The sequence below is a fragment of the Lepisosteus platostomus genome, chromosome 5 (assembly GCF_059453375.1).
Source record: "Lepisosteus platostomus isolate fLepPlt1 chromosome 5, fLepPlt1.hap1, whole genome shotgun sequence".
Classification (NCBI taxonomy): domain Eukaryota; kingdom Metazoa; phylum Chordata; class Actinopteri; order Semionotiformes; family Lepisosteidae; genus Lepisosteus; species Lepisosteus platostomus.
Genome location: NC_142615.1, coordinates 19598066 through 19727486, shown reverse-complemented (window position 1 = coordinate 19727486; position 129421 = coordinate 19598066). Strand labels below are relative to the sequence as shown.

Here is a 129421-nt window from a genome sequence, read left to right as displayed (position 1 = left end):
TCACCTCATTTCTAGCAGTCTAAGCAACATCTACTGTACATAGATAACATAAACAAAAAAGGGCAATTTAACATTTGGAGAGCTATGCAAGTCTTATATTTTTAAATGTCTCTGTAACGAGCCGGTTTCCTGATAACCCTGCCACTTCTGGTTGTTACTTCACTTCTGGGCAAAGTTACTTGCTCTCCTATGGATGTACTCTCCACTGTCTGAGAACTTGGCACTTCCTGCACGTCAGAAAGTCCAGTATTCTCAGCATTTTCTGTTTCTGCAGATTCAAAATCAAGATCCAATGGAGGAGCGTGTCGAAGATGTTTTACATTTCTCATTATTTTTGAGCCATCTTCCACATTCACTAACTCAAAAGACTTACAAGAGCTGTTTCTCAATAACACATAGCGAGTGTCTTTGAACTTGGCATCCAATTTACCGTTGTCTAGGCCAGCCACAAACACTACATCACTGACCTTGAAGTTGTGATCCCTTTGATCGATGTGTCTCGTCTGCATATAATTTCATTTTGTGTGCGTACTCCTCATGATGTCTATGGAAATCTTTTGTCTTTTGAATGTCCCTTGGCTTTTCTTCTTTCTTTTCCACGTTTGGTAGTTTAGTCCGGATATCACGTCCAAAGATACGATTAGCTGGGGTTTCTCCAGATGCCCTGTGTGGTGTTGATGAATAAGCCAGCGGAATCTTAGTGAGTTCCTCTCTCCATTTTTTTCCTTCTGTCGCAGCTGCTCTCAAGGCCTTTTTCAGGTATCTGTGAAATCTTTAAATTTTGCCATTACTCCTCGGATAGTAAGGTGATGCACGGATGTGTTTAATTCCACCGTTAGTCAGAAATTATTCAAACAACTGAATTGCCTGCCATTATCTGGTACTACCTCTAGTGGATAACCAAATCATGCAAAGATGTTCATCAGCTCTCTAATAACTGTGGCTGAAGATATGTCTGATACAACAACCACCTCAGGGTAAGAGGTATAATAGTCTATGAGAGTCAATATGTATTCATTCTGAATGGGACCTACCAGATCAATGCCCAATTTTGTCCAAGGCCTTGGTGGTAATTCAAGTGGTTGGAGAAGTTGATCCTCCTACAATGGCTGATTCAACACACAAGTGGAACAATTCCTGACTAGTCTTTCAACATCACTGTCCATGTTGGGCCAGTAAAATTTGCTTCTCAGGTACTGTTTTGTACGAACCACACCCTGATGTGTCTCATGTGCTAATTTCAATGCTTGTCTGATTTTTGTTTTCTGTAACACAATCCTCTGTCCTCTTAAAAGCAGTCCATCATATATAGATAACTCCAACCTACACCTGTGGTATGGCTGCAGTTCGTCTGGAATTGGATTAGGCCATTGTCCTTTTTCCACTATGGACATCAACAATTTCAATGTGTCATCTTCGCTTGTTGCTTGTTTATGTTCCTCAAGTGTCAGTGCATGCAGTTCATAAGTGCTGATTGAAAGCACTTTATCAACATAGGTGTCTACATAACCAGTGTCTTCTGTGTCTGGTAAAGGAAGACGTGACAATGAGTCTGCAACATTGGTTTTCCCTACTATGTGTTCAATTCTGTAATCATACGGCTGTATTCTCAATCCAAGTCTTTGTATCCTGGGTGGTAACAATGTTGCCTTTTTGGGATTGAACATGTAAATGAGGGGTTTATGATCCGTTTGAAGTGTGAACTTGCCTCCCCATAAATATGTCCTTAAATGTTCCACTGCCCAAACACAACCCAAGGCTTCATGCTCTATTTGCGAGTAATGCCTTTCTGTTGGGGTAAGTGAGCAACTTGCATATGCCACTGGCTTCTTCTGGTCTTTGTAGCAATACTGCTCCAAGTCCTACAGGACTCGCGTCACTGATCACTACTGGTGGCGCATCTAGTTTGAAGTATGCCAGACATGGTTCAGTTACAAGTGCTCTTTTCAACTCGGCAATGGCTTTCTCAGTTTCGGATGTCCATTCCCACTTCTGTCCTTTCCTCGTTAGTTTTCTAAGGGGTTCTGATATATCTGCATAATTAGGAATAAATTTCATAAAAAATCCACAAGTTCCTAAGAATGAGCGCAAAAGTGCAACATTCTCAGGTCTCGGCGCACTGCAAACAGCTGTCACCTTTTTTGGGTCTGGTTTTATTCCCTCTGCAGTGACCAAATGTCCCAGTATCTCGATCTCTTTCAGGCCAAATATACACTTATCTTTATTTAAAGTTAAGCCTCTGTCTTGGAATCTTTGGAATACTTGCCTGAGCCTCTGTTCTAGTTGTTCTTCATTTTCCGCATGTACTACAACATCATCCATATACCATACAACACCTGGTATTGCACACAACATTGAGTCCATAGCCTTCTGATAGGCCTCTGAGGCACTAGACAAGCCAAAAGGAACTTTTCTGAAAAGGTAACAACCCCTGTGTGTGATGAAGGTAGACAGGTGTCTTGATTCTGGGGCCAACTCAACTTGCCAGAACCCTTTTCAAGCATCTAACATTGCAAAAACTTTGGCTCCTTGCACTGCTTGCAATATGCTGTCAGCCGTTGGTACTGGATATCTCTCTCTGATAACTGCTTTATTCACTTCTCGCAGATCCACACACAGTCTCACTTCCTTGGTGTCTTTTTTAGGCATTATCAGAATATTTGAGATCCATTCTGCATCTTCATTCACGTCTTCAATAATTCCATCATCCAACATTTTATCTAACTCCTGATTAACAGCTTCTATCATTGGATAGGGTACTCGTCTCAGACTTTGAGCTACTGGCGAAACTTTCTCATCTACTGTAACCTTGTGACTGTAACCCTTGATCTGTCCTAAACCTTTAAAGAGTGACTCATATTCCTGTGCTAAGCGCTTAAACCTCTCTGAAGACTGGTCAACTGCATTGACAGTGTCTCCTACATTCAGAATCTTCAGATCAAAACAAGCTTTTCTTCCCAACAATGCTTCTACATTTCCTTCAGTTCCATAGGCTTTGTCCTTTATTACATTTTTCTGCCATTTCAGCTGTGCCTCAAAGTAGCCAACACACTTAAGTGGACTAATTTGTGCATAGGCATAAAATTTCTTCTTAGTCTGCTGAAGTTCTGTTCTGTGTGCAAACACTTTCTTGAAAAGTTCTACTCCAATGAAGTTTCTTTGACTTCCTGTATCTATCACCATTTTTATCTCTTGGCCATTTATTCGAACAGTTTCTTTACCTTCAGGGTCAATGGAATTAACAAATTCATCTGAGTCTGAAGAAGGTTCTTGAATTGTTCGTAGTTTTGTCCCTTTCTTATTTGTATTAACTTTCTTTTCATGATGGGAACCGTCTTTCTTTCTACACACTCATGCATAATGTCCTGTTTTCTTACAGTGTAGACATTTTGCTGTTCGCGCTCCGCATTCATCTTTTTGTGCGTTGTTAGTCTGCACCTGTAACATGTAATGTCAGCCCTCCCCTGTTCTATATCTCTTGCATGACTGCGTCCTGCTGCTCGGCTTTTGTTTGTAAATTTTGAGCGAGCGCCCCGTTCAGTGTCACTTTGTCACTGTGGTCAGAAAGCATTCTTGATTCTGCTTGAGCTGCTTCATGAATTCTAGCGACTGTAAGAGCTCTTTCTAAAGTCAGCCCTTCCTCCTGCAACAATTTATCAAGCAGTCTCTTATGTGGACATTTTTCCACAAGTTGATCTCTTAACATGTCAGTTTCCAATACTCCAAAGTCACAAGTTTAGCCAGTTCTCTTAGTGCATTCACAAAAGCATCAACAGATTCATCCTGAGACTAAGTTCTCTGCCTAAATTTATGCCGTTCCAAAACCACTTTTCTCCGCGGTGTAAAGTAAGCGTCTAAGGCAGCTAAAGTCTGTTCATGTGTACCTTTTTCTCCAGGGAGGTTGACGACAATCCGCTGCACGGGAGCCCTGATACAGTGCAGTAATGTAGCACGTCTCACGGCATTTTGAGCGTCTATAGATCCACTGGCTATTTAAAAAAATCTGTACGACTCCATCCATATCTTGTATTCCGTATACAAATCCGGAGCTCCGAGATTCAGTGGAAGCGGTGGAGAAAGCTGGGCATAAGCAAAGCTTCTCGGCGCGGCGGCCATATCTTCCATGGCCCAAGCTAAAAGAACAGTCCGAAAAATCAAATGTTCTTTTCTACCAGCAAGAGAACTAAAGTCAGCAGGATTCTGCTCGCATTGAGTTCGTCAAGCACTCATCTCTTGTCGCTCTAAATGTAAATAAAGAGCCGTTCTTATATCATTTTGACTATTTTATTAACTACACAAATCACGCCCTTATACCATATATTAACACCTTCTACTCTCTCTTTCTGTTGCCTTGCGATGTCTACTCACTATACTACAAGGATGCTGTTTTGCAGAGCCCCAAGAGAGAACCTGGAGTGCACACTTTGAGGGGGGCGGGGGGCTGTGTTCGCGCTTTGCCCCCGGTCTCTTGCATGAGTACTAAATCTCAACCTGCAACCAGGCTCGTTTTTTGGAAATTGCTGAAAAGGCTCCAGTGTTTGTTTGGTGTGTGGCAGGCGCATGTCGCTAGCTTGCGTAGCGATCTGCCGGTCTGGTGTTATGCAAATTATGCCGAATTGCATGCTGCGAATGCAAAATGGTGACTGCAGATGTGTAGGAAACGGCGCGCTCGTTTTCTCGTTTTGCTCACACTTTTGAGTGTTAGTGTGGCGGAAGAGTGGGCACATCAGGAGGCGGGCCGCTTGCAGGGGCTTGTACAACTCATACTTACCTGGCAGGGGAGATACCTTGATCAAGAAGGAGGAGAACAGCGAGGAGAACAGTGACCCCTCCCCCACTCCTGCTCCTCAGAACGAGAAATCCACTGCGACCCCACAACGCAGACTGCACCAGACAAGCACGAGGGTTTGAAAACCCCCGAGAACAGTGAGGGCCAGTGTGGGGTCCCCCAGTGGAACTGGCCCAGCGATGATACCCAGGATTCAGCGGAGCTGCTTTTCTCAGAACCTGCAAGTGCTACAGATGCCCTCCTCTCCTCCATCCAGTCCATCACGGAGGATCTGCAGCAGCTGGTGGGTGAGGGGGAAGAGGAGACTGGTGCATCGGCTGCACCCTATTGCCCTCAGTTCTCCCAGGAGCTGGACTTGAGGAAAAGGAAAAATGACTCTTTTGTTTTCTCCCCGAGCGAGGAGGAAGGAGAGCATGGCGATGGGGACAGCTGGAGCCCCTCCACCCCTCCCTCTACCCCCTTCCTTGAGATGGACTCAGTGAAAGCTTTTACTGCTGCCACCCTGATGAAGGCTCATTCAGAGGATGGCTGGCATGAAATTGGTAAGAAGAAAAAGAAAAAGAAGAAGGTAACAGGTGAGACAGAAGAGAAATGTGTTTTGTAAAGATTGGTTCCACTTTCTTATGTAATATGGCTCTAAACATAATTTCTCTTAACACCAGAGGTATCAATGACAGAGTTAAATGCCAGTCTGTCTTTGATTACCTCCAGCAGAGAGAGGGAGATGTGTTGATGTTGCAGGAGTGTGCTTTAGCCTATCAAGAGAGGTATAAAAGCTTTGAAGATAGGTGGGATAAAGGGCCTTCTGTTTGGTCAGGGGACAATAACAACAGAGCCTCTGGCGTGGCCATTCCTTTCAAAGGATGGGCATTAAAATTGAAAAGTATTCAGAGGGTTATGGGGGACCGTTAACCTGCGTCTAATCAATGTGTATTGTCCTACTGACGTGGGAGGAAGGGTGGAGCTACTCAAAGCACTCTCACCCCTATTGTTATGTAGCACAGATGTGATAGTGGGAGGGGATTTTAATTTTATCTTAGAGCACACAGACAGGCAGTCTAGCTCTCCAATAAAATTGGATTCCAGCTCACTGGCCCTGCAAAACTTAGTTCAAGACTTTAAACTCTCAGACACATATAGATGTATATATCCCACAACAGCAGGATATACATGGTCAGGGAGGAATAGCAGCTCCAGAATTGACTACTGCTTTGTCTCAGAGAGAGAGTGAAAGTTTTTGGGGTCACTCTTCAGCCTGTCTTCTTCTCAGATCATCAGGCTTTAGGGTGTAGAGTGGAACTCCAGGGTGGGACTGTGTTTGGCCCAGGCCTCTGGAAACTCAACACAAAGCTGCTAGAGAACGAGGGGGTACTATCCCGCTACAAGGAGAAACTATCAAAGTGGCTATCCTTGTAGTGTCTGTACAGGTCAGTAGGAGAGTGGTGGGAGGAGGTGAAGGTGAGGACAAAGGCCTTTTTCATTCCTGAGGGAAGGAAGGCTGCTGCCAGACGGAGAGGAGTGCTAGCCAGGAAACAGAGGCAGTTGCAGCGTCTCTACACGAGACAGTGGCTTCGATGTGCTTGAGGATATCACCCTTTTAAAAAAGGACGTCCGGAGCATAGCGGAAGAAAGTAGTCGAGGAGTGCTGTTAAGAAGCTGAGTGCAGTTCTTGGAAGAAAATGAGAAGTGTACTCGCTTCTTTTTCAGGAAAGTGGTAGGCTCCAAGTCTGTCATGGAAAGTGTAGTTGATGAGGAGGGACGAGAGCCGAGTGCTATCCTCTCCTGCACCGAGGCCTTCTACTCAAGACTGTACAGCTCTACAGAGGTAAAGGATGAAGAAATTCATTTTTGTACCTCAAAGCTAGAAAACGTTTTGAGTGAAGAAGGTAGGGAAGTACTTGAGAGGAATTTGACAGTAGAAGAGCTGAGACAGGCTATGGAGAGCTTACGGAAGGGGAAAACTCCGGGTGCTGACAGGCTCCCTAAAGGGGCATCTGCTTTTACTACTTGCACGAATGAAGGCAAAAAAAAGCCAATCGATGTGAACGAACGGCGCTTTACAGAGGAGTACTGCCTGACTGGATCGTTGATGAACGACAGAGGCCACTCCGACCTCTTCTCAGTTTTCTTCAATGACTTACTAAGGATCTTCTTCACATTCGCCCATGCAGGGGAAGCCAGTTACACCAAAGCAAACGCAGGAAAATGCATTTCAAGCAGAGACCGGGAGGGACTTGTTTACACCGAGAGTGGGCGGAGAATGGAACAATGCGCCCAGCCCTGTTGCTGGAGCCGATTCTTGATGAGATCTTGGGCTCACTAAGAGGCCCCCGCTGGATGCTAATCTTTCTGTTGTTCTTGCAGGTCCTGCACTGCTTTTGAGCCGACAGAGCTCGTCCTGGTCTGTCTTGTACAGAAGGAAAGGGGGGCCAAGAGGCAGACTGTGCTCACACAGTGCCCACCGAACACAGAAGCCTATGCGGAGATTCCTTCTGTTCCCTCTGGACAAGAAATAAAAATATTTCCTTGTTCCCCGGATATACAGGGAAGTCGTGTCCTGACCGAGGTCCCAGCAGCCTCCCTGCCACAGGAGCGGTGCTCCGAGCAGCCGCCTGATCCACCAGGTAAAGCACACACCTTTTACATCCCTAAAGAGGAGCAGATCTCCCCACCTGGTGATGAAAAGGAGCTTTCCCTGTGCATCCTGGCACCCAAGAGGGGTCAGGACCACCACCCTGCAGTGGTGGAAGGGATCCAGATGGCAGGAGAGCAGGTTGGTGATGTAGCCCTCACCCTTAGCCCTGAGAGGTCCTCTATTAGTAACGATCTGCTTGAGCAGCTGTCGCAGGGCCACCGCCAGGTGTCCCTGGTGCAACATTCACAGGTTAGACAGGAGGTCCAGCTGGACGCTGAGACTACTGCGCTGTGGACACACCTGATCCCAGATGCTGATTCCCTCTGCTGTGACCCAGGGAACCTGCAGTCAGGTAACATTATTTCTCACAACTACCAAATAGTGAGTGAGACTGACCTGATTGTTCCTGCCTCAACGGCAGGGTTGCCAACACACCCAGTCCCCAGGAAGGGACAGGGAATGAAAGCCGAGCCGGTTTTCTCACAGCCACCAGCTCAGTCTGTCAGTCTGAGTCTGACCAACAGTGGTTCAGCCAGACTGGAGCTGGATGGTCAAGCCACCCGCCTGCCAGTGCAGGACATCGCAAAGAGGGGTGTCAGAATCCCCGCCTGCACTGACATGGGCCTGGTGAGTGAAAGTGAGTTCAAAGACTGTGAACTAGCTATCCCAGTGCTGGGGCAGCTCCCTGAACCCCTAGCAAGGGAAGGGGGGAGTAAACAGGTGTCCTACACCTACCCCCAGCGAACGACTGTAAACATGCCGATAGAGGGATTCCTCAATCAGGAGGTGTGCAGGGTGGACCAGAACAGTGAGAATGGGGTAACAATCCCAGATCACTCAGGTGCTCCAGATGAGCACTCAGCCAAGGGTCAGGCATGCTCCACCGCTGCACCACCCCCTGGAGGGTTCCTAGAGCACAGGCATGAACAAATCGAAAAAGCAAATGCGCTGGAAACGGAGGAGCAGCATCAGCCGCTGCGTCAGATCTCCCCAGATTTCCAGGATGGTGGTGCCCAAGATGCCACAGGGCATACCGAGAAAGACACCATGTACACGCTGCGCCAGCTTAGAAAGGCAACAGTCACTCAGAAGGAGATGACTGGGATCAGCCACCCGAAAATACTTTTGGGAGGACTGATTGCTGCCGCCACTGTTGCATGTTTGCTTTTTCTGGTAGGTTTGTGTGCTACTGGCACTCTCACCCTGACTGCCCCAAGAAGGCAGGTGTCAGAGATGCCAGAGGGTAGTGACAGACTGTATCAACAGCAGCAAAAGTTGGAAAGCTTAGGAAAAATCCTACAGGCAACTTCCTATGCAACAGGGTTAAACCTTATCCCCAAACCAGTGGACATGATTGCCAGTGTTATACAGTGGGTTTATGCTTGTGTGCAACACGCCAGAATGTTGACACAAGACCTGTTAAGGGAGCTTAGTGCCACTGTAGCCAATCTAACCATGGCACAATTCCCAAACCCACTTGATTCCACTCTTCTCAGTAGAGGAGTATGTGACATTCACCCCATTGTTCATAGCTCACCCAGAAGGCAAACCAAGATTGAATTCAGTTCCAAATCTTGAGATGGGTATGGCTACCAAAGCTATCCATTGGCTGTGTCTAAACAATTCACCAATGAAGGGTGTAAAGCTACTAATGGGCAGAGGGAGGTTAATGAACCCCATGAAGAGGAGGTGGGAAGTAAATTGCTGGTCAGCACACCACATTTAACTGTCACTATGACTTGTGACAGGCATGATACAGCTACCGCAATGCAGCTACCTAATCAAACAGTTTTCCTGCAAGTTCCCGAGAAGGCCATAGTACAGCTTGAACTTAACACTGTACGGTCTAGAACCAGACAATATAAGACCAAACGAGGTCGTGGATGTCTTCAAGTGCCACACTATTGAATTGGATGGAAATCCAAGAAACAGTATGCCCTGAAGAGGTACAGGTAGTTAGTTTGCTTTAATGGAACAAACCTCCAAACCACCCTAGCAGATACCTAACAGAGGTGTTGTGGTTTATCGGAGGGCTGGGAACAGGAACTGTTGTTATTGTAACACTACTGCCGGGTAGCTGGATCATGATTGGATGTACTCTGAATGCTGTACACTCACATCAAGATGTACTCCGGGTAGCACGAATGAGTCAAAGGTAGCGTATCAAAAGAAAGGAAGTGACTTCTCCCCAAATATCTACTACAGAGGTATCAGATATTGACAGTGAACTTCCTAATGTGTAATTCCTAGACTGAGATAATGTCTCCTACCGTGTTTATACATACTCCAGATGTTATTCATCCTGTTTGTATCCAATGCTGGTTCCGGTATGAATTCTCGAGGAGTAATGTGGACATTTAAGGTTAATGTTCTAATGGCAAGGGACATCACTTAACTCTGTTTTGTTTTGAAGGCAACAATGCCTCAGGACCTCGTGACCTTCAAAAAGGGGGGATATGTAGCGGCAATGCTTGTTAATAAGACAGAATTAAGTGTTTCTGTGCTTTCCCAAATGAGGCCTCATCTCTCTGTTCATCTCTGTGGTGCAGCCACAGAGAAACTATTCATGCAGGCTGATTTAAAGATGTTTTCTTTTGATAAGGGACAGCTCCCAAAAAGGGGGATGCACTTAGCTAAGCCTGCCTATCATGATCAATGGTCATCCATTGGCGCCTATCTGTCTAGGGAGTGCCAGATGGACATCTGGACCGCATTCCTAAGTGTCAGGAGTAAGTGACTCATATCTCACCTTGATCAACCAATCAGGGACTGGTAGGGCCAAGTAACCCACGTGAGACTCTGATGCCCATGGAACTTTCAGCCAATGAACGAGCTGAAGTTCCTCCAGGTAAAAACAGGCAAACCAGAGGGCCTGGGAGAATTCTGTGGAATTCTGTGTACTTTTCTAAAGGGAATTCAAAGGAGAATTCCAGGGCAGGACGGCCCAGGAGCAGAAGGCTCCCAAGGGCAGGACATTCTCGCAGCGCGCCTCCTGACCATCTTGAGACTCAGCCCGGACAACCACGGAACGGCCAGTGTGTCCGAGTGCCAGAACTTTCCTTTGTTCTAAGAGTCTAGAGTGGAGGTTGCCAGAGAGTAACCAGCAGCAGGCCTCGTGAACAGGTCAGAACTGTGGACAGCCGAATCACTATTCAGAACTAGCTCATCATCAGGAATGAACCGGTCCTCTTCCTGACTTGCTGGGACCCACAGTCATCTTTTCTCCTGTGCATAAACTTTGCTAGTTAAAGCCAAAACTAACTAGCTGGTCAGTGAGCATCAGCAGCGCACCGTCGCAAGCCGCACAGCACAGCCTGGCACCGAGCCAGAGAGCGCGGATTGGACAGCAACAGCCTGCAACTGTTTCTTTGTGCCCGCAGGAGATCTGAATCCCCAGAGATTGGATGAGTATTCAACTTCTTGTTTTTTAGTATCTAATGTAGAAGTTATAACCAAGTTCATTTATGAAACGGTCTAAATGAATGATATACTGAACGTATGTCCTCTTGATATATGTAACTCATTGTAACTGATTGAATATATACCCTTTGTGTTCTGATAACCCTCTCGATAAGATCTGTTAGGTTTACATGCATATTCTATGTATTAATAAATGTATCCTCGTGTATTAGTACCTGTGTGTGTGCGTTGTTTTAGTTATATCGCATGGTTGGATTCTAAAGCCATCAAAAGAATCAATTTTGTGATTTACTGCTACAATTAATAATTGTCCCAGTAAATGCCCAAACCCTACAGAACTGGTGCCTTCAGAGAGCACACTACATAGTGATGACATCTTTCTGTATGATCAGGACAGGAGCTGCAGGTCCACTGTGTTGTGGCTGCAGTACAGTTTTAGCTTATTATTACAATACTTTTTAACAGCGACAGATTCTTAAGATCACGAGGTGTTTATGATATTATTTCAGTATTAAGCTGTTACTACATTCAGAACTGTCCCATAGGATTCAGTGTTCCATTAGTTTGGCACTAAACTGCTTAGTCTATTGCAGGAATTGTACTTAGTCCTGTCTCCTGTCCTGTAGTGTCCTCTAGAGGGCAGCAGCTGTTTCCTTGGGCTCATTGCAATTGGGAACATTGTGATTACTGAGCAGGGCACTTAAGTCAGCAGACGAGCGCGTTGCAAATCGGTATTAATCTGGCGTACAGAGCTGCATGCTAATCTCTGGATCATTTCAGTTAATGTGATACTGTTCTTACCTTGCAGTTGACCCAATCTGAATACTGGCACCAACCCTGTTATTACAAAGAAACTTCTTGTGTACCTACCGTGATACATAAGTTTGGTGGAGAGGTTTGGCAGCCCATATTCAGTCAAAGATGTGTGTGCAGATCATATAGGCATCAACAAACTGACAAATACAATATTAAATGTTTAACTGATAAAACTGAAATGAACCAAACATGTATAAATTAGTGGTGGAAAGGAGTCTTTTTATATAGCAATAGGTCTCTGAGCCTTTGGTAATAACGATGGGTATATAACCCATTGTCCTCAATATTAGAAATGAACCCTTGAGCATTGCCGTTGTACCAACGATCCTCAAAAGTGCTGCCATTACCACTGTTCCATAAAATCCTAACATTACCTGTCTTGCATAAATTGTAGAACATGCCGTCACATTTCAGTTGCTTCTCAGTAGCAGTTTGATCTATTATCACCCTTACTCCCCACATCATAACCTTCACTCTTCTAATTCTAGTCTCCTAACTGTCCCCCAAGCCCGTCTACACTGTATGGGTGACAGGGCCTTCTGCTGTTATGCCCCCACACTCTGGAACTCTCTCCCCAAGGATACCAGAGTCACCTTCCCTAAACTCCTTCAAATTCAGACTCAACACCTTGTTCTGTAGAAGAGCCTTTACTGAACTGGTTCCATTATTTACCCCTCTGCTTCTACTTTTCTCCTCAATCTATTGGAATTGTTTTATCCTGTGTATTCTAATTGTAATTCTGTCAAGTGCTTTGAGAAGCCACCTTCGGAACCATTATATAAAATAGTTTATTCTAAATCCTTGAAACTTTAATAGGGCACTGCAGTAGGGCTAAAAATTGACAGCCTTAGTGGGCCATCATGATTTGTGCAAATTATAGGTAGTCACAAAGGAAGACTAGGATTCACTTGAAATCCATGACACGGGACACTGAAACAGTGGAGAGGCTTTGTGTAGTAAGCGTTCAGTCTCAATCTACACCCTCTGTGTTGCTGGTAGAGGTAGTTGTGAACACCTGTCTTCCGGATCAAGTACTGGGATCTCCAGTCTCAATCCTAATACTTCTCATGACTGTCCACTACCACTGCTGTGAAACCAACACCCATAAGACAAGACCTCCGAGATTCTAACTGTACCATTATTCACTGATGTTCACACACCAGTATTGTTCCTCTGCTAAGGAAGGAAGGCCTACTTTACACCAAGCCCCTGTTGACAATTCCTTCCTTGTGTTTATTTTAGTCAGTTTGTGCAGCCCAGAATAGGACACCAGATCTCACTCTTACTGGGCACTACAGTAGCAACTCACACTCCATAAGCACTACCCATCTTGGAAACAGGAGGATTTCCAGTATATTGAACACCTCCGTCTCTCTCACAGTAAAAAAAAAAAAGTCACAATGCCCTGCCCAAGGAATAGTGCGGCCATCTTCCCCCACTACAACGCTTTATTACTCCAGCCATTTTCAGTCCTCATTGGCAGCAATACGGGAAGCATTCTTGAAAGGGGAACCCCGACAAATACTTCCATTGATTAATGGGTCTCACTTCCCTTGAACTCCTCCACCCCATTCAAACCTATAAACCATAAAGAAACAAGGGCAGGCAGAAGGGTCTTTCACAGCTTTATTGAAATGTTGCCATTACAAGGCAAGTGGAGGCAGGAGAGTCACAAGAGCCAGGCTGGAGCCTTCATTCAGGCACCTGGGGAGGAAGAAGGAGAACAATCCAGCTGAACTGCAGGACACCACCCCTACAGGAGCTCCTCCTGCCAGACCCTACCTGTCCACTGGCCAACATCTCCAAAGTCCTCTGCTCCCTCCACATCCTCACTGGTGCTCTCAGCATCTTCACTGGAGCTCTGAGGGTCTCCCTCCTCATCCTCAGTCCAGTCAGCTCCCACATCCAGAGGAGCTTCTACTGGTGCCACAGCCACCCGACTGCTGGTCACCAGGCTCCTGGTACCTGTGGACAAGCAACACCCAGGAGTAAGGGATCTGCTATACCCAGAGTCCCACAGTGATGCTACTCATCTAAACAGTCCCTTTGTCCAGCATGGGATCATTCCTCAGTTGTCCAAGCATGGTTGTCTCTTGAGCAGAGATGCATCCACAAGGGATAGAGAACCAGACCCATCTTCATTCCGACTGCCAGCACACCTGGACTCACAGCAGGCACAGACCTCATGGTCACCATACAGCTCCTCCCACCTGGAGGAGAGGAGGACAGGTGAGGCCTCCACCTGGCATGTCCCAGAGCACCCTCAGCAGGCTCCTTGCAGAAGTACCTCTTAGCCTCCCTGTTGTAGGTGCAGGACTTGGTCCCTGGTATTGCTTTAGCAGGAGCCACAGCCATGACACAGTGCATGTACAGCTCAGTCACTTCATGCTGCAAGAGGGAAGGTCACAGCATTAAGGGATCAAGGCCAATAGAGGGACAGAGAAGGACCTTCTGCCATCAGTGAAGGCAAGCTGGCAGCTCTAGGCACTACAGCTGCCACAGTCTGGTTCACATCTAGATCATGGATGAAAAAGCAGACCATGGATCAGTAGAGCAAGAAGGCGGAGCAGCCTTTGAGAGCACTACCTTCCTGGACAGCTTCTTCTGGAAGAGGAAGGCATCAATCGTGAAGCGGAGCACATCCTTCTGCTTGGAGGGGACAAACCTGGACAAGCAGCCATCTGCCTTGCTGTCCACCATGCACCTGGGGACAAGGACAAGGATGAACCCCTGCAGGCTCTCAGGGCTCCTGTCCACCTCTCCTCCCAGAAGGGGCCGTACCCCAAGTTGTCGATCACGGGGAAACGGGGCTGGGAGTGCTGGTCCGGTTTCTCCATTACATAACACGAGTGGATGTACAGCCTCTGCTTCGCTGTGGCAAAGTAGGCAGTGGCCTGGAAGTACATGGGCTGACCCAGGAAGTACTCATCCTTAGGAGAGAGCCGGACCCAGTGAGCTGGAAAGAGAGAGAGGCAGCATTACACCTGCACACAGCACCCCCTGCAGGCAGGAGGAGCCACTCGCTCAAGGAGCTTACAGTTGGTGGTGAGCAGCACAAAGCTGTGTTTGTTCTTCAGGTCCTTGAAGAAGGTCCTTCTCCTGGCCCACTTGGGGACATAGCCAACCTTGTAGGAGTAGTGGAACCTGCAGGACAGAGGGGATGAGGGGCATCTGGACACTTTCCTAGCGGCTTCTCAGCAGCAGCAGAGCCCTGCCTACCTGTTGTAGGAGCACTTGACTGGCACAGAGAAGGGAATGAAGCGATGCACAGGTGCACTGGAGGAGGGCGGGTCATAGCGGAGAGTATTGGAGTACACCAGGCGGCCCTGGACAACCTGCAGGGTCACAGAGGAAGGGATATTCCCAGGAAAGGCAACCCCGACACTGGCCCTACAGCTCACATCGATACACTGCTTGTAGATGAAGACCCGCTTACCGATCGCTCGGTGCCGCACTCGTGAAGCCCGTAGATGAAGTAGAAGTAACTGCGTGTGGTTCGGCTGATGCTGCAGTTGCCCAAGGTCACCTCCGATGGCCGACAGCTGAAGCCGAACAGGAGCCGACTGACCCTCACGTACATCCTGCTGGAGTCGCACCACACAGCCACTCCTCGGGTGCCCCCGATGGCCGGGCGAGCCGGCTGCCGCCCTCGCTGGGGAGGAAACAGGACGCTCTTGATGTAGGCGGGTAAGGGCCGGCTGCCGGCTGCCGGCTTCGGGCTTCATCTTCTCCTTGTCGAAGTAGGGCGAGTATGCGTCTCTGGACACGGGAAGGCGGCGGAAGTCGGGAGCCAAGGACTGGGAGTCGTTCTCGCTTGCAGACAGATCTTCGGAGGGCGCATCTGCCAGGCTCAAGTCCTCCGACTGGGCTGCGTCTTCGAGAGCCGGGAGGTCGGCCTGGAGCGCTAATTCCCGAGAGTCCCAGCCAGCCAGCCCGGCGGAGATCAGTCTGGGGAGCCCAGCCCCTGCACACAGGCACAGCATAAAGAGAAATGAGCGCATCGCCAAATTAACGTCCCGCTTAACTGCTACAGAAGTAAAACAAATAAACCACCAAACTCTGTTGAAGCAAGAGAGCATAAAATGTGAACGCGGTGACTAGGTTTTTATACTGGCAGGACAATGCTACCACACACATGGTCACACTACTGCTCAATCAACACAATCAATTACATACAGAGACCCGGATTGTTCTCAGTGTCTAATTAGAACCTGCTTCCAGTCTGAGGCGGGACACCGGGGTAAAGTTAGCTTGAAGTTCGAAAACGATTTTGGCACGCCTGTAGCGCTTTCACGAAATCTCTTAGAGTTACAAAAACACTTGCTTTGTGTATAAAATACATTGTGGATCCTTTCTCAGCCTTTACTTTTTCGTTTTTATGACATTTTTTTGACCAAGCACGAATATGCTTTTGTCCATATCTCCGCAATGGAAGCACAGAACGCCTTCAAACCAAAAGCATTTTAAAGACCACGACTTGTGGATATTTCCACAGCCTTTACATCAATCTATCGGTGAGCTAATTATCTTTTTTTAAACCTCCGGTTTTTCATCGATGCGTAATTACGCACGAACTGGAACCCGGGGGACCGCTGTGTGCACACGTTCACAAAGCGAGAAATACTGTTCAATACGGCTTCATGCGAAAAACCCGTATATGACCATAGGAAGCAGAACAGCGCGGTCTCCAATTACCCAGACTGTAAGCACGGGAATAAAGCTTTGTTTGATTTCTGAAACCCTTCCTTTACGTCCTGTTTTCATTCAGGTAAGGGTCAACTATATTCACAATACTACTGACAGCAGGAAGATTAAAATATTCTTTACTCAGCAGCTTATTAAAAACAGCTCCCATGATGTTCAAACCGATTTTTTACACAGAACACTGACACAGCTTTGTGTTCTGAATCTCTTTTTCTCTTGCTTTTATTTAATGTGGCACAATGCACTGGGATAGGGGTATTCTGTTCACAAACCAATAGCATTTAAACCACAGCACCCACAATGCTGCAGGTAAGTGTTTTGCACACTAAGCAGGTCATCTGACTATTCCCAGCTTTGTTTTGGGTTATGGAACCATTATTTTTTTATGATTTTCTGAAGATAACACTACAGGTAATACACTGGGACGGGTGGGTCGTCTTCATGGCTCAATAGCATTTCAAATACAGCACCCACTCTGCTGAAACCAAGTGTTTTACACACCAGACAGGCCCCCTAACTTTATATAACCTTGCTGTGGCTGTGGCCCCTTTCTTTAATTTTTTATGATTTTCTGAAGATAACACTACAGGTAATACACTGGGACGGGTGGGTCGTCTTCATGGCTCAATAGTATTTCAAATACAACAGCCACACTGCTGAAACCAGGTGTTTTACACACCAGACAGCCCCCTAACCTTATACAACCTTGCTGTGGTTGTGGCCCCTTTCTTTATTTTTTTATGAGTTTTTCAATATGGCACCATTAGACAGGCGGTACATGGGGATAGTACATCGTGCTCTTCACGAGTCAATAGCTCTTCAAGCACAACAGCCACAGTGCTGCAACCAGGTGTTTTACACACCAGACAGCTCCCCTAACCTTATACAACCTCGCTTTGAGTTGTTTAACATTTCTTTCAAATCACTTGGGTTCATCAATCATTTGATCATTTTTCAGCGTGGAATAAACCTATTACTTGTTCCTTGGAGATTACCATCTGCTGATAAGATATGATCGCTATATTGACCATATACAATTTCTTGCATAAGGAATTCATAGTTTGCATACACCGATCCCCCCGGAGTCCCAAGTGATTCTGGTTTTGGAAAGCTAAAGGACAATGAGCTTCACGATACCAGGGGGACAGTGGGTGGTCAAGTCTCCCCTAAACAATGGATCTTGTCAGATTATGATGTCAGTGCATTTAATAAATGTTGTTGAACTCTCTTTAGCCCAAATACAGAGGAGCCCAGACCCAGAATGTTACACATACTGACAGAGAGTGATCTCATTATGTGTGTTTGGATTTTAACAACTATTTTTATTGTTTGCTAGAACCAAAACAATCTATGTTAGACATTTTCATCTTCAGCCAAAAATACAAACCTGTGTACGTAGTGTGGTGCAGGTTCTTGTCCCATCCTGCTCTTGGTCCAGGTTGGAGGGTTGCACCGATTCTGAATCTTGTAAGCAGGTATGGATGGGTTTGGGGGTGTTGATACCAGAGTGGTCCAGGAGGGGGATTCAGGTGTCTCGGGGGCATTCTTGTTTTTCTATGAGTTCAGGTTGATTCTGTTGGTTCTGTCATGAATCTCCCTCACGCAGGCAAGCGCTCCCGCATTCCCTCGAGCTCTCCCCATACCAAACGTGCACATGTCAATCAGTCCTCTACTTAAACCCTCATCTGTCCCCCGGTCATTGCTCACGATTGAGATTCTCTCCTGGAGCTTACGTACTAACTACGCCTTTGCCTTACTATGACTTCTCCCCTGGACCTCGACCCCGCTTTTCCGACAACTGCTTTAGCCACTCGATTTTGTACCTTCGCCTGTTTTACGCTTTCTCGGATCCTGACCCCAGCCTGTCTCTTCGTTTACGCCTCTGCCTACCGACGCAACTTCTACGCCTTCCCGGACCCTGACCCCTGCCAGTCCCTCGACTACGCCTTCGCCTGTCGATTCTGTGCCTATGCCTGTACTACGCCTTCCCTGACTCGGGCCCCTGCCTGTTTACTCCGACTACGCCTGCGTCTCGCGCCAACCCTACCAAGGGCACCGCATTGGATCCCTATCCTCAGCAGTCAGCCCCTGCGTGACAGGTTCTGAGTGTCTTGGTTACATCCGTTTGTGTGTATAGATGAAAAAGCTATTGAAGAGCACCCCCACACCCCCCACCCGTCTCGGTGGAAGTTGCCATGTTCAAAAAATCCTAAAAAGATAATTAAAGTTGCACACAACAAATCATGTCTGTGTAAGGTCAGGAGGCCTGCCTAGTGAGCACAACACTTGATTATAGTCAAAAAAACAATTAAAAAATAAATAAATGTTCCACAACTCAAAGCGAGGTTGTATAAGGTTAGGGGAAATGTCTGGTGTAAAACACCTGGTTGCAGCACTGTGGCTGTTGTGCTTGAAGAGCTATTGACTCATGAATAGCACCCCCCAATCCCCATGTACCGCCTGTCTAATGGTGCCATATTGAAAAACTAAAATTCTTATTAAAAAAATAAAGAAAGGGGCCACAACCACAGAAAGGTTGTATAAGGTTCTGGGGGCTGTCTGGTGTGTAAAACACTTGGTTTCAGCAGTGTGGGTGCTGTATTTGAAATGCTATTGAGCCATGAAGATGACCCACCTGTCCCAGTGTATTACCTGTAGTGTTATCTTCAAAAAATCATAAAAAATTAAAGAAAGGGGCCACAGCCACAGCAAGGTTATATAAAGTTAGGGGGCCTGTCTGGTGTGTAAAACACTTGGTTTCAGCAGTGTGAGTGCTGTATTTGAAATGCTATTGAGCCATGAAGACGACCCACCCGTCCCAGTGTATTACCTGTAGTGTTATCTTCAAAAAATCATAAAAAATTAAAGAAAGGGGCCACAGCCACAGCAAGGTTGTACGAGGTTCGGGGGCCTGTCTGGTGTGTTAAACACTTGGTTTCAGCAGAGTGGGTGCTGTATTTGAAATGCTATTGAGCCATGAAAACGACCCACCCATCCCACCTGTAGTGTTATCTTCAGAAAATCATAAAAAAATAAAGGTTCCATAACCCAAAACAAAGCTGGGAATAGTCAGATGACCTGCTTAGTGTGCAAAACACTTACCTGCAGCATTGTGGGTGCTGTGGTTTAAATGCTATTGGTTTGTGAACAGAATACCCCTATCCCAGTGCATTGTGCCACATTAAATAAAAGCAAGAGAAAAAGAGATTCAGAACACAAAGCTGTGTCAGTGTTCTGTGTAAAAAATCGGTTTGAACATCATGGGAGCTGTTTTTAATAAGCTGCTGAGTAAAGAATATTTTAATCTTCCTGCTGTCAGTAGTATTTTCAATATAGTTGACCCTTACCTGAATGAAAACAGGACGTAAAGGAAGGGTTTCAGAAATCAAACAAAGCTTTATTCCCGTGCTTACAGTCTGGGTAATTGGAGACCGCGCTGTTCTGCTTCCTATGGTCATATACGGGTTTTTCGCATGAAGCCGTATTGAACAGTATTTCTCGCTTTGTGAACGTGTGCACACAGCGGTCCCCCGGGTTCCAGTTCGTGCGTAATTACGCATCGATGAAAAACCGGAGGTTTAAAAAAAGATAATTAGCTCACCGATAGATTGATGTAAAGGCTGTGGAAATATCCACAAGTCGTGGTCTTTAAAATGCTTTTGGTTTGAAGGCGTTCTGTGCTTCCATTGCGGAGATATGGACAAAAGCATATTCGTGCTTGGTCAAAAAAATGTCATAAAAACGAAAAAGTAAAGGCTGAGAAATCATCCACAATGTATTTTATACACAAAGCAAGTGTTTTTGTAACTCTAAGAGATTTCGTGAAAGCGCTACAGGCGTGCCAAAATCGTTTTCGAACTTCAAGCTAACTTTACCCCGGTATTAGCTCTTCCCCGAACATCGTCTACAGCTGCTGGATTGTGCTCTGCATCTTACTGCTCCGGCAGTTACTTTGACGAAAGACAAATCACTTGTGCGCTTTTAACCTTCTCGCAGCTACGGGCGAGACTGACGCTCACGATATGAAGGCACCCGCTGGTATACCGTCTCTAACTTTCAGTCGCGACAGACTTCGCTTTTTTTAGAAAAAAGTAGATATAGCCCTGAAAAAAGCATTAACTTTATCAGTTTTATATTAATCTATTTTGAATCAAAGTTTGATATTTTGTTTTATTTTTTATTGCATTTTACATAATAATAATAATCATTATTGCTTACACTTATATAGCGCTGTTCTGGATACTCCACTCAATGCGCTTTACAGGTAATGGGGACTCCCCGCCACCACCACCATTCTCCTGAATGATCACAGAGAGTCAGGACCTTGGTTTTACGTCTCAGCCAAAGGACGGCACCTGTTTACAGTTTAGCGTCCCCGTCATTGTACTGGGGTATCAGGACCCGCATGGACCGCAGGGTGTGCGCCCAGCGACAGAAACCAGACGTGTGTCGGGCTCGGCTGCGAGCAGGACAATGACGTCACGTGGACAAAGTAGAGGATTTCAAAACGGTTCTATAAAAGACCTGTGTCAGCTGTTGGTTTGCAGTCTGGACTCTAAATCCTCCGATCCGATTTTAAATCTCTCTAATACCTGAGCTGCGGCTTCTTCCGAGTATTTATTCGTATACTTATTATGTGTAAGTGTATAGATGAAACCTTTCATAGTGTAACGCTTACGGCCGACAGGCACTGTGTAAGAGCCGGTGTACCAGAGCAGGTGACGTCACTGCCCTTCCCTGTGATAGCAGGACCACAGCCCGTGGGTTGTGGGGAGATCTCTCTTAAGCTCACCGGGCTGGGTCGCTGCAGAGAGACATGGGAGTCCCGGGTTCGAGCCCCCGACGGTGGGGGGCTGACCTAATGCGGCGATGGCGCCCGCCTGAGCCCTTGTTGCGTTACAATATATTGTTCAGTTTAAATCAAAATGCTTTACTAATACAAGAGAGAAGTATAGTATGAAGGATGTGACAAATGTATTATTTCACGGAACAAAACGGTTTTTATTTGCATTCGAAATGAAGCGGAATTTTAGCGCAACACACAAGCCCTTTGTCTTTTTTAGTGATTTTTAAACAGACGTAGAAAACGCGTTTTTTTAACACTATAATAGCAGGGTCAGTGGCGTAATGAATAACGCGTTAGGCCTCGTGTCAGAAAATTATAGGTTCGACTGCCATCTGGCTTGTTGAATTTATACCTCTTTTATATAAATGAACTGCACCTGAAAGCTATAGAAAACACTTTGGGTAAGTTGTCTGCAGCCTCCTGCGTCGACAACTTACCCAAAACACTGTACTGTCTGGAGATCAGCTCCAGCTCTGAACTCAATTGCAATGAAAAACCATGCGTAACAAAACTGGAGAACAGCTGAACTTGTGCTCAGTTCGGTGATGAGGGTTCAGAACTGTCGTTGTTGTAATTAGCACGAACTGCACAGGCTCTGAATCAGACCATGTCAATTAGTCTGATCAGTGTAGGACACGTTAATGTAGAATTATTAATAGGTTTATTAGTTAGTTAGTTCAGGTTTACCCACCTGAACTAATGTAGAATTATTACTTGGTCTGTCTCTTGTTTGTATATAAATGAATGTCTCTGACAACTTAATGTTAGTTTTACGATGTAGGTCAGGCGTTGACATATGCACGAGTATACGAAATGTCTCACTCCTGATTCAACTCATGTTCTATAGGAGATTGGCGATTCCTCCTTTTTCTCATACAACCATATCAGAACAGAAGCCCGTGTCACCCAGCTGTGATTCAAGATCGACTCGCATCTTTATCCCTTTTTTGTTCATGATCATTATTTTCTTTAGTTATGATCAATATTGAACTTTTTTTAAATGAAATGACAATAATCAAACATGCAGGCAGATTTTTGAAAAGTATTCGGAATTGACAGGGTGCCCCTTTGGAACAGTCGTCAGAAAATGTGAGAAAATGAAAGTTATGTAAGCTCTCACACAAAGCATTGAAGATTGGAATCTGAGTGTAAAAAAGCTACCTGTCTCCCAATGATAGGCAGGGATACACACCATGACTCGAATAGACTCAGCGAACTTTAACACCTATGATATTACGAGTGCTTTGCACGTGTCGAATTTCAAGAAGGAACTACTACAACAGTTTGGACATAATTCAATACCACCGGCAAAGTCCAATGCCGGCAACTTCTGAGAAAATAATGTTCACTCATGGAATTTGGTCTTTGAATGGCTGGCGGGAAAATTCATTTATACTCCTTTTGCACCCTCAGCTGAAACATGTTAAAATAACAACGCAGATTTGTTGGAGAACCTGACAAGAATTATTGGGTTAGTACTGTATGTATTCTTGTATATTTACTTTAATTTTAATATACATGTAAACATGCATGCTGTATAAGCTATTGTAATTTTAAAATATGTTAGCTGAGGATGCGAGGGGGGCTATTATACCTTGTGAAACACGCAAGGAACCGTAAAAAAGGCTGATATTTGAATAAAATTGGCGATCACAAGAAAACCACAATTTATGTGGTATTATCATCAATATCCTTCAAAATCGACGTTCAAATGAAGGATTTGAAGAAACTATGAAAAAAGCAATAGTAGTAGGAGAGGATTTTGATTTTTGCTCAAGTCAGTAGATCGACGTAGAGTTGCGCCCCTACAAACAGCACAAAGGATGAAACCCACCTCCTTCGTTATTGCTATGTTTGTGCTGGTGAAAGTAGCGTTTGTGCTATTGAAAGCATCTCGGAAGATGAAGGTGCAGTCACTTCCACATGTCCAAGCCAGCAATATGAGGAAGATGGACATGGAGGAAGGTAGTGTGGCCGAGTGGTCTAAGGCACTGGATTTAGGCTCCAGTCTCTCTGGGGGCGTGGGTTCGAATCCCACCGCTGCCAAATGTTAATGTTTTAAGACCTGCAATACAATCAGTAAAAGTGCTTTTTGTTAGGCTGCAGGAGGTGTTAAGAGATAAACTTTCTAAAAGACAGGCTTAACATCAAGGCAGAAAAAATATTTTGTTTTCTCAACAGAAATTCTCTTTGGCACGTTCAGCTTTATGTAGGGAACAACATCTGCCAAGATCACTTTTGAGGCAGTGCACATGATAGTGTACCGGCAAGTACAGTACATTCAATATTGGCTGTGGTGGTGAGCTGCTTTTGTCTGTGAAACTTTTAATTCTTCACGCCGAATCGTTGGCAGGGGTAAAGCTTATTAAATCTTTGAACATAGCGCTCCATCAGAAGTACTTTGTTCGTGATCAAAAGAGATCAGAGGATTAACTTCATGAATTCACATAGCATACCTTACAGGAAAGATTTAAAAGGGGAATTGATTGTGCTTCCTGATGTTGTTCCTGTGGTTTCTTTGGATACAAAGGTGAATGTTCTTTGACGTTCTGCTAGAGTATCCACTGGGTGAGCTTTATCAATTAGCTCGGATAGGTCATCAGTGCTCCGTCTCCGGAAAATAATCAGCACTGTCGATCATGAGTTTACAGATTTCTCCAAATAACAACTATACATTTTAACCCAGCAGTTAGCATTCCTTCAATCCAATAGTTTTACTCTGGGTAAAAAGCAGCGCAATCTATAGAGAGATGATATTCAAATATTTCAACGTTCTTATTGGATTGCCTGTATGGAGATATCGCTCAGAATTCCTAATATGATTTTGAGTTCAGTTTTGCTTTACTACTTTCAGAGTCTTTTATTGACCTTGCTGAAGCAGAGAAATGACATAATCACAAATGCGACCTACCTGTGCTGCTGTTTCTGGTTAATAATTATTATTGCGAGGAAAAAAAAACAGCTCCTTGCATTAAGAGCAAGAGCAACCAACGCGCTCTCTTGTTGAGTTGGGTTTTTTCCGTGGTGCTCTTCCTCAGATGCAAAGTTATTTGGCGAGCAAGGACCTCTGAGAAGGAGCCTGAATCCGTCAAGAACTCTGAAATTCTAATATCGCACTACCGTCTTGTGTACAGAGATCTGCTTCTTCCTTTGTGAGTGTTTTGGTGTATAAGAGCACACTTCCTACCTCGAATGTTAGTTTCAGGAGATGTGTTACCAGATCACAGATCATCTTGAAAAGATTTGGGATGCACTGGCTCAGTTATTTGAAGGAACCTATACCACCAACGCACTTCTGAGAAGCACCTGCACATTTTCGCAATCCTCTCTCTCACCTACAAAGTTATGAAGACACAGACGACCAACAAAAACTAATTTGATTCACTCAATTATTTGTCCATCTCTAAAGCCTGTGTGTATTGACAAGGCAATTCAAAAGCACATATTAAATAAGAACACGATCCTTCTTGTTACCATTCACGTGGTTGGAGCGTTGTTTCGCCCTTTAACATTCTTCTACAATATTTACAAAATGGCTTTATCACTGGAGTTGTGTGCATCAGTCCATGAACATCAACTGTACTGCTGTTTTTCTATGCGTAATTTAATTGCAAGCACTTAAAAGATGCAAAAAGGTTTCAAAGAAAACATAATTGAAAGACAGTCGAGTAAGGAGGTAGAAAAACGCACTCCCCCATTGAAGAATCAACCACCGTCGCCCATGTGACTGGATATAAAAATAAATTATTCATTTCAATTATTCATGAAGGGTGGATTGTGGTCAGTAAACATATGCACATCTTTAAGTCAGTTCCACCATCTGTGCCATAGGGGATGTAGCTCAGTGGTAGAGTGCATGCTTTTCATGTATGAAGTCCTGAGTTCAATCTCTGGCGTCTCCAGATGTCTTATATTATTGTGCTCACATCGCAATCTTCTGTTGAGTAAGAACTCTTTGCTCGTGTTCATAGAGAGCCAGGTTTACACAATTAAATTCAGTCACACACGAAGTGCTACAGTCTTGCTCTGCTGTTTTAAATGTACCTCCAAAGCATTTCGTTCTGTTAACTACCAAATAATTTGAACTAATTTTACGTCATATTCAGGAAATCCAGAGAAGGTCATCAGACTTTTAGTGGCTGTTGAAGAAAACACCTGTTGAATCTCACCAGGGATTTCTTGAGAGATCATTCAGCGAGCAAGTCCTCCCTCTGGACTCCAAACATTTTGGGTTAAACCGTTATTCACATACTCTAACGAAGAGAAATGTTAGTGTCTTCCGGTGTGTGAGCCCATTTCTCAAAAAAAAAAGTTATATAAATTGAATTGTTCTACATTTTAGGCTTGCATAGTCTTATTCATATTTCAGTTAAATCTTTTTTTCTGTAGTAACATCAGTTGATATTAATATTAGCCCTGATTTATAATTGTTTGTAATGGTTTATCTTAAGTAATTTTGTAATTAGTTTCAGTTTTGAAAAATCATGCAGAGAAGCTACCAAAACTGGTAATGTTCATATAGTGTGTAATGCAATAGCAGCATTTTGGGTTGAAAACAAAACGTATATCTTTGTATGAATCCTAACACTTCATAGGCAGCGTTCTAGGACTTCTCGCTTCAGATAAAGTTGTCAATACATCATAGATTTCTACTCAATCAATATCAGCAGTGTTATCGCTACCGAACGCTAAATATAGATCCCGGCAATACTTCGTGAGATCTTCGTAAGAAAATCCAAAATACTACGGAAGGAATCAAATTTATACGTTTCTTTGGATCGAGAAGATGATCATTATGAGACTCAAAACATGCCTGTCTTTTCTTTTTTCGAGGACAAATTAATTATTGAGGTGTAAAAATGGGTTCAAAACCAAAATCACCTGCTATTGCTGCTGTTTCTTCAAATCCTTCAGCTGATCATCGATATCGAGGAATAATATATAGTTTCTTCAAATCCTTCAACTGATCATCGACATAGAGAAATAATATTATACAAATTGTGGTTTTCTTTTAATTGCCAATTTGACTGTAATTACATCTTCGTTTACAGATGTCTTGCATGTATCACAAGGTATAATAGTCGTCGTGCGTCCTCAGTTAAAATGTTTTAAAAAGTACGACAAAAGTACAACATTTATGGTTAAATCCGTATTAAAATGAAGGTAAATATACCAAGATATTAAAATACAATTGTACAGTCCTAACTTAATAATGCCTGTGAAGTTTTCCAAGAAATCCGAACTGTAATTTTGAAATATTATAGATGAGAATGAAAAGAGAGTACAAAGATCAAATTCAATGAGTGAAAATGCACCAGTAGTTCTCTAAACTGAGTTTCTTCCCTGAAATGACTTGCTTGCGAAGCACCAAGCAGCCTTGAACGGTTCGCGGAAATCAAATATACAGTACTGATGGATTCAGAGTGTTCTTTTCAACTTTTGTGCAACATTTTCCTTTGATAGGGCAGAGTTGTCTTTACAATCTGGGTTAAATAAAAAGGTGTGACATCAGTGTTAAACAGCTTTCCTTCTTGGGGAACAACGGTTGTGTTCCATATTTCTAACTATTTTGGTTTCAAGATCGCAATTTAGTGTGAAACATAAAAGCCAGCTGGATAAGCTTGATTAATTTCCGTCACGGGATCAATAAAGTATCTATCTATAAATCTCTTACATGTCATTTACAATGGCCTTTCAACTAATAGCCCGTGCAGGGATCAAACCCCAGCTGTTGGTATGAGTTGCATAAGGCCCTGTAACGCGCAGATAAGAAACTAATCTCTGCTTCTTCATTATATACACAGTGAGCTATATATGCGAGCTTACTGCCCCCTGCGGGCTCTGTATTCGATTGCGGTGGAGACCGGCTGTGGAGATAAAGTGAGATGGGTGTGTACATTAAAAGGCTCATAGCGTCCCTGGAAGGGCTCAAACCACCACCCTTTTTGTTAACAACCGAGCCACAAAGACTCATGTACAGCTTAACACTCCTCGGTCTCAGTGAAAGTGATACACTCCGTAAAATTTCAGGAGATAAATTTGTTTTTAAAGGAAAATCACCAACAGTGGCCGAGATCTACTGGAGTTTTTCATTCTATACTGCGATTTCTGTAGGGTACTCTGTGAAAATATGAGTTTTGACGAGAAGGGATGGACATATAAGGTCAGAAGGCTTGGGGAATTGAACTTTAAGGTGAAGACTGCGGGTTTAGTAGCAGCAAAAACTGATCAGTATCAGTTGACTCTGATATACTTTGAAAATGAACTTGGAGATTTAGAGTCAGATGTGCTACCGTTGCACCATGGGGTACTTAATTAAAAAAAATAGAAAAACAGTGTTCCTGGAACTGTTATTGAGAACAACACCTGCACATCAGCTGCACAGGAAGAATAAAATGTGGTCTGGGATGAAGAGACTCTCTTCAGAAGAGCGGCGCTCTTCACAGAATTTTTTGTGAAGCTGATTTGTCTCCTTTGGGGAATTCAAATTAGCTGATAGTTGTGACCTCGTGGTGCAAAGGTAGCGTGGTCTGATTAAAGATCAGAAAGCTGCGTGTTCAAATCGCGTTGAGGTCTACTTTTAGTTTTTCAGGTTCTGCTCTTCCTGAACACAGAATTCACCCCATGCAGTTGAGTTCTATCTGTACACCACATAGATAATCTAAACAAAATAGAGCCCTACTGGACATACAGTTAGGATCTCACACAGCGAATACCCTTGAACACAAGAGAGAAGGCACAGTTCACATCTGCGAAACATCACATCCGTCTTTAGAGACAGCTACATCAGAGAATGGGATCCCGGAAGTTTCAAATAACTTCTTTTAATACAGGTTCAAGCAAACCTGAAAGTTAGGGAGTTTCCGGACACTTTTGTTTTATTAAAAAGTGTCTGAAGCCTGAAAATGTAATTTGAAATAAAAAAACACTATTGGACATTAGCAGGTACTTTTTGTAACGATTTGCTATTTCATGCAGGAAAACAAAGGAAACAGACCCAATGTTTGCTTTCAGGTGCGGTTCATTACATAATAGACATCTATTACTGAGGAGCTTGAATAAAATTTACACGAGCCAGGTAGAAGTCGGACCTACAATCTTATGATCCAAAATCAGATGCGTTATTTATTAAACTGCTGGTATTTCACATAACCGGAATTCCCCCATAGTGTGCTCACCGTCGCTACTAGTAATATACCACCCCGTCTAAAATTTCAAAGTGAGAAACGTGTTTTCTGATTTTTTATGAGTTTTAAAATATTATCTCTTTAAATCACACAAAGGGTTTATGTTTCGCACTGAAATTCCGATTGATTGAGAATTCAAAGAAAGACTGTTTTCTTCCACAACACCGTATAATTATCACATCCACCAGACTCTCCAACTTCTCCAGACCTTGCTGGGTGAGCATTTGCTCCGATAAATTAGGTCACGTATCATGTTAAATCACTTCTTCTCAACACAACACTTCCCGGTCCACGTTTTCTCTATGAAAAAAAGACATTTTTCCCTTGCACGATTTCTAGTTTTTTATCAAAGCGTACAGAAATAAAAAAGAAGAAGAAATAATGTTGCAGAAGAACTTTGTCGCCCTTGGGAGATGTCAAACGCATTGGACATGAAAAATGCCAGATAAAAGCCAGTTCTCTTCGTTTCTCAGTGTCGGGGCTGCTACTGTATGTAAAAGAGGCAATTTGCTCTGAGAGCAGGTTCAGCGCTTTCTGAACGCAGATGTCTCAGAGCGGTGTGTCCAAGTGTCTGTAAAAGGTGAAGGTTGTCTTGTCACCGTAGCCTAGTTGGTTAAAGTGCCTCTTTATTGAACAACAGAACTGTGGTTCAAATCCCAGCTGTGTATTTCTTCCTATCTTGTAGTACAGAACGTACCATTTGGGGCACTCACAAAGGGCTTGATTTTGTTAAATGCATGTGAAATATTTTAAAAATACAATGCAGATTTATTTGAGAAGTTGACAAGCATTGTTTTGTTAGCACTGTGCAGTTGGATTTTGATATTTGGACATATTTACCTTAATTTTAAACTGTAAATACTGTACAATCTATTGTAATTGTGTTGTAATATTAAAATATGTTAGCTGAGGATGCAAAGGGGTGAAAGGGAAAGGTCAGAGGGTATAGTAACAACAAAGTTAGGATTGGTGGAGGTGGTAGGGGTGTTGATGGTTTTTCTCTGTAGAGGATGATTGAGTTTTTTATCCTTCTCTGAAGTGAGAAACTGGAAGAGTGAAGTTGAGAGATCTGATGACGTTAGTTATGGAAGGAAGTTGATGTGGAGCTGTTAGCCGTAAGAATTCCTTAATGTCTTTGATGTTGTCATCAAAGATAAACTGCAGTCATCAAAGATAAAAAGAAAATTATCTTTGCATACTGCCCTGTCTTTCTCACACCTGAAGAAGGCTCCACAGCTAAAACATTGTGATTCTTTTTTTCTCTTTTCAGCATGGAATAATCCTTTACTTGTTCCTTTGCAGCCTACGCATGCTGACGCAGCTACTCACCTGATATTTAACATTCCTATAATCACAACTATGAATGTCCACTGTGGGTATTTTTTCCATGATTATTTATTCTGTCATTGAAGCATATTTTATGTCATACCGAAGTGTCATAATCACCGAAAACAAATTTGTTTTCATTTAGAAAGTAAGAAAATGATAAATCACTATGAATTGCATTTAGCCTGTTCTGATCTAGATTTTCTATATACTTTAACATGCCATGTTCTCAATGTCACAACTCAGAAATGCAACAGTGAAGTGTTGTAATTACCAATGTACATAGTGTCGGAACATTGAGATGTTTTGGTAATGAGGAAGGAGGGACATGCCATGTTCACAGGGTCATATTTGAAAAAATGGCACAGTAAAATTTCCTAAAGTTCAGGATTTTGATAGTCTGTTCCATTGTCTCTCACACCTCAGTGTCATAATTTTTAGATGTTTTTATAACCAGGGGGTAGGTTTATAGCAAGAAGCAGAAAGTGCCATCACCCGTTGCTCATCCTCGATTAACCATATATTCTCATATGCCATGTTCTAAATGTCCCATTTATATTAAAAAGTTCTTGTAAAATGCAAGATTTTAAGACTTTTGATGATCAGAAGGTAAGGTCGTGGTAAATATGCAGAAAGTGCCTGTGAACTTATGTTTTGCCTTTGTCTTATTTACTTATTGTGTTTGTGTTATTGTGAGTTTTGAAAATTGGTTTACAATTTTCTGAAATGTGTTTCACACAAAAATTATATTTGGATAGTCACTACTTACATATTCCCCTTTCTTCTTCTTCTTCTTCTTTTTCACAGCCTTAGTCCCAGACTGTCCTGGGGTCAGCTGCTTTGGTTGCTCTTCTCCATTTGTCTCTGTCGAGCACATCTTCCTCACTCACTTCACATACCTCCATATCTTTTCTCACACAATCTATCCATCTCTTTCTAGGCCTGCCTCTTCCTCTGTTACCTTCCACCTCAAATTCCATTACCCTCTTTGTTACTTCCTCAACGTCCCTCCTCATGATATGTCCATACCACCGTAACCTCGCCTCTCGCATCTTCTCAACCACATCCACCACCCTACATCGTCTACGGATTTCTTCATTTCTGATCTTATCCTTCATTGAAATCTGCAGAATCCATCTCAACATCCTCATTTCAGTTCTTCTCATCAAGTTCTCTTCCCTCTTTCCAACTGCCAAGCATTCAGCTCCATATAGTAGTACAGGTCTAATCACAGTCTTGTACATTTTGCACTTTAACTTTCTGGGAATTTTCCTGTCACAGATTATTCCAGTTATTTCTCTCCACTTGTTCCATCCAGCTTTCACTCTTTGTTTTACTGCCTCCAGTGTTTCTCCTCCCTTTACCAGTTTTGATCCAAGGTATTTAAAGTCATCAACTTGTTTCAGTTTTCCTCCATTTGTCTCCTCAACATTGGTCATAGTATCTCCTCTTCTCTCCATTACCATTATTTCAGATTTTTCTGCATTCATTTTCAGTCCACCCTTTTCCAGACTCCTCTGCCATTTGAACACTTTCTCCTGTAGTTCTACTTCTGAGTCTGCCTTCAGTGCCACATCATCAGCAAAGATGAGTTCCCAAGGCACTTCTGTTCTTACCTCCTCTGTCAGTGTGTCAATAATGTTTATGAAAAGGAAAGGACTTAGTGCTGATCCTTGGTGTACTCCAACTGTGATTTCAAACTCTTTTGTCTCTCCCCGTTGTGTTATCATCTTCGTAGTTGCATCTCTATAGGTTGCTTGAACTAACTTCACCATGCTTTCTGATACTCCTTTCTTCCTCAAGCACCAATACACCACCTCTCTGGGCACACGGTCATATGCCTTCTCCAAGTCCAGAAAGGCCACATACAGCTTTTTCCCTTTCTCTAGTGTCTTCTCCTGTAACTGTCTCATCACAAAAATGGCATCTGTTGTGCTTTTCCCCGCTGAGAATCCAAATTGTGAGTTGTGGATCCTGATTATCTTCCTGAGTCTCTTGTCCAGAATTTTTTCCAGGATTTTCAATCCATGTTCCAGAAGTTTTATTCCTCTATAGTTTTTACACTCCATTGGGTCTCCTTTCTCCTTGTAGATGGTAACCATACTGCTTTTTGTCCATTCTTCTGGAATTCTCTCTTCCTTTGCAATATTGTTTAGCAATCTCGTCAGCCGCTGAATCCCCTCTTCATCGAGGTTCTTAAAGTGTTCTGCTGCTATTCCTGATGGTCCAGTTGCTTTGCCCACTTTCATCTCTTTGATAGCTTCTGTCACTTCCTTTACTGAAATTTCTTGGATATTCCCCTTTACTGATGATAAATACAGTAATCCATCCCGATTAGTACTTTTAAAAATTACTGTAAAGAGCCATCTACAGGTGAAAGGCGGCATAACATCACAGCAGCAGCATTTAGGGCAGAAGAAGAAGCTGGCGAATAAGAAGCCAGATTCAGCCTCGTTAATGCAATACCATTGGGTGAGGTGGAAAAATATTTCTTGCTCTGAATCCTAACATTTTTATAGGAGGTGTTCTAGTACTTCTTGCCTCAGATAAAACTACCAATACACTTAATTTCTACTCCATCAATATCAGCAGCGTTATCGGTACTGAGTCCTAAATGTACGTCCTGTCATCATATAAAATGTCAAAAGTTTCGACTGCATTCAACTGATCAAATTTCTCTTCGATGACAGTTATAATTTTATCCAAAATACATCCGAAACAAATTTGCACTGTTTTTTTTTTATCCAGAAGAGCATCATCATGAGACTCAAAACATACCTGTTTTTTCTTCTTTCCAGGAGGAAGGATTGTTCAGATGCAAACATTGGTCCAAAATCAATGTACTCTCCTATCGCTGTTGCTTCTTTAAATCCTTCATTTGAACGTCGATATTGAGGGTTGATATCGTACAAATTGTGGTTTTCTTTTAAAGCAAATTATATTAAATTTGAGCCTCTGTTATAGTTGTCTTGGAAGTTTCGGAAGGTATAATAGACCCCCTTGTGCCCTCAGCTAAAATATGATAAAATACAACAAAATGTATTTACATAGAACAGCATTTATGATTACATGTATATTACAATTAAGATAAATATACAAAAGTATTAAAATACAAATGTACAGTCCTAGCATAATCATGCTGTCCAACTGTCTTTTTTGCTTGTCAAGTTCTCCAACAAATCTGTGTCGTAATTTTAAATATTCTAACTAAGGATGCATCGAGAGAATTCTTCTGCTAGCCGTTCGAAGATCAAAGTCCTTGGCTGAATATGATGTCCTTGAATGTTGGTCATTATTGGCCATTCCCAGTGATATTGACTTACATACTTAATTGTTTAACAAAAACATTCACATTTCTTGCAAATATCAAGTGGGTTAAGGTTTTGCTAAGAAATCCGAATAAGTAGAGATGAGGTTTACATTGCAATAATGAGAAGTACATTTCTGGGTGGGCTCAAACCACTAACCTTTCAATTAACAGAGACTCACGTGTGTCCCTTTTCTCCATTTGCAAGCTTAAAAAAAAGAAAATAATGCTTTTTTCTTACCAGCCTGCGATATACAAGGCAATATTTGTATTTCATCTTTCATAAGCTGTATGGATTTCATGAAAAGCAAGTTGTTCCAGAAAGAAAATGAAAACTTGCGTTAAACAAAATCAAGCTGTACGTAATCATCCATAGTGATACATTTTGTAAGACAAGACAGGAAGAAAAGCACTGCTGGGATTTGAACTCAGCATCTCCTGTTTAAGAGGAAAGCATGTTAACCAAATCAGCCAAAGTGCCATCAGTGTATCAACACCATGTCTGAGTCAATGATTGCAGCTGACTGTCACTGGAGGACAGTTCATCGTGAACAAGTCAGCCTGCATAATGAGGGGGAAGAGACTGACTTCTGTGATGCAGTATCGACAGATACTAACCTTCTGTCCAACTGTTCTCTGCTGCATTCTGGATTAGCAGGTAAATATTGGTTTCCATGCGTGTGTAGGGGTTTTGTGTATTTACTGGGACAATTATTAATTGTAGCAGTAAGTCACTAAATGATTCTTTGATGGCTATTAGAAAACCGACCTTGCGGGTTAACTCATTAACGCACACACACAGATACTAATACACTTATTAATACATAAAATGTGCATATAAACATAACAGATCTTAAGAGTGTGGGTTAGCAGAATACAAAAGGTATATATTAAATCATGAAGAGTTCCAAACCAAGAGGGACATATATTCAGTATACCATTCATTTAGACTGTTTCATAAATGAACTGGGATTACAACTTCTACACTAGATACTCAAAAGCAAGTACATCACTCATAGGTATTAGATTGATAACAATTGTGGTTGAGGTAACAATTGAATTCTCGAGCTGTAATGCAGAATGTTGAATACTCATCCGATCTGTGTGGATTCAGATCTCCCGCGGACACAAAGAAGCAGTGGCAGGCTGTTGTTGTGTGCAATCGGCACTCTCTGGCTCGGTGCCAGGCAGTGGCCGGTGCGGCTGGCGAGAAGGAGAGGAGGGAGAGATTCCTGCTGTGATGCGCTGCTGATGCTCTTTGAAGACCGGCTAGTTAGTGTTGGCTGAAACTAGCAGAGCTTGTGCACATGGAAAGCGACTGTGGGTCCAAGCCAGTCACACTCTTTAGATGGGAAGAAGACCAGTTCGTTCCCGATGTAGCGCTAGTCCTGAATCCTGAGATTCAGCTGTCGACAGTTCCAACCGTAGTTCACTCGTTGATCAGGCGAGCTTTGACGGTGGAGTACCGGCGGTTCACGGGGCTTGCTGCTGGGCTAACCTCGGGCGGATCCTTCGGTTATGCGTGGGCAACCTCCGTTCTCGACTCTTAAAACAAAGTTAAGTCCTGGCACTCGGACACAGTGGCCGTCACGTGATTGTCCGAGCTGAGTCTGAGAACGTCCTGGAGGGGCACCTTCTGGGCATCGTGCTGCCTTTTTTATCTGGAGGAACTACGGTAGTTCAGTGGCTTAAAGTTCCGCGGGCATTCGAGACCCATGTGGGGTTACCCTGCCCTACCAGTTCCTCATTGGCTGATTGAGGTGGAGGATGAGTAACAGTGACCTCTGACCTTAGGGTTGTAAACCTTGGGATGAGCCTCTCCCATGGAATCTCCCAGACAGTAAGGCGCCAGAGATGACCACTTATTAGGGTGGCTGGTGAATCTCAGCCTTGGGAGCTGTTCCTTATCAGGAAACTCTATCAGCTAGAAAAACACCTTAAATGTGAACCAGATGGAATGGCCTCTCTGTATCCAGCTGCACTGAGATGAGGGAGAGAGGGACTGGCAAGGGAGCAGCAAATTTAATTCCTGTATTTTAAATACGCCTTGCCGCTACAGAAGTGTCCTTAGAAGAAAAACATCTTCTATGATAGTGGTACAGTCCATCACACCCCTCCTATAGCCTTTCAAAGAGAAAAAAAACTGACAACAAAGTATGTCTATGTGTGGTAATCAACCAGGTCTTACAAACATTCTTAAACCCTTCCATCTCCTTTCATTCCAAATGATTTGTACATGTTAGAAGGTTAATTTTGGCTTCTGATATTATGGTGGATTAAGAGTCCTGAAATCTTTGTAGAAGTATAAAGATGAAGGAAAGGGCAGTGTAATCATGGCCAAGAGAAGGCAAATGTTGGACTATCTGCTTGGATTGAATGGAGCAAAACGTAGGCAACTCCTTGAGCAGAACCTGCTTCATCCTTCAGACTGGGGTTTCTGAAGATCTGTACATTTGAACTTTCAAAGTGACTAAAGTAAAGGAGTTTTCCCTTTTTACCACATAATTCCCACAGATCAACACTAACAGAGAGCCTAATTCCAGCCAGGATTCAATCACTGTCTCTCAGGCATCCCAGCAGTGGATTTCATGACTTCAGAAAGTCATCTTCACCAGTGGAGAACTCAATGCTCTGAGGTTTACTGGCAGAGTCTCACACTGGGTAATGTTAGATGTTGATAAATAATGTCCTATGGAATTCTACTATTGATAAATTCTACTATGGAACTGTGATGTGTCCTGAAAAAAATCTTCTATGATAGTGGTACAGTCCAGCACAGCCTTTAAAAGAGAAAAAAAAACAAGGTAAGTCTGTGGTGTAATCAACTAGGTCTTGCAAACATACTTAACCTCTTCCAGCTACCAACATTACAAATGCTGTTTACACATTAGATGGTTATTTTTGGCTTCTGATATTATGGTGGATAAAGAGCCCTGAAATCTTTGTAGAAGGACAAAAGACGGAAAGAAAGGGCAGTGTAACCATGGCCAAGAGAAGGGAAATGTTGGGGAGAGCTTTTTTCATTCACTTTTTATCATTGTTTTTCCAGCCCAACAAAGATCAACATATATGAGCAGGCGTCCTGTGCCAAATCCAATCTGCCTTCCTTCCAAGCATACAGGAATGTGAGTGAATTAAATATTGACATATGAAAATACACAAAAATATGCAATCACACTGTAGTGTGCTTTCTGAAGGCACCAGTTCTGTAGGGTTTGGGCATTTACTGGGACAATTATTAATTGTAGCAGTAAATCACAAAATTGATTCTTTTGATGTCTTTAGAATCCAACCATGCGACATAACTCAAACAACGCACACACACAGGTACTAATACACGAGGATACATTTATTAATACATAGAATATGCATATAAACCTAACAGATCTTATCGAGAGGGTTATCAGAATACAAAAGGTATATATTCAGTCAGTTACAAAGTGTTACACATATCAAAAGGACATACGTTCAGTATATCATTCATTTAGACCGTTTCATAAATGAACTTGGTTATAACTTCTACATTAGATACTCAAAACAAGTACATAACTCTTAGGAATTAAATTGATATCAACTGGTTGGGATAACAATTGAATTCTCGAGCAGTAATGCAGTGAAGTTGAATACTCATCCAATCTCTGGGGATTCAGCATGAGTATTCAACCTGCGGACTCAAAGAAACAGTTGCAGGCTGTTGCTGTCCAATCCGCGCTCTCTGGCTCGGTGCCAGGCTGTGCTGTGCGGCTTGCGACTGTGCGCTGCTGATGCTCACTGACCGGCTAGTTAGTGTTGGCTTTAACTAGCAAAGTTTGCGCACAGGAGAAAAGATGACTGTGGGTCCCAGCAAGTCAGGAAGAAGACCAGTTCGTTCCTGATGAAGCGCTAGTTCTGAATAGTGATTCAGCTGTCCACAGTTCCAACCTGTTCACGAGGCCTGCTACTGGTGCTAACCTTGGGTGGATCCTCTGGTTACTCTCTGGCAACCTCCGCTCTAGACTCTTAGAACAAAGGAAAGTTCTGGCACTCGGACACACTGGCCGTTCCGTGGTTGTCTGGGCTGAGTCTCAGGATGGTCAGGAGGCGCTCTGCGAGAATGTCCTGCCCTTGGGAGCCTTCTGCTCCTGGGCCGTCCTGCCCTGGAATTCTCCTTTGAATTCCCTTTAGAAAAGTCCACAGAATTCTCCTGAATCTTACTACAGGCTCTCTGTGTTTCTTGTTTTTACCTGGAGGAACTTCAGCTCGTTGATTGGTGAAAGTTCCATGGGCATCAGAGTCCCACGTGGGTTACTCGGCCCTACCAGTCCCTGATTGGTTGATCAAGGTGAGATATGAGTCATTTACTCCTGACACCTAGGAATGCAGTCCAGATGTCCATCTGGCACTCCCTAGACAGATAGGCGCCAATGGATGACCATTGATCATGATAGCCAGGCTTAGCTAAGTGCATCCCCCTTTGGGAGCTGTCCCTTATCAAAGGAAATCTTAAATCAGCCTGCATGAATAGTTTCTCTGTGGCTGCACCACAGAGATGAACAGAGATGGGGCCTCATTTGGGAAGGCTCAGAACACTTAATTCTTTCTTATTAATAAGCCTCGCTGCTACAACACATATGCAGTTTGAGCAAACATAAGACAATAACCAAGTACCACAAACTACCAGGCATCTAGTATCATTAGCAGTTCAGCTGGGGAGCTGCATCACCATGTGTAGGCTGCAGAGGAACAAGTAATAGGTCTATTCCATGCTTAAAAGAAAAGAAAGAAAACACAACATTTCAGCCGTGGAACCCTCACACCTGAAGAAGGCTCCACGGCTGAAACGTTGTGTTTTCTTTCTTCTCTTTTCATCTAGTGTCATTAGCCTTTTAACAGTTCCTGTCAAAATAAAATAGAAATGGATAACATTCTAGAGAGAGTTTGAAATACCAAGGTACAATTTAAAACATATCTCTTCCACTACAACCACAATATTTTGGAGAGATCGTTGAACCTCACTGTTCTGACATGTCCGTTAGCCTCCGTCCTGCTTCAGCAATGAATGTGGCGGGGCACATTCTGAGGGAGATGAGGTCAATCATGTGGCAAGAAAACCACGCTATGCTTTTTTTTGAGATCCTGAAAAGGACAGAAGGGCCATGTATATGTGTGCAGCTGGATATGTAATTGCAGGTGGCGTAGCAGATTCTGCTGAAGCCCCACTGCCTGGTGTGGACGGTAGCTGTGTATATTGCAGCAGAATTGTGCATGTGAGATCAAGGGGGCATGTCATGTGTTTCAGCACTTCACTCCCTTCAGTAGCACATGAATCCTGAGTTCTTTGGATGACCCGTGGACCGATCTTTCACGATGAAGAATTCCTTAAGAAGAACAGATCTCGGCCCACCATCCCAATGCCTCCGTCTCAAAACATCAACCTCCCACTGCCCTTAGTCTGCAAGGCATTCCTTTCAAATGCGATGACAACGCTGGGACCTTCGTTGCCTATTGTACGAGCTGAACTTTTGTGCTCATCAATTCAACGCTCTTTCCATCAACTCATCTTGTCTTTTGACGCTTCGTGTTTTGCGCTCCTTTGACTATCGGCATATCGGGTGACTGCAAACACTGAAGTTCTTGCTTACGGAGTGTGGAACATTGTTTTCAAGTGATCGCTGTTCTGTCATGTTGACGCCGAGTGAATCTTTCCTTGGCAACATGGGCAGGCTGACAGCAGTGCGAGCGAAAGTAATGGCAAATTTCTTGACTTATTTCTGAATGTGAATGTTCTTTAGAAAAGGGATGCGGCGTTGCTTTTCGCCCGTGTAAAGGTCACACATTCCAGACGTGGTTATGAGCGAACAGTTGCCACAAGTGTTTGAAAAGAACAAGAGAGGAAGCAGGCCTGCCCCGTGTGAGGATCAAACTCAGGCCCTTCAGATGACGAGACTGATGCACTACCAATTATGCCAACAAGCCCAGCTGCAGGACACATAGCGGAAAGTTTGCCTCACATGGATTTCAGTCGCCCGTTCCCTAATCTTTAGACGCCCTCTGCTGAATGTTGCATTTGCCTTTTGATCTCACCGATACATTTTTGGTCTGTTTCTGTTGCGAGTCCGTCTTTCAGATCTCACCTAGCACAAGTCTCTCTGGCTGAAATGGACTCTCTGCTTCAGCATCGTGCCCTCACTCAGCCATTAAAAATGTCACTCGGACTTCTGACAAGCTGACATGAAATGTCAAGAGAGAGTGGCGGAGACGCTTAAGCCAGAGAGAAGATGAAAAGGGGGCGTGGCTGCGAAACGCTTGACAGCTGCACGATGCTCTCCACGCAAGGCGTGACCACAGGCTAAAGGACACCTTTTGGCACATCAAGCTCTAAGCACACACCTGGGGGATGCGGGAATGGATCCTGCTACCTTCCACATGCAAAGCAAGCGCTGTACCATACAAACCAACCCCCCTCACTGGGGCTTATCCCTCGGCGTCACCTAGTGCCGCTTGATCCCCTCTTACCGGGCACAGTTCACTGCCCTTCGTCTGCAAGGCAGTCGTGTAATTGCGGCTTTCTTGACTTATTAATGAAGGTCTGACTGGACGAGCGAATGACGCCTCTCCCCCATCCTCAAGCTCGCTGACAGATTGAAATGGAAAGTGCTGCTGTGGCTCATTGGTCTAGTGGTATGATTCTCGCTTAGGGTATGAGAGGTCCCGGGTTCAACTCCCGGACGAGCCCTTGTGTGCTCCTTTCCTCCTCTTCCACAAGACTGGGAACTGATATCCACATCACTTCGCAGCGTCTGCTTATGGCAAACGATGGAATGTGACTAATGACTGAACGAGCCTGGTGAATTCTCATCACGTGGCACAATGAGAGCGTGCAGTCAGCTGTCCGAGGCGGCAACCTCATTGCTCGTTCAAAAGAACACGTACTGAAAACTCATCACCACTGTGTCGTAGATGAGCACCGCGATCGCTTGTTGTCATGCGTCCTTACTTGGGAAATGCAGAAGCAAAAACTGCCCTCTCTCAGCTACCGAAACGTGTGCGGCTCGCCTTGCGCTCTCTGCGCCTCGCATATTTGTGGAGCTGTCTGCTCTTCTTTCTGTTGAAGTAATCACGTTACGGGGCGTCCTGCAGCCTATGATGTTCTCACTGAGAGCTTTCAAGATTTGAAGGAAAACTACGAGCTTGATGGCTCAAGTCGAACGAATGTGATTGTTAAGCAATCGATGATCAAAAGCACGTCTTCTAACAATTCGTGAGAGTATTATCAGCACTGTTTTCACTCGGATATACTTTTCACTTGCTAAGCTGACAAATTGGACGAGAAAATGCCGGAGACGCACTCAGTGCAGACTGAGGTTGGGAAGGAGGTGTGGCCCTTCAACGCTTGACAACTGAAGGACATTCTCTCCGCAACGGAGGAGCACCTGTCAGAAGTCACAGAAGCTAAACAAGAGCACCGGGCTTCCGGAGATCCAAACTCAGACCTGGAGGATGCGGGCATCGATCCCACTACCTCTTGCATGCTAAGCGAGCGCTCTACCATTTGAGCTAATCCCCCTCGCTTCATGCTTCTCGGCATCATGTCTTACCGCCTCTGCCCCTCTTACCGGGCACCGCCCACTGCCCTTGGTCTGCAAGGCAGTCCTTTCAAGTGCGATGACGACGCTGAGACCTTCGTTGCCTATTGTACGAGCTGAACTTTTGTGCTCATCAATTCAACGCTCTTTCCATCAACTCATCTTGTCTTTTGACGCTTCGTGTTTTGCGCTCCTTTGACTATCGGCATATCGGGTGACTGCAAACACTGAAGTTCTTGCTTACGGAGTGTGGAACATTGTTTTCAAGTGATCGCTGTTCTGTCATGTTGACGCCGAGTGAATCTTTCTTTGGCAACATGGGCAGGCTGACAGCAGTGCGAGCGAAAGTAATGGCAAATTTCTTGACTTATTTCTGAATGTGAATGTTCTTTAGAAAAGGGATGCGGCGTTGCTTCTCGCCCGTGTAAAGGTCACGCATTCCAGACGTGGTTATGAGCGAACAGTTGCCGCAAGTGTTTGAAAGAGCAAGAGAGGAAGCAGCCCTGCCCCGTGTGAGGGTCAAACTCAGGCCCTTCAGATGACGAGACTGACGCACTACCAATTACGCCAACAAGCCCAGCTGCAGTACACACACCGGAAAGTTTGCCTCACATGGATTTCAGTCGCCCGTTCCCTAATCTTTAGACGCCCTCTGCTGAATGTTGCATTTGCCTTTTGATCTCACCGATACATTTTTGGTCTGTTTCTGTTGCGAGTCCGTCTTTCAGATCTCACCTAGCACAAGTCTCTGTGGCTGAAGTGGCCTCTCTGCTTCAGCATCGTGCCCTCACTCAGCCATTAAAAATGTCACTCGGACTTCTGACATGCTGACATGAAATGTCAAGAGAGAGGGGCGGAGTGACGCTTAAGCCAGAGAGAAGATGAAAAGGGGGCGTGGCTGCGAAACGCTTGACAGCTGCACGATGCTCTCCATGTAAGGCGGGACCACAGGCTAAAGGACACCTTTCGGCACATCAAGCTCTAAGCACACACCTGGAGGATGCGGGAATTGATCCTGCTATCTCCCACATGCAAAGCAAGCGCTGTACCATACAAGCCAACCCCCCTCGCTGGGACTTATGCCTCGGCGTCACCTAGTGCCGCTTGTTCCCCTCTTACCGGGCACAGTTCACTGCCCTTCGTCTGCAAGGCAGTCGTGTAATTGCAGCTTTCTTGACTTATTGATGAAGGTCTGACTGGACGAGCGAATGGCGCCTCTCCCCATCCTCAAGCTCGCTGACAGATTGAAATGGAAAGTGCTGCTGTGGCTCGTTGGTCTAGTGGTATGATTCTCGCTTAGGGTGCGAGAGGTCCCGGGTTCAACTCCCGGACGAGCCCTCGTGTGCTCTTTTCCTCCTCTTCCACAAGACTGGGAACTGATATCCACATCACTTCGCAGCGTCTGCTTATGGCAAACGATGGAATGTGACTAATGACTGAACGAGCCTGGTGAATTCTCATCACGTGGCACAATGAGAGCGTGCAGTCAGCTGTCCAAGGCGGCAACCTCATTTCTCGTTCAAAAGAACACGTACTGAAAACTCATCACCACTGTGTCGTAGATGAGCACCGCGATCGCTTGTTGTCATGCGTCCTTACTTGGGAAATGCAGAAGCAAAAACTGCCCTCTCTCAGCCACCGAAACGTGTGCGGCTCGCCTTGCGCTCTCTGCGCCTCACATATTTCTCGAGCTGTCTGCTCTTCTTTCTGTTGAAGTAATCAAGTTACGGGGCGTCCTGCAGCCTATGATGTTCTCACTGAGAGCTTTCAAGATTTGAAGGAAAACTACGAGCTTGATGGCTCAAGTCGAACGAATGTGATTGTTAAGCAATCGATGATCTGTCTCCCTGGCTCTGCATACAGCCTTGGAACACCTGGACACTAAGAACTCGTATGTGAGAATGCTGTTTGTGGACTACAGTTCAGCATTCAATTCCATCATACCCAGTCAACTGGTGACAAAGCTCAGGGGATTAGGTCTGTGCAACTCTGTCTGCAACTGGCTGCTGGACTTTCTTATCGAGAGACCACAGGTGGTGCGGATAGGCAATAAAACATCAACACCACTCACCCTGAGCACTGGAACCCCACAAGGCTGCTGTCTGAGTCTAAGGTTGTACTCCCTATTTACTCACGACTGCACAGCAAGACACAGCAATAACCGCATCATCAAGTTTGCCGATGACACCACTATAATAGGACTGATCAGTGATGATGACGAGTCCACTTACAGGGATGAAGTTGTACAGCTGCTTAGGTGGTGTCATAGCAATAACCTGGACTTGAACATAAAGAAAACGAAAGAGCTAATAGTGGACTTTCGGAGACACAGGCCACACACTCACAGCCCACTCAGTATTGATGGAACGGAAGTGGAAACAGTCACCAGCTTTAGGTTTTTGGGAATTCACATCTCTAAAGATCTAACCTGGACTGTGAACACTGACTCTATCATGAAGAAGGCTCAGCAGCGCCTTTATTTCTTAAGGTGCCTCAAGCGATGGGGGATGCCAATACATGTGTTGGTGAACTTCTACCGCTGCACTATCGAGAGCGTCCTCACCAACGGGATCACCGTGTGGTATGGCAACACCTCTTCGCGAGAAAGAAAGGCACTGCAGAGAATGGTCAATATGGCCCAGAAGATCATTGGCTGCGGTCTCACCGAGATTAAACAGCTCTACGAGGACCGCTGCCGTGGTAGAATTCTGGCCATCACAGAGGACAGTCACCACCCCGGGCATGAGCTCTTCACCCCACTGCCCTCAGGCAAGAGATATAAGAGCATACGGACACTTAATACTAGATTCATCAATAGCTTCTATCCACAAGCAGTGAGACTGGCGAACACATTTAGCCATCCCCCTCGGACCACACCCACACCATCACCATCTACCTCATTGTAATTTATTTATTGTACGTCTCCAGTCATTGTTTACATGTCTGTATTGTTTACATTCAAACTGCCTGCATGTTTACTTGCACATTGTCTATTGTTTGCACATTGTCTTGATGCACTGTTTGCACTTTGTTTTGTTTTTACACTTGTTTTACAACCGAGAGACTTTCTGTAAGTAAGAATTCCATTGTACCAGTACCGGTTACATATGGCAATAAAGTTCAAGTTCAAGTTCAAGTTCAAGTTCAAAGCACGTCTTCTAACAATTCGTGAGAGTATTATCAGCACTGTTTTCACTCGGATATACTTTTCACTTGCTAAGCTGACAAATTGGACGAGAAAATGCCGGAGACGCACTCAGTGCAGACTGAGGTTGGGAAGGAGGTGTGGCCCTTCAACGCTTGACAACTGAAGGACATTCTCTCCGCAACGGAGGAGCACCTGTCAGAAGTCGCAGAAGCTAAACAAGAGCACCGGGCTTCCGGAGATCCAAACTCAGACCTGGAGGATGCGGGCATCGATCCCGCTACCTTTTGCATGCTAAGCGAGCGCTCTACCATTTGAGCTAATCCCCCTCGCTTCATGCTTCTCGGCATCATGTCTTACCGCCTCTGCCCCTCTTACCGGGCACCGCCCACTGCCCTTGGTCTGCAAGGCAGTCCTTTCAAGTGCGATGACGACGCTGAGACCTTCGTTGCCTATTGTACGAGCTGAACTTTTGTGCTCATCAATTCAACGCTCTTTCCATCAACTCATCTTGTCTTTTGACGCTTCGTGTTTTGCGCTCCTTTGACTATCGGCATATCGGGTGACTGCAAACACTGAAGTTCTTGCTTACGGAGTGTGGAACATTGTTTTCAAGTGATCGCTGTTCTGTCATGTTGACGCCAAGTGAATCTTTCTTTGGCAACATGGGCAGGCTGACAGCAGTGCGAGCGAAAGTAATGGCAAATTTCTTGACTTATTTCTGAATGTGAATGTTCTTTAGAAAAGGGATGCGGCGTTGCTCTCGCCCGTGTAAAGGTCACGCATTCCAGACGTGGTTATGAGCGAACAGTTGCCGCAAGTGTTTGAAAAGAGCAAGAGAGGAAGCAGCCCTGCCCCGTGTGAGGATCAAACTCAGGCCCTTCAGATGACGAGACTGACGCACTATTAATTACGCCAACAAGCCCAGCTGCAGTACACACACCGGAAAGTTTGCCTCACATGGATTTCAGTCGCCCGTTCCCTAATCTTTAGACGCCCTCTGCTGAATGTTGCATTTGCCTTTTGATCTCACCGATACATTTTTGGTCTGTTTCTGTTGCGAGTCCGTCTTTCAGATCTCACCTAGCACAAGTCTCTGTGGCTGAAGTGGCCTCTCTGCTTCAGCATCGTGCCCTCACTCAGCCATTAAAAATGTCACTCGGACTTCTGACATGCTGACATGAAATGTCAAGAGAGAGGGGCGGAGTGACGCTTAAGCCAGAGAGAAGATGAAAAGGGGGCGTGGCTGCGAAACGCTTGACAGCTGCACGATGCTCTCCATGTAAGGCGGGACCACAGGCTAAAGGACACCTTTCGGCACATCAAGCTCTAAGCACACACCTGGAGGATGCGGGAATTGATCCTGCTATCTCCCACATGCAAAGCAAGCGCTGTACCATACAAGCCAACCCCCCTCGCTGGGACTTATGCCTCGGCGTCACCTAGTGCCGCTTGTTCCCCTCTTACCGGGCACAGTTCACTGCCCTTCGTCTGCAAGGCAGTCGTGTAATTGCAGCTTTCTTGACTTATTGATGAAGGTCTGACTGGACGAGCGAATGGCGCCTCTCCCCATCCTCAAGCTCGCTGACAGATTGAAATGGAAAGTGCTGCTATGGCTCGTTGGTCTAGTGGTATGATTCTCGCTTAGGGTGCGAGAGGTCCCGGGTTCAACTCCCGGACGAGCCCTCGTGTGCTCTTTTCCTCCTCTTCCACAAGACTGGGAACTGATATCCACATCACTTCGCAGCGTCTGCTTATGGCAAACGATGGAATGTGACTAATGACTGAACGAGCCTGGTGAATTCTCATCACGTGGCACAATGAGAGCGTGCAGTCAGCTGTCCAAGGCGGCAACCTCATTGCTCGTTCAAAAGAACACGTACTGAAAACTCATCACCACTGTGTCGTAGATGAGCACCGCGATCGCTTGTTGTCATGCGTCCTTACTTGGGAAATGCAGAAGCAAAAACTGCCCTCTCTCAGCCACCGAAACGTGTGCGGCTCGCCTTGCGCTCTCTGCGCCTCACATATTTCTCGAGCTGTCTGCTCTTCTTTCTGTTGAAGTAATCAAGTTACGGGGCGTCCTGCAGCCTATGATGTTCTCACTGAGAGCTTTCAAGATTTGAAGGAAAACTACGAGCTTGATGGCTCAAGTCGAACGAATGTGATTGTTAAGCAATCGATGATCTGTCTCCCTGGCTCTGCATACAGCCTTGGAACACCTGGACACTAAGAACTCGTATGTGAGAATGCTGTTTGTGGACTACAGTTCAGCATTCAATTCCATCATACCCAGTCAACTGGTGACAAAGCTCAGGGGATTAGGTCTGTGCAACTCTGTCTGCAACTGGCTGCTGGACTTTCTTATCGAGAGACCACAGGTGGTGCGGATAGGCAATAAAACATCAACACCACTCACCCTGAGCACTGGAACCCCACAAGGCTGCTGTCTGAGTCTAAGGTTGTACTCCCTATTTACTCACGACTGCACAGCAAGACACAGCAATAACCGCATCATCAAGTTTGCCGATGACACCACTATAATAGGACTGATCAGTGATGATGACGAGTCCACTTACAGGGATGAAGTTGTACAGCTGCTTAGGTGGTGTCATAGCAATAACCTGGACTTGAACATAAAGAAAACGAAAGAGCTAATAGTGGACTTTCGGAGACACAGGCCACACACTCACAGCCCACTCAGTATTGATGGAACGGAAGTGGAAACAGTCACCAGCTTTAGGTTTTTGGGAATTCACATCTCTAAAGATCTAACCTGGACTGTGAACACTGACTCTATCATGAAGAAGGCTCAGCAGCGCCTTTATTTCTTAAGGTGCCTCAAGCGATGGGGGATGCCAATACATGTGTTGGTGAACTTCTACCGCTGCACTATCGAGAGCGTCCTCACCAACGGGATCACCGTGTGGTATGGCAACACCTCTTCGCGAGAAAGAAAGGCACTGCAGAGAATGGTCAATATGGCCCAGAAGATCATTGGCTGCGGTCTCACCGAGATTAAACAGCTCTACGAGGACCGCTGCCGTGGTAGAATTCTGGCCATCACAGAGGACAGTCACCACCCCGGGCATGAGCTCTTCACCCCACTGCCCTCAGGCAAGAGATATAAGAGCATACGGACACTTAATACTAGATTCATCAATAGCTTCTATCCACAAGCAGTGAGACTGGCGAACACATTTAGCCATCCCCCTCGGACCACACCCACACCATCACCATCTACCTCATTGTAATTTATTTATTGTACGTCTCCAGTCATTGTTTACATGTCTGTATTGTTTACATTCAAACTGCCTGCATGTTTACTTGCACATTGTCTATTGTTTGCACATTGTCTTGATGCACTGTTTGCACTTTGTTTTGTTTTTACACTTGTTTTACAACCGAGAGACTTTCTGTAAGTAAGAATTCCATTGTACCAGTACCGGTTACATATGGCAATAAAGTTCAAGTTCAAGTTCAAGTTCAAGTTCAAAGCACGTCTTCTAACAATTCGTGAGAGTATTATCAGCACTGTTTTCACTCGGATATACTTTTCACTTGCTAAGCTGACAAATTGGACGAGAAAATGCCGGAGACGCACTCAGTGCAGACTGAGGTTGGGAAGGAGGTGTGGCCCTTCAACGCTTGACAACTGAAGGACATTCTCTCCGCAACGGAGGAGCACCTGTCAGAAGTCGCAGAAGCTAAACAAGAGCACCGGGCTTCCGGAGATCCAAACTCAGACCTGGAGGATGCGGGCATCGATCCCGCTACCTTTTGCATGCTAAGCGAGCGCTCTACCATTTGAGCTAATCCCCCTCGCTTCATGCTTCTCGGCATCATGTCTTACCGCCTCTGCCCCTCTTACCGGGCACCGCCCACTGCCCTTGGTCTGCAAGGCAGTCCTTTCAAGTGCGATGACGACGCTGAGACCTTCGTTGCCTATTGTACGAGCTGAACTTTTGTGCTCATCAATTCAACGCTCTTTCCATCAACTCATCTTGTCTTTTGACGCTTCGTGTTTTGCGCTCCTTTGACTATCGGCATATCGGGTGACTGCAAACACTGAAGTTCTTGCTTACGGAGTGTGGAACATTGTTTTCAAGTGATCGCTGTTCTGTCATGTTGACGCCGAGTGAATCTTTCTTTGGCAACATGGGCAGGCTGACAGCAGTGCGAGCGAAAGTAATGGCAAATTTCTTGACTTATTTCTGAATGTGAATGTTCTTTAGAAAAGGGATGCGGCGTTGCTTCTCGCCCGTGTAAAGGTCACGCATTCCAGACGTGGTTATGAGCGAACAGTTGCCGCAAGTGTTTGAAAAGAGCAAGAGAGGAAGCAGCCCTGCCCCGTGTGAGGATCAAACTCAGGCCCTTCAGATGACGAGACTGACGCACTATTAATTACGCCAACAAGCCCAGCTGCAGTACACACACCGGAAAGTTTGCCTCACATGGATTTCAGTCGCCCGTTCCCTAATCTTTAGACGCCCTCTGCTGAATGTTGCATTTGCCTTTTGATCTCACCGATACATTTTTGGTCTGTTTCTGTTGCGAGTCCGTCTTTCAGATCTCACCTAGCACAAGTCTCTGTGGCTGAAGTGGCCTCTCTGCTTCAGCATCGTGCCCTCACTCAGCCATTAAAAATGTCACTCGGACTTCTGACATGCTGACATGAAATGTCAAGAGAGAGGGGCGGAGTGACGCTTAAGCCAGAGAGAAGATGAAAAGGGGGCGTGGCTGCGAAACGCTTGACAGCTGCACGATGCTCTCCATGTAAGGCGGGACCACAGGCTAAAGGACACCTTTCGGCACATCAAGCTCTAAGCACACACCTGGAGGATGCGGGAATTGATCCTGCTATCTCCCACATGCAAAGCAAGCGCTGTACCATACAAGCCAACCCCCCTCGCTGGGACTTATGCCTCGGCGTCACCTAGTGCCGCTTGTTCCCCTCTTACCGGGCACAGTTCACTGCCCTTCGTCTGCAAGGCAGTCGTGTAATTGCAGCTTTCTTGACTTATTGATGAAGGTCTGACTGGACGAGCGAATGGCGCCTCTCCCCATCCTCAAGCTCGCTGACAGATTGAAATGGAAAGTGCTGCTATGGCTCGTTGGTCTAGTGGTATGATTCTCGCTTAGGGTGCGAGAGGTCCCGGGTTCAACTCCCGGACGAGCCCTCGTGTGCTCTTTTCCTCCTCTTCCACAAGACTGGGAACTGATATCCACATCACTTCGCAGCGTCTGCTTATGGCAAACGATGGAATGTGACTAATGACTGAACGAGCCTGGTGAATTCTCATCACGTGGCACAATGAGAGCGTGCAGTCAGCTGTCCAAGGCGGCAACCTCATTGCTCGTTCAAAAGAACACGTACTGAAAACTCATCACCACTGTGTCGTAGATGAGCACCGCGATCGCTTGTTGTCATGCGTCCTTACTTGGGAAATGCAGAAGCAAAAACTGCCCTCTCTCAGCCACCGAAACGTGTGCGGCTCGCCTTGCGCTCTCTGCGCCTCACATATTTCTCGAGCTGTCTGCTCTTCTTTCTGTTGAAGTAATCAAGTTACGGGGCGTCCTGCAGCCTATGATGTTCTCACTGAGAGCTTTCAAGATTTGAAGGAAAACTACGAGCTTGATGGCTCAAGTCGAACGAATGTGATTGTTAAGCAATCGATGATCTGTCTCCCTGGCTCTGCATACAGCCTTGGAACACCTGGACACTAAGAACTCGTATGTGAGAATGCTGTTTGTGGACTACAGTTCAGCATTCAATTCCATCATACCCAGTCAACTGGTGACAAAGCTCAGGGGATTAGGTCTGTGCAACTCTGTCTGCAACTGGCTGCTGGACTTTCTTATCGAGAGACCACAGGTGGTGCGGATAGGCAATAAAACATCAACACCACTCACCCTGAGCACTGGAACCCCACAAGGCTGCTGTCTGAGTCTAAGGTTGTACTCCCTATTTACTCACGACTGCACAGCAAGACACAGCAATAACCGCATCATCAAGTTTGCCGATGACACCACTATAATAGGACTGATCAGTGATGATGACGAGTCCACTTACAGGGATGAAGTTGTACAGCTGCTTAGGTGGTGTCATAGCAATAACCTGGACTTGAACATAAAGAAAACGAAAGAGCTAATAGTGGACTTTCGGAGACACAGGCCACACACTCACAGCCCACTCAGTATTGATGGAACGGAAGTGGAAACAGTCACCAGCTTTAGGTTTTTGGGAATTCACATCTCTAAAGATCTAACCTGGACTGTGAACACTGACTCTATCATGAAGAAGGCTCAGCAGCGCCTTTATTTCTTAAGGTGCCTCAAGCGATGGGGGATGCCAATACATGTGTTGGTGAACTTCTACCGCTGCACTATCGAGAGCGTCCTCACCAACGGGATCACCGTGTGGTATGGCAACACCTCTTCGCGAGAAAGAAAGGCACTGCAGAGAATGGTCAATATGGCCCAGAAGATCATTGGCTGCGGTCTCACCGAGATTAAACAGCTCTACGAGGACCGCTGCCGTGGTAGAATTCTGGCCATCACAGAGGACAGTCACCACCCCGGGCATGAGCTCTTCACCCCACTGCCCTCAGGCAAGAGATATAAGAGCATACGGACACTTAATACTAGATTCATCAATAGCTTCTATCCACAAGCAGTGAGACTGGCGAACACATTTAGCCATCCCCCTCGGACCACACCCACACCATCACCATCTACCTCATTGTAATTTATTTATTGTACGTCTCCAGTCATTGTTTACATGTCTGTATTGTTTACATTCAAACTGCCTGCATGTTTACTTGCACATTGTCTATTGTTTGCACATTGTCTTGATGCACTGTTTGCACTTTGTTTTGTTTTTACACTTGTTTTACAACCGAGAGACTTTCTGTAAGTAAGAATTCCATTGTACCAGTACCGGTTACATATGGCAATAAAGTTCAAGTTCAAGTTCAAGTTCAAGTTCAAAGCACGTCTTCTAACAATTCGTGAGAGTATTATCAGCACTGTTTTCACTCGGATATACTTTTCACTTGCTAAGCTGACAAATTGGACGAGAAAATGCCGGAGACGCACTCAGTGCAGACTGAGGTTGGGAAGGAGGTGTGGCCCTTCAACGCTTGACAACTGAAGGACATTCTCTCCGCAACGGAGGAGCACCTGTCAGAAGTCGCAGAAGCTAAACAAGAGCACCGGGCTTCCGGAGATCCAAACTCAGACCTGGAGGATGCGGGCATCGATCCCGCGACCTTTTGCATGCTAAGCGAGCGCTCTACCATTTGAGCTAATCCCCCTCGCTTCATGCTTCTCGGCATCATGTCTTACCGCCTCTGCCCCTCTTACCGGGCACCGCCCACTGCCCTTGGTCTGCAAGGCAGTCCTTTCAAGTGCGATGACGACGCTGAGACCTTCGTTGCCTATTGTACGAGCTGAACTTTTGTGCTCATCAATTCAACGCTCTTTCCATCAACTCATCTTGTCTTTTGACGCTTCGTGTTTTACGCTCCTTTGACTATCGGCATATCGGGTGACTGCAAACACTGAAGTTCTTGCTTACGGAGTGTGGAACATTGTTTTCAAGTGATCGCTGTTCTGTCATGTTGACGCCGAGTGAATCTTTCTTTGGCAACATGGGCAGGCTGACAGCAGTGCGAGCGAAAGTAATGGCAAATTTCTTGACTTATTTCTGAATGTGAATGTTCTTTAGAAAAGGGATGCGGCGTTGCTTCTCGCCCGTGTAAAGGTCACGCATTCCAGACGTGGTTATGAGCGAACAGTTGCCGCAAGTGTTTGAAAAGAGCAAGAGAGGAAGCAGCCCTGCCCCGTGTGAGGATCAAACTCAGGCCCTTCAGATGACGAGACTGACGCACTATTAATTACGCCAACAAGCCCAGCTGCAGTACACACACCGGAAAGTTTGCCTCACATGGATTTCAGTCGCCCGTTCCCTAATCTTTAGACGCCCTCTGCTGAATGTTGCATTTGCCTTTTGATCTCACCGATACATTTTTGGTCTGTTTCTGTTGCGAGTCCGTCTTTCAGATCTCACCTAGCACAAGTCTCTGTGGCTGAAGTGGCCTCTCTGCTTCAGCATCGTGCCCTCACTCAGCCATTAAAAATGTCACTCGGACTTCTGACATGCTGACATGAAATGTCAAGAGAGAGGGGCGGAGTGACGCTTAAGCCAGAGAGAAGATGAAAAGGGGGCGTGGCTGCGAAACGCTTGACAGCTGCACGATGCTCTCCATGTAAGGCGGGACCACAGGCTAAAGGACACCTTTCGGCACATCAAGCTCTAAGCACACACCTGGAGGATGCGGGAATTGATCCTGCTATCTCCCACATGCAAAGCAAGCGCTGTACCATACAAGCCAACCCCCCTCGCTGGGACTTATGCCTCGGCGTCACCTAGTGCCGCTTGTTCCCCTCTTACCGGGCACAGTTCACTGCCCTTCGTCTGCAAGGCAGTCGTGTAATTGCAGCTTTCTTGACTTATTGATGAAGGTCTGACTGGACGAGCGAATGGCGCCTCTCCCCATCCTCAAGCTCGCTGACAGATTGAAATGGAAAGTGCTGCTGTGGCTCGTTGGTCTAGTGGTATGATTCTCGCTTAGGGTGCGAGAGGTCCCGGGTTCAACTCCCAGACGAGCCCTCGTGTGCTCTTTTCCTCCTCTTCCACAAGACTGGGAACTGATATCCACATCACTTCGCAGCGTCTGCTTATGGCAAACGATGGAATGTGACTAATGACTGAACGAGCCTGGTGAATTCTCATCACGTGGCACAATGAGAGCGTGCAGTCAGCTGTCCAAGGCGGCAACCTCATTGCTCGTTCAAAAGAACACGTACTGAAAACTCATCACCACTGTGTCGTAGATGAGCACCGCGATCGCTTGTTGTCATGCGTCCTTACTTGGGAAATGCAGAAGCAAAAACTGCCCTCTCTCAGCCACCGAAACGTGTGCGGCTCGCCTTGCGCTCTCTGCGCCTCACATATTTCTCGAGCTGTCTGCTCTTCTTTCTGTTGAAGTAATCAAGTTACGGGGCGTCCTGCAGCCTATGATGTTCTCACTGAGAGCTTTCAAGATTTGAAGGAAAACTACGAGCTTGATGGCTCAAGTCGAACGAATGTGATTGTTAAGCAATCGATGATCTGTCTCCCTGGCTCTGCATACAGCCTTGGAACACCTGGACACTAAGAACTCGTATGTGAGAATGCTGTTTGTGGACTACAGTTCAGCATTCAATTCCATCATACCCAGTCAACTGGTGACAAAGCTCAGGGGATTAGGTCTGTGCAACTCTGTCTGCAACTGGCTGCTGGACTTTCTTATCGAGAGACCACAGGTGGTGCGGATAGGCAATAAAACATCAACACCACTCACCCTGAGCACTGGAACCCCACAAGGCTGCTGTCTGAGTCTAAGGTTGTACTCCCTATTTACTCACGACTGCACAGCAAGACACAGCAATAACCGCATCATCAAGTTTGCCGATGACACCACTATAATAGGACTGATCAGTGATGATGACGAGTCCACTTACAGGGATGAAGTTGTACAGCTGCTTAGGTGGTGTCATAGCAATAACCTGGACTTGAACATAAAGAAAACGAAAGAGCTAATAGTGGACTTTCGGAGACACAGGCCACACACTCACAGCCCACTCAGTATTGATGGAACGGAAGTGGAAACAGTCACCAGCTTTAGGTTTTTGGGAATTCACATCTCTAAAGATCTAACCTGGACTGTGAACACTGACTCTATCATGAAGAAGGCTCAGCAGCGCCTTTATTTCTTAAGGTGCCTCAAGCGATGGGGGATGCCAATACATGTGTTGGTGAACTTCTACCGCTGCACTATCGAGAGCGTCCTCACCAACGGGATCACCGTGTGGTATGGCAACACCTCTTCGCGAGAAAGAAAGGCACTGCAGAGAATGGTCAATATGGCCCAGAAGATCATTGGCTGCGGTCTCACCGAGATTAAACAGCTCTACGAGGACCGCTGCCGTGGTAGAATTCTGGCCATCACAGAGGACAGTCACCACCCCGGGCATGAGCTCTTCACCCCACTGCCCTCAGGCAAGAGATATAAGAGCATACGGACACTTAATACTAGATTCATCAATAGCTTCTATCCACAAGCAGTGAGACTGGCGAACACATTTAGCCATCCCCCTCGGACCACACCCACACCATCACCATCTACCTCATTGTAATTTATTTATTGTACGTCTCCAGTCATTGTTTACATGTCTGTATTGTTTACATTCAAACTGCCTGCATGTTTACTTGCACATTGTCTATTGTTTGCACATTGTCTTGATGCACTGTTTGCACTTTGTTTTGTTTTTACACTTGTTTTACAACCGAGAGACTTTCTGTAAGTAAGAATTCCATTGTACCAGTACCGGTTACATATGGCAATAAAGTTCAAGTTCAAGTTCAAGTTCAAGTTCAAGTTCAAAGCACGTCTTCTAACAATTCGTGAGAGTATTATCAGCACTGTTTTCACTCGGATATACTTTTCACTTGCTAAGCTGACAAATTGGACGAGAAAATGCCGGAGACGCACTCAGTGCAGACTGAGGTTGGGAAGGAGGTGTGGCCCTTCAACGCTTGACAACTGAAGGACATTCTCTCCGCAACGGAGGAGCACCTGTCAGAAGTCGCAGAAGCTAAACAAGAGCACCGGGCTTCCGGAGATCCAAACTCAGACCTGGAGGATGCGGGCATCGATCCCGCGACCTTTTGCATGCTAAGCGAGCGCTCTACCATTTGAGCTAATCCCCCTCGCTTCATGCTTCTCGGCATCATGTCTTACCGCCTCTGCCCCTCTTACCGGGCACCGCCCACTGCCCTTGGTCTGCAAGGCAGTCCTTTCAAGTGCGATGACGACGCTGAGACCTTCGTTGCCTATTGTACGAGCTGAACTTTTGTGCTCATCAATTCAACGCTCTTTCCATCAACTCATCTTGTCTTTTGACGCTTCGTGTTTTACGCTCCTTTGACTATCGGCATATCGGGTGACTGCAAACACTGAAGTTCTTGCTTACGGAGTGTGGAACATTGTTTTCAAGTGATCGCTGTTCTGTCATGTTGACGCCGAGTGAATCTTTCTTTGGCAACATGGGCAGGCTGACAGCAGTGCGAGCGAAAGTAATGGCAAATTTCTTGACTTATTTCTGAATGTGAATGTTCTTTAGAAAAGGGATGCGGCGTTGCTTCTCGCCCGTGTAAAGGTCACGCATTCCAGACGTGGTTATGAGCGAACAGTTGCCGCAAGTGTTTGAAAAGAGCAAGAGAGGAAGCAGCCCTGCCCCGTGTGAGGATCAAACTCAGGCCCTTCAGATGACGAGACTGACGCACTATTAATTACGCCAACAAGCCCAGCTGCAGTACACACACCGGAAAGTTTGCCTCACATGGATTTCAGTCGCCCGTTCCCTAATCTTTAGACGCCCTCTGCTGAATGTTGCATTTGCCTTTTGATCTCACCGATACATTTTTGGTCTGTTTCTGTTGCGAGTCCGTCTTTCAGATCTCACCTAGCACAAGTCTCTGTGGCTGAAGTGGCCTCTCTGCTTCAGCATCGTGCCCTCACTCAGCCATTAAAAATGTCACTCGGACTTCTGACATGCTGACATGAAATGTCAAGAGAGAGGGGCGGAGTGACGCTTAAGCCAGAGAGAAGATGAAAAGGGGGCGTGGCTGCGAAACGCTTGACAGCTGCACGATGCTCTCCATGTAAGGCGGGACCACAGGCTAAAGGACACCTTTCGGCACATCAAGCTCTAAGCACACACCTGGAGGATGCGGGAATTGATCCTGCTATCTCCCACATGCAAAGCAAGCGCTGTACCATACAAGCCAACCCCCCTCGCTGGGACTTATGCCTCGGCGTCACCTAGTGCCGCTTGTTCCCCTCTTACCGGGCACAGTTCACTGCCCTTCGTCTGCAAGGCAGTCGTGTAATTGCAGCTTTCTTGACTTATTGATGAAGGTCTGACTGGACGAGCGAATGGCGCCTCTCCCCATCCTCAAGCTCGCTGACAGATTGAAATGGAAAGTGCTGCTGTGGCTCGTTGGTCTAGTGGTATGATTCTCGCTTAGGGTGCGAGAGGTCCCGGGTTCAACTCCCGGACGAGCCCTCGTGTGCTCTTTTCCTCCTCTTCCACAAGACTGGGAACTGATATCCACATCACTTCGCAGCGTCTGCTTATGGCAAACGATGGAATGTGACTAATGACTGAACGAGCCTGGTGAATTCTCATCACGTGGCACAATGAGAGCGTGCAGTCAGCTGTCCAAGGCGGCAACCTCATTGCTCGTTCAAAAGAACACGTACTGAAAACTCATCACCACTGTGTCGTAGATGAGCACCGCGATCGCTTGTTGTCATGCGTCCTTACTTGGGAAATGCAGAAGCAAAAACTGCCCTCTCTCAGCCACCGAAACGTGTGCGGCTCGCCTTGCGCTCTCTGCGCCTCACATATTTCTCGAGCTGTCTGCTCTTCTTTCTGTTGAAGTAATCAAGTTACGGGGCGTCCTGCAGCCTATGATGTTCTCACTGAGAGCTTTCAAGATTTGAAGGAAAACTACGAGCTTGATGGCTCAAGTCGAACGAATGTGATTGTTAAGCAATCGATGATCTGTCTCCCTGGCTCTGCATACAGCCTTGGAACACCTGGACACTAAGAACTCGTATGTGAGAATGCTGTTTGTGGACTACAGTTCAGCATTCAATTCCATCATACCCAGTCAACTGGTGACAAAGCTCAGGGGATTAGGTCTGTGCAACTCTGTCTGCAACTGGCTGCTGGACTTTCTTATCGAGAGACCACAGGTGGTGCGGATAGGCAATAAAACATCAACACCACTCACCCTGAGCACTGGAACCCCACAAGGCTGCTGTCTGAGTCTAAGGTTGTACTCCCTATTTACTCACGACTGCACAGCAAGACACAGCAATAACCGCATCATCAAGTTTGCCGATGACACCACTATAATAGGACTGATCAGTGATGATGACGAGTCCACTTACAGGGATGAAGTTGTACAGCTGCTTAGGTGGTGTCATAGCAATAACCTGGACTTGAACATAAAGAAAACGAAAGAGCTAATAGTGGACTTTCGGAGACACAGGCCACACACTCACAGCCCACTCAGTATTGATGGAACGGAAGTGGAAACAGTCACCAGCTTTAGGTTTTTGGGAATTCACATCTCTAAAGATCTAACCTGGACTGTGAACACTGACTCTATCATGAAGAAGGCTCAGCAGCGCCTTTATTTCTTAAGGTGCCTCAAGCGATGGGGGATGCCAATACATGTGTTGGTGAACTTCTACCGCTGCACTATCGAGAGCGTCCTCACCAACGGGATCACCGTGTGGTATGGCAACACCTCTTCGCGAGAAAGAAAGGCACTGCAGAGAATGGTCAATATGGCCCAGAAGATCATTGGCTGCGGTCTCACCGAGATTAAACAGCTCTACGAGGACCGCTGCCGTGGTAGAATTCTGGCCATCACAGAGGACAGTCACCACCCCGGGCATGAGCTCTTCACCCCACTGCCCTCAGGCAAGAGATATAAGAGCATACGGACACTTAATACTAGATTCATCAATAGCTTCTATCCACAAGCAGTGAGACTGGCGAACACATTTAGCCATCCCCCTCGGACCACACCCACACCATCACCATCTACCTCATTGTAATTTATTTATTGTACGTCTCCAGTCATTGTTTACATGTCTGTATTGTTTACATTCAAACTGCCTGCATGTTTACTTGCACATTGTCTATTGTTTGCACATTGTCTTGATGCACTGTTTGCACTTTGTTTTGTTTTTACACTTGTTTTACAACCGAGAGACTTTCTGTAAGTAAGAATTCCATTGTACCAGTACCGGTTACATATGGCAATAAAGTTCAAGTTCAAGTTCAAGTTCAAGTTCAAAGCACGTCTTCTAACAATTCGTGAGAGTATTATCAGCACTGTTTTCACTCGGATATACTTTTCACTTGCTAAGCTGACAAATTGGACGAGAAAATGCCGGAGACGCACTCAGTGCAGACTGAGGTTGGGAAGGAGGTGTGGCCCTTCAATGCTTGACAACTGAAGGACATTCTCTCCGCAACGGAGGAGCACCTGTCAGAAGTCGCAGAAGCTAAACAAGAGCACCGGGCTTCCGGAGATCCAAACTCAGACCTGGAGGATGCGGGCATCGATCCCGCTACCTTTTGCATGCTAAGCGAGCGCTCTACCATTTGAGCTAATCCCCCGCGCTTCATGCTTCTCGGCATCATGTCTTACCGCCTCTGCCCCTCTTACCGGGCACCGCCCACTGCCCTTGGTCTGCAAGGCAGTCCTTTCAAGTGCGATGACGACGCTGAGACCTTCGTTGCCTATTGTACGAGCTGAACTTTTGTGCTCATCAATTCAACGCTCTTTCCATCAACTCATCTTGTCTTTTGACGCTTCGTGTTTTGCGCTCCTTTGACTATCGGCATATCGGGTGACTGCAAACACTGAAGTTCTTGCTTACGGAGTGTGGAACATTGTTTTCAAGTGATCGCTGTTCTGTCATGTTGACGCCGAGTGAATCTTTCTTTGGCAACATGGGCAGGCTGACAGCAGTGCGAGCGAAAGTAATGGCAAATTTCTTGACTTATTTCTGAATGTGAATGTTCTTTAGAAAAGGGATGCGGCGTTGCTTCTCGCCCGTGTAAAGGTCACGCATTCCAGACGTGGTTATGAGCGAACAGTTGCCGCAAGTGTTTGAAAAGAGCAAGAGAGGAAGCAGCCCTGCCCCGTGTGAGGATCAAACTCAGGCCCTTCAGATGACGAGACTGACGCACTATTAATTACGCCAACAAGCCCAGCTGCAGTACACACACCGGAAAGTTTGCCTCACATGGATTTCAGTCGCCCGTTCCCTAATCTTTAGACGCCCTCTGCTGAATGTTGCATTTGCCTTTTGATCTCACCGATACATTTTTGGTCTGTTTCTGTTGCGAGTCCGTCTTTCAGATCTCACCTAGCACAAGTCTCTGTGGCTGAAGTGGCCTCTCTGCTTCAGCATCGTGCCCTCACTCAGCCATTAAAAATGTCACTCGGACTTCTGACATGCTGACATGAAATGTCAAGAGAGAGGGGCGGAGTGACGCTTAAGCCAGAGAGAAGATGAAAAGGGGGCGTGGCTGCGAAACGCTTGACAGCTGCACGATGCTCTCCATGTAAGGCGGGACCACAGGCTAAAGGACACCTTTCGGCACATCAAGCTCTAAGCACACACCTGGAGGATGTGGGAATTGATCCTGCTATCTCCCACATGCAAAGCAAGCGCTGTACCATACAAGCCAACCCCCCTCGCTGGGACTTATGCCTCGGCGTCACCTAGTGCCGCTTGTTCCCCTCTTACCGGGCACAGTTCACTGCCCTTCGTCTGCAAGGCAGTCGTGTAATTGCAGCTTTCTTGACTTATTGATGAAGGTCTGACTGGACGAGCGAATGGCGCCTCTCCCCATCCTCAAGCTCGCTGACAGATTGAAATGGAAAGTGCTGCTGTGGCTCGTTGGTCTAGTGGTATGATTCTCGCTTAGGGTGCGAGAGGTCCCGGGTTCAACTCCCGGACGAGCCCTCGTGTGCTCTTTTCCTCCTCTTCCACAAGACTGGGAACTGATATCCACATCACTTCGCAGCGTCTGCTTATGGCAAACGATGGAATGTGACTAATGACTGAACGAGCCTGGTGAATTCTCATCACGTGGCACAATGAGAGCGTGCAGTCAGCTGTCCAAGGCGGCAACCTCATTGCTCGTTCAAAAGAACACGTACTGAAAACTCATCACCACTGTGTCGTAGATGAGCACCGCGATCGCTTGTTGTCATGCGTCCTTACTTGGGAAATGCAGAAGCAAAAACTGCCCTCTCTCAGCCACCGAAACGTGTGCGGCTCGCCTTGCGCTCTCTGCGCCTCACATATTTCTCGAGCTGTCTGCTCTTCTTTCTGTTGAAGTAATCAAGTTACGGGGCGTCCTGCAGCCTATGATGTTCTCACTGAGAGCTTTCAAGATTTGAAGGAAAACTACGAGCTTGATGGCTCAAGTCGAACGAATGTGATTGTTAAGCAATCGATGATCTGTCTCCCTGGCTCTGCATACAGCCTTGGAACACCTGGACACTAAGAACTCGTATGTGAGAATGCTGTTTGTGGACTACAGTTCAGCATTCAATTCCATCATACCCAGTCAACTGGTGACAAAGCTCAGGGGATTAGGTCTGTGCAACTCTGTCTGCAACTGGCTGCTGGACTTTCTTATCGAGAGACCACAGGTGGTGCGGATAGGCAATAAAACATCAACACCACTCACCCTGAGCACTGGAACCCCACAAGGCTGCTGTCTGAGTCTAAGGTTGTACTCCCTATTTACTCACGACTGCACAGCAAGACACAGCAATAACCGCATCATCAAGTTTGCCGATGACACCACTATAATAGGACTGATCAGTGATGATGACGAGTCCACTTACAGGGATGAAGTTGTACAGCTGCTTAGGTGGTGTCATAGCAATAACCTGGACTTGAACATAAAGAAAACGAAAGAGCTAATAGTGGACTTTCGGAGACACAGGCCACACACTCACAGCCCACTCAGTATTGATGGAACGGAAGTGGAAACAGTCACCAGCTTTAGGTTTTTGGGAATTCACATCTCTAAAGATCTAACCTGGACTGTGAACACTGACTCTATCATGAAGAAGGCTCAGCAGCGCCTTTATTTCTTAAGGTGCCTCAAGCGATGGGGGATGCCAATACATGTGTTGGTGAACTTCTACCGCTGCACTATCGAGAGCGTCCTCACCAACGGGATCACCGTGTGGTATGGCAACACCTCTTCGCGAGAAAGAAAGGCACTGCAGAGAATGGTCAATATGGCCCAGAAGATCATTGGCTGCGGTCTCACCGAGATTAAACAGCTCTACGAGGACCGCTGCCGTGGTAGAATTCTGGCCATCACAGAGGACAGTCACCACCCCGGGCATGAGCTCTTCACCCCACTGCCCTCAGGCAAGAGATATAAGAGCATACGGACACTTAATACTAGATTCATCAATAGCTTCTATCCACAAGCAGTGAGACTGGCGAACACATTTAGCCATCCCCCTCGGACCACACCCACACCATCACCATCTACCTCATTGTAATTTATTTATTGTACGTCTCCAGTCATTGTTTACATGTCTGTATTGTTTACATTCAAACTGCCTGCATGTTTACTTGCACATTGTCTATTGTTTGCACATTGTCTTGATGCACTGTTTGCACTTTGTTTTGTTTTTACACTTGTTTTACAACCGAGAGACTTTCTGTAAGTAAGAATTCCATTGTACCAGTACCGGTTACATATGGCAATAAAGTTCAAGTTCAAGTTCAAGTTCAAGTTCAAAGCACGTCTTCTAACAATTCGTGAGAGTATTATCAGCACTGTTTTCACTCGGATATACTTTTCACTTGCTAAGCTGACAAATTGGACGAGAAAATGCCGGAGACGCACTCAGTGCAGACTGAGGTTGGGAAGGAGGTGTGGCCCTTCAACGCTTGACAACTGAAGGACATTCTCTCCGCAACGGAGGAGCACCTGTCAGAAGTCGCAGAAGCTAAACAAGAGCACCGGGCTTCCGGAGATCCAAACTCAGACCTGGAGGATGCGGGCATCGATCCCGCTACCTTTTGCATGCTAAGCGAGCGCTCTACCATTTGAGCTAATCCCCCTCGCTTCATGCTTCTCGGCATCATGTCTTACCGCCTCTGCCCCTCTTACCGGGCACCGCCCACTGCCCTTGGTCTGCAAGGCAGTCCTTTCAAGTGCGATGACGACGCTGAGACCTTCGTTGCCTATTGTACGAGCTGAACTTTTGTGCTCATCAATTCAACGCTCTTTCCATCAACTCATCTTGTCTTTTGACGCTTCGTGTTTTGCGCTCCTTTGACTATCGGCATATCGGGTGACTGCAAACACTGAAGTTCTTGCTTACGGAGTGTGGAACATTGTTTTCAAGTGATCGCTGTTCTGTCATGTTGACGCCGAGTGAATCTTTCTTTGGCAACATGGGCAGGCTGACAGCAGTGCGAGCGAAAGTAATGGCAAATTTCTTGACTTATTTCTGAATGTGAATGTTCTTTAGAAAAGGGATGCGGCGTTGCTTCTCGCCCGTGTAAAGGTCACGCATTCCAGACGTGGTTATGAGCGAACAGTTGCCGCAAGTGTTTGAAAAGAGCAAGAGAGGAAGCAGCCCTGCCCCGTGTGAGGATCAAACTCAGGCCCTTCAGATGACGAGACTGACGCACTATTAATTACGCCAACAAGCCCAGCTGCAGTACACACACCGGAAAGTTTGCCTCACATGGATTTCAGTCGCCCGTTCCCTAATCTTTAGACGCCCTCTGCTGAATGTTGCATTTGCCTTTTGATCTCACCGATACATTTTTGGTCTGTTTCTGTTGCGAGTCCGTCTTTCAGATCTCACCTAGCACAAGTCTCTGTGGCTGAAGTGGCCTCTCTGCTTCAGCATCGTGCCCTCACTCAGCCATTAAAAATGTCACTCGGACTTCTGACATGCTGACATGAAATGTCAAGAGAGAGGGGCGGAGTGACGCTTAAGCCAGAGAGAAGATGAAAAGGGGGCGTGGCTGCGAAACGCTTGACAGCTGCACGATGCTCTCCATGTAAGGCGGGACCACAGGCTAAAGGACACCTTTCGGCACATCAAGCTCTAAGCACACACCTGGAAGATGCGGGAATTGATCCTGCTATCTCCCACATGCAAAGCAAGCGCTGTACCATACAAGCCAACCCCCCTCGCTGGGACTTATGCCTCGGCGTCACCTAGTGCCGCTTGTTCCCCTCTTACCGGGCACAGTTCACTGCCCTTCGTCTGCAAGGCAGTCGTGTAATTGCAGCTTTCTTGACTTATTGATGAAGGTCTGACTGGACGAGCGAATGGCGCCTCTCCCCATCCTCAAGCTCGCTGACAGATTGAAATGGAAAGTGCTGCTGTGGCTCGTTGGTCTAGTGGTATGATTCTCGCTTAGGGTGCGAGAGGTCCCGGGTTCAACTCCCGGACGAGCCCTCGTGTGCTCCTTTCCTCCTCTTCCACAAGACTGGGAACTGATATCCACATCACTTCGCAGCGTCTGCTTATGGCAAACGATGGAATGTGACTAATGACTGAACGAGCCTGGTGAATTCTCATCACGTGGCACAATGAGAGCGTGCAGTCAGCTGTCCAAGGCGGCAACCTCATTGCTCGTTCAAAAGAACACGTACTGAAAACTCATCACCACTGTGTCGTAGATGAGCACCGCGATCGCTTGTTGTCATGCGTCCTTACTTGGGAAATGCAGAAGCAAAAACTGCCCTCTCTCAGCCACCGAAACGTGTGCGGCTCGCCTTGCGCTCTCTGCGCCTCACATATTTCTCGAGCTGTCTGCTCTTCTTTCTGTTGAAGTAATCAAGTTACGGGGCGTCCTGCAGCCTATGATGTTCTCACTGAGAGCTTTCAAGATTTGAAGGAAAACTACGAGCTTGATGGCTCAAGTCGAACGAATGTGATTGTTAAGCAATCGATGATCTGTCTCCCTGGCTCTGCATACAGCCTTGGAACACCTGGACACTAAGAACTCGTATGTGAGAATGCTGTTTGTGGACTACAGTTCAGCATTCAATTCCATCATACCCAGTCAACTGGTGACAAAGCTCAGGGGATTAGGTCTGTGCAACTCTGTCTGCAACTGGCTGCTGGACTTTCTTATCGAGAGACCACAGGTGGTGCGGATAGGCAATAAAACATCAACACCACTCACCCTGAGCACTGGAACCCCACAAGGCTGCTGTCTGAGTCTAAGGTTGTACTCCCTATTTACTCACGACTGCACAGCAAGACACAGCAATAACCGCATCATCAAGTTTGCCGATGACACCACTATAATAGGACTGATCAGTGATGATGACGAGTCCACTTACAGGGATGAAGTTGTACAGCTGCTTAGGTGGTGTCATAGCAATAACCTGGACTTGAACATAAAGAAAACGAAAGAGCTAATAGTGGACTTTCGGAGACACAGGCCACACACTCACAGCCCACTCAGTATTGATGGAACGGAAGTGGAAACAGTCACCAGCTTTAGGTTTTTGGGAATTCACATCTCTAAAGATCTAACCTGGACTGTGAACACTGACTCTATCATGAAGAAGGCTCAGCAGCGCCTTTATTTCTTAAGGTGCCTCAAGCGATGGGGGATGCCAATACATGTGTTGGTGAACTTCTACCGCTGCACTATCGAGAGCGTCCTCACCAACGGGATCACCGTGTGGTATGGCAACACCTCTTCGCGAGAAAGAAAGGCACTGCAGAGAATGGTCAATATGGCCCAGAAGATCATTGGCTGCGGTCTCACCGAGATTAAACAGCTCTACGAGGACCGCTGCCGTGGTAGAATTCTGGCCATCACAGAGGACAGTCACCACCCCGGGCATGAGCTCTTCACCCCACTGCCCTCAGGCAAGAGATATAAGAGCATACGGACACTTAATACTAGATTCATCAATAGCTTCTATCCACAAGCAGTGAGACTGGCGAACACATTTAGCCATCCCCCTCGGACCACACCCACACCATCACCATCTACCTCATTGTAATTTATTTATTGTACGTCTCCAGTCATTGTTTACATGTCTGTATTGTTTACATTCAAACTGCCTGCATGTTTACTTGCACATTGTCTATTGTTTGCACATTGTCTTGATGCACTGTTTGCACTTTGTTTTGTTTTTACACTTGTTTTACAACCGAGAGACTTTCTGTAAGTAAGAATTCCATTGTACCAGTACCGGTTACATATGGCAATAAAGTTCAAGTTCAAGTTCAAGTTCAAGTTCAAAGCACGTCTTCTAACAATTCGTGAGAGTATTATCAGCACTGTTTTCACTCGGATATACTTTTCACTTGCTAAGCTGACAAATTGGACGAGAAAATGCCGGAGACGCACTCAGTGCAGACTGAGGTTGGGAAGGAGGTGTGGCCCTTCAACGCTTGACAACTGAAGGACATTCTCTCCGCAACGGAGGAGCACCTGTCAGAAGTCGCAGAAGCTAAACAAGAGCACCGGGCTTCCGGAGATCCAAACTCAGACCTGGAGGATGCGGGCATCGATCCCGCTACCTTTTGCATGCTAAGCGAGCGCTCTACCATTTGAGCTAATCCCCCTCGCTTCATGCTTCTCGGCATCATGTCTTACCGCCTCTGCCCCTCTTACCGGGCACCGCCCACTGCCCTTGGTCTGCAAGGCAGTCCTTTCAAGTGCGATGACGACGCTGAGACCTTCGTTGCCTATTGTACGAGCTGAACTTTTGTGCTCATCAATTCAACGCTCTTTCCATCAACTCATCTTGTCTTTTGACGCTTCGTGTTTTGCGCTCCTTTGACTATCGGCATATCGGGTGACTGCAAACACTGAAGTTCTTGCTTACGGAGTGTGGAACATTGTTTTCAAGTGATCGCTGTTCTGTCATGTTGACGCCGAGTGAATCTTTCTTTGGCAACATGGGCAGGCTGACAGCAGTGCGAGCGAAAGTAATGGCAAATTTCTTGACTTATTTCTGAATGTGAATGTTCTTTAGAAAAGGGATGCGGCGTTGCTTCTCGCCCGTGTAAAGGTCACGCATTCCAGACGTGGTTATGAGCGAACAGTTGCCGCAAGTGTTTGAAAAGAGCAAGAGAGGAAGCAGCCCTGCCCCGTGTGAGGATCAAACTCAGGCCCTTCAGATGACGAGACTGACGCACTATTAATTACGCCAACAAGCCCAGCTGCAGTACACACACCGGAAAGTTTGCCTCACATGGATTTCAGTCGCCCGTTCCCTAATCTTTAGACGCCCTCTGCTGAATGTTGCATTTGCCTTTTGATCTCACCGATACATTTTTGGTCTGTTTCTGTTGCGAGTCCGTCTTTCAGATCTCACCTAGCACAAGTCTCTGTGGCTGAAGTGGCCTCTCTGCTTCAGCATCGTGCCCTCACTCAGCCATTAAAAATGTCACTCGGACTTCTGACATGCTGACATGAAATGTCAAGAGAGAGGGGCGGAGTGACGCTTAAGCCAGAGAGAAGATGAAAAGGGGGCGTGGCTGCGAAACGCTTGACAGCTGCACGATGCTCTCCATGTAAGGCGGGACCACAGGCTAAAGGACACCTTTCGGCACATCAAGCTCTAAGCACACACCTGGAGGATGCGGGAATTGATCCTGCTATCTCCCACATGCAAAGCAAGCGCTGTACCATACAAGCCAACCCCCCTCGCTGGGACTTATGCCTCGGCGTCACCTAGTGCCGCTTGTTCCCCTCTTACCGGGCACAGTTCACTGCCCTTCGTCTGCAAGGCAGTCGTGTAATTGCAGCTTTCTTGACTTATTGATGAAGGTCTGACTGGACGAGCGAATGGCGCCTCTCCCCATCCTCAAGCTCGCTGACAGATTGAAATGGAAAGTGCTGCTGTGGCTCGTTGGTCTAGTGGTATGATTCTCGCTTAGGGTGCGAGAGGTCCCGGGTTCAACTCCCGGACGAGCCCTCGTGTGCTCTTTTCCTCCTCTTCCACAAGACTGGGAACTGATATCCACATCACTTCGCAGCGTCTGCTTATGGCAAACGATGGAATGTGACTAATGACTGAACGAGCCTGGTGAATTCTCATCACGTGGCACAATGAGAGCGTGCAGTCAGCTGTCCAAGGCGGCAACCTCATTGCTCGTTCAAAAGAACACGTACTGAAAACTCATCACCACTGTGTCGTAGATGAGCACCGCGATCGCTTGTTGTCATGCGTCCTTACTTGGGAAATGCAGAAGCAAAAACTGCCCTCTCTCAGCCACCGAAACGTGTGCGGCTCGCCTTGCGCTCTCTGCGCCTCACATATTTGTCGAGCTGTCTGCTCTTCTTTCTGTTGAAGTAATCAAGTTACGGGGCGTCCTGCAGCCTATGATGTTCTCACTGAGAGCTTTCAAGATTTGAAGGAAAACTACGAGCTTGATGGCTCAAGTCGAACGAATGTGATTGTTAAGCAATCGATGATCAAAAGCACGTCTTCTAACAATTCGTGAGAGTATTATCAGCACTGTTTTCACTCGGATATACTTTTCACTTGCTAAGCTGACAAATTGGACGAGAAAATGCCGGAGACGCACTCAGTGCAGACTGAGGTTGGGAAGGAGGTGTGGCCCTTCAACGCTTGACAACTGAAGGACATTCTCTCCGCAACGGAGGAGCACCTGTCAGAAGTCGCAGAAGCTAAACAAGAGCACCGGGCTTCCGGAAATCCAAACTCAGACCTGGAGGATGCGGGCATTGATCCCGCTACCTCTTGCATGCTAAGCGAGCGCTCTACCACTTGAGCTAATCCCCCTCGCTTCATGCTTCTCGGCATCATGTCTTACCGCCTCTGCCCCTCTTACCGGGCACCGCCCACTGCCCTTGGTCTGCAAGGCAGTCCTTTCAAGTGTGATGACGACGCTGAGACCTTCGTTGCCTATTGTACGAGCTGAACTTTTGTGCTCATCAATTCAACGCTCTTTCCATCAACTCATCTTGTCTTTTGACGCTTCGTGTTTTGCGCTCCTTTGACTATCGGCATATCGGGTGACTGCAAACACTGAAGTTCTTGCTTACGGAGTGTGGAACATTGCTTTCAAGTGATCGCTGTTCTGTCATGTTGACGCCGAGTGAATCTTTCTTTGGCAACATGGGCAGGCTGACAGCAGTGCGAGCGAAAGTAATGGCAAATTTCTTGACTTATTTCTGAATGTGAATGTTCTTTAGAAAAGGGATGCGGCGTTGCTTCTCGCTCGTGTAAAGGTCACGCATTCCAGACGTGGTTATGAGCAAACAGTTGCCGCAAGTGTTTGAAAAGAGCAAGAGAGGACGCAGCCCTGCCCCGTGTGAGGATCAAACTCAGGCCCTTCAGATGACGAGACTGACGCACTACCAATTACGCCAACAAGCCCAGCTGCAGTACACACACCGGAAAGTTTGCCTCACATGGATTTCAGTCGCCCGTTCCCTAATCTTTAGACGCCCTCTGCTGAATGTTGCATTTGCCTTTTGATCTCACCCATACATTTTTGGTCTGTTTCTGTTGTGAGTCCGTCTTTCAGATCTCACCTAGCACAAGTCTCTCTGGCTGAAGTGGCCTCTCTGCTTCAGCATCGTGCCCTCACTCAGCCATTAAAAATGTCACTCGGACTTCTGACAAGCTGACATGAAATGTCAAGAGAGAGTGGCGGAGACGCTTAAGCCAGAGAGAAGATGAAAAGGGGGCGTGGCTGCGAAACGCTTGACAGCTGCACGATGCTCTCCATGCAAGGCGTGACCACAGGCTAAAGGACACCTTTTGGCACATCAAGCTCTAAGCACACACCTGGAGGATGCGAGAATTGATCCTGCTACCTCCCACATGCAAAGCAAGCGCTGTACCATACAAACCAACCCCCCTCGCTGGGGCTTATGCCTCGGCGTCACCTAGTGCCGCTTGTTCCCCTCTTACCGGGCACAGTTCACTGCCCTTCGTCTACAAGGCAGTCGTGTAATTGCGGCTTTCTTGCCTTATTGATGAAGGTCTGACTGGACGAGCGAATGACGCCTCTCCCCCATCCTCAAACTCGCGACAGATTGAAATGGAAAGTGCTGCTGTGGCTCGTTGGTCTAGTGGTATGATTCTCGCTTAGGGTGCGAGAGGTCCCGGGTTCAACTCCCGGGCGAGCCCTTGTGTGCTCTTTTCCTCCTCTTCCACAAGACTGGGAACTGATATCCACATCACTTCGCAGCGTCTGCTTATGGCAAACGATGGAATGTGACTAATGACTGAACGAGCCTGGTGAATTCTCATCACGTGGCACAATGAGAGCGTGCAGTCAGCTGTCCGAGGCGGCAACCTCATTGCTCGTTCAAAAGAACACGTACTGAAAACTCATCACCACTATGTCGTAGATGAGCACCGCGATCGCTTGTTGTCATGCGTCCTTACTTGGGAAATGCAGAAGCAAAAACTGCCCTCTCTCAGCCACCGAAACGTGTGCGGCTCGCCTTGCGCTCTCTGCGCCTCGCATATTTGTGGAGCTGTCTGCTCTTCTTTCTGTTGAAGTAATCAAGTTACGGGGCGTCCTGCAGCCTATGATGTTCTCACTGAGAGCTTTCAAGATTTGAAGGAAAACTACGAGCTTGATTGCTCAAGTCGAACGAATGTGATTGTTAAGCAATCGATGATCAAAAGCACGTCTTCTAACAATTCCTGAGAGTATTATCAGCACTGTTTTCACTCGGATATACTTTTCACTTGCTAAGCTGACAAATTGGACGAGAAAATGCCGGAGACGCACTCAGTGCAGACTGAGGTTGGGAAGGAGGTGTGGCCCTTCAACGCTTGACAATTGAAGGACATTCTCTCCGCAACGGAGGAGCACCTGTCAGAAGTCACAGAGGCTAAATGAGAGCACCAGGCTCCTGGAGCTCTAAACTCAGACCTGGAGGATGCGGGCATCAATCCCGCTACCTCTCGCATGCTAAGCGAGCGCTCTACCATTTGAGCTCATCCCCCTCAATTCATGCTTCTCGGCATCATGTCTTACCGCCTCTGCCCCTCTTACCGGGCACCGCCCACTGCCCTTGGTCTGCAAGGCAGTCCTTTCAAGTGCGATGACGACGCTGGGACCTTCGTTGCCTATTGTACGAGCTGAACTTTTGTGCTCATCAATTCAACGCTCTTTCCATCAACTCATCTTGTCTTTTGACGCTTCGTGTTTTGCGCTCCTTTGACTATCGGCATATCGGGTGACTGCAAACACTGAAGTTCTTGCTTACGGAGTGTGGAACATTGTTTTCAAGTGATCGCTGTTCTGTCATGTTGACGCCGAGTGAATCTTTCTTTGGCAACATGGGCAGGCTGACAGCAGTGCGAGCGAAAGTAATGGCAAATTTCTTGACTTATTTCTGAATGTGAATGTTCTTTAGAAAAGGGATGCGGCGTTGCTTCTCGCCCGTGTAAAGGTCACGCATTCCAGACGTGGTTATGAGCGAACAGTTGCCGCAAGTGTTTGAAAAGAGCAAGAGAGGAAGCAGCCCTGCCCCGTGTGAGGATCAAACTCAGGCCCTTCAGATGACGAGACTGACGCACTACCAATTACGCCAACAAACCCAGCTGCAGGACACACACCGGAAAGTTTGCCTCACATGGATTTCAGTCGCCCGTTCCCTAATCTTTAGACGCCCTCTGCTGAATGTTGCATTTGCCTTTTGATCTCACCGATACATTTTTGGTCTGTTTCTGTTGTGAGTCCGTCTTTCAGATCTCACCTAGCACAAGTCTCTCTGGCTGAAGTGGCCTCTCTGCTTCAGCATCGTGCCCTCACTCAGCCATTAAAATTGTCACTCGGACTTCTGACAAGCTGACATGAAATGTCAAGAGAGAGTGGCGGAGACGCTTAAGCCAGAGAGAAGATGAAAAGGGGGCGTGGCTGCGAAACGCTTGACAGCTGCACAATGCTCTCCATGCAAGGCGTGACCACAGGCTATAGGACACCTTTTGGCACATCAAGCTCTAAGCACACACCTGGAGGATGTGGGAATTGATCCTGCTACCTCCCACATGCAAAGCAAACGCTGTACCATACAAACCAACCCCCCTCGCTGGGGCTTATGCCTCGGCGTCACCTAGTGCCGCTTGTTCCCCTCTTACCGGGCACAGTTCACTGCCCTTCGTCTACAAGGCAGTCGTGTAATTGCGGCTTTCTTGACATATTGATGAAGGTCTGACTGGACGAGCGAATGACGTCTCTCCCCCATCCTCAAGCTCGCGACAGATTGAAATGGAAAGTGCAGCTGTGGCTCGTTGGTCTAGTGGTATGATTCTCGCTTAGGGTGCGAGAGGTCCCGGGTTCAACTCCCGGACGAGCCCTTGTGTGCTCTTTTCCTCCTCTTCCACAAGACTGGGAACTGATATCCACATCACTTCGCAGCGTCTGCTTATGGCAAACGATGGAATGTGACTAATGACTGAACGAGCCTGGTGAATTCTCATCACGTGGCACAATGAGAGCGTGTAGTCAGCTGTCCGAGGCGGCAACCTCATTGCTCGTTCAAAAGAACACGTACTGAAAACTCATCACCACTATGTCGTAGATGAGCACCGCGATCGCTTGTTGTCATGCGTCCTTACTTGGGAAATGCAGAAGCAAAAACTGCCCTCTCTCAGCCACCGAAACGTGTGCGGCTCGCCTTGCGCTCTCTGCGCCTCGGATATTTGTGGAGCTGTCTGCTCTTCTTTCTGTTGAAGTAATCAAGTTACGGGGCGTCCTGCAGCCTATGATGTTCTCACTGAGAGCTTTCAAGATTTGAAGGAAAACTACGAGCTTGATTGCTCAAGTCGAACGAATGTGATTGTTAAGCAATCGATGATCAAAAGCACGTCTTCTAACAATTCCTGAGAGTATTATCAGCACTGTTTTCACTCGGATATACTTTTCACTTGCTAAGCTGACAAATTGGACGAGAAAATGCCGGAGACGCACTCAGTGCAGACTGAGGTTGGGAAGGAGGTGTGGCCCTTCAACGCTTGACAACTGAAGGACATTCTCTCCGCAACGGAGGAGCACCTGTCAGAAGTCACAGAGGCTAAATGAGAGCACCAGGCTCCTGGAGCTCTAAACTCAGACCTGGAGGATGCGGGCATCAATCCCACTACCTCTCGCATGCTAAGCGAGCGCTCTACCATTTGAGCTCATCCCCCTCAATTCATGCTTCTCGGCATCATGTCTTACCGCCTCTGCCCCTCTTACCGGGCACCGCCCACTGCCCTTGGTCTGCAAGGCAGTCCTTTCAAGTGCGATGACGACGCTGGGACCTTCGTTGCCTATTGTACGAGCTGAACTTTTGTGCTCATCAATTCAACGCTCTTTCCATCAACTCATCTTGTCTTTTGACGCTTCGTGTTTTGCGCTCCTTTGACTATCGGCATATCGGGTGACTGCAAACACTGAAGTTCTTGCTTACGGAGTGTGGAACATTGTTTTCAAGTGATCGCTGTTCTGTCATGTTGACGCCGAGTGAATCTTTCTTTGGCAACATGGGCAGGCTGACAGCAGTGCGAGCGCAAGTAATGGCAAATTTCTTGACTTATTTCTGAATGTGAATGTTCTTTAGAAAAGGGATGCGGCGTTGCTTCTCGCCCGTGTAAAGGTCACGCATTCCAGACGTGGTTATGAGCGAACAGTTGCCGCAAGTGTTTGAAAAGAGCAAGAGAGGAAGCAGCCCTGCCCCGTGTGAGCATCAAACTCAGGCCCTTCAGATGACGAGACTGACGCACTACCAATTACGCCAACAAACCCAGCTGCAGGACACACACCGGAAAGTTTGCCTCACATGGATTTCAGTCACCCGTTCCCTAATCTTTAGACGCCCTCTGCTGAATGTTGCATTTGCCTTTTGATCTCACCGATACATTTTTGGTCTGTTTCTGTTGTGAGTCCGTCTTTCAGATCTCACCTAGCACAAGTCTCTCTGGCTGAAGTGGCCTCTCTGCTTCAGCATCGTGCCCTCACTCAGCCATTAAAATTGTCACTCGGACTTCTGACAAGCTGACATGAAATGTCAAGAGAGAGTGGCGGAGACGCTTAAGCCAGAGAGAAGATGAAAAGGGGGCGTGGCTGCGAAACGCTTGACAGCTGCACAATGCTCTCCATGCAAGGCGTGACCACAGGCTAAAGGACACCTTTTGGCACATCAAGCTCTAAGCACACACCTGGAGGATGCGGGAATTGATCCTGCTACCTCCCACATGCAAAGCAAACGCTGTACCATACAAACCAACCCCCCTCGCTGGGGCTTATGCCTCGGCGTCACCTAGTGCCGCTTGTTCCCCTCTTACCGGGCACAGTTCACTGCCCTTCGTCTACAAGGCAGTCGTGTAATTGCGGCTTTCTTGACTTATTGATGAAGGTCTGACTGGAGGAGCGAATGACGCCTCTCCCCCATCCTCAAGCTCGCGACAGATTGAAATGGAAAGTGCTGCTGTGGCTCGTTGGTCTAGTGGTATGATTCTCGCTTAGGGTGCGAGAGGTCCCGGGTTCGACTCCCGGACGAGCCCTTGTGTGCTCTTTTCCTCCTCTTCCACAAGACTGGGAACTGATATCCACATCACTTCGCAGCGTCTGCTTATGGCAAACGATGGAATGTGACTAATGACTGAACGAGCCTGGTGAATTCTCATCACGTGGCACAATGAGAGCGTGCAGTCAGCTGTCCGAGGCGGCAACCTCATTGCTCGTTCAAAAGAACACGTACTGAAAACTCATCACCACTATGTCGTAGATGAGCACCGCGATCGCTTGTTGTCATGCGTCCTTACTTGGGAAATGCAGAAGCAAAAACTGCCCTCTCTCAGCCACCGAAACGTGTGCGGCTCGCCTTGCGCTCTCTGCGCCTCGCATATTTGTGGAGCTGTCTGCTCTTCTTTCTGTTGAAGTAATCAAGTTACGGGGCGTCCTGCAGCCTATGATGTTCTCACTGAGAGCTTTCAAGATTTGAAGGAAAACTACGAGCTTGATTGCTCAAGTCGAACGAATGTGATTGTTAAGCAATCGATGATCAAAAGCACGTCTTCTAACAATTCCTGAGAGTATTATCAGCACTGTTTTCACTCGGATATACTTTTCACTTGCTAAGCTGACAAATTGGACGAGAAAATGCCGGAGACGCACTCAGTGCAGACTGAGGTTGGGAAGGAGGTGTGGCCCTTCAACGCTTGACAACTGAAGGACATTCTCTCCGCAACGGAGGAGCACCTGTCAGAAGTCACAGAGGCTAAATGAGAGCACCAGGCTCCTGGAGCTCTAAACTCAGACCTGGAGGATGCGGGCATCAATCCCGCTACCTCTCGCATGCTAAGCGAGCGCTCTACCATTTGAGCTCATCCCCCTCAATTCATGCTTCTCGGCATCATGTCTTACCGCCTCTGCCCCTCTTACCGGGCACCGCCCACTGCCCTTGGTCTGCAAGGCAGTCCTTTCAAGTGCGATGACGACGCTGGGACCTTCGTTGCCTATTGTACGAGCTGAACTTTTGTGCTCATCAATTCAACGCTCTTTCCATCAACTCATCTTGTCTTTTGACGCTTCGTGTTTTGCGCTCCTTTGACTATCGGCATATCGGGTGACTGCAAACACTGAAGTTCTTGCTTACGGAGTGTGGAACATTGTTTTCAAGTGATCGCTGTTCTGTCATGTTGACGCCGAGTGAATCTTTCTTTGGCAACATGGGCAGGCTGACAGCAGTGCGAGCGCAAGTAATGGCAAATTTCTTGACTTATTTCTGAATGTGAATGTTCTTTAGAAAAGGGATGCGGCGTTGCTTCTCGCCCGTGTAAAGGTCACGCATTCCAGACGTGGTTATGAGCGAACAGTTGCCGCAAGTGTTTGAAAAGAGCAAGAGAGGAAGCAGCCCTGCCCCGTGTGAGCATCAAACTCAGGCCCTTCAGATGACGAGACTGACGCACTACCAATTACGCCAACAAACCCAGCTGCAGGACACACACCGGAAAGTTTGCCTCACATGGATTTCAGTCGCCCGTTCCCTAATCTTTAGACGCCCTCTGCTGAATGTTGCATTTGCCTTTTGATCTCACCGATACATTTTTGGTCTGTTTCTGTTGTGAGTCCGTCTTTCAGATCTCACCTAGCACAAGTCTCTCTGGCTGAAGTGGCCTCTCTGCTTCAGCATCGTGCCCTCACTCAGCCATTAAAATTGTCACTCGGACTTCTGACAAGCTGACATGAAATGTCAAGAGAGAGTGGCGGAGACGCTTAAGCCAGAGAGAAGATGAAAAGGGGGCGTGGCTGCGAAACGCTTGACAGCTGCACAATGCTCTCCATGCAAGGCGTGACCACAGGCTAAAGGACACCTTTTGGCACATCAAGCTCTAAGCACACACCTGGAGGATGCGGGAATTGATCCTGCTACCTCCCACATGCAAAGCAAACGCTGTACCATACAAACCAACCCCCCTCGCTGGGGCTTATGCCTCGGCGTCACCTAGTGCCGCTTGTTCCCCTCTTACCGGGCACAGTTCACTGCCCTTCGTCTACAAGGCAGTCGTGTAATTGCGGCTTTCTTGACTTATTGATGAAGGTCTGACTGGAGGAGCGAATGACGCCTCTCCCCCATCCTCAAGCTCGCGACAGATTGAAATGGAAAGTGCTGCTGTGGCTCGTTGGTCTAGTGGTATGATTCTCGCTTAGGGTGCGAGAGGTCCCGGGTTCAACTCCCGGACGAGCCCTTGTGTGCTCTTTTCCTCCTCTTCCACAAGACTGGGAACTGATATCCACATCACTTCGCAGCGTCTGCTTATGGCAAACGATGGAATGTGACTAATGACTGAACGAGCCTGGTGAATTCTCATCACGTGGCACAATGAGAGCGTGCAGTCAGCTGTCCGAGGCGGCAACCTCATTGCTCGTTCAAAAGAACACGTACTGAAAACTCATCACCACTATGTCGTAGATGAGCACCGCGATCGCTTGTTGTCATGCGTCCTTACTTGGGAAATGCAGAAGCAAAAACTGCCCTCTCTCAGCCACCGAAACGTGTGCGGCTCGCCTTGCGCTCTCTGCGCCTCGCATATTTGTGGAGCTGTCTGCTCTTCTTTCTGTTGAAGTAATCAAGTTACGGGGCGTCCTGCAGCCTACGATGTTCTCACTGAGAGCTTTCAAGATTTGAAGGAAAACTACGAGCTTGATTGCTCAAGTCGAACGAATGTGATTGTTAAGCAATCGATGATCAAAAGCACGTCTTCTAACAATTCCTGAGAGTATTATCAGCACTGTTTTCACTCGGATATACTTTTCACTTGCTAAGCTGACAAATTGGACGAGAAAATGCCGGAGACGCACTCAGTGCAGACTGAGGTTGGGAAGGAGGTGTGGCCCTTCAACGCTTGACAACTGAAGGACATTCTCTCCGCAACGGAGGAGCACCTGTCAGAAGTCACAGAGGCTAAATGAGAGCACCAGGCTCCTGGAGCTCTAAACTCAGACCTGGAGGATGCGGGCATCAATCCCGCTACCTCTCGCATGCTAAGCGAGCGCTCTACCATTTGAGCTCATCCCCCTCAATTCATGCTTCTCGGCATCATGTCTTACCGCCTCTGCCCCTCTTACCGGGCACCGCCCACTGCCCTTGGTCTGCAAGGCAGTCCTTTCAAGTGCGATGACGACGCTGGGACCTTCGTTGCCTATTGTACGAGCTGAACTTTTGTGCTCATCAATTCAACGCTCTTTCCATCAACTCATCTTGTCTTTTGACGCTTCGTGTTTTGCGCTCCTTTGACTATCGGCATATCGGGTGACTGCAAACACTGAAGTTCTTGCTTACGGAGTGTGGAACATTGTTTTCAAGTGATCGCTGTTCTGTCATGTTGACGCCGAGTGAATCTTTCTTTGGCAACATGGGCAGGCTGACAGCAGTGCGAGCGAAAGTAATGGCAAATTTCTTGACTTATTTCTGAATGTGAATGTTCTTTAGAAAAGGGATGCGGCGTTGCTTCTCGCCCGTGTAAAGGTCACGCATTCCAGACGTGGTTATGAGCGAACAGTTGCCGCAAGTGTTTGAAAAGAGCAAGAGAGGAAGCAGCCCTGCCCCGTGTGAGCATCAAACTCAGGCCCTTCAGATGACGAGACTGACGCACTACCAATTACGCCAACAAACCCAGCTGCAGGACACACACCGGAAAGTTTGCCTCACATGGATTTCAGTCGCCCGTTCCCTAATCTTTAGACGCCCTCTGCTGAATGTTGCATTTGCCTTTTGATCTCACCGATACATTTTTGGTCTGTTTCTGTTGTGAGTCCGTCTTTCAGATCTCACCTAGCACAAGTCTCTCTGGCTGAAGTGGCCTCTCTGCTTCAGCATCGTGCCCTCACTCAGCCATTAAAATTGTCACTCGGACTTCTGACAAGCTGACATGAAATGTCAAGAGAGAGTGGCGGAGACGCTTAAGCCAGAGAGAAGATGAAAAGGGGGCGTGGCTGCGAAACGCTTGACAGCTGCACAATGCTCTCCATGCAAGGCGTGACCACAGGCTAAAGGACACCTTTTGGCACATCAAGCTCTAAGCACACACCTGGAGGATGCGGGAATTGATCCTGCTACCTCCCACATGCAAAGCAAACGCTGTACCATACAAACCAACCCCCCTCGCTGGGGCTTATGCCTCGGCGTCACCTAGTGCAGCTTGTTCCCCTCTTACCGGGCACAGTTCACTGCCCTTCGTCTACAAGGCAGTCATGTAATTGCGGCTTTCTTGACTTATTGATGAAGGTCTGACTGGAGGAGCGAATGACGCCTCTCCCCCATCCTCAAGCTCGCGACAGATTGAAATGGAAAGTGCTGCTGTGGCTCGTTGGTCTAGTGGTATGATTCTCGCTTAGGGTGCGAGAGGTCCCGGGTTCAACTCCCGGACGAGCCCTTGTGTGCTCTTCTCCTCCTCTTCCACAAGACTGGGAACTGATATCCACATCACTTCGCAGCGTCTGCTTATGGCAAACGATGGAATGTGACTAATGACTGAACGAGCCTGGTGAATTCTCATCACGTGGCACAATGAGAGCGTGCAGTCAGCTGTCCGAGGCGGCAACCTCATTGCTCGTTCAAAAGAACACGTACTGAAAACTCATCACCACTATGTCGTAGATGAGCACCGCGATCGCTTGTTGTCATGCGTCCTTACTTGGGAAATGCAGAAGCAAAAACTGCCCTCTCTCAGCCACCGAAACGTGTGCGGCTCGCCTTGCGCTCTCTGCGCCTCGCATATTTGTGGAGCTGTCTGCTCTTCTTTCTGTTGAAGTAATCAAGTTACGGGGCGTCCTGCAGCCTATGATGTTCTCACTGAGAGCTTTCAAGATTTGAAGGAAAACTACGAGCTTGATTGCTCAAGTCGAACGAATGTGATTGTTAAGCAATCGATGATCAAAAGCACGTCTTCTAACAATTCCTGAGAGTATTATCAGCACTGTTTTCACTCGGATATACTTTTCACTTGCTAAGCTGACAAATTGGACGAGAAAATGCCGGAGACGCACTCAGTGCAGACTGAGGTTGGGAAGGAGGTGTGGCCCTTCAACGCTTGACAATTGAAGGACATTCTCTCCGCAACGGAGGAGCACCTGTCAGAAGTCACAGAGGCTAAATGAGAGCACCAGGCTCCTGGAGCTCTAAACTCAGACCTGGAGGATGCGGGCATCAATCCCGCTACCTCTCGCATGCTAAGCGAGCGCTCTACCATTTGAGCTCATCCCCCTCAATTCATGCTTCTCGGCATCATGTCTTACCGCCTCTGCCCCTCTTACCGGGCACCGCCCACTGCCCTTGGTCTGCAAGGCAGTCCTTTCAAGTGCGATGACGACGCTGGGACCTTCGTTGCCTATTGTACGAGCTGAACTTTTGTGCTCATCAATTCAACGCTCTTTCCATCAACTCATCTTGTCTTTTGACGCTTCGTGTTTTGCGCTCCTTTGACTATCGGCATATCGGGTGACTGCAAACACTGAAGTTCTTGCTTACGGAGTGTGGAACATTGTTTTCAAGTGATCGCTGTTCTGTCATGTTGACGCCGAGTGAATCTTTCTTTGGCAACATGGGCAGGCTGACAGCAGTGCGAGCGAAAGTAATGGCAAATTTCTTGACTTATTTCTGAATGTGAATGTTCTTTAGAAAAGGGATGCGGCGTTGCTTCTCGCCCGTGTAAAGGTCACGCATTCCAGACGTGGTTATGAGCGAACAGTTGCCGCAAGTGTTTGAAAAGAGCAAGAGAGGAAGCAGCCCTGCCCCGTGTGAGCATCAAACTCAGGCCCTTCAGATGACGAGACTGACGCACTACCAATTACGCCAACAAACCCAGCTGCAGGACACACACCGGAAAGTTTGCCTCACATGGATTTCAGTCGCCCGTTCCCTAATCTTTAGACGCCCTCTGCTGAATGTTGCATTTGCCTTTTGATCTCACCGATACATTTTTGGTCTGTTTCTGTTGTGAGTCCGTCTTTCAGATCTCACCTAGCACAAGTCTCTCTGGCTGAAGTGGCCTCTCTGCTTCAGCAACGTGCCCTCACTCAGCCATTAAAATTTCACTCGGACTTCTGACAAGCTGACATGAAATGTCAAGAGAGAGTGGCGGAGACGCTTAAGCCAGAGAGAAGATGAAAAGGGGGCGTGGCTGCGAAACGCTTGATAGCTGCACGATGCTCTCCATGCAAGGCGTGACCACAGGCTAAAGGACACCTTTTGGCACATCAAGCTCTAAGCACACACCTGGAGGATGCGGGAATTGATCCTGCTACCTCCCACATGCAAAGCAAACGCTGTACCATACAAACCAACCCCCCTCGCTGGGGCTTATGCCTCGGCGTCACCTAGTGCAGCTTGTTCCCCTCTTACCGGGCACAGTTCACTGCCCTTCGTCTACAAGGCAGTCATGTAATTGCGGCTTTCTTGACTTATTGATGAAGGTCTGACTGGAGGAGCGAATGACGCCTCTCCCCCATCCTCAAGCTCGCGACAGATTGAAATGGAAAGTGCTGCTGTGGCTCGTTGGTCTAGTGGTATGATTCTCGCTTAGGGTGCGAGAGGTCCCGGGTTCAACTCCCGGACGAGCCCTTGTGTGCTCTTCTCCTCCTCTTCCACAAGACTGGGAACTGATATCCACATCACTTCGCAGCGTCTGCTTATGGCAAACGATGGAATGTGACTAATGACTGAACGAGCCTGGTGAATTCTCATCACGTGGCACAATGAGAGCGTGCAGTCAGCTGTCCGAGGCGGCAACCTCATTGCTCGTTCAAAAGAACACGTACTGAAAACTCATCACCACTATGTCGTAGATGAGCACCGCGATCGCTTGTTGTCATGCGTCCTTACTTGGGAAATGCAGAAGCAAAAACTGCCCTCTCTCAGCCACCGAAACGTGTGCGGCTCGCCTTGCGCTCTCTGCGCCTCGCATATTTGTGGAGCTGTCTGCTCTTCTTTCTGTTGAAGTAATCAAGTTACGGGGCGTCCTGCAGCCTATGATGTTCTCACTGAGAGCTTTCAAGATTTGAAGGAAAACTACGAGCTTGATTGCTCAAGTCGAACGAATGTGATTGTTAAGCAATCGATGATCAAAAGCACGTCTTCTAACAATTCCTGAGAGTATTATCAGCACTGTTTTCACTCGGATATACTTTTCACTTGCTAAGCTGACAAATTGGACGAGAAAATGCCGGAGACGCACTCAGTGCAGACTGAGGTTGGGAAGGAGGTGTGGCCCTTCAACGCTTGACAATTGAAGGACATTCTCTCCGCAACGGAGGAGCACCTGTCAGAAGTCACAGAGGCTAAATGAGAGCACCAGGCTCCTGGAGCTCTAAACTCAGACCTGGAGGATGCGGGCATCAATCCCGCTACCTCTCGCATGCTAAGCGAGCGCTCTACCATTTGAGCTCATCCCCCTCAATTCATGCTTCTCGGCATCATGTCTTACCGCCTCTGCCCCTCTTACCGGGCACCGCCCACTGCCCTTGGTCTGCAAGGCAGTCCTTTCAAGTGCGATGACGACGCTGGGACCTTCGTTGCCTATTGTACGAGCTGAACTTTTGTGCTCATCAATTCAACGCTCTTTCCATCAACTCATCTTGTCTTTTGACGCTTCGTGTTTTGCGCTCCTTTGACTATCGGCATATCGGGTGACTGCAAACACTGAAGTTCTTGCTTACGGAGTGTGGAACATTGTTTTCAAGTGATCGCTGTTCTGTCATGTTGACGCCGAGTGAATCTTTCTTTGGCAACATGGGCAGGCTGACAGCAGTGCGAGCGAAAGTAATGGCAAATTTCTTGACTTATTTCTGAATGTGAATGTTCTTTAGAAAAGGGATGCGGCGTTGCTTCTCGCCCGTGTAAAGGTCACGCATTCCAGACGTGGTTATGAGCGAACAGTTGCCGCAAGTGTTTGAAAAGAGCAAGAGAGGAAGCAGCCCTGCCCCGTGTGAGCATCAAACTCAGGCCCTTCAGATGACGAGACTGACGCACTACCAATTACGCCAACAAACCCAGCTGCAGGACACACACCGGAAAGTTTGCCTCACATGGATTTCAGTCGCCCGTTCCCTAATCTTTAGACGCCCTCTGCTGAATGTTGCATTTGCCTTTTGATCTCACCGATACATTTTTGGTCTGTTTCTGTTGTGAGTCCGTCTTTCAGATCTCACCTAGCACAAGTCTCTCTGGCTGAAGTGGCCTCTCTGCTTCAGCAACGTGCCCTCACTCAGCCATTAAAATTTCACTCGGACTTCTGACAAGCTGACATGAAATGTCAAGAGAGAGTGGCGGAGACGCTTAAGCCAGAGAGAAGATGAAAAGGGGGCGTGGCTGCGAAACGCTTGATAGCTGCACGATGCTCTCCATGCAAGGCGTGACCACAGGCTAAAGGACACCTTTTGGCACATCAAGCTCTAAGCACACACCTGGAGGATGCGAGAATTGATCCTGCTACCTCCCACATGCAAAGCAAGCGCTGTACCATACAAACCAACCCCCCTCGCTGGGGCTTATGCCTCGGCGTCACCTAGTGCCGCTTGTTCCCCTCTTACCGGGCACAGTTCACTGCCCTTCGTCTACAAGGCAGTCGTGTAATTGCGGCTTTCTTGACTTATTGATGAAGGTCTGACTGGAGGAGCGAATGACGCCTCTCCCCCATCCTCAAGCTCGCGACAGATTGAAATGGAAAGTGCTGCTGTGGCTCGTTGGTCTAGTGGTATGATTCTCGCTTAGGGTGCGAGAGGTCCCGGGTTCAACTCCCGGACGAGCCCTTGTGTGCTCTTTTCCTCCTCTTCCACAAGACTGGGAACTGATATCCACATCACTTCGCAGCGTCTGCTTATGGCAAACGATGGAATGTGACTAATGACTGAACGAGCCTGGTGAATTCTCATCACGTGGCACAATGAGAGCGTGCAGTCAGCTGTCCGAGGCGGCAACCTCATTGCTCGTTCTAAAGAACACGTACTGAAAACTCATCACCACTATGTCGTAGATGAGCACCGCGATCGCTTGTTGTCATGCGTCCTTACTTGGGATATGCAGAAGCAAAAACTGCCCTCTCTCAGCCACCGAAACGTGTGCGGCTCTCCTTGCGCTCTCTGCGCCTCGCATATTTGTGGAGCTGTCTGCTCTTCTTTCTGTTGAAGTAATCAAGTTACGGGGCGTCCTGCAGCCTATGATGTTCTCACTGAGAGCTTTCAAGATTTGAAGGAAAACTACGAGCTTGATTGCTCAAGTCGAACGAATGTGATTGTTAAGCAATCGATGATCAAAAGCACGTCTTCTAACAATTCCTGAGAGTATTATCAGCACTGTTTTCACTCGGATATACTTTTCACTTGCTAAGCTGACAAATTGGACGAGAAAATGCCGGAGACGCACTCAGTGCAGACTGAGGTTGGGAAGGAGGTGTGGCCCTTCAACGCTTGACAATTGAAGGACATTCTCTCCGCAACGGAGGAGCACCTGTCAGAAGTCACAGAGGCTAAATGAGAGCACCAGGCTCCTGGAGCTCTAAACTCAGACCTGGAGGATGCGGGCATCAATCTCGCTACCTCTCGCATGCTAAGCGAGCGCTCTACCATTTGAGCTCATCCCCCTCAATTCATGCTTCTCGGCATCATGTCTTACCGCCTCTGCCCCTCTTACCGGGCACCGCCCACTGCCCTTGGTCTGCAAGGCAGTCCTTTCAAGTGCGATGACGACGCTGGGACCTTCGTTGCCTATTGTACGAGCTGAACTTTTGTGCTCATCAATTCAACGCTCTTTCCATCAACTCATCTTGTCTTTTGACGCTTCGTGTTTTGCGCTCCTTTGACTATCGGCATATCGGGTGACTGCAAACACTGAAGTTCTTGCTTACGGAGTGTGGAACATTGTTTTCAAGTGATCGCTGTTCTGTCATGTTGACGCCGAGTGAATCTTTCTTTGGCAACATGGGCAGGCTGACAGCAGTGCGAGCGAAAGTAATGGCAAATTTCTTGACTTATTTCTGAATGTGAATGTTCTTTAGAAAAGGGATGCGGCGTTGCTTCTCGCCCGTGTAAAGGTCACGCATTCCAGACGTGGTTATGAGCGAACAGTTGCCGCAAGTGTTTGAAAAGAGCAAGAGAGGAAGCAGCCCTGCCCCGTGTGAGCATCAAACTCAGGCCCTTCAGATGACGAGACTGACGCACTACCAATTACGCCAACAAACCCAGCTGCAGGACACACACCGGAAAGTTTGCCTCACATGGATTTCAGTCGCCCGTTCCCTAATCTTTAGACGCCCTCTGCTGAATGTTGCATTTGCCTTTTGATCTCACCGATACATTTTTGGTCTGTTTCTGTTGTGAGTCCGTCTTTCAGATCTCACCTAGCACAAGTCTCTCTGGCTGAAGTGGCCTCTCTGCTTCAGCATCGTGCCCTCACTCAGCCATTAAAATTGTCACTCGGACTTCTGACAAGCTGACATGAAATGTCAAGAGAGAGTGGCGGAGACGCTTAAGCCAGAGAGAAGATGAAAAGGGGGCGTGGCTGCGAAACGCTTGACAGCTGCACAATGCTCTCCATGCAAGGCGTGACCACAGGCTAAAGGACACCTTTTGGCACATCAAGCTCTAAGCACACACCTGGAGGATGCGGGAATTGATCCTGCTACCTCCCACATGCAAAGCAAACGCTGTACCATACAAACCAACCCCCCTCGCTGGGGCTTATGCCTCGGCGTCACCTAGTGCCGCTTGTTCCCCTCTTACCGGGCACAGTTCACTGCCCTTCGTCTACAAGGCAGTCGTGTAATTGCGGCTTTCTTGACTTATTGATGAAGGTCTGACTGGAGGAGCGAATGACGCCTCTCCCCCATCCTCAAGCTCGCGACAGATTGAAATGGAAAGTGCTGCTGTGGCTCGTTGGTCTAGTGGTATGATTCTCGCTTAGGGTGCGAGAGGTCCCGGGTTCAACTCCCGGACGAGCCCTTGTGTGCTCTTTTCCTCCTCTTCCACAAGACTGGGAACTGATATCCACATCACTTCGCAGCGTCTGCTTATGGCAAACGATGGAATGTGACTAATGACTGAACGAGCCTGGTGAATTCTCATCACGTGGCACAATGAGAGCGTGCAGTCAGCTGTCCGAGGCGGCAACCTCATTGCTCGTTCAAAAGAACACGTACTGAAAACTCATCACCACTATGTCGTAGATGAGCACCGCGATCGCTTGTTGTCATGCGTCCTTACTTGGGAAATGCAGAAGCAAAAACTGCCCTCTCTCAGCCACCGAAACGTGTGCGGCTCGCCTTGCGCTCTCTGCGCCTCGCATATTTGTGGAGCTGTCTGCTCTTCTTTCTGTTGAAGTAATCAAGTTACGGGGCGTCCTGCAGCCTATGATGTTCTCACTGAGAGCTTTCAAGATTTGAAGGAAAACTACGAGCTTGATTGCTCAAGTCGAACGAATGTGATTGTTAAGCAATCGATGATCAAAAGCACGTCTTCTAACAATTCCTGAGAGTATTATCAGCACTGTTTTCACTCGGATATACTTTTCACTTGCTAAGCTGACAAATTGGACGAGAAAATGCCGGAGACGCACTCAGTGCAGACTGAGGTTGGGAAGGAGGTGTGGCCCTTCAACGCTTGACAATTGAAGGACATTCTCTCCGCAACGGAGGAGCACCTGTCAGAAGTCACAGAGGCTAAATGAGAGCACCAGGCTCCTGGAGCTCTAAACTCAGACCTGGAGGATGCGGGCATCAATCCCGCTACCTCTCGCATGCTAAGCGAGCGCTCTACCATTTGAGCTCATCCCCCTCAATTCATGCTTCTCGGCATCATGTCTTACCGCCTCTGCCCCTCTTACCGGGCACCGCCCACTGCCCTTGGTCTGCAAGGCAGTCCTTTCAAGTGCGATGACGACGCTGGGACCTTCGTTGCCTATTGTACGAGCTGAACTTTTGTGCTCATCAATTCAACGCTCTTTCCATCAACTCATCTTGTCTTTTGACGCTTCGTGTTTTGCGCTCCTTTGACTATCGGCATATCGGGTGACTGCAAACACTGAAGTTCTTGCTTACGGAGTGTGGAACATTGTTTTCAAGTGATCGCTGTTCTGTCATGTTGACGCCGAGTGAATCTTTCTTTGGCAACATGGGCAGGCTGACAGCAGTGCGAGCGAAAGTAATGGCAAATTTCTTGACTTATTTCTGAATGTGAATGTTCTTTAGAAAAGGGATGCGGCGTTGCTTCTCGCCCGTGTAAAGGTCACGCATTCCAGACGTGGTTATGAGCGAACAGTTGCCGCAAGTGTTTGAAAAGAGCAAGAGAGGAAGCAGCCCTGCCCCGTGTGAGCATCAAACTCAGGCCCTTCAGATGACGAGACTGACGCACTACCAATTACGCCAACAAACCCAGCTGCAGGACACACACCGGAAAGTTTGCCTCACATGGATTTCAGTCGCCCGTTCCCTAATCTTTAGACGCCCTCTGCTGAATGTTGCATTTGCCTTTTGATCTCACCCATACATTTTTGGTCTGTTTCTGTTGTGAGTCCGTCTTTCAGATCTCACCTAGCACAAGTCTCTCTGGCTGAAGTGGCCTCTCTGCTTCAGCATCGTGCCCTCACTCAGCCATTAAAATTGTCACTCGGACTTCTGACAAGCTGACATGAAATGTCAAGAGAGAGTGGCGGAGACGCTTAAGCCAGAGAGAAGATGAAAAGGGGGCGTGGCTGCGAAACGCTTGACAGCTGCACAATGCTCTCCATGCAAGGCGTGACCACAGGCTATAGGACACCTTTTGGCACATCAAGCTCTAAGCACACACCTGGAGGATGTGGGAATTGATCCTGCTACCTCCCACATGCAAAGCAAACGCTGTACCATACAAACCAACCCCCCTCGCTGGGGCTTATGCCTCGGCGTCACCTAGTGCCGCTTGTTCCCCTCTTACCGGGCACAGTTCACTGCCCTTCGTCTACAAGGCAGTCGTGTAATTGCGGCTTTCTTGACTTATTGATGAAGGTCTGACTGGACGAGCGAATGACGCCTCTCCCCCATCCTCAAGCTCGCGACAGATTGAAATGGAAAGTGCAGCTGTGGCTCGTTGGTCTAGTGGTATGATTCTCGCTTAGGGTGCGAGAGGTCCCGGGTTCAACTCCCGGACGAGCCCCTGTGTGCTCTTTTCCTCCTCTTCCACAAGACTGGGAACTGATATCCACATCACTTCGCAGCGTCTGCTTATGGCAAACGATGGAATGTGACTAATGACTGAACGAGCCTGGTGAATTCTCATCACGTGGCACAATGAGAGCGTGTAGTCAGCTGTCCGAGGCGGCAACCTCATTGCTCGTTCAAAAGAACACGTACTGAAAACTCATCACCACTATGTCGTAGATGAGCACCGCGATCGCTTGTTGTCATGCGTCCTTACTTGGGAAATGCAGAAGCAAAAACTGCCCTCTCTCAGCCACCGAAACGTGTGCGGCTCGCCTTGCGCTCTCTGCGCCTCGCATATTTGTGGAGCTGTCTGCTCTTCTTTCTGTTGAAGTAATCAAGTTACGGGGCGTCCTGCAGCCTATGATGTTCTCACTGAGAGCTTTCAAGATTTGAAGGAAAACTACGAGCTTGATTGCTCAAGTCGAACGAATGTGATTGTTAAGCAATCGATGATCAAAAGCACGTCTTCTAACAATTCCTGAGAGTATTATCAGCACTGTTTTCACTCGGATATACTTTTCACTTGCTAAGCTGACAAATTGGACGAGAAAATGCCGGAGACGCACTCAGTGCAGACTGAGGTTGGGAAGGAGGTGTGGCCCTTCAACGCTTGACAACTGAAGGACATTCTCTCCGCAACGGAGGAGCACCTGTCAGAAGTCACAGAGGCTAAATGAGAGCACCAGGCTCCTGGAGCTCTAAACTCAGACCTGGAGGATGCGGGCATCAATCCCGCTACCTCTCGCATGCTAAGCGAGCGCTCTACCATTTGAGCTCATCCCCCTCAATTCATGCTTCTCGGCATCATGTCTTACCGCCTCTGCCCCTCTTACCGGGCACCGCCCACTGCCCTTGGTCTGCAAGGCAGTCCTTTCAAGTGCGATGACGACGCTGGGACCTTCGTTGCCTATTGTACGAGCTGAACTTTTGTGCTCATCAATTCAACGCTCTTTCCATCAACTCATCTTGTCTTTTGACGCTTCGTGTTTTGCGCTCCTTTGACTATCGGCATATCGGGTGACTGCAAACACTGAAGTTCTTGCTTACGGAGTGTGGAACATTGTTTTCAAGTGATCGCTGTTCTGTCATGTTGATGCCGAGTGAATCTTTCTTTGGCAACATGGGCAGGCTGACAGCAGTGCGAGCGAAAGTAATGGCAAATTTCTTGACTTATTTCTGAATGTGAATGTTCTTTAGAAAAGGGATGCGGCGTTGCTTCTCGCCCGTGTAAAGGTCACGCATTCCAGACGTGGTTATGAGCGAACAGTTGCCGCAAGTGTTTGAAAAGAGCAAGAGAGGAAGCAGCCCTGCCCCGTGTGAGGATCAAACTCAGGCCCTTCAGATGACGAGACTGACGCACTACCAATTACGCCAACAAACCCAGCTGCAGGACACACACCGGAAAGTTTGCCTCACATGGATTTCAGTCGCCCGTTCCCTAATCTTTAGACGCCCTCTGCTGAATGTTGCATTTGCCTTTTGATCTCACCCATACATTTTTGGTCTGTTTCTGTTGTGAGTCCGTCTTTCAGATCTCACCTAGCACAAGTCTCTCTGGCTGAAGTGGCCTCTCTGCTTCAGCATCGTGCCCTCACTCAGCCATTAAAAATGTCACTCGGACTTCTGACAAGCTGACATGAAATGTCAAGAGAGAGTGGCGGAGACGCTTAAGCCAGAGAGAAGATGAAAAGGGGGCGTGGCTGCGAAACGCTTGACAGCTGCACGATGCTCTCCCTGCAAGGCGTGACCACAGGCTAAAGGACACCTTTTGGCACATCAAGCTCTTAGCACAAACCTGGAGGATGCGAGAATTGATCCTGCTACCTCCCACATGCAAAGCAAACGCTGTACCATACAAACCAACCCCCCTCGCTGGGGCTTATGCCTCGGCGTCACCTAGTGCCGCTTGTTCCCCTCTTACCGGGCACAGTTCACTGCCCTTCGTCTACAAGGCAGTCGTGTAATTGCGGCTTTCTTGACTTATTGATGAAGGTCTGACTGGACGAGCGAATGACGCCTTTCCCCCATCCTCAAGCTCGCGACAGATTGAAATGGAAAGTGCTGCTGTGGCTCGTTGGTCTAGTGGTATGATTCTCGCTTAGGGTGCGAGAGGTCCCGGGTTCAACTCCCGGACGAGCCCTTGTGTGCTCTTTTCCTCCTCTTCCACAAGACTGGGAACTGATATCCACATCACTTCGCAGCGTCTGCTTATGGCAAACGATGGAATGTGACTAATGACTTAAAGAGCCTGGTGAATTCTCATCACGTGGCACAATGAGAGCGTGCAGTCAGCTGTCCGAGGCGGCAACCTCATTGCTCGTTCAAAAGAACACGTACTGAAAACTCATCACCACTATGTCGTAGATGAGCACCGCGATCGCTTGTTGTCATGCGTCCTTACTTGGGAAATGCAGAAGCAAAAACTGCCCTCTCTCAGCCACCGAAACGTGTGCGGCTCGCCTTGCGCTCTCTGCGCCTCGCATATTTGTGGAGCTGTCTGCTCTTCTTTCTGTTGAAGTAATCAAGTTACGGGGCGTCCTGCAGCCTATGATGTTCTCACTGAGAGCTTTCAAGATTTGAAGGAAAACTACGAGCTTGATTGCTCAAGTAGAACGAATGTGATTGTTAAGCAATCGATGATCAAAAGCACGTCTTCTAACAATTCCTGAGAGTATTATCAGCACTGTTTTCACTCGGATATACTTTTCACTTGCTAAGCTGACAAATTGGACGAGAAAATGCCGGAGACGCACTCAGTGCAGACTGAGGTTGGGAAGGAGGTGTGGCCCTTCAACGCTTGACAATTGAAGGACATTCTCTCCGCAACGGAGGAGCACCTGTCAGAAGTCACAGAGGATAAATGAGAGCACCAGGCTCCTGGAGCTCTAATCTCAGACCTGGAGGATGCGGGCATCAATCCCGCTACCTCTGGCATGCTAAGCGAGCGCTCTACCATTTGAGCTCATCCTCCTCGCTTCATGCTTCTCGGCATCATGTCTTACCGCCTCTGCCCCTCTTACCGGGTACCGCCCACTGCCCTTGGTCTGCAAGGCAGTCCTTTCAAGTGCGATGACGACGCTGGGACCTTCGATGCCTATTGTACGAGCTGAACTTTTGTGCTCATCAATTCAACGCTCTTTCCATCAACTCATCTTGTCTTTTGACGCTTCGTGTTTTGCGCTCCTTTGACTATCGGCATATCGGGTGACTGCAAACACTGAAGTTCCTGCTTACGGAGTGTGGAACATTGTTTTCAAGTGATCGCTGTTCTGTCATGTTGACGCCGAGTGAATCTTTCTTTGGCAACATGGGCAGGCTGACAGCAGTGCGAGCGAAAGTAATGGCAAATTTCTTGACTTATTTCTGAATGTGAATGTTCTTTAGAAAAGGGATGCGGCGTTGCTCCTCGCCCGTGTAAAGGTCACGCATTCCAGACGTGGTTATGAGCGAACAGTTGCCGCAAGTGTTTGAAAAGAGCAAGAGAGGAAGCAGCCCTGCCCCTGTGTGAGGATCAAACTCACGCCCTTCAGATGACGAGACTGACGCACTACCAATTACGCCAACAAACGCAGCTGCAGGACACACACCGGAAAGTTTGCCTCACATGGATTTCAGTCGCCCGTTCCCTAATCTTTAGACGCCCTCTGCTGAATGTTGCATTTGCCTTTTGATGTCACCCATACATTTTTGGTCTGTTTCTGTTGTGAGTCCGTTTTTCAGATCTCACCTAGCACAAGTCTCTCTGGCTGAAGTGGCCTCTCTGCTTCAGCATCGTGCCCTCACTCAGCCATTAAAAATGTCACTCGGACTTCTGACAAGCTGACATGAAATGTCAAGAGAGAGTGGCGGAGACGCTTAAGCCAGAGAGAAGATGAAAAGGGGGCGTGGCTGCGAAACGCTTGACAGCTGCACGATGCTCTCCCTGCAAGGCGTGACCACAGGCTAAAGGACACCTTTTGGCACATCAAGCTCTAAGCACACACCTGGAGGATGCGGGAATTGATCCTGCTACCTCCCACATGCAAAGCAAACGCTGTACCATACAAACCAACCCCCCTCGCTGGGACTGATGCCTCGGCGTCACCTAGTGCCGCTTGTTCCCCTCTTACCGGGCACAGTTCACTGCCCTTCGTCTACAAGGCAGTCGTGTAATTGCGGCTTTCTTGACTTATTGATGAAGGTCTGACTGGACGAGCGAATGACGCCTTTCCCCCATCCTCAAGCTCGCGACAGATTGAAATGGAAAGTGCTGCTGTGGCTGGTTGGTCTAGTGGTATGATTCTCGCTTAGGGTGCGAGAGGTCCCGGGTTCAACTCCCGGATGAGCCTTTGTGTGCTCTTTTCCTCCTCTTCCACAAGACTGGGAACTGATATCCACATCACTTCGCAGCGTCTGCTTATGGCAAACGATGGAATGTGACTAATGACTTAAAGAGCCTGGTGAATTCTCATCACGTGGCACAATGAGAGCGTGCAGTCAGCTGTCCGAGGCGGCAACCTCATTGCTCGTTCAAAAGAACACGTACTGAGAACTCATCACCACTATGTCGCAGATGAGCACCGCGATCGCTTGTTGTCATGCGTCCTTACTTGGGAAATGCAGAAGCAAAAACTGCCCTCTCTCAGCCACCGAAACGTGTGCGGCTCGCCTTGCGCTCTCTGCGCCTCGCATATTTGTGGAGCTGTCTGCTCTTCTTTCTGTTGAAGTAATCAAGTTACGGGGCGTCCTGCAGCCTATGATGTTCTCACTGAGAGCTTTCAAGATTTGAAGGAAAACTACGAGCTTGATTGCTCACGTCGAACGAATGTGATTGTTAAGCAATCGATGATCAAAAGCACGTCTTCTAACAATTCCTGAGAGTATTATCAGCACTGTTTTCACTCGGATATACTTTTCACTTGCTAAGCTGACAAATTGGACGAGAAAATGCCGGAGACGCACTCAGTGCAGACTGAGGTTGGGAAGGAGGTGTGGCCCTTCAACGCTTGACAATTGAAGGACATTCTCTCCGCAACGGAGGATCACCTGTCAGAAGTCACAGAGGCTAAATGAGAGCACCAGGCTCCTGGAGCTCTAAACTCAGACCTGGAGGATGCGGGCATCAATCCCGCTACCTCTGGCATGCTAAGCGAGCGCTCTACCATTTGAGCTCATCCTCCTCGCTTCATGCTTCTCGGCATCATGTCTTACCGCCTCTGCCCCTCTTACCGGGCACCGCCCACTGCCCTTGGTCTGCAAGGCAGTCCTTTCAAGTGCGATGACGACGCTGGGACCTTCGTTGCCTATTGTACGAGCTGAACTTTTGTGCTCTTTCCATCAACTCATCTTGTCATCTTACAGTCTGGGTAATTGGAGACTGCACTGTTCTGCTTCCTAAGGTAATATACGGGTTTTTCGCATGAAGCCGTATTGAACAGTATTTCTCGCATTGTGAACATGTGTACACAGCGGTCCCCCGGGTTCCAGTTAGTGCGTAATTATGCATCAATGAAAAACGAAATTAGCTCACTGAAAGTTTGATGTAGAGAATGTGGAAATTTCCAGAAGTTGTGGTCTTTTAAATGCATTTGGTTTGAAGACGTTCTGTGCTTCCATTGTGAAGATATGGACAAAACAATATTTGAGCGTGGTAAAAAAAAGTCATAAAAATGACAAAGTGAAGGCTGAGAAAGCATTCACAATGCATTTTATACACAAAGCAAGTGTTTTTGTAACTCTAAGAGATTTTGCTGTGTTTTCTTTCACAGCACTGTGCACCTTTTCATTGCTCTCGCTTTCAGAGCCTCTGCATAGCACACGACTCGACATCAGGAAGCACATTGAAGTGAAAGCAGAAAGCGCTGCGACATGCACTGTGCAGATCCCGCCACACTAAGAGGTGAGTGGGTCTGTTCGATCACAGCGCATAGGCGAATCCCCAAACAGTGTGCGTGGCAACAAAAAAAGCTGCTCTGTTTTGAACTGGGGACATTGCACGTGTGAGGCTAACGTGATAACCACTACACTATGGAAACGGTGGGAAATTGTGCCCAGTGGCCCACTGCTGAGCTTCACCAATGCTATTCAGGGACCAATGCTATTCGATGTGAATTAAATGCTATTCAACTGTCCAATTCTATTCAGGGGTGGAAAAGGGTGGAGCCGTGTGTGTCTTTTGTTCAAAGACACCCCCATCTCAGAGCCGGAAGTACAAGCCTTCCTCCCGCAGGTCCACAAAGATGTTATTGTTTAAGAAGATCCTGCGAAAGTCGGCCATCCGCCTTTCAGCCCTGCAGTAGTCCAGGCTGAGAGAGAAGCAGTCCTTCACCCTGGGAATGTACAGCCTGACAAGGTCTGGCTTCAGGCCATTGCACATCATGAGGTTCCTCCTCTCCCAGACAGCTGTCCTCGTTAGGCTGAGGAGGAGGTTCACTAAAATGGCATTAACCCCCCCCCCTCAGACCCGCGGTACCCAAAGAGGAACAGCTCTTTCTAGGGCACCCCGTCAAGAACAGCTCCTCGAACAGAGCGAAACAGACAATCCAGCAGAACCATCAAGTACGCCCTGGCTCGAGCTGGGGGAAGATCTTACCCCAGAACACCTCTGAGACCGGCACTCTGAAGCGTTTCCCCATCATCAGCCTGTAGAACATGCTGGTGGTGCACCCCAGGAGGTCCACCCCACGGTCCCCCCACTTCACCCTCAGCTCCGGCCAGCCCGGGCCTGCTGCCCCGTCTTGTAGATGGAGCTTCTCCAGCCAACTGTCCGGGAGACCGAGTTTGAGCTGCTCGTAATCCTGACGGATCTTACTGACAGGCAGCTCGTCGTCGACCTCTCGCACAGCGTCGACAATAGCCTGGGTGGGCAGAAATCCGTCCTTTACTTCATAAGAAGATCCTTGACCTTGGATATGCCAGCCCCGTAGAGCTGCCTGTTCCATCGAGACACCAGCAGGGGGTTGAGGAACAGAGGCTTTTCCAGAAGCTGGGCCCGGGTCTCCGACGTGTAGGAGACATGCTGGGACATGAACAACCCCCTCGCCAGCAGGACCTCCCTGTAAAAGGAGGGCAGATGTTTTATCAACCCCGGAGTGAGCCTCACCAGGAGGGTCTCCTGCCCCAAGCCCCCGCAAGTCTCGAGGTAGCTTGCCATACCAATCTTCCAAATGCTGACATTATCCAGGTCAAGGAACTTCTTCACTACTTTCAGCCTAAAGCTTTTCAGCTTCAGGCCTACATCACACAGCTTCAGCCCACCCCTGGAGATTTCCCCAATAAGGATGTCATGAGTGACCCGCGGAGGCTTCCCCTCCCACACGAATCCAACCACCAGTTGCCTAATCTCATTCTCTACCCGTTCAGGAAGAGGCATCACAGACAATGGGTACCACAAGAGGGACAGGCACAGTGTGTTAACGAGCAGGACCCTTCCCTTTAGGGTCAGGGACCTGTGTCTCCACCGATTTAATTGGCCCTCATCTTAATGAGCTTCTCCTTCCACAGGAGAAGCCCAGTGGCCTGCTCATCAGCGTTAATGTAGACGCCAAGGACCTTCAGGTGACCCGTCTCAACCCTGAAAGGGTAGCCGAAGAGCGGGGCAAGGTCTGCCCTCCCCACCGGCATGACCTCAGACTTCTCCAAGTTTACCTTGGCGCCCGAGGCAGCGCAGTAGGCCTGCACCACCTCTAAAATGGCCGAGATCTCCGCCAACGTCAGTCTGGTGTCGTCAGCATATTGGTAGATCAACGAGGTGGCGGTGCCCCCAGGCAAGGTCACTGGAAAGAAGCTCGTGAGGGAACCATTCACCTAGACACAGCTCACGATCCCCTTGTCCCCTTGACCCTCACACCTGAAGAGTGCTGGCTGTGATGAATTAAACCAGTTTTACAGGTTTCAATCACAGACCATGTGACATGGGACTCAGTAAACTAACAGCGCCACCGGATTTGATAATACCTAACCAAAATCCGCAATATGGAAACAGAACCTGTGTGATTGTTGATAGATGATGTACTCGTAACATTTTTTCAAGACGAACTACAACATTTAAAAAATGACTTGTATGTACTTGATATCTCTAATCAATCCACGGGTTCCAGCACAAAACGAAAGTAAAACGCATACCGTTTCGCGCTTCTTATTAGTTGCTCAAAAGTAATTTGACCGTATGAAATGCATAATATAAACCTAGAAACATAAACGTGAGCAGTACTTAAGCACTGTAGTATCGGTGTTAAGACATACCTCTCAAAAACTGTAAATCAAGTTAAAAATATCTCAAGACCGATTCTGGTCGTAATGAAACCATGCAAGGGAGTTTTAATGTCCGTTGCAGTTCTTTTGCAACATGAATATAATTATATCGTTATTAATTTCTTGAGATACGAGATTCCATATTATATTCCCTTTTAATCAAATTCTAAAAGTATGCTTGTTGACTCCGGTATCACGTTAGTTAAAGACTTCGAAGCTTACAATGTTTAGGGAGAAATGGAATACTGGTGTGTATTTTTTTCTTTAAAGTACCGAGACCAGCTATATACTGTATGTTTATGTTAAGATTTCCCTTCAGTGGTAAAATTAGATATGAATATCCAATACTTAAACGGGCACAGTTAAGACATCAAATATAAATATACATATTGTATACAGTACAGTTTGCATACGGTAATATGTTTATGTTACGCGATTAAAAAATAAATAAATAAAACTGGAAGGTCCAGCACCAGCTGGATTCAAACACACAAACTGCCAGTTGGTAGTCACGCACCTAGACCAGTAGGCTACAAGACAGCTCGCATGAACAGGCAGGCGAAACAGCCCTACACAGCTCTGCCGCAGTACACGGATATAATCATACCGTTATTAAATTCTTGAGATACGCGATTCCATATTATATTCCCTTTTAATCAAATTCTAAAAGTATGCTTGTTGACTCCGGTATCACGTTAGTTAAAGACTTCGAAGCTTACAATGTTTAGGGAGAAATGGAATACTGGTGTGTATTTTTTTCTTTTCATGATAGGTGTCGCATTTTAAATCATTTTTGTAGTTAGAAATTATGAAACGCCCTGTTAAAAGCAAGGAAGTTTTTATGCCCATTGAAGTAAAACAAAATGCCTGACAAAGTATGGCTTGGACAGATTCCAAGTGCTTGTACAAATGTGCTAAAGAAATTATACTTTGAGTATACAGCTTGTCCAAAGTCATCCATTATTAATACTATTAGTAATATCTTCAGTAAAGGCTTTGATGCATAAATATTTCTGATAAAGGTAGGTTGTGTACTTTTGTCCAACTGAGCAATCTTGCTTTCATAAAATATACCAACATTTTAATGACTGATGATTAACATGCTGTAATACACAGTTCAAAATTAAAGGCTCAAATGCTGTACATGAGAGGTTAAGCTCCCCCTGGCGGTTTTACAAGGCGACGCCGGATAGTTAGTCACGTGACACACGTGAACTGCGTGATACCGCGTGATACCGCGACACGCCCACCGGGGTATGCCGCGAAATACCTCACCCATTTTGAATGGCTGCATCTGTACATGCTCGGGAAAGCGAATCCGAACAAACCTCATGCCATCAGCAATGGTGGTCCCAGGGTAGTGGCGCATCCTGATGTCCGAAATCACTCTCACCCCCCAGCTACTCAGCTTCTCCTTGATAGTCTAATCTGAGATATATGCCGGGAGGTGGAGGAAGGACACCACTACCTCCTTCCGCTCCAGCCAGCGTCAGTAGCAGGGTGTGCCCTGCACATCCAGCCCCACAGCCACCGCGTCTGCATGTTCCTTTGAGTCCAGAGTCAGTTCAAACTCTTTTGGCGACCGGGGGTGGCAGGCAAAAAGAGAGCCCTCCCCACAGACGCCGTGCACAGCTGCGATAATAGCACCCGCAGACGGTTTCTCCACGCCGCTCACATCCACCACAACAGTATGCGCCCTTGCAAAAAGCCGCCGGGGGGGTCGGTCCGAATTCCTCATCCTTCTCTTTCCTACACCACTCTCCTCCTCCACTACAATAACATTCTCTGCCTCCATGTTTTTTCCTTCCATTAAAACACAAACAGGACTCAGAAAGCAACAAAAAAGCAACAAAAAAAAAACCAAAAGTCTCTCCCCTCCCCAAACAGAGCTAGGCTGAAGGGGAGGGCTTCAAAAATAAAAAAAAAACACCAAAAAAAACACAAAAATTCACAAAAAACAAAGTCTTACTAAAGACAAACAAATCCCGAGCGGGACTGAAGGATCGTTCGTGTGCAACTCTTTGGAAAGGAGCTGCTTTCCAAATCACATTGCGTACCTGGATGTTGGCGAATGTGCTCCCTTGTGTTGGCTTGTCCCGCACTGGAGGAGAACAAACAAACTGCTTGGAGGAGCACAAGGCAAGTCTTCACAAGACAAAAACCTCCAGTGCACAGCACTCAAAACATTTCTGGGCTGTCGCGTGTTTATTTCAGCACATAAAGCACACCAGTCCAACATGTCGGCCGGGCGCTCTGCGCCTCCGCCCTCTTGTGGCCTTGCGGCGTCAGTGCAAGAGGCTCCTTCTCGCTGCCTTTCCGCTGTGTTGCAGAGCCCCGAGAGGGAACCTGGAGCGCACACTTTGTGGGGGGCAGGGGACCGCGTTCGCGCTCTCTTGCGCGAGTACTAAATCTCACGGCGACAGCCAGCGGCCAGGAGACAAATACAATATCGCGGGACAGGGGGGCCTCGTCATTGATTGTTACATATGAGACGGGGATTAGGAGGAGACCCCGACTGATTGGTAAAGGGGAACACTAACACCAGAGTGACACCCCCGGCGGCTCTTTTTGAGAGACGCCCTGGGATTTCTTAATGGCCAAGGAGGGTCGCCATCAGGATGCTGGGGCATAAGAAAGCCACACAAACCGCAGGTTGAGCGCTCCCTACTGGTCCCATTCACACCTCTTGCAGGAGCAGCAGCAACCTGAGCTTTTCCGGGGGGAATCTCCCATCCGGGTGCCGGCTAGGCTCACACCTGCTGGGCTGCCGTGGGTGAGCCCAGTCGAGAGTCGCAGGGTGAGATCTAGTCACCGGGGAGAAACGATACAAGCGAAGGATTACTCGGCTCCCAGCACTTGAAAAGACCGACAAATGACTCGTTCCCGCCGGAGCTGAATGTACCTGCATGTGTCGTGTCGTCTTCTTCCCCCGCCCCGCTGTGTTTGCTGTATTGTCTTTGAAGCCGACCCCCGAGACGAGACGGGCTGTTCCTGTGCCCCAATTAACACTTTACAGGTGCCATTCCCCGACATTGTGGCCATTGTCGGTGGTCACACGCGATAAGATAAGGTGGAGGAGAGCGGGGCATGCCCAGCGCCAGACATTCGAAGAGGGGGCTGTGCGAGGTGAGGTGAGGTGCGACATGCCGGAGCCCTGACGCTGCTAATGCGGAGCACTTGTTGAACTGGCATTGAAAGGACGTGTGCGCACGGAGCGAGCCTTCCCTGCGGCGGAGCGTGGAAACTTTCTCCCCGCGCTGCAGGAGTTGTGTGCGCTGCAGTGGTGCCGAGAGAACAGCACAGAAGGCAGCAGGCTCTGGAGAGCGGGTAAGAGACGGAGCCTTGTGGGCAGGCGAGCAGGCCCATTTTTTGGAAATTGCTGAAAAGGCTCCGGTGTTTGTTCGGTGCGTGGCAGGCGCACGACGCGAGCTTGCGTAGCGATTTGCGGGTCTGGTGTTATGCAAATGAGGCCGAATTGCATCCCGGGACATGCTGCGAATGCGCATTGGCGACTGCAGATGTGTAGGAAACGGCGCGCTCGTTTTCTCGTTTTGCCCACCCTTTTGAGTGTTAGTGTGGCGTGTGAGTGTGCGAAAGAGAGGGCCCAGCAGGAGGCAGTGGCGTGCGGGGCGAGGAGCTGGCCTAGGCTGCGCGCTTTGTGCTGTGGGTGCGGGCCGCTTGCAGGGCCTTATACAACTTATACTTACCTGGCAGGGGTGATACCTTGATCATCCTGTAGGTGGAGTAGTTGGATTGTTTTCTTGTTTTGTGGAAGCAGTGTTTGTTTTGCAGTTTACGAAATGGCAACTTTTGGATCCCGCAAGAATGCTGTGCGTTTTGAGCTTTTGGATGATCTCTTCATGGATCGTATGCAGTTCAGCAGAAAAGTGTTGCAGAAGGAACTTGGCTTTGAACCTCGGCACTTGGATTTCATCTTCGCTCTCCCAGGTCAGAAAGCATTTGAGGTTGTTTTTGCTACCTATTCTCTGTTTGAACAATGTGTGGATGTGTTTGAGGCAAAAAGAGGGAAAGTTCCTGCCCTTGAGAAGATCAACTTGCAGCCTCTGACACAGAGAGAGAGGAAAACGGTGCATGTTGTTATGTTCTCGGAACTGGCAAAGACGGAGGACATTCACACCTGGCTTAACCAGTACTGCACCGTCCACCATGGAACTGAGGTTAGAGATGTTGACGGTATAAAAATAGGAGCAAGGAAATTCGAGGTTCGCTTGCTACCGGACAATGTAAATGGAGGCTTAAGGCACCTGCCCTCTACAATCCGGCTGGGCGCCTGCAATGGCTATGTTTTTTATGTGGGACAACCAAAGGTGTGTCGGCGCTGTGGTGCTGTGGGACACCTGGCATCGTCCTGCACTGTGAAATGCTGCAAGACCTGTGGCAAACAGGGACATTTAGCCTCTGACTGTTCAATGCTGCCAAATTGCAATTTATGTGGCTCGGAAGGACACGTTTTTAAGAACTGCCCTCACGCCTACGCCAATAAATTCAAAATGAGAAAGGATGAGGCAGTGCTTGTTTCAGCCAAACTGGCCCGAAAATTCAAAGGAAATAACAAGTCAAACAAAGAACCCTTGTTGGACAAAGACTCTCAGCCTCCAGCCAGGATCAGTCCTGCTGTGGGTCTGGGGCCGGTGGAAGAGAAATCCACTACGCCCCCACACCGCAGACTGCACCAGACAAGCACGAGGGTTTGAAAACCCAGAGAATAGCGAGGACCCCTCCCCCACTCCTGCTCCTCAGAATGAGGGCCAGTGTGGGGCCCCCCAGGGGAGCGGGTCCAGCGAGGATACCCAGGATTCAGCGGAGCTGCTTTTCTCAGACTCTGCAAGTGCTAGAGATGTCCTCCTCTCCTCCATCCAGTCCATCACGGAGGATCTGCAGCAGCTGGTGGGTGAGGGGGAAGAGGAGACTGGTGCATCGGCTGCACCCCTTTCCCCTCAGTGCTCCCAGGAGCTGGACTTGAGGAAAAGGAAAAATGACTCTGTTTTCTCCCCGAGCGAGGAGGAAGGAGAGCATGGTGATGGGGACAGCTGGAACCCCTCCACCCCTCCCTCTACCCCCTTCCTTGAAATGGACTCCGTGAACGCTTTTACTGCTGCCACCCTGATGAAGGCTCATTCAGAGGATGGCTGGCAGGAAATTGGTAAGAAGAAAAAGAAAAAGAAGTAAATCAAGAGAGGTATAAAAGCTTTGAAGATAGGTGGGATAAAGAGCCTTCTGTTTGGTCAGGGGACAATAACAACAGAGCCTCTGGCGTGGCCATTCTTTTCAAAGGATGGGCATTCAAATTGAAAAGTATTCAGAGGGTCATAGATGGCAGGTTGCTGTGTGTGGATGTGGAATGGGGGACCGTTAACCTGCGGCTAATCAATGTGTATTGCCCTACTAACGTGGGAGGAAGGGTGGAGCTACTCAAGGCACTCTCTCCCCTATTGTTATGTAGCACAGACGTGATAGTGGGTGGGATTTTAATTGTATCTTAAAGCATACAGACAGGCAGTCTAGCTCTCCGATAAAATTGGATTCCAGCTCACTGGCCCTGCAAAACTTAGTTCAAGACTTTAAACTCTCAGACACATATAGATGTATATATCCCACAACAGCAGGATATACATGGTCAGGGAGGAATAGCAGCTCCAGAATTGACTATTGCTTTGTCTCAGAGAGAGTGAAAGTTGTTGGGGTCCCTCTTCAGCCTGTCTTCTTCTCAGATCACCAGGCTTTAGGGTGTAGAGTGGAACTCAAGGGTGGGACTGTCTTTGGCCCAGGCCTCTGGAAACTCAACACAAAGCTGCTAGAGAACGAGGGGGTAGTATCCCGCTACAAGGAGAAACTATCACAGTGGCTGTCCTTGCAGTGTCTGTACAGGTCAGTAGGAGAGTGGTGGGAGGAGGTGAAGGTGAGGACAAAGGCCTTTTTCATTGCTGAGGGAAGGAAGGCTGCTGCCAGACGGAGAAGAGTGCTAGCCAGGAAACAGAGGCAGCTGCAGCGTCTCTACACGAGACAGTGGCTTCGATGTGCTCGAGGATATCACCCTTTTAAAAAAGGATGTCCGGAGCATAGCGGAAGAAAGTAGTCGAGGAGTGCTGTTAAGAAGCTGTGTGCAGTTCTTGGAAGAAAATGAGAAGTGTACTCGCTTCTTTTTCAGTAAAGTGGTAGGCTCCAAGTCTGTCATGGAAAGTGTAGTTGATGAGGAGGGAAGAGAGAGTACAGAGCTGAGTGCTATTCTCTCCTGCATCGAGGCCTTCTTGTCACGGACGTCCAAGGGGACTAACCGTGGGGAGCAGGAGGGCGGAAAAAGACCCATATGCGTAGCGGCGAGACGGGAAAAAGGCCCGGGCTCATTAGTGCAAAGAGTTCAGGAATGCCGTATAGAAACCTGTGCCCTCAGGGAGTGGACGTGGGGCGCCCTGGTGCTAGGCGGGTCTCAGGACATCCGAACGTCAGTGCTGAGCGAGGACAGAGTGCAAGACCCGGAAATATATAGCCCAAGGGAAAGAGAGGGCAAGAAGGACAGCAGACCAGAAACTAGGGACAGGACAGAGAAGGACCGCCCTCTGGCTGCAGAGGGTGTGACACTTCTACTCAAGACTGTACAGCTCTACAGAGGTAAAGGATGAAGAAATTCATTTTTTTACCTCAAAGCTAGAAAAAATTTTGAGTGAAGAAGATAGGGAAGTACTTTTGGGGGATTTGACAGTAGAAGAGCTGAGAGGCTATGGAGAGCTTACAGAAGGGGAAAACTCCGGGTGCTGACAGGCTCCCTAAAGGGGCGTCTGCTTTTACTACTTGCACGAATGAAGGCAAAAAAAAGCCAATCGATGTGAATGAACGGCGCTTTACAGAGGAGTACTGCCTGACTGGATCGTTGATGAACGACAGAGGCCACTCCGAGCTCTTCTCGATTTTCTTCAATGACTTACTAAGGATCTTCTTCACATTCGCCCATGCAGGCGAAGCCAGTTACACCAAAGCAAACGCAGGAAAGTGCAATTCAAACAGAGACCAGGAGGGACTTTTTTACACCGAGAGTGGTCGGAGAATAGAACAATGCGCCCAGCCCTGTTCCTGGTACCGATTCTTGATGAGATCTTGGGCTCACTAAGAAGCCCCCGCTGGATGCTAATCTTTCTGTTGTTCTTGCAGGTCCTGCGCTGCTTTTGAGCTGACAGAGCTCATCCTGGTCTGTCGGCACAGCCCAATTGCAAATGATCGGCTCTGCATACAGAAGGAACGTGCGTTTGGTACAAGAGTGCATGAAGGCACCGATAAGACATTGGGAACAAATGACCGGTCGCTCAATACCTCTCTGAAGTACAGGAGCGTGCAAAACGAGGCTGTTTCCACCCGGTCTCAAACCGGGGACCTTTCGCGTGTTAGGCGAACGTGATAGCCGCTACAGTACGGAAACCTGCAGGGACTGCTGCTGGTGTCTCGCTTGCGTTTCGGGCTGAGAAAGGGAAGCGTCACTTTAGGCAGGGGGAGCTGAAGAGAGGAACAAAGGGCGCCATGAAATAGAATGCCAAAACCCAGGATCAAATCAGGGACCTTTAGATCTTCAGTCTAACGCTCTCCCAGCTGAGCTATTTCGGCGGTGCCGAGAGCACACAGCCACCTGCTCCAGCCTTCCTGTGTTGCGGCATGAGCGCACCAAGAGTAGCGGGAGAGTGTTGCAGGAACGTCACTCAGAAGGAAAGCCACCCAGCTGCGCCCTCTGAGCTCTGTCCAGCGCATCTTCCTCGCATGGACTCCTGCCTGCGACGGGCAGGAAACAATTAGCAAGAACAGAACGACACCCCATGGGTGTCTCATGACCGCACCTTAGGTTGTGACACGTGCAGGTGTGAGGGGTTGCCGGGCTACTTTGGAGCAGAGCTTGGGCGGAGGGGGGGCGGGAAAGCAGACAAAGAGGTGACACCTCAAGGTCTGCACGATCACAGCTCTCCGCCGCCCCAGGCTTCCGCTCGATAAGCTACTGGACACACCCGCCCCTCCTCACACAGACCGTGGAAAAGCCCCCGAGTGGGAGGGCTCTCTCTTCCTCCCAGGAGCTCTTGGACACGACGCCCAGACAGGGCGCGGGTAGCCGCCGCCTGCAAACACGGCTCCAGGCAGGACTCCACTCCGCAGGAGCCGCAGAGCAGAGGAGATGAGGGCAGCTTAGCTCCTGTGCAGAGACCTGAGCTGTTGTTGCTGTGGATGCTGTCTTTTCTGCACTCGGGGTAGGAGTGAATGTTGAGTTGCCCTTAGAAATGAAGCAGAGCACTTCAACGGCACGGGTGTGTGTGTGTGTGTGCGCCCTGGTGATTCTGGGAGACAGATCGAACCTGGGCTAAAAGAGAGGGGGCTTAGCCCTCTTCCATTTGCTAGTTCAAAGTTGTACAACCCATTTGTATCTGCTAGGCGGCGCAGTCATCGTGCACAAAGAACGCTTTGAGAAGCGTCAAAGGCAAGTCATTCCGAGTTGGTCGTTTGTGTTTTCCGTTCAGACGCGAAATGCTGAAATGATCTCTCGGCTCCTCGGTTGTCATTTCTGCTCCGTAAAGGAATCACAGCACGCGTCGGCTTCCAGCACGGTGGGTCGGGACACGATGCCGGGGGTCGGAGAGAGCGATGTCTTCCTCGTTAGTATAGGACCTGTCACCTGTCCCCACCTGTCACGCGGGAGACTGGGGTGCATCAGGACGCGCCTTGAAGTGAAAGCAGGATGCGCTGTGACATGCACTGTGCAGATCCCGCCACACTAAGAGGTGGGTCCAGTGGGTCTGTTCGATCACAGCGCTAGGCGAATCCCCAATCCCCTTTTGTGCCTGGCGACAAAAGATGTCTGTTTCCGCCCGGTTTCGAACCGGGGACCTTTCGCGTGTGAGGCGAACGTGATAACCACTACACTACGGAAACGGTGGTAAGACGTGCCCAGCGGCCCAGCCCTGAGCTTCGCCAATGCGATTCAGCTGCTTCCAGTGCCTTTATTGGAGTGCGCTGATGGACCGTGCTCTCTCTCCAGAGACCAGCACGCCTGTCATGGACGGAGCAGGAAAGGCGGCGCCACATTCTACAGCCCTCTCCACGCAATCGACGAAATCGGGCTACTGAAGTGGAGAAAATCGCCTCTCCAGAAAGTGCAAATATCATCTTGGAGACTATAAATCCTATTGCCGAAGGTCAGCCCTGTCTACCAGAGTAACCCTCCCACAGCGATGATCAGCTCGTCTCACACGTGAGAAGTTTCGGTTGGAAACAAGCGCCCCCTCTTCTCGCACGTTTTGCACGTTCGAGTAGTTTTAATGCGGCTCTTTCGTACACGGTGCTGATCTTTTGGAAAGCAGGAGGCAAAACCGAGTCGAACCGCCTGGGTGAAAACCAGGAACCCTAACCGCTAGACTATATGGCAGCGAACAACCATGCTGTTCCCGGCATCATGCAAGCAAACTACATAAATATGAGAAAACACGCAAGAGAGTTGTCACTCAGAGTGTCGAAGGGTCGATGTATACTGGGGCTCAGTTGAAATGCAACGTCAGGACTTTTCCGAATTATGTCACACGAAGAGAGCACAGCCCTTTCCGCCCTGCCGTGTGTGTCTCGGTAACTCGCTGTGATCGTATAGTGGTCAGTACTTTGCGTTGTGGCCGCAACAACCCCGGTTCGAATCCGGGTTACGGCAGAATAGGGGCGTCTGCTTTTACTACTCGCACGAATGAAGGCAAAAAAAAGCCAATCGATGTGAACGAACGGCGCTTTACAGAGGAGTACTGCCTGACTGGATCGTTCATGAACGACAGAGGCCACTCCGACCTCTTCTCGGTTTTCTTTAATGACTTACTAAGGATCTTCTTCACATTCGCCCATGCAGGGGAAGCCAGTTACACCAAAGCAAACGCAGGAAAGTGCATTTCAAGCAGAGACCAGGAGGGACTTGTTTACACCGAGAGTGGGCGGAGAATGGAACAATGCGCCCAGCCCTGTTGCTGGAGCCGATTCTTGATGAGCTCTTGGGCTCACTAAGAGGCCCCCGCTGGATGCTAATCTTTCTGTTGTTCTTGCAGGTCCTGCGCTGCTTTTGAGCCGACAGAGCTCGACCTGGTCTGTCGGCACAGCCCAATTGCAAATGATCGGCTCCGCGTACAGAAGGAACGTGCGTTTGGTACAAGAGTGCACGAAGGCACCGGAAATACATTGGGAACAAATGACCGGTCGCTCAAGACCTCTGTGAAGTACAGGAGCGTGCAAAACGAGGCTGTTTCCGCCCGGTCTCGAACCGGGAACTTTTCGCGTGTTAGGCGAACGTGATAGCCGCTATACTACGGAAACCTGCAGGGATCGCTGCTGGTGTCTCGCTTGTGTTTCGGGCTGAGAAAGGGACGCGTCACTTTAGGAAGGGGGCGCTGGAGAGAGGAACAAAGGGCGCGATGAAACAAAATGCCGAAACCCGGGATCGAACCAGGGACCTTTAGTCTAACGCTCTCCCAACTGAGCTATTTCGGCAGTGCGCAAAGCCCACAGCCACCTGCTCCAGCCTTCCTGTGTTGTGGCATGAGCGCACCAAGAGTAGCGGGAGAGTGTTGCAGGAACGTCACTCAGAAGGAAAGCCACCCAGCTGCGCCCTCTGAGCTCTGTCCAGCGCATCTTCCTCGCATGGACTCCTGCCTGCGACGGGCAGGAAACAATTAGCAAGAACAGAACGACACCCCATGGGTGTCTCATGACCGCACCTTAGGTTGTGACACGTGCAGGTGTGAGGGGTTGCCGGGCTACTTTGGAGCAGAGCTTGGGCGGAGGGGGGGCGGGAAAGCAGACAAAGAGGTGACACCTCAAGGTCTGCACGATCACAGCTCTCCGCCGCCCCAGGCTTCCGCTCGATAAGCTACTGGACACACCCGCCCCTCCTCACACAGACCGTGGAAAAGCCCCCGAGTGGGAGGGCTCTCTCTTCCTCCCAGGAGCTCTTGGACACGACGCCCAGACAGGGCGCGGGGAGCCGCCGCCTGCAAACACGGCTCCAGGCAGGACTCCACTCCGCAGGAGCCGCAGAGCAGAGGAGATGAGGGCAGCTTAGCTCCCGTGTAGAGACCTGAGCTGTTGTTGCTGTGGATGCTGTCTTTTCTGTTCTCGGGGTAGGACATCAGGAAGCACATTGAAGCGCTGCGACATGCACTGTACAGATCCCGCCACTACTGGGCCCGATTTCCCCGGATCGAAACCGGGCGGACACAGGCCCGTTTCGTTTGTTGCCACGCACACTGTTTGGGGATTCGCCTAGCGCTGTGATCGAACAGACCCACTCACCTCTTAGTGTGGCGGGATCTGCACAGTGGATGTCGCAGCGCATCCTGCTTTCTCTTCAATGCGCGTCCTGATGTACCCCAGTCTCCCGCGTGACAGGTGGGGATACTTGCCAGTATACTAACGAGGAAGACATCGCTCTCTTCTTAGTGTGCAAAACACTTACTTGCAGCATTGTGGGTGCTGTGGTTTAAATGCTATTGGTTTGTGAACAGAATACCCCTATTCCAGTGCATTGTGCCACATTAAATAAACACACGAGAAAAAGAGATTCAGAACGCAAAGCTGTGTCAGTGTTCTGTGTAAAAAATCGGTTTGAACATCATGGGAGCTGTTTTTAATAAGCTGCTGAGTAAAGAATATTTTAATCTTCCTGCTGTCAGTAGTATTGTGCATATAGTCTGACCTGAATGAAAACAGGACGTAAAGGAAGGGTTTCAGAATTCAGACAAAGCTTTATTCCCGTGCTTACAGTCCGAGTAATTGGAGACTGCGCTATTCTGTTGCCTATGGTCATATACGGGTTTTTCGCATGAAGCCGTATTGAACAGCATTTCTCGCGTTGTGAACTTGTGTATACAGCGGTCCCCCGGGTTCCACTTAGTGCGTAATTACGCATCGATGAAAAACCGGAGGTTTAAAAAAAGATAATTAGCTCACTGATACTTTGATGTAGAGGCTGTGGAAATATCCACGTCGTGGTCTTTAAAATGCATTTGGTTTAAAGGCGTTCTGTGCTTCCGTTGCGAAGATATGGACAAAAGAATATTCGTGCTTGGTCCAAAAACTGTAATATAAACGAAAAAGTAAAGGCTGAGAAAGCATTCACAATGTATTTTATGCACAAAGCAAGTATTCTCGCGAATCTAAGAGGTTTCGTGTAAATGCTACAGGCGTGGCAAAATCGTTTTCGAACTTCAAGCTAACTTTACCCCGGTGTTTTACGCTGCTCCTTTCTACACTGAACTGGTCATTTGGACACCGTAAGACAAGAGACACATTTCTATGTAATCAGGAAACCAGGAATCCTAACCGTTAGCCCGTTAGTGCCACAGAAAAAAAAACGTTTCAGCAAGATAAAATTGCAGGGTAAACACATTTTTTTCTTTTTCGTAGCGCTTGTGTTTTGTTTGATTTAGCGAATTTTATACACTTTATTTCTGACACATGACTTAAAAGGCTGGTAGAGTATATTTAATACAAAAGCGCTGAACAACAATTTTCATCTACCGTATTGTCATGTTTTTTAAAAAAGCGAGTTAAATGCATGTATAGTAAATGTTTTTTTTTTTCATATAATAGTGTTTATGGTCTGATAAACGTAATTCATTATTTAACGGACATTTGGTATAATTAAAAAAATACTCATTCACGAATGTAAACATTTTTTACAATAACGTGTTCTATTATACATGCAGCAATATCACCAGACAGTTTAATGGTCTGTCGTCCTTTTACAGTTCTGGGTTTTATTCTGTCTTCAGATGCACCAGATGTATTTTTAAAATACGTAAATAACAATTCTGGTGCAGCAAAGCATTCTGATTAATTCAGATTCACTCTTCACGTGTGTTATAGATATCATATAATGTTTTTGTATCCACTAAAATCTCGCATGAAGTTGATAAACTTTGCTTGTAACATATTTAACAAGGCACAGTGCCAAACTATTAAAATACATCAGAAAAGAACCCGAACTCATCTAATTGATGTATTTGAAACGAACGGGTGGGAGACTTTAATATGGCGTTCTGGAAATTCACTTTTAGGAGTTTTCGGAAGTCTGGACCCAGATATACAGTGAGGGAGGAGTGCTTGACTTCCTGCTTTCAGCTCGTGCATTGTTTCTACGTGTGAAAACCAACAGAGAGAGCTTTATCGGTTCACAGAAACGTCCCAGCAGTTTTCTAGGTTAAGATGGAAGAATAAATGTAATAAATGGAGATGTTATTGCTGCTGGGGAGTATGAAGGCGGTTTAGCGAGGCGGTGGCGTGTGGAGGGAGGAGACGCGCATTCCGCACGGGCAGCGCAGAGCAATGAGTCACACCTGCTGCGCGCTGAGTCCTGTCCTATATAACCGCTGAGCCCGGACACAGCCTCTCCAGCCAGTGCTGGAGTTTTTTTTTTTAAATAATACTTCAGAAAGTGCAGGAACTGACTCTTTTGCTCAGTTGAGGCTATAGGAATCTGTGTTTCTCTCAGGCTGTCAGGAATAGCGCTTATTATATTTTTTTCTCAGGCTAAACAGTATCATTGGGCTGAATTTCAGTTAAACGCCTAGTTTAGAAAGATCAAGAATGAGTTAGGGAAGACAGAGGTGGAGACTAATGGAAGTTATGAAAGCCATTAATGGGTTGTCTCTGCTTGAGCTTGATTTAGACCTTAGTAGTGCAAAGTCTAGGGGTTAATTGCAACAAACTGAAAGTGAAGTACTAACAGGCGTTCAACCCGTGTTTAGTACGCAGCTGTGGTCTGAAGTTGTGCTCCACCTTAAGTCCAATTGCAATGAACGTTGCTATTGTGCTTAGTCCAGCACCGTACTAAACCTGTTCTCAATTGCAACGAACACAGAGTAATAGTTGTTGCCCTCTAGAAGTGACTAAACTAGTGAATTATTTTAAACCACCTCTTAATATGGCTTGAGCAACTTAGTACCATACTTGGTGTAACGATGAATTGCATTAGAAGGCTCCAGAATATAGTGGAAATAATATCGTTACCACGTACTGAATTTATGCATCCGTCGCTTGAAAACATTGTAATATTTAATTAAAATTGCTTAACACTCATACCACATTTATTCATAATGAAGCTGATTAATATGTGTATTTACAAAAGTGACATTTCCTAATTATGTTGAATGTTAATCATTACTAGTAGCTGTGAAGTTTAAGGTGCTAGGGAGTGAAGAGAACAGAACTTAAACTATTATTTATATAAATGTAGCGTGAGGCTTTAATGTGTTCTATAAAATCGAGGAGTCAACTGGATAGATTTGTTAAATATTTTAGTGATGGGTCTCCGTATTTGTGGTTATCAGAGGAAAGCAGGGATGAGGAGGAAATAGGTGGCACCCAAGCATGTTAAAGGAAAAAACTCAGCATCTTAAGTGATTTATGATGGTTTACAGTCCCTTTTCTGTCCTGTGGCTGTGATCCAATGACTGTGTTGAAACAGCCAGGGTTGTGCTAGCTCTTGATGGACTGGTATGCAAACCAAATGACAGACAAGCAAAGCAATGTTTTACAATTCTGAAAGCTCGTTCAATGTGGCTTCTTGTGTTTTTATGACTCCTGTTATACTGCTGGTCTTGTAATGTTGGATTGTGCACAGGTGTCAGAAGATACCGTTATAAAGGATAAGCATGAGTTAGCAAAACAACACGCCAGCAAGCACTTCCCCACTTTGAAAGGAAGATGCTGGAACTGATTCTGAGAAGGTCAGACGAACAATAATTGTTGTATTTATTTGCTCAGGTAGTTTTATAAGTAAAGTTCTGTTAAAAATAAATTAATGTCAAATTAATACAGTAGTGTCCTGTCTCAAGCCCACAGCTGCAGTTCTCATTTGTTTTGTGACTTATTGCAATTGAGTATCCCTCATTTGGTGAATTGTAGCCTCAATGCAATTCTTACATTTTAAAACTATATTTAAACTAAATTTCCTGACTAATTTTAAACAAGAGACAAAGTAATTAGCGTGGTCTATGAATTAACCTACTTATCAGATGCAATGTTCTGATGCACAGTCCCTTGCAATTCGGGCTAAATAGTACAACAACAATGCTGAGCCCTGTGAACTGGATTAAGCACAAGATGAGCTGAGCTCCAACTTGGTTCCAAATGTTTATTAAGCACAAGTTGAGCTGAACTGAAAGGAAGACATTGGAACTGACTAGAAAATAACTTAATTTGAAATGTACGCTCCTACTGATACAGGAGAGGGAGAAAATCAAAGTTCTGAAAAGTAAGCACAAAGCACACCCTGCTAAAGAAATGTATTGCCTTAAAAAAAAATGCCTAGGTCAGAGGAACAATTGTTTTTTTTTTTTTTTGCACAAGTTTAATTTCCAGTTCTGTTAAAAATTAAACTTAACTTTACTGGTTATTAGTCGGTGTGTTTTGTAATGATTTAGCTATAACGATGTGTCCACTTATTCATCTGGAGTGTTAAACAAAATTAATGCTGCAATAATACAGTAGTGTTTAATTTCAAATGCACAGCTGTGGTTCTCATTTGTTTCATGACTAATTACAATTGGGTATCTCATTTAATAATGACGTAGCCTCATCAGGTGAATTGTAGCCTAAATGCAATTCTTAAATTAAAAACTAACTGATTTGTCAGGAAATTTATTTTGAATATAAAGAAGAAACAGAAAAGTAATTGTATATTAATGTGGCCTATGTATTATTCTACTAATCAGAAGTGTTCTGATGTACAGTCCTCTCCAGTTCGGGCTAATTAGTTCAACAAGGCCAAGCCCTTGGAACCGGATTAAGCACAAGTTGAGCTGAGCTCCATCTTTGTTCCACATGTTTTTGCTGCAATTGAACTCGGAGCGGGAGATGATCTCCAGAATGTACCGTACTAACTTAGCACGCGGCTGTGTTTTAACTTGGGATGTCCATTGCAATTGACCCTGTGGGTTTATATACATGGGTTTCTCTGCATACACTACCATAAGGGAGGAATGGTGAGTTGGAGGGAGGGCAACAGTTTGGTTTATCGAGAATACACCAAACTGAGTAGAACTACAGATCCAACCATTCAAAATGTGCAGTAAATAGCAGTGCTTGTTCTGCAAAGAACTGTAGGATATCGCATGATGTATCAAAGTAGGGTGAAATATCTTGTAAAACCGCCAGGCGGAGCTATGAAAGCTTAATGTCTCATGTGCAGCATTTGCGCTGTTGCTAGAAAATGTATTTCTAAATATCACAAGATGTTCAAAGTTAAGTGATTTATTAATAACAACTAATCATTTCAAACTGCTTGTATTCTAAAATTGTATTTTGTTTGCGGGTGATTTGTCACTGTTTTCACAAACTTCAATTTATTAAACGTCTTAGATATGGTGTTCCAGACCTCTGTTTACTTTCTGAAACTCCATCGATATTTCCTGTTTTCACACAGATAAGAATAAACTGCACGTGCAAATCTTTTCACAAGTGTAAAGATGTTCTGTGCTCAATAGCTCTTTAACACAGTACGCATTATGTCATATCTTTAAACATCAGTTGAAGCATTCTGAAGTCTGACAATCGTAAAAAGTTACCAAATAATATTGGTGAAACTGTTACCTGTCCTGGATAAAGCAATTAGAAAATAGTTGGATTTACACTTGTAAGAAAATTTCTGATTTTAATGGGACATGTTGAGTCTTTTCTTTTCAGCTTGAAATTAACTCTTGCCTACTATGTATATTCCATTGCAGCCATTTTAATGCAACGCAGCTCCATACTTCTCACAAAGTCTAGGCTAGGTGTTACACCCCACTGTGTTTATGTAGATTAGACAGTTCTACTTGGGGAGGGGAAGGAACTTTCAGTTTTCTGGTGTAATTGTTGGCCTTTAACATAAGGCAATCAGCAATCAAATGTCCTGTTTTTTCTTAAGTTGAACAAAGATGTGCCACATGCATACAGTGTCATGTTGTATATTTTTAATGCTACTACAGTACAGCTTGTGGGAAATACATTTGTCCTGTATCAAAGTTTAACTTACCCTACATTACAAACTGAGTGAATTCAACAGAATCGACGGCTAAAAGCAACATGTCAAAATGTTCCCAAAATAACACAAAGTGAACGAGTTGAGGATTCGATAATAGAGTAATCATAACAATAACTCCCGAGTTGTTTAATGCAATCCAAATGAAAGAAGGACACTTAAATAAACATGAAAAGACTATTTTTTCATTGACGAAAAGTAATGTCGCACTCTCTCTTGTTTAATCTGATTGTTTTATTGCTGCACAGACTAAAACCAGAGAGAAATAGCACCTCTTTCTTTGAAGCATTTTGTTTATCCTATCATGTATCGGTTTCCAATCATACAAAGTAAGTTCTGAGAATCTCCAATTCAACATACCTATGTTTTCCTGGAGAATGCAAAGCCCTTTTGCCTCTGGACCAGTCAAAATTTATGGATGTGGTTCACCCCCAGTCCCAAAATTGCTAAACAGAAGAGTGGCGTAGCGGTCGGCTCTGGCTGTCCCCTCTGTGCCGACACACTGCACATTCAATCCCTCCTTCTCTTGACTGATGGGCAAAAGGTGGACATCTGGGAGAACTGTACGTGGCATCTGTGAGTTCTGCTGTGTAGATGGTGCTTCCTGAGGGGAGAGAGACAGTGGGGACGGCACCAGCCAATTCATTAGTGGTGGTGAGCAGAGAGGACAGGATGGAGTGTCCTGAAGGGGTGTGCTCTGCTGGGGGTGGAGGGTTGTATGGAGATACGCATTGCACCAGGTACAGCAACCTGTGTGGCAGGGAGGGGCACTTTTCAGGAGATGAAGGTCTGTTTGGAGACGGCTGACACCCTAGTGTTTGACTGCTGGAACATACAGATGCAGCCATTCAAAATGCGTGGGCGATACCGCATTATTTCCGGTACGCTGTACGCAGTCTACCGCGAGTTACCGTAAATTCTCCTATAATACAGCAAGCAAAATTATAGTATCCGGAATTTCCGCAAGGTGGAGCTAATAAAGCTCAACCTCTCATGTTTGAGCTGTCGCCATCAAAGTCTTTAACGAAGATATTACTAATAGTAGTAATAATGAATGACCTTGGACGAGCTGTAAGTGTAAACTCAAAGTATTGGCCTGGTCAACATTCTTTTTTTCATTGACCGTCTTTGTAAAAGTAACACCACAGCATTTCGCAATCATGCATTTGTTTCCAATCATGCAAAGTACAGTAATTTTTGAGAATCAATTCACCATGCCTTTCACATGCTCATAAAAGAGATTGATTTAGGAACCTAAACATATTACCGTATGCAAACTGTACTGTATACAGTATGTATATGTATATTTAATGTCTTAACTGTGCCCTTTAAGTATTGAATATTTATATGGAATTTTACCACTGAAGGGAAATCTTAGTGCCTGAGCATAAAAAGAATAGGAGCATACTGCAACGCGTGTGAAGGCCATAAACGATATTAATTTTTGAACTTAAACATACAGTATATGGCTGGTCTCGGTACTTTAAAGAAAACATACACACCAGTATTCCATTTCTCACTAAACATTTTAAGCATTGAAGTCTTTAACTAACGTGATACCGGAGTCAACAAGCATACTTTTAGAATTCGATTTAAAGGGAATATAATATGGAATCGCGTATCTCAAGAAATTAATAACGATATGATTATAGTCGTGTACTGCGACAAGGGCTGTGTAGGGCTGTTTCGCCTCTCTCTTCATGCGACTTCCCTTGTAGCCCACTGGTCTACGTGCCCGATGACCAACTCACGGGTTGTGTGTTCAAATCCAGCTGGTGCTGGACTTTTCTTTTAACAAACATTTCTTTGAAAAAATAGAATAGCAATATTATGGACAATCAATTGACTTTTTTATTTCAAAATATCACAACATGATCGATTCTAAGTCATTTTTGATAACAATGAATAGTCACCTTCTTCCCTTCTGACAACGGTCCCTGCTTCTGCTTCCTGCTTCTATTGTGTGTGTGTGTGTGTGTAATAGAGTAAATTTTTATAGAGAAATGGAGGCTGGAGAGTATGCGTTACAATATAAACATTTATATTTATTTAAATCGTGTTTTGATTTAAATCGCAAACGCATGTTTAATTATATGTGTTTTTTTAATCATAATCAGACTAATGCAACATAAATTGATACAGTATCTTTGTCTTCTAAGTATCTTAATAAACTTTCAGCATAGCTTTCTACCCATTTAGATTTATTTTTCTTGGGATTTTGGGATCAAACGTGGAAGGATTAGATTGTAATCGTTTTTATTTTTCAAATACGTTTTAGAAAAGTGTAATCTATACCTGCCCAGACTGTACGCCTTCCTAAACCCCGCCCTGACCACTTTCACTCCTGTCCTGCTCTTCCCCGCGCACCCCAGCCGGGCACTCTTCGGCCTCTGCCCGGGACGAATGTATATTTTGATCTTTACACCCGGCGTGGCACCGAGGGAGCATCTGCATTTATAACTTAGTTTTTAAAATTAGTCAAGCAATATGAAGCATCTCCTTTTACTTTTAAGTCCCTTAAATACATTGAGCACAGCTTTCTCACCACTTAAGATTACTTTTTGATACCATCCTTACACAAAGCAGAAACTTTCCGATGACATACAGTACAAGTGGAAAGATTACAGATTTTAATCGTCTTTAATTTTGTTACGTTATACATTTTAGGAACATTTCATCTAAACAAACACCACAAAACTATTCTCGATTGTATTTCTGAATGTTATGTTACATCTACAGTAGTTCACTGCTTTAAATACATCGAATTAAGAAAGTTAGATGTAGCACTTTAGATCTTTTTTTCTGAACCAGGGAAAATCTGATCATGTTTCTCTATAACAATAATAAAATACATTATTTTACATATCACCTTTAAAAGTGGCATCTCAAAGCAAAAAAGTAGATGGGAAAAACAGTTAAAAGGGACCAAAGTAAATACCAGACAAACGCAAACGCGTTTTTAATAAAAATGCTTTTATTCATTCAGCAGAGAGTGAGAGGGACATCCAGCAGAGAGAGACACACACACACAGGTTTCCATTGACAAAAGTAATTGTTTTTTTACATTCCTCTTGTCTAACAGGAATGTTTTGTTTGTGGACAGACTGTTAGACGAGAGGAAAAGAGCACCTCCTTCTACGAAGCATTTCGTTGATCCGATCACGAATTATTTTCCAGTCGCACAAAGTAAGGGTTGAGAATCTCCGATTCACCATGCTACTAATGGTTTCCCGGAGATTGCAAGGCAAGGCACTTTTGCCTCTGGACCCATCGAAATTTACAGACGTGGTCCACCCCCAGTAAATTTCAAAAGTCACAAGATTTCGAAACATGAGGGCGGCGTAGCGGTCGGCTCTTGCTTTCCCGTCTATGCTGATGCACTGCAAGTACAACCCCCCCTCCATCTCCTGAGTGATGGGTAGCAGTTGGACATCTGGGAGAATTATTCGTCCCACTGGCGTCTGTGAATTCCGCTGTGCTTCCTGGGTGGAGATAGACGGCGGGGACAGCATCAACCAATTCCCATGCGGTGGTGAACGGAGAGGCCGGGATGGAGTGTCCTGAGGCGGTGTGTGCTCTGCGGGGGGCAGAGCTTCCGCCAGGCATTGCAACCTGCGCGGCGGGGAGAGGCACTTTTCGGGAGACAGCTGCTCAACTGTTTGACTGCTGGAACATACTGTCTCCTTCCTCTGCATTTTCAGGAGTGTCTCTAGCCTCCCAGTCCTCCCCAGTAATGCATCGTACTGCTCCCGCTGCTGCCGAAATGTCTCCACACGGGTGCTGCTTCTACAGGTTGGCACCCTGGCCAGTGGCCGAGAGCAGAGACCCACAGCCTGTGGCAAAATAACATAATTCATGTAAGAAATAAAGTCACACAGTAGTATTCATCAGTCGCGGAACAGAAGTCAAAATAAACTTTTCTTTTTTTCCGTCTTACCGCTTTCTTTTTTACTGTCCTGGTGGTAGATCGTTTCGCCCGTGCGGTGTTTTCTTGAAGAACAGGCTACGAAGAAATAATTATAATTGAATTTAAAATTCAAAACAGCAATAATACCTTGTAATATACGCTGTAATCACGTATTTCAGATGAAGTCTGCTGTATTTGCTGACCCTTCGCTCTTTGGAAGCTGGGGCGGCAGAAGCACCCCGTCTCTTCCCGTAAAAGGTCTTGGTCTCCATACTGTACTGTGGTCGCTGTAGTGCAGGTTCGCAGTTTTTTTGGTGATGGGAGCTCACCCAATCCCTTTGTGTATTTATGCTATATTCACATGTACGGCTAGAATGTTCATTGTCTTCCAATGAAAGGCGGGTGCCTTTTGCCAAAGTCGGGAGACATTAGAGGCTTGCCACACCCGGACTGTTAAACCAACGCATTAGCACGTCAAAGCCCATTGAGGAGCCGGGCGCAATAATTGTTTTGTCCCTTGATTTACTGATCTGCATTAATTATGGAAATCGAGTTCCTGCTCTTTGCAAACGACCTGGTCCCGCTGTCGCCCACAGAACAGAGGCTGCGCCAGAACCTGGCACTGCTGGAGCAGCACTGTCAGACCTGGGCGCCAACAGTCAATCTGGACAAGACCAGAGTTATGGTTTTCCAGAAAAAAAGCCAGACCTCAGGGAAACAGGTACAAATTCATACTTAACAACACATTAACACCTAACAACGGGAGCAGGGACGATTAAGGCCAGTACCCACTATTGTTAAACATACAGAAAAGAATATTAAAGTATTGAATATTAGTATTGGCTTTAGTATTAGCCATACAGAACATTAAAGTGCCCCTTTTCCATTCAGCAGGTGCCTGAGCCGCTGTGTCCTATCTTCTGACAGTCACCGTTGTGAATGTCTGTAGAGTGTATCTTATTTTAAGTACTAAAATAAATACTTAGTACTTTAGTACTAAGTACTAAAATACTAGTACCGAGGGAGCGTCTGCATTTATAACTTCGTTTTTAAAATTAGTCAAGCAATATGAAGCATCTCCTTTTACTTTTAAGTCCCTTAAATACATTGAGCACAGCTACTCACCACTTAAGATTGCTTTTTGATACCATCCTTACACAAAGCAGAAACTTTCCGATGACATACAGTACAAGTGGAAAGATTACAGATTTTAATCGTCTTTAATTTTGTTACGTTATACGTTTTAGGAACGTTTCATCTAAACAAACACTACAAAACTATTCTCGATTGTATTTCTGAATGTTATGTTACACCTACAGTAGTTCACTGCTTTAAATACATCGAATTAAGAAAGTTATGTGTAGGACTTTAGATCTTTTTTTCTGAAGCAAGGAAAATCTAATCATGTTTCTCTATAACAATAATAAAAAACTTTATTTTACATATCACCTTTAAAAGTGGCATCTCAAAGCAATACTGTAGATCGAAAAACAGTTAAAAGGGACCAAAGTAAATACCAGACAAGCACAAACGCGTTTTTAATAAAATGCTTTTATTCATTCAGCAGAGAGTGAGAGGGACATCCAGCAGAGAGAGACACACACACCGGTTCCATTGACAAAATTGTTTTTTTTCAATTCCTCTTGTCAAACAGGAATGTTTTGTTTGTGGACAGACTGTTAGACTAGAGGAAAAGAGCGCCTCCTTCTACAAAGCATTTCGTTGATCCGATCACTAATTCTTTTCCAGTCGCGCGAAGTAAGGGTTGTAAAGCGCGAAGTAAAGCGCTGATTCTTATGGAATGTGTTCCGCCGGGGATTCAAAAAAATTATTTGACAAAATTTGTTTTTTTTTCAATTCCTCTTGTCTAACAGGAATGTTTTGTTTGTGGACAGACTGTCCACAAACGTGAGACTGTCTTTCTCAGACTTACATTCCCGAATGTCCCCCGCCCCGGTCAACAATCCTAGGAAGAACACGAAACAGCCTGTTAATAAAATTTTTACAATTTTGTTCGGTCAGTTCTTCCTCCCAGAATTTACAGATTGCATTGATCAGTTCCTGCTTTGTGACGGGCTTAGCAGTTTTCCGAACGTAGTCTTTCAACGAATGCCAAACCATCTCTATCTGATTTAGATCTGGGGATTCGGCTGGAGTTTTCACCCAGCTCACTCCTTCTGCTATAAGCCTCGCCCTTGCTGCTGTTTGTTTCGGATCGTTGTCTTGAAAGAGACGGTGCCTTGATCCAAACTGCTCCCTGATATATGGGGCAGCATGCTGTGTGACCACAACTTCCTCGAAGAATACACGGTCCATAATTCCTTTGAAAATAAGAAGTGGTCCCGGGCCTCTTCTAGATATACCCCCCCCCAGACGTGAACCTTCAGTGGATGTTTGGGCTTTGGCTTGTCCACATATCTCCCCTTTTTGCAAAATGCCATTGTTGAAAACTGTTCCAGAGCCACTGTTGTTTCGTCGGTGAAAAGTACATCCTGAAATGCCTCCCCCTGTTCAATCCATTGGAGCGCTTGCTTGAGTCTTTCCTCTTTGTTTTTTTGCCTTATCATGGGGCATGTGTTGGTTTTTCTGTATCTCCATCCAAGCCTCCTGCGTACTCTTCTTATCGATGTCGGGCTAATGTTCGCACCGAGGTCAGCCCATAGCCGTCTTTGGACTTGCATTGCCGGTAGCTCATCATTTTCATCAGTCAGTTTGTCGACAGCTCGCACAATAAGACTTGGAAAAAAAAAGAGATCAGCAGTTAGTTTTAAAAATAATGTGCGTAGTTGTATTTACATGCAAGAAAGGTATTTTTAGAAATTTATTTACCTTTGAATCGTCCTCGGTTTAGATTCTCTTTGCCTCCTCTCCCCTTTATAATGCCATCTCACTGTGCTTTCAGAAACGAAGATGTCCATCGAAGCCAACTGCTGTACAATGTCCCGTGTTGACTTCCAGTTTCTTTTCATCTTCATTATTTGGTGTGAGAGAGTCTTCGTGATTTTAGTCATTGTCCGTCCCCTTACCAAAGCGATACAGTGGTGCAGCTTGAATTCTGTACCTATATACTGTATGGTATGGTACAGATAAAACTTACACCATACCGATGAGCTAATGCCAGGGAAAGACACTCCTATTTTATTTAAAACACAATACGCCAGGAAATGTGTCTGATGCATTAGCAAGTTAAAACAATCGGGTTGAAAACCTGGGCGTAACACCATTTCCTTTTTCTGATCATTCGCTTTCTGGATACACATTTCACCTGTCCTGTTCTTTGTTTTCCTGGTTTGCTGATTATGCCTGCTGTGGTCCACTCCTACCCTCACACCTAAAGAATACTATTTTAAATTTCTTGGCGCAGTTCATTAACCCTTGTATGTGCTGTCCGCGCCCAAAATGCAATTTAAAAAAAGTCAAAAACCGCGCTCAAAATGCAATTTAGAGCTTAATAAGATACACTCCACAGGGATTCACAACAGCAACATATGAAACGTTTATTTTTTAATCGCTGTCTAAGGAAATCTCAGTATAACTTTGTTCATGAACAAACAGTGGCATGTTACATTATTATTAGTTTTTTTGTTAACAAGGCTCGCCAGCTAATGTGAATTGAAACCTGTCTTGCTAGCTTTTAAAGTCGTGCATGTGTAAACGACAATTGAAATAGAGAAAAAAGACCTGACTGACAAGCCGATACATACTCTTAGAGTTTGATTAATAGAGAATATAATACAAAAATATAGTACTAAAAAAGGTACTACCAATTTTAAAGGTGATTTTACTTTTAAATAAAAATTTGAATCCCCTGCGGAACACATTCCATAAGAATCAGCGGTTTTACAGTACATATCGCCTTTAAAGGTGGCTTCTCAAAACGCTTTACAGGATAAAAACAACCAGAACAGCAACAACAACAATATTGTATTTCATTGCACTTTGAAAACCAAGTAATAACTTAACTATATGTGCAAACGTTTCATATGTTGCTGTTGTGAATGCCTGTGGAGTGTATCTTATTTGCCTAGCGAAGCGCTAGTTTAGTACTATAAAATACTATTAAAATCTGTAATCTTTCCACTTGTACTGTGAGTCATCGGAAAGTTTCTGCTTTTTGTAAGGATGGTATCAAAAAGCAATCTTAAGTGGTGAGAAAGCTGTGCTCAATGTATTTAAGGGACTTAAAAGTAAAAGGAGATGCTTCATATTGCTTGACTAATTTTAAAAACTAAGTTATAAATGCAGATGCTCCCTCGGTGCCGCGCCGGGTGTAAATATCAAAATATACATACCCAACACTGATTGTACCCATCTGTCATGCAAATAAAACACCTTGAATTGAATTGAATTGAGGGAGAGAGGGGGGAAAGGGGAGAGAGATAACCAGGACTCAAGGCAAATAAGATACACTCCACAGGCATTCACAACAGCAACATATGAAACGTTTGCACGTATAGTTAAGTTATTACTTGGTTTTCAAAGTGCAATGAAATACAATATTGTTGTTGTTGCTGTTCTGGTTGTTTTTATCCTGTAAAGCGTTTTGAGAAGCCACCTTTAAAGGCGATATATACTGTAAAACCGCTGATTCTTATGGAATGTGTTCCGCAGGGGATTCAAATTTTTATTTATTTTTTAATTGCGTATCTAAGGAAATCTCAGTATAACTTTGTTCATGAACAAACAGTGGCATGTTACATTATTATTCGTTTTTTTGTTAACAAGGCTCGCCAGCTAATGTGAATCGAAACCTGTCTTGCTAGCTTTTAAAGTCGTGCATGTGTAAACGACAATTCAAATAGAGAAAAAAAGACCTGATTGACAAGATTTAATTAATGCACATCAGTAAATCAAGGGACAAAACAACTATTGCGCCAGGGTCCTCAATGGGCTTTGACGTGCTAATGCGGTGGTTTAACAGTCCGGGTGTGGCAAGCCTCTAATGTCTCCCGACTTCGGCAAAAGGCACCCGCCTTTCATTGGAAGACAATGAACATTCTAGCCGTACATGTGAATATAGCATAAATACACAAAGGGATTGGGTGAGCTCCCATCACAAAAAAAAAAACTGCGAACCTGCACTACAGCGACCATAGTACAATATGGAGACCAAGACCTTTTACGGGAAGAAACGGGGTGCTTCTGCCGCCCCAGCTTCCAAAGAGCGAAGGGTAAGCAAATACAGCAGACTTCATCTGAAATACGCGATTACAGCGCATATTACAAGGTATTATTGCCGTTTTGAATTTTAAATTCAATTATAATTATTGCTTCGTAGCCTGTTCTTCAAGAAAACACCGCACGGGCGAAACGATCTTCGAAATCTACCACCAGGACAGTAAAAAAGAAAGCGGTAAGACGGAAAAAAAGAAAAGTTTATTTTGACTTCTGTTTCGCGACTGATGAATACTACTTTGTGACTTTATTTCTTACATGAATTATGTTATTTTGCCACAGGCCGTGGGTCTCTGCTCTCGGCCACTGGCCAGGGTGCCAACCTGTAGAAGCAGCATCTGTGTGGAGACATTTCGGCAGCAGCGGGAGCAGTACGACGCATTACTGGGGAGGATTGGGAGGCTAGAGACACTCCTGAAAATGCAGAGGAAGGAGACAGTATGTTCCAGCAGTCAAACAGTTGAGCAGCTGTCTCCCGAAAAGTGCCTCTCCCCGCCACGCAGGTTGCAATGCCTGGCGGAAGCTCTGCCCCCCGCAGAGCACACACCGCCTCAGGACACTCCATCCCGGCCTCTCCGCTCACCACCGCGCAGGAATTTGTTGATGCTGTCCCCGCCGTCTATCTCCCCCCAGGAAGCACCATTTACAGAGCGGAATTCACAGAAGCCAGTGGGACGAATAATTCTCCCAGATATCCAACTGTTACCCATCACTCAGGAGATGGAGGGGAGGGTTGTACTTGCAGTGCATCGGCATAGACGGGAAAGCAAGAGCCGACCGCTACGCCGCCCTCGTGTTTCGAAATCTTGTGACTTTTGAAATTTACTGGGGGTGGACCACGTCTATAAATTTCGATGGGTCCAGAGGCAAAAGTGCCTTGCCTTGCAATCTCCGGGAAACCATTAGTAGCATGGTGAATCGGAGATTCTCAACCCTTACAGCGTGCGACTGGAAAAGAATTAGTGATCGGATCAAGGAAATGCTTCGTAGAAGGAGGCGCTCTTTTCCTCTAGTCTAACAGTCTGTCCACAACAAAACATTCCTGTTAGACAAGAGGAATTGAAAAAAAACAATTTTGTCAATGAAAACCGGTGTGTGTGTCTCTCCCTGCTGGATGTCCCTCTCACTCTCTGCTATATGAATAAAAGCATTTTATTAAAAACACGTTTGTGTTTGTCTGGTATTTACTTTGGTCCCTTTTAACTGTTTTTCCCATCTACTTTTTTGCTTTGAGATGCCACTTTTAAAGGTGATATGTAAAATAAAGTTTTTTATTATTGTTATAGAGAAACATGATCAGATTTTCCCTGGTTCAGAAAAAAATATCTAAAGTGCTACACATAACTTTCTTAATTCGATGTATTTAAAGCAGTGAACTACTGTAGGTGTAACATAACATTCAGAAATACAATCTCATATTTGAAAAATAAAAACGATTACAATCTAATCCTTCCACGTTTGATCCCAAAATCCCAAGAAATATAAATCTAAACGGGTAGAAAGGTATGCTGAAAGTTTAAGATACTTAGAAGACAAAGATACTGTATCAATTTATGTTGCATTAGCCTGATTATGATTAAAAAACACATATAATTAAACTCGCATTTGCGATTTAAATCAGAACACGATTTAAATCAATATAAATGTTTATATTGTAACGCATACTGTCCAGCCTGCATTTCTCTATAAAAAGTTACTCTATTGCACACACACACACACTAGAAGCAGGAAGCAGAAACAGGGACCATTGTCAGAAGGGAAGAAGGTGACTATTCATTGTTATCAAAAATGACTTAGAATCGATCATGTTGTGATATTTTGAAATATAAAAGTCAATTGATTGTCCATAATATCGCTATTCTATTTTTTTTGAAGAAATGTTTGCACAAGCTGGATTTGAACACACAACCTGTGAGATGATAGTTGGGCACGTAGACCAGTAGGCTACAAGGGAAGTTGCATAAAGAGAGAGGCGAAACAGCCCTACACAGCCCTGTCGCAGTACACGAATATAATCATATCGTTATTAAATTCTTTAGATACGCGATTCCATATTATATTAGCAGAAAAGCTGAAAACTACCACTTTTTCACACGCTATTTCACATGCTAGTTATATACTTCGATGCTTAAAATCGTTAGGGAGAAATGGAATACCGGCGTGTATTTTTCCTTTAAAGTACCGATTCCTGGAATCTGACTGGCTGACACCCCTCTGAAGTGGTTCCATAAAATCTGGTATACGGAAAAGAAAGTGTTGCTACATACAAGTATCTTTTAATACAGTCTTTGCTGTGCTCTTGAGGATCCTTGTGATATTTTGAGCTCTAGTTGAATGATAAGTGTCGCATTTTAAATCATTTTCTTAGTTAGAAATTATGAAACGCCCTGTTAAAAGCAAGAAAGTTTTTATGCCCGTTGAAGTAAAACAAATTGCCTGACAAAGTATGGCTTGGACAGATTCCAAGTGCTTGTACAAATGTGCTAAAGAAATTATACTTTGAGTATACAACTTGTCCAAAGTCATCCATTATTAATACTATTAGTAATATCTTCAGTAAAGGCTTTGATGCATAAATATTTCTGATAAAGGTAGGTTGTGTACTTTTGTCCAACTGAGCAATATTGCTTTCATAAAATATACCAACATTTTAATGACTGATGATTAACATGCTGTAATACACAGTTCAAAATTAAAAGCTCAAATGCTGTACATGAGAGGTTAAGCTCCCCCTGGCGGTTTTACAAGGTGACGCCGGATAGTTTCCGGGATGACGTCAAATGACGCGATTAACCGCGTGATACTGCGTGACACCGCGACACGCCCACCGGGGTATGCCGCAAAATACCCCACCCATTTTGAATTGCTGCATCTGTAATACCTTGTGATACATGCAAGACATCTGTAAACGAAGATGTAATTACAATAAAATTGGCAATTCACAGAAAACCACAATTTGTATAATATTATTCCTCGATATCAATGATCAATTAAAGGATTTGAAGAAACAGCAGCAATAGCAGATGATTTTGGTTTTGAACCCATCTTTACACCTCAATAATCCATTTGTCCTCGAAAAAAGAAAAGACAGGCATATTTTGAGTCTCATAATTATATGTGAATATGTGAATAACAGTTTAACCCCAAATGTCTGTAATTGTGATTCTGTTAAAATTCAAAAAAGCATCTATCAATAGTAAGAAATTATTAAGAAAGGAAGAAATTGTGTTATTTCATAAACTGTAAGACATGAAGACATTTACAGGTTATATCCTTTGCTTTGTCTTTTAACGCAAGCGGTCAGGATCCAAGCCCATGTTCGGACGGTTGTGTTTCTCTTGTAATCATCAAATGTCATTGTTTTGTCCTTCAGTTCTTTCTCGAGTTGTACCATGGATATTTTATACCATCAATACTTTTCATGCTCTTTTGCATTTTCTTTCACATACAGAAAAAAACTCAAGGCATTCTTGTCACTGTGCTACACAGTACAGGACACGCAGGGAGGAATTCGCACAGCTTTCTGCTCAGTGCGGAGTCCAGAGGGAGGACTCACTCAGTGAATGATCTCTCAGGAAATCCCGGGTGAGATTCAACATCCCGGGTGAGGTTTTTCTGCAACAGCCACGACAAGTGTGAAGATGTTTTTTTGGATTTCCTGAATGTGGCTTTAAATTAGTTCACATTCTTTGGTAGTTAACAGAACTAAATAATTTGGAGGTACATTTAAAACTTCAGAGAACACTGTAGCACTTCGAGTTTAATTGTGTAAACCTGGCTCTCTATGAACACGAGCAAAGAGTTCTCACTCAACAGAAGACTGCGATGTGAGCACAGTAACATAACGCACTTGGAGAAACCAGGAATTGAACCCAGGACCTCATACATTTAAGACAAGCACTCTACCACTAAGCTACATCCCCAACATAGACACCTGTGGAAGTGACTTAGAGATGTGCAGGTGCTCACAGAACACAATCTATCTTTTGCATCTTTTAAGTGCTCTTGATTAAACTATGCATAGAAAAACAGCAGTACTGATGATTTTCATGGACTGATGCACACTTGTTCTGTACAACTCCAGTGATAAAACCTTGTCTGTAAATATTGTAGAACGTAAAAGGGTGAAACAACGCTCCAACTGCAGGAATGGTAACAGAAAGGATCATTTTCTTATTTAATATGTCCTTTTGAGATGCCTTGTCAACGCACACAGATGTTAGAGCTGAACAAATATTTTGTACACAAGACGGCAGTGCGATATTAGAATTCCTGTCTTCTTGATGGATTCAGACTCCTTCTCAGAGGTCCATGCTCGCCAAATAAGTTTACAGCTGTAGCGGCAATGCTTGTTAATAAGACAGAATTAAGCGTTGCTGTGCTTTCCTAAATGAGGCCCCATCTCACTCTCCCTCTCTGTGGTGCAACCACAGAGAAAGTATTCATGCAGGCTGATTTAAGATGTTTTCTTTTCATAAGGGACAGCTCCCAAACGGAGATGCACTTAGCTAAGCCTGGCTATCATGATCAATGGTCATCCATTGGCGCCTATCTTTCTAGGGAGTGCCGATTGGATATCTGGACTGCATTCCTAAGCGTCAGGAGTAAGTGACTCATATCTCACTTTGATCAACCAATCAGGGATTGGCAGGGCGTGGTAACACCACGTGGGTCTCCAATGCCCGCCAAAATCTCAACCAATCAGCACACATCTGTGTCTTGGTCAAAAACGGAGCGCAAGCTCAGATCGGGGCTCTCCTTGGCCATTTTCGGGCATCCTCAGAGACAATCACGTGACAACTGCTGTTGTCTGCAGTGGGACTTGGACTTTGTTCTAAGCACGAGACCGAGGATCCCGTACGTACTCAGAATTCTACCAACGTGAATGCTCCGCTTGATCAACGGCAGCCTACAGTTGGACCCTTGTCGACAACCTGAATAGCTTATTCAGAAGCAGCGCTGGTCCGGGAACGAACCAGCTTCTTCCCAGGCAAAAGAGTGACTTGTGAGGACTCGCAGTCACACTCTGTGCATAGAGACTTTCTACTAGCCAGCCGGACTGCTGGTAGATCCCCTCGGAGCAACGACTGCCCTGCGCGCCGCAATCAGATTCCTCCGCCCGTCCAACTCTGAGCTGGACCTCGACTGGTTGGTCAGTAGCCAGAGGACGCCGGGACAATGCCCATTGGACAACCGCTGGAACCGAGGCTGCAACAGAGCCTGTCAGCTGGTTTGGTGTTCGTGCCGGGAAATTCCAAATCCATACACAGCGGATAAGTAAACCCCATGTTCTACATTGCGTCTCGAGAATTAAATTGTACCTCAACATAAGTTGTTATCAATTTAATTCATGAGTATTGCATTTACTTCCGAGTTTAGAGTAACAGTGGGGAATAACACTGATTAGTGATTTGGTAACCGAACGATATATATTGACATATATTCTCTGTTGTGTATCTCTTTGTGTTTGCATCTCTTCGAGATTATATACCTTGTGTATTGATAACCCTCACAGTAAGGTCTGCCGCTTGTATCCAGGCAGACTGGTATATGTTTGGTGCACAATTTATATTAATAACTGTATCTCGTGTATTGAACCCGTGTGTGTGCGTTGTTAGTTGTTCTGACAATTGATTTTCTAAAAGCCACAACGAATCATCTCGTGATTGCTGCTGCAATGAATAATTGTCTCAGTAAACCCATCAAACCTCTACACAGCTAAGGAAGAGTAGCTCGGAAAATACCCAACTCAACAAGCGAGCGCGTTGGTTGCTCTTGATCTTAATGCAAGGAGCTTTTTTTTTTCGCATTAATGATTATTATCCAGAAACAGCTGCACAACTGGTTGCATTTGTGATTATGTCACTTCTCTGCTTCAGCAAGGTCAATAAAAGACTCTGAAAGTAGTAGAGAAAAACTGAATTAAAATCATATTAGCAATTCTGAGCGATATCTGCATACAGGCAATCCAATAAGAACGTTGAAATCTTTGAATGTCATCTCTCTATATATTGCGCTGCTTTTTACTTGGAGTAAAACTATTGGATTGAAGGGTTAAAATGTATTGTTGTTATTTGGAGAAATCAATGAACTCGTGATTTTATATGTTTTAAAAGACGGTCATGCGCACAGAAAAAAGACAGTGCTGATTATTTTTCTGGAGACGGAGCACTGATGACCTATCAGAGCCAATTGATAAAGCCCACCCTGTGGATACTCTAGCAGAACGTGGAAGAACGTTCACCATTGTAACCAAGGCAACCACAGGAACAACATCAAGAAGCACAATCAATTCCCCATTTAAATCTTTCGTGTAAGGTATGCCATGTAAAAGCATGAAGTAAATCCCCTGATCTCTTTTGAACATGGATAAGGTATTTCTGATGGAGCGCAATGAGCAAAGATTTAATAAGCTACTCCTGCCGATGATTCAGCTTAAAGAAGTAAAAGCTTCACAAACAAAAGCAGCTCGCTACCACAGCCAATATTAAATGTACTTGGTGGCACATTACCATTTGCACTGGCTCAAAAGTGGTCTTGGCAGACGTTGTTCCCTACGTAAAGCTGAAAGCGCCAAAGAGCATTTCCATTGAGAAAAAAAATCTTTCTTGATGTTAAACATAGAGAGCCTGCCTTTTAGAAGTTCTCCCTCTAAACACCTTGTGCAGCCTCCCGACAGACTAACAAAAAGCGCCTTTTCACCAACTCAATTTATAATATGCCCCTCAAAACTCACAACCGAATAACAATCCATCCGTATATTTGATTTCCAAGATCCATTCAAGGCAACTTGGCTCTTCGCAAGCAAATCATTTCAGGGAAGAAACTCAGTTTAGTCAACTACTGGTGCATTCAGCACACCACTTGCTCTTGCTTGTCAGGGTGGCCGAGTGGTCTAAGGCGCCAGACTCAAGGACATGTGTCTTTCCAGCTGGCTTGGGTGTTCTGGTCTCCAAATGGAGGCGTGGGTTCAAATCCCACTCCTGACAGCTTCTGTTTTTACCTCTCTTGAATTGTTCCAGTGCTAGCTGACAGTGAATGACTGAAATATAAAAGCAGCAGAAGAAAGCAAGCAACTCAGTGCAATTTGTGAGTATTCTGCACTGTTAAAATGCACAGGTTTTCATACTTTTTGGAATTCGTAGCTCAAGAAGTGACTCCTGTTTCATTTTCTATTCACCAACTCGATTTGCATTCCGCCCCTCACACCTCACAACAGAATAACAAACGGCTTCATGTGCCACAGCATTCCCCTGTAGATTTGGTTTGCACTATGAATTAGGCGACCCCGAATGAAATATTTTAGTGTTGGCTCAAATGTAAGGAATTTCATGAACCCTCAAAAAGGAACGCTTGCAGAAAATGCCAGCAATTCAAAGCGTGTAGGCAGCATGAACAGACCAATTCTGCAATTTCTTTTATCGCGGGCGGTGCTTTCCGAGTCGATGGCTCTGCATTAGAAATGAGAAGTGCTGAACTCTAAACACGTTCTTGCCATAACTGCTACTCCTGCTGCTACTCCTTCGTCCTCGAAAAAAGAAAAGACAGGCATGTTTTGAGTCTCAAAATGATCTTCTGGATCCACAAGAAACATGTAAATTTGATTGATTCCGCAGTATTTTGGATGTACTGTACTTATAACTTCCATTGAAGAGAGATTTCATCAGTTGCATGAAATTGAAACTTTCGACTTTTTGTCTGGTATTGAAAATATGTTAAAAAAAAACCATAAACAATTTTCTTACAAACAACTCATGAATTATTGCCAGGATCTATATTTAGTGTTCGGTAGTGATAACACTGCTAATATTGATTGAGTAGAAATCTATGATGTATTGACAGCTTTATCTGAAGCAAGAAGTCCTAGAACGCCATCTATGAAGTTTTAGGATTCATACCAAGAAATGCCTTTTGTTTCCCACCCCAACTGTTGCTTTGGCATTACACATTATGTGAACATTACCAGTTTTGGTAGCTTCTGGGCACGATTTTCCTAAACTGAAACTTATTACAAAATTCTTGTAAATCAGGACTAATTTTAATATCAAATGAAATTACTACAGAAGAAAAGGCTTACTGAAATATGAATAAGACTATGCAAGCCTAAAAAGTAGAACAATTCAATTTCTATAACTTATTTTTTAATGTTTTGAGAAATTGGCTCACACCCCGGAAGACACTAACGTTTCTCTTTGTTAGAGTATGTGAATAACAGTTTAACCCCAAATATTTGTAATTGTGATTCTGTTAAAATTCAATAAATCGTCTATCAACAGTAAGAAATTATAAAGAAAGTAAAAAATTGTTTTATTACATAAACTATAAGACAATGAAGAGAGTTTACTTCGCTTTTGTTCTTTTGACTTAAGCGTTCAGGATCCGAACCCATCTGCGGACGGTTGTGTTTCTTGAATCTCTTGTAATCATCAAAAGTCGCTGTTTTGTGCTTCAGTTTTTTATCGAGTTGTACCATGGATATTTTATATGATCAATACTTTACATGCTCTTTTGCATTTTCCTTCACATACAGAAAAAGTTCAAGTTGTTCATATCACTGTGCTGCACATTTACGCTGGACCACCTGTAACAGTACAGGACACACAGTGAGGAATTCGTACAGCTTTCAGCTCAGTGCGGAGTCCAGAGGGAGGACTCGCTCGCTGAATCATCTCTCAGGAAATCCCGGGTGAGATTCAAAAGGTAAACCTGGCTCTCTATGAACACGAGCAAAGAGTTCTCACTCAACAGAAGATTTCAATGTGAGTACAGTTATATAAAACACCTGAAGATGCCAGGGATTGAACCCCGGACCTGTGGAGCAGTAAGTGACTTGTAGCGCTGACATAAGAGATACTTACATAAAGTGCTTTTACTGACCATATTACAAATCACAGGAAGTAAGGTCTTGAAACATTGGGCAGTAGTGGGATTTAAACCCACGC

At 46.4% G+C, this 129421-nt stretch overlaps 1 long non-coding RNA gene and 20 other non-coding genes across 21 annotated transcripts; 19 read left to right on the top strand and 2 right to left on the bottom strand.

Moving 5' to 3' along the window:
* Positions 1-13794: 13794 nt before the first annotated feature.
* Positions 13795-14356, bottom strand: LOC148664578 (uncharacterized). The gene is made up of 3 exons (XR_015936519.1): positions 14247-14356; positions 13948-14048; positions 13795-13870 (listed from the first exon to the last, which is right to left on the bottom strand). It is a non-coding gene; the product is annotated as an uncharacterized LOC148664578 (long non-coding RNA).
* Positions 14357-23174: 8818 nt separating this feature from the next.
* Positions 23175-23256, top strand: trnal-uag (transfer RNA leucine (anticodon UAG)). Its single transcript has one exon. It is a non-coding gene; the product is annotated as a tRNA-Leu (tRNA).
* An 18605-nt stretch (positions 23257-41861) lies between these two features.
* trnap-agg (transfer RNA proline (anticodon AGG)) lies at positions 41862-41933 on the top strand. Its single transcript has one exon. It is a non-coding gene; the product is annotated as a tRNA-Pro (tRNA).
* A 3421-nt stretch (positions 41934-45354) lies between these two features.
* On the top strand, positions 45355-45426 carry trnap-agg (transfer RNA proline (anticodon AGG)). Its single transcript has one exon. It is a non-coding gene; the product is annotated as a tRNA-Pro (tRNA).
* A 3422-nt stretch (positions 45427-48848) lies between these two features.
* Positions 48849-48920, top strand: trnap-agg (transfer RNA proline (anticodon AGG)). The gene has a single exon. It is a non-coding gene; the product is annotated as a tRNA-Pro (tRNA).
* A 6922-nt stretch (positions 48921-55842) lies between these two features.
* Positions 55843-55914, top strand: trnap-agg (transfer RNA proline (anticodon AGG)). The gene has a single exon. It is a non-coding gene; the product is annotated as a tRNA-Pro (tRNA).
* Positions 55915-59336: 3422 nt separating this feature from the next.
* trnap-agg (transfer RNA proline (anticodon AGG)) lies at positions 59337-59408 on the top strand. The gene has a single exon. It is a non-coding gene; the product is annotated as a tRNA-Pro (tRNA).
* Positions 59409-62830: 3422 nt separating this feature from the next.
* On the top strand, positions 62831-62902 carry trnap-agg (transfer RNA proline (anticodon AGG)). The gene has a single exon. It is a non-coding gene; the product is annotated as a tRNA-Pro (tRNA).
* Positions 62903-66324: 3422 nt separating this feature from the next.
* trnap-agg (transfer RNA proline (anticodon AGG)) lies at positions 66325-66396 on the top strand. The gene has a single exon. It is a non-coding gene; the product is annotated as a tRNA-Pro (tRNA).
* A 4302-nt stretch (positions 66397-70698) lies between these two features.
* On the top strand, positions 70699-70770 carry trnap-agg (transfer RNA proline (anticodon AGG)). Its single transcript has one exon. It is a non-coding gene; the product is annotated as a tRNA-Pro (tRNA).
* A 2115-nt stretch (positions 70771-72885) lies between these two features.
* Positions 72886-72957, top strand: trnap-agg (transfer RNA proline (anticodon AGG)). The gene has a single exon. It is a non-coding gene; the product is annotated as a tRNA-Pro (tRNA).
* A 2115-nt stretch (positions 72958-75072) lies between these two features.
* Positions 75073-75144, top strand: trnap-agg (transfer RNA proline (anticodon AGG)). The gene has a single exon. It is a non-coding gene; the product is annotated as a tRNA-Pro (tRNA).
* Positions 75145-77259: 2115 nt separating this feature from the next.
* trnap-agg (transfer RNA proline (anticodon AGG)) lies at positions 77260-77331 on the top strand. Its single transcript has one exon. It is a non-coding gene; the product is annotated as a tRNA-Pro (tRNA).
* A 2114-nt stretch (positions 77332-79445) lies between these two features.
* trnap-agg (transfer RNA proline (anticodon AGG)) lies at positions 79446-79517 on the top strand. The gene has a single exon. It is a non-coding gene; the product is annotated as a tRNA-Pro (tRNA).
* Positions 79518-81631: 2114 nt separating this feature from the next.
* Positions 81632-81703, top strand: trnap-agg (transfer RNA proline (anticodon AGG)). Its single transcript has one exon. It is a non-coding gene; the product is annotated as a tRNA-Pro (tRNA).
* Positions 81704-83818: 2115 nt separating this feature from the next.
* trnap-agg (transfer RNA proline (anticodon AGG)) lies at positions 83819-83890 on the top strand. The gene has a single exon. It is a non-coding gene; the product is annotated as a tRNA-Pro (tRNA).
* A 2115-nt stretch (positions 83891-86005) lies between these two features.
* trnap-agg (transfer RNA proline (anticodon AGG)) lies at positions 86006-86077 on the top strand. The gene has a single exon. It is a non-coding gene; the product is annotated as a tRNA-Pro (tRNA).
* A 2115-nt stretch (positions 86078-88192) lies between these two features.
* On the top strand, positions 88193-88264 carry trnap-agg (transfer RNA proline (anticodon AGG)). Its single transcript has one exon. It is a non-coding gene; the product is annotated as a tRNA-Pro (tRNA).
* Positions 88265-90380: 2116 nt separating this feature from the next.
* Positions 90381-90452, top strand: trnap-agg (transfer RNA proline (anticodon AGG)). Its single transcript has one exon. It is a non-coding gene; the product is annotated as a tRNA-Pro (tRNA).
* A 12753-nt stretch (positions 90453-103205) lies between these two features.
* trnav-cac (transfer RNA valine (anticodon CAC)) lies at positions 103206-103278 on the bottom strand. Its single transcript has one exon. It is a non-coding gene; the product is annotated as a tRNA-Val (tRNA).
* Positions 103279-127355: 24077 nt separating this feature from the next.
* trnal-caa (transfer RNA leucine (anticodon CAA)) lies at positions 127356-127468 on the top strand. Its single transcript has 2 exons — positions 127356-127393; positions 127423-127468. It is a non-coding gene; the product is annotated as a tRNA-Leu (tRNA).
* The last annotated feature ends 1953 nt before the right edge of the window (positions 127469-129421 follow it).